At 42.8% G+C, this 142,582-nt stretch overlaps 8 protein-coding genes and 1 long non-coding RNA gene across 11 annotated transcripts in view; 5 read left to right on the top strand and 4 right to left on the bottom strand.

The window, feature by feature from the left end:
• bud31 (BUD31 homolog) overlaps positions 1 to 764 on the bottom strand; it is a 6,291-nt gene extending 5,527 nt beyond the window's left edge. Inside the window, exon 1 of the mRNA XM_039610903.1 lies at positions 407 to 764. Coding sequence (XP_039466837.1) covers positions 407 to 500 — 94 coding nt within the window. The 5' untranslated portion in view covers positions 501 to 764. The remainder of the gene's footprint in view (positions 1 to 406) is intronic.
• Positions 765 to 971: 207 nt separating this feature from the next.
• Positions 972 to 5,606, top strand: pdap1b (pdgfa associated protein 1b). Its single transcript, XM_031749487.2, has 6 exons — positions 972 to 1,123; positions 1,399 to 1,490; positions 1,974 to 2,078; positions 2,216 to 2,337; positions 2,620 to 2,771; positions 5,144 to 5,606. Exons 1-6 carry the CDS (start codon positions 1,111 to 1,113, stop codon positions 5,206 to 5,208), a joined length of 549 nt encoding a protein of 182 aa, XP_031605347.1. The 5' UTR covers positions 972 to 1,110; the 3' UTR covers positions 5,209 to 5,606.
• Positions 5,607 to 8,488: 2,882 nt separating this feature from the next.
• On the top strand, positions 8,489 to 14,266 carry shmt1 (serine hydroxymethyltransferase 1 (soluble)). The gene is made up of 12 exons (XM_031749486.2): positions 8,489 to 8,673; positions 9,349 to 9,492; positions 9,628 to 9,773; positions 9,879 to 9,994; positions 10,104 to 10,264; positions 11,022 to 11,103; positions 11,239 to 11,451; positions 11,604 to 11,717; positions 11,814 to 11,936; positions 13,155 to 13,271; positions 13,490 to 13,600; positions 13,690 to 14,266. The coding sequence occupies exons 2-12, from the start codon at positions 9,400 to 9,402 to the stop codon at positions 13,860 to 13,862; spliced, it is 1,449 nt and encodes a 482-aa protein (XP_031605346.1). The 5' UTR covers positions 8,489 to 8,673; positions 9,349 to 9,399; the 3' UTR covers positions 13,863 to 14,266.
• A 1,405-nt stretch (positions 14,267 to 15,671) lies between these two features.
• Positions 15,672 to 19,403, top strand: cpsf4 (cleavage and polyadenylation specific factor 4). Its single transcript, XM_031749557.2, has 8 exons — positions 15,672 to 16,095; positions 16,235 to 16,285; positions 16,754 to 16,906; positions 17,007 to 17,102; positions 17,240 to 17,333; positions 17,566 to 17,638; positions 17,801 to 17,959; positions 18,764 to 19,403. Exons 1-8 carry the CDS (start codon positions 15,993 to 15,995, stop codon positions 18,830 to 18,832), a joined length of 798 nt encoding a protein of 265 aa, XP_031605417.1. The 5' UTR covers positions 15,672 to 15,992; the 3' UTR covers positions 18,833 to 19,403.
• A 99-nt stretch (positions 19,404 to 19,502) lies between these two features.
• Positions 19,503 to 22,363, bottom strand: atp5mf (ATP synthase membrane subunit f). Its single transcript, XM_031749531.2, has 4 exons — positions 22,290 to 22,363; positions 21,257 to 21,364; positions 19,751 to 19,867; positions 19,503 to 19,632 (listed from the first exon to the last, which is right to left on the bottom strand). The coding sequence occupies exons 1-4, from the start codon at positions 22,303 to 22,305 to the stop codon at positions 19,604 to 19,606; spliced, it is 270 nt and encodes an 89-aa protein (XP_031605391.2). The 5' UTR covers positions 22,306 to 22,363; the 3' UTR covers positions 19,503 to 19,603.
• A 15,381-nt stretch (positions 22,364 to 37,744) lies between these two features.
• On the top strand, positions 37,745 to 58,614 carry slc29a4 (solute carrier family 29 member 4). Of its 2 annotated transcripts, none has more exons than XM_039610902.1 (11): positions 37,745 to 37,945; positions 39,713 to 40,078; positions 43,651 to 43,782; positions 43,876 to 43,989; positions 46,483 to 46,611; positions 48,427 to 48,501; positions 48,597 to 48,856; positions 52,930 to 53,050; positions 53,215 to 53,402; positions 54,924 to 55,164; positions 56,044 to 58,614. In XM_039610902.1, exons 2-11 carry the CDS (start codon positions 39,856 to 39,858, stop codon positions 56,187 to 56,189), a joined length of 1,629 nt encoding a protein of 542 aa, XP_039466836.1. In that variant the 5' UTR covers positions 37,745 to 37,945; positions 39,713 to 39,855; the 3' UTR covers positions 56,190 to 58,614. The 2 variants fall into 2 exon arrangements, with proteins under 2 accessions (XP_039466836.1, XP_039466835.1); XM_039610901.1 differs by having other exon boundaries at positions 48,597 to 48,865.
• Positions 58,615 to 74,751: 16,137 nt separating this feature from the next.
• tnrc18 (trinucleotide repeat containing 18) lies at positions 74,752 to 122,068 on the bottom strand. 2 transcript variants are annotated; one of them, XM_039610899.1, is made up of 30 exons: positions 121,898 to 122,068; positions 119,796 to 120,145; positions 104,601 to 104,741; positions 101,473 to 101,580; positions 99,266 to 101,041; positions 97,069 to 97,156; positions 96,016 to 96,245; positions 94,777 to 94,923; positions 94,004 to 94,188; positions 93,248 to 93,659; positions 92,070 to 93,047; positions 91,840 to 91,985; positions 91,624 to 91,757; positions 91,371 to 91,484; positions 91,083 to 91,263; positions 90,678 to 90,993; positions 89,809 to 90,021; positions 87,024 to 87,194; positions 86,108 to 86,586; positions 85,527 to 85,661; positions 84,704 to 84,845; positions 84,495 to 84,612; positions 83,767 to 83,842; positions 83,475 to 83,631; positions 83,134 to 83,250; positions 82,451 to 82,603; positions 80,165 to 81,918; positions 79,838 to 80,074; positions 79,615 to 79,689; positions 74,752 to 78,829 (listed from the first exon to the last, which is right to left on the bottom strand). In XM_039610899.1, exons 2-30 carry the CDS (start codon positions 120,007 to 120,009, stop codon positions 78,623 to 78,625), a joined length of 9,204 nt encoding a protein of 3,067 aa, XP_039466833.1. In that variant the 5' UTR covers positions 120,010 to 120,145; positions 121,898 to 122,068; the 3' UTR covers positions 74,752 to 78,622. The 2 variants fall into 2 exon arrangements, with proteins under 2 accessions (XP_039466833.1, XP_039466834.1); XM_039610900.1 differs by having other exon boundaries at positions 83,523 to 83,631.
• Positions 122,069 to 130,342: 8,274 nt separating this feature from the next.
• Positions 130,343 to 134,542, bottom strand: actb2 (actin, beta 2). The gene is made up of 6 exons (XM_031749543.2): positions 134,397 to 134,542; positions 132,833 to 132,962; positions 132,391 to 132,630; positions 131,557 to 131,995; positions 131,268 to 131,449; positions 130,343 to 131,163 (listed from the first exon to the last, which is right to left on the bottom strand). Exons 2-6 carry the CDS (start codon positions 132,953 to 132,955, stop codon positions 131,020 to 131,022), a joined length of 1,128 nt encoding a protein of 375 aa, XP_031605403.1. The 5' UTR covers positions 132,956 to 132,962; positions 134,397 to 134,542; the 3' UTR covers positions 130,343 to 131,019.
• Positions 134,543 to 134,664: 122 nt separating this feature from the next.
• Positions 134,665 to 137,765, top strand: LOC120439808. Its single transcript, XR_005612785.1, has 3 exons — positions 134,665 to 134,723; positions 134,976 to 135,201; positions 137,649 to 137,765. It is a non-coding gene; the product is annotated as an uncharacterized LOC120439808 (long non-coding RNA).
• Positions 137,766 to 142,582: the final 4,817 nt, after the last annotated feature.

Raw genomic sequence — 142,582 nt, 5'->3', positions numbered from 1 at the left:
AAGCTTTGATACCAGGAGCATGACATCACAAGGACCACCTGCTTTGGGGAACTGATACAATGCAATGTATTAATGTGGTGAACCCACACAGGATTTTGGCACCTGTAAGCAGAAATATGATGGGCCAGGTGAGCTTCCCATTTCTTCCCATTACCGGATATAGCTGATGTGAACAGGGAATCCAGGAAAACCACTGCCGCCGCCCCCACCCCAATTTTTTACTGTAAGTAAATCACATAACTCAGTTGAGAGCCAACTTGTGTTTCAAATATAAACATGTACTGAAATTAAATAACCCGAATCCATCAGTGTGGGGAGACCATGCTGCTTCACAGTTTCATACACAGGACGCACTTTGCGCATACAGCCCCACGGCCGATCACCCCGAGGAACTTCCCTGGCCTACCTTCTCTCATTTTCTGATCCAGCTCGTCCAAAGTGGGCTCAATGAGCTCCCAGCCGTCTGGGGGAGGCTTTCGACTCCTCTTTACTTTTGGCATTTTGTCTCTGTTTAGCTAAAAATGCAACAAAACGCTCTCGGTATTTTCCTGTTTGTCTTAAGAGCCCCTCTCAGGCGCGTATATATGACGTCACATGCGGAGGTTGATTAAAAGGCCTTCCGTCTCTCGAACGACGTCATTGCGCGAAACTTAAGATAACCTCTTTATAAAGGCGTTAAGTAACTTCTTAAAACTGGTCTCAGCCTAATAAACTATGCAAGTTCCCCTAAAATACTTATTTCGGACGGTTAAGTATGTTTTACTGTCGGGCCTGGTCTATTGCATCACTTTAGCAGCCTTACAAATTGCCTTAGACTTAAGGGCATTATTTACATTTCTTCCCTACTATAGCCAATGTTATTTGGACAAAGAACTAACACATTTCTTGGAATATTGTATGTGTGGTTCATAGCGGCTTACGGGTTTACCAAAAAACCCCATGTGTTCACTATTTATGAACAGGCATAGCCTTGGACAGCTCAAAATATACTGCTGTTTATCGCAACCGTGAGTTTAGCCAGCTGTCAGTTTGTGTCGCTGCCGTCACATTTATGTTTTCTGTCAGTGTTCACTGGTTAGGGACTTTATAGTAAAGACTTCGTTTGTCAAAATGCCAAAAGGAGGTAAGAGTGACTCTAAAAGTTGTTTGAATTGGCTGAAATCATTTTTGTATGTTTGTTTGTCCGCTGTTAGCCACCCGGTCGACATGTACCGCAGGGGCGGCATTCTAACTCGCATAACTACGCTCTGAATGATGTTTCAGCATTAAGCAATGCATGTGCCAGCATGTCTATAAACTGCTCCGATTCATCTCATGCCTGTCTGTCCGCTCCTTCTTTCGTGCTCTGTACAAAATGCGATTACATCTGTGTGGTGTAATTTTTCGTCGTCGTTCCAGGTAAGAAAGGTGGCCACAAAGGTCGGATGCGGACGTACACCAGCCCCGAAGAGATAGATGCCCAGATGAAAGCAGAAAAGGAGAGGAGAAAGGTTGGTGGAGTGTACACTCAGTCAATTCAGTCGAGTCCCACACAAGTAGAACAGCTGGAGACTACACTTCCCATAATGCAACGCGAAAGCAGCTGAAAAGAATAAAACATAGCCGGGTACATTTTTGTTAGACACTCCTGATTGAAAGTTATCCTTGTTACGTCAGAGATGTCAAACATAAGAGCAAGAGGGCTAGAATCGGTCCAGCAAAGAATCCACTCCGGCCCACTTTTTTTCATAGGTTTTACATCTTTTCTTATTGAAAAAGAAAAGCCAGTCCCCCCCATAACAACTCATACCGAACCAAAGTGATTAAGTAGCAGCTAAACAATTAAATGACCGAAAAGTTCCAGTTTTCACCATCTGCTACAGAACCTTTTTATTTAATGAGCTACCCAAAAAAATGGGGGACAGCATTTAGATGTTTAGTTAAATGTCTTTATTATATATTATGTAGAAATAACAGTTATTTATGTATTGTAGCAAGAGCAAGAAGAGCAGGAGCAGGAAGGTGCAGCTCAGAATGACACAGGAGAGGAGAAGCTACCAGGTTCTGGATCAGAGGACAGCGATGATGAAGATTCCCAGGTACTGCCACAGCTTTTCCATCATATACATAAAGGATAATGTCTTATTTAATGTGCACACTTAAAGCACTTCCTATGATCTCAATATGTTGATAGTGTTTGCCTTGCACTGTATGAGATGTTGGTGTTTGTCTGCAGAGGAGGAGAGCCGGTGTCGAGGGATTGATAGAAATTGAGAACCCCAACAGAGTGGCTCAGAAGTCCAAGAAGGTGACGCAGATTGAGCTGGAAGAGCCCCGGCAATTGTCAAGGAGAGAGAGGTGTGTGTCATCAGCCTGTCACCTTGTATTAGTGCCAATAGGGGACTTTACTTGAAAGTATAGTATTAAATGAGGCCTTTTCAACGAGCTTATGACATTTGGACTATTGTGGATTATGAATCTGAAGTGTCAGATTGTTAACAGTTTGAGAAAAAGCTGTTTGGTACACACAAATCTAATCTGAGGTGACTATGTGTCAAAAAGGCTTTTTGTGTGTAGAACATTACAACAAAACTTAGCTGCTGTCATTCCTCTAACCTTGAAACATGCTCTTATGTGCAGAGAAGAGATCGAGAAGCAGAAGGCCAAGGAGCGTTACATGAAGATGCACTTGGCCGGCAAGACAGACCAGGCCAAAGCTGACCTCGCTCGCCTCGCCATCATTAGAAAACAGAGAGAGGATGCGGCAAGAAAGAAAGAAGAGGAGAAAAAAGGTAAGCACCTTAGCTGTGCAGGCATTTCTTTTTTTTTTCTTTTTTTTAAGTATGTTTATTGAGATTTTTTGATATAAGGGAAAAAAAAAAAGACACAACCCCCCCCCCAAAAAAAACAACAAAACAACAGACAACACAACAGCAAGGGCAAAAACACACAAATAAGGCAAAAGATTACACTGCAACAACAAAAATACTACTTCAACACTGGCAATAAACAGAAATAAAACGCTAAGGTAGTAGGCTGAATTATTTGCGATTGATCAAACAGGACTTTGTTTTAATACACGATCTAAAAATGGCCGCCACACATCAAAGAAATTACTAAGATTGTCTGCTAATGTGTACCTAATTCTCTCCATATGCAGTAGAGCAGTCAGTTCTGTCAGCCACATTTTGAATTGAGGTACAGTATCCGACTTCCAGGCATTTCATAAGTGATTATTTAACAGCACAGACTGAATTAAACAGCAGGTGGTAAATGTTGAGTTTTCTGTGAGGAAAATTGGCAATGAAAGTGAATTCTTTACATTTATTTTTGAAAAACTGCACTGTTATTGGCGCACCTTACACCCTATTACTTTTTTTAGTGTTCAGCATTCTTTTCGATGATATCTTAAGGGCAGCTGGAGGAGTGAAAGAAAATACATACTATTTTTAATAGTATACAGTATGTATTATATATTTATTATTGTAACAGGTTTAGTTTACAATATTACATATTAAAAAGTGCTTAGGGTTAGATAAAAGCACTAATTTATTGTATGTGATTGGAGACGGCCCTTTAAAAATGGAAAGGTGCTATAGGAGTACCAGTCGACTTACTGTTACCTCAGAACTTGTTTTATGATGTTTTTACTCATCTTATCTCCAGTTTTCAGTTAGTAATAAATAAATTATTTTCCTCACTGACTTTCAGCAAGGAGAGGCTCTCAAAATAAAATGTTTTTTTATGTTTACTACATAAATTAAAATAATTTACCTAAAATCTTGGTTTTCTAATTCAGTACTCAATGGCAGTCACACAACATAACAATATATGCCTTACAGTTTAAAGTGGTGATAAGACTTAGTTGAGGGACAAATCACTGTCCAGTTACATTGTACAAAACCTGAATTAGTGCCCCTGCCTTATTTTGCATGTGGTATATGTCCCACTTCTCTCCCATTAGCTCATATTTGTTTTTCTTGTGTCTCATACCAAGTGGAGGGCAAGCTCGATTACTCTGCACTTTTTCTGAGCAGTTGCAGCAATGGTCAAAGTTTTATTATTGGTGTTACAAAGCCAGATCACCACAGTTATAGCAGTATTGTAATTGATGTTTGCCATACTTGTATCTCCTGGCATTGATCTGTTAAGCTTATTTTCAGTTCCACTCCTTTAGAATAGCATTGCATGATTCCCATTTCAAAAATAATCCATATTTCTCATACTAGTCTTTGGTTGAGCATTTCGGTACGTCCTTTGTCTGCAATAGGCTGTTTTAGTGTGTCCTCCTTTAAGACAAACCTTTCTCTTGATTGGCTGTCCCTCCCAGTCAGCAGGCTTGAAACAACAGGTGGGCGAGGCTTCTGTGCTCATGCCAGAGCCATATTCCTGAAATGACCATGTTCAGGATCTCTGCTCTAATTCACGTCATACAGAACCAAGAGTAGGAAAAAAAAACCCTGTGACACTGAGTGTTTGGAGCAGTTTGAAGCCTGAACCTTTCACTCTCAGAGACTAAATGGAATGATCTAACTTTTTTTTTTTTTTTTTTTTTTTTTTTTTTAACCGTCGACCTTGATAACATGAGTGTCCACAGTTGATACAAAAGTCAGAAAGAGCATATTAGGTGTACTTTAATAAACTTGTTAGTGTTGATAAATCTATCTTGTCCTATGCAGTGTGTGCATGTGTGAAAGCAGTCTCCTGTTCACTCTGAGTAGAAAAAAACAGCACTTGTTTACACTGGCAGAACACAAAACACAGTTGAAGCTTATTACATTTTGTCTCATCCTTGTGCTAACAATATACTCACTTATTACTATCAAACAGACCTTTGACAGTAATATCCAGTTGTTGCCATGTGTAGATACATTTCTGATTGGCAGGTCAGGCTGTGACTTGGGTCATGCACACTGAAGTTCAGAATTGAGTTAAGAAAGCTGACAAAGTGCTTAATCCTGCTTGGTCCTCTGAAAAAACGTGTCATTCATGTGACTGATTTCCTGCTCTGAGATGGTCTATTAAGCATGTAATGGTGTCTAGTCTGATTCCAGAAATGTATTGACACAATCCCAGCATTCATAGTAGTCTAGGATTAGTAGCTAATTGTTCCTAGGTCCACTGCAACAACTGATTGTTTTCATCTTGAATTCTCTCTTTGCAGCAAAAGAAGCGGCGGCGGCAGCAGCGGCAGCAGCTAGAGGAATAAACTCCCTATCTCTCAAATGATGCACAGTATCCGAAGCGTTTTCACTTGCGCATGGACTGAGGCAATATATCTTTGACTATTTTTAAAGGAAGATCTAAGAAGAGTATTTGATATTTACTGTAACGTGTGACCGTCGGAGGAGACACCGGTGAAGAGGGGTTGTGTATATTTTGGCGTGGGAATAACGGCCTCGTTCCTTCCAGGAAGTAAAGCTACAATTGAAATCAAATTCACGTACATTGGGATGAACCCCTCGATATTAAACGTGGTAAACTTATCATTGTACAATTCCAACTTTCCTAACTGAGCTTTGCCACTCTTTTTTTGTTTGGTTTTTTTTGGTTGGGGGGGGGCTTACATTGTATATAACTGACTCATGAAAATATTTCAGATTAATAAGATGAACCAGTGAAATGTGTCTGTTCATTTATTTGCTTCTTTACCGGTATGTCCTGGTTTAGCGCAGGCTTTTGTAACTTCAGGTGCAAGAGTCCACATCTGGGCCTGCTGATATGGAAGTCAGATGAGTCACTATTGCAGATATTTACTTTGTGGAGTCTGCTGATTCACTGCAGGTTTAGACAGCATTCTTTAGGAGGATTTAAAAAACCAAAAAACCAAACAGTTATCAGTTAATGTAACTGATAAATTAAAATGAGTAAAATATGGCTTTGGAAGCATGGTAGTCATTGGTATAATGCATGGAAGCATTACCTGCAACCCGTGGAGAATTAGGAGCATTTAAATAAAGATTTGACCGGTGTCCCAGATGCCACACTCGTACTACGACATAAAAAAAGCTCATGGCACGAGGGGTTCAGTGCATGTATTAGAAATTAAAGTTTTAATCTAACCCTTTGTCGCTATCAAATTATGTTTATTGCAATAAATTAACTTTCACGCAAATAGGATAAATGGTTTCTTTATCTGAGACTATCAATCTAAATTAGACTCACATGAATAACTAAGTCCACCCTTACTGTTTCTTTCAGAATTAAGAGGGTAAGTAGCAGCAAGTTCTGCTAATCAAATGAACTTGATAAACTGATCATCAGTAGGTGTGAGCACCTCCATAAAAACAGAGGTTTTTTGTCAGTTTGCTGGGCTCTGTGTATGTTAACACAATGGCAAAGAGGAAAGACCTCAGCACTGATCTCAGAGGAGGAATTGTTGTTGTACATTAATCTGGGGGCATTATAAGGTCATTTCTAAACAATTTGAAGTCTTTCATGCTGCAGTAAGAAAGATTATTCACGAGTTAAGAAGTGGGCCCACACAAATTCCACCACAATGATGTGAGAGACTGATAAAGACGCAAAAAAGTCAAATGGCATTTTACAAGCTTCAGTCAAACCACAGATGCAACACTGTAGAAAAATACAGAACTGCAGTTAAATACACATAAGAAGATGCATCAATGAAAATAGGACTCCCAAAGAAATAAATTATACATTTATAATGAACTGAAATGGCTGAAGCTATTAATCACATTTATCTATCCTTTGATCTTAACTGTGGACGATTTAATATGAAATTAATGTGATTTCTGTTAGACGTGTGTTAAATAGATGGTGTTTGTGGTGGCACCAACTGTCCAAAGTTAGATATGGGAAGTAGCATTTTACAGCTGTTCTTTATCATGGTATGCATAGATATACTTTCACTGGCCACTTCATTAGGTACATCTTTTTAGGTGCTCATTAACTGCAAATATCTAATCAGCAAATCATTTGGTAGCAAATCAGTGCCTTTGGGAATGCAATGATTTGCTTTGAATGACATCAGAATGGGGAAGAAAGGTGACTTAAGTGACTCAAAGTGGCTCAATGTTGTTGGTGTCAAACATGCTGGCCTGAATATTTCAGAAACTGCTGATCTGCTGGGATTCTTCCACATAACCATCTTAAGGGTTTACAGACACTGGTCTATGTGAGGGACTGAGGAGTAAGGCACAAGGACAAAAGTATTGTTTGTTTTAACTGAATATAAAATTGTACATTAAAAATCCAGAAAAGCAGCTACTAAACAGGGCCAATGTGAGGTAAGTAAAAAAAAAACCCCCCACTATGGTTAATTAACAATTAACCCACAAAGATATCTAAACATGTAGGCTAGCCTGCCATGCACAAAAGAGAGGAAACATCTACACAAACAATGTCCATGAATAAACCTGATAAAATGAAAATAAGCTAACAAGTCAGAGACTTTAAAAAGTAAAATTACCCCTCCTATTATTAATGACTACATTTCCAAGAAATAAAATTCTTTGCAAAGTTTTCCAATGCAATGTCTCCTGCTTTCAGTCCACCGTAGGAATCTTGTATTGCCTTCTTTACTCACCACCCAATTGTTTAGTGATCAGTGGAAAAACCACAAATATTGAAAGCTTATTAGAAGATAAGACCAAATTGTTTGCTGAAATAAAGATGTCTGAGAGTAAGATTATGTGCCAAGTGTTTACTTGAATATATTTGAGTGAAATACTGCTTACCAAACTAAAGAAACACTAACACTTTGGGATGGCTGGTGTGGTGGAAAAGGACCAGAAGCCACTTCTGTAAAAGAACAGCAAACTGAGGGTAGAATTCACAGAGGTTTTAGGCAGCAGAAGACTGGAAAAATGTTGCAGTCTGATGAGTCTCCATTTCTGCTCAGATAGTAGGGTCAGACTTTGATGTAAGCACCATGGAAGCCTGAATACAATCTGCCCTTGTATCAGTTTCTTTATTTAGCATGCTTTATTTAGGTCTCTTAGTACTAAGTGAGCATCATTTAAACCCTACAGACTCCCTATACTGTTGACAGTGTCCATCCCTTTATGGCCACAGTGGGCTCATCTTCTGATGACTGCTTCCAACAACACAAAGCTCAGATAAGCTCAAACTACTTTCTTGAACATGATGGTGAGTTCACCGTACTCAAATGAACTCCAGCACCTTGTTGGATTAAAATAGTTGAAGGGGGTGGGCGGGGCACCAGCAAGGTGTAACTAATGAAGTGGCTGCTGAACCGCTGCTCACTGGATATTTTCCCCTTTTCTGATCATTCTCTGTAAACTCTACATATGTTTGTGTGGGAAAATCCCAGCAAATCCTCAGAAAAGACATTTAAATCACCTTTCTTCTCCATGCTGATGCTTACTTTGAACTCGATCTACATATCTAGAGATGCAGATAAGCTGTCATGTGATTGGCTGATTTGACATTTTAGTTAATGAGCATGCTAATAAGTGTGCCTAATAATGTGCCCGGTGAGCTGTTCTCCATTTTTCCTCACAGTCGTCTTCATGTCTGTGCCCGTAGCACAGGGTGGCAGTAAAGAATATAGTACGCAGGATAAAAATCAAACGAAGAAGAAGCGATGCGCTGATTGGTGGAAAGTTTGGCGGACTTTACCCTCCGCTGTGAAGCAGTTCTACTGTTGGCGCTCCGGGGCTCGAACTTCAGCTCAGTGTACGGCTGACAGCGCGGGAGTCTCTGCAGACGGTGAGTGAGCTGGTTAATGTTTCACACACAGAGGACGGTAATGTTAATGCGAGCAGCGAGAAAATATGTGGAGACATAAATGTGTTTTGCACTTTAACCTTCGTTAAAGCAGATTAGCTCTGCAGGTGAAGTTTTCACGTTTTGTGTTTTTTAAAGTTGGTGATGTGTTCAGGGGTCCTCTCAGTTCAGGTTTAGCCAGCGTGTGCACTGCACAGCTGTTGCTGTCTTTCTGGGTCAGTCAGCAGATGATAAGAGTAATGAGAAGCATGCGCTGCTGGGCTCGGTTAGCTGCTGGGTTACACTGCACAGATACATGACTGTCATGAGGAGACACACAGGAGAGACAGTCTGATAAAGATCCGGCAGCTGCGCATTTCATGGAGTAGTGAGCTTATCTGGGTTACAAAATAACCAGTGATACGGCTTATTGTGTAGTTCAGTGACTGTTTGGGCTGTGCGACGGTTCAAAGTTTAGCTGATGAGGCCATATTACCTCATACTGTAGCATGGGTGGTGCTGCTGCATATTCACTCTTTGTCTGAGGCTTTGTGCTGTAATAATGGAGCATCTGTAGGGCCAGTTTGTCAGCAGCACTGTCTGCATGCTGTATCATCACACACAGGTGTTAATTCCTTTCAGATTGATATTGTTTTTGTTTTTATGTCTGTGTAAAAGTCTCATCTTTTAGATTTCCACTTTGTGAGACCAAGAAAAAAAACAGCAATCATGTCTTTATCTAACGGCCATCATGTGAGCAAAGAAGAATGGGAATCGCACAACAAGATGCTGCTGGAGCCGCTGGCAGTTAACGACTCAGAGGTTTGTGTTTAGTGGAGGTAATACAACAAATTACATATTAAACGTGTACCTAATAAAGGCCCTTTGAGAGTTCCCACCTAACAGAAATCTGTGCATTTTCATGCTGTGTGTGTGTGTGTGTGTGTGTGTATTCAGGTGTTCTCCATTATTAAAAAAGAGAAGCACAGGCAGACGTACGGTTTGGAGCTGATAGCATCTGAGAACTTTGCCAGCAGAGCTGTTCTTGAAGCTCTGGGTTCCTGTATGAACAACAAATACTCCGAGGGCTATCCTGGCCAGAGGTGCAACGCTTAATCTAGTTAAAATCCCAACTGGCTCGATCTCATTAGTGTGGCATTAACATTATGAACATTATTTGTAATGGTGAGCATGATTTATGTGTACAGGTACTACGGTGGTACGGAGCATATCGATGAGCTAGAGAGACTTTGTCAGAAGAGAGCACTGGAGGCCTACAGTCTGGACTCGGAGAAATGGGGTGTCAACGTTCAGCCATACTCGGGTATCAAATATGGATGCATTTAAATCTGAGTCTTGACTACACCCGGTGGCATGCAACATCTGCCGTGCTCCTGTCACTCACTGTCATACTGTTCGTGCTTCTCGGTAAGGGTCACCTGCAAACTTCGCCGTCTACACTGCTGTTGTGGAGCCCCACGGCAGGATCATGGGGCTGGATCTTCCAGATGGAGGTCACCTGACGCACGGCTTCATGACTGAGAAGAAAAAAATCTCGGCAACCTCAATCTTCTTTGAATCCATGCCGTACAAGGTATGTATGTGCACGTATGGTCGGGAACCAAAAGGTTCTGTGGGAGTTTGGAACAAATTTCTCAAAGATGCGATGCGCTCTGGTATTTCGTCACGACAGCTGGGACAAATCACAGAATCAAGGCAGTTATTTGAGTTACTGTTCCCTTCCTATCAGCTCAAAGCAGTTTGGCCATTCTTCTCTGACAGTGACAGGGCTTTTTCATCAGAGAACTGCCGCTCACTCAGCAGTTCCTGAAACACTCAGACCAACAATCATACCACATTAAAAGTCACTTAAAACATCTTTTTGCCCCCATTCTAATGCTCAGTCTGAACTTCAGCATGTCACGCTCATCATGTCTACATACTTAAATTCATTCAATTGAAGTCATATGATTTGCTGATTAGATATTGGTGTTTAAGGTGGTGTATAAGGTCAAAGATAAGATTTTTGGAAACAAAAGTGAGCACTAGAAACCACTTTGTGGTGGGAGCAAACCATCTGGAACACCAGTGAGTACTTCAGACTCAATGAACTACACATCTGTGAAGTTTGACTGAATCTCCCATGGGTTGTATATCGTCAGATTCCTTAAAAGTGACCAGTATCTGCTGTGGCTGTCCATGTTTGTAAATGTGGGCAAAATCAAAACAACTGATTTCACTTTGGTTCAGGTTTTATCCAAAGTCCAACTACGTGGTGTTGTCCTCATCTTGTGTATAGCAGGTGTTATGTTTTGGTTATGATGTGATCTGCTGCTTCTCTGTTCATCCAGGTCCATCCAGAGACTGGGTACATCGACTACGACAGGCTGCAGGAAAATGCACGACTCTTCCACCCTAAACTCATCATCGCAGGTAGTGCATCCCTCCTGTGTTTTTTATTTTTTATTTTTTTACTCAGTGAGCAGTGACTGGGAGCTTTAAATCTGAGGGTATTTGGGGGAGAAGAAAAGAAAATCTCCACACTTTGTCTTTTTTTTTCTTTCTCAGGAACGAGCTGCTATTCTCGCAACCTTGACTATGCCCGCTTGAAGCAGATTGCTAATGAGAATGGTGCCTATCTGATGGGAGACATGGCTCACATAAGTGGATTAGTGGCTGCCGGAGTGGTGCCCTCACCCTTTGAGCATTGTGACATTGTTACCACGACGACGCACAAGACACTGCGTGGCTGCCGTGCTGGGCTTATTTTCTACAGAAAAGGTATAAAAGGGACCTGAAGCCAAAAACGGCAAAGACAGCACTGAACTTTTTCTCCCTTTGTCCTGTTATAAATCTGCTCTTCCACACACTGATAATGTGTGAATTTACTATTTTTATTCGACCTTCTCCTCTTCTTCACTCCATCTCTTCAGGCGTGCGGAGTGTGGATGCCAAAGGAAAAGAGACTCTGTACAACTTGGAGTCATTGATTAACCAGGCCGTGTTTCCCGGACTGCAGGGAGGACCGCACAACCACGCCATCGCAGGTATTAACTCATCATTTTCTTCCACTTTCACTTTTTACTCTTTCACGTCTCTCACTGGGGTCATGTTTTATTTGTTTCTTTTTCAACAAATGGCAGGTGTTGCTGTAGCTCTGAAGCAAGCCATGACACCAGAGTTTAAGGCCTATCAATTGCAGGTTCTCGCTAACTGCAAGGCTCTATCCAGCGCTCTTGTTGACCATGGCTACAAGATTGTCACCGGTAAGTACTGCAGAGCACCATAATAGACAAGTGGAAGTGAAAATTGCCATGACAACCAGCTGAAATTACACTGAGTGGGAGAAGAGCAATCAACATGGATGCAAAAAGTATAACTAAGCCCATTTACTTTTTATTTTTTCATTCTTCGGAGTAAAAGAGGCTTGAAATTCCCAATCCCGCAATAACTTGACCAACCATCCCTGTTTATAAATTTCAAAAGGCCACCATGTTCATGTGTGATCTTCACTGTGAAGATCCCGTGAATGTTTCGGAGGATGTCGAGGACTGAGAACTGTGTGGATGCCCAAGAACGAGCGTTCGAAAACAAATCAAATGAAGGCATCAGAATGATTCCAGCAATGTGTCCACCAACAAAGAGACTGTTAGGGAGAACTTTGCACAACATGAAGAAGCACATTTATGCAAAGGTTATCCCACGGTTGGGATAAACTCGTGAAACAAATTGAAGCAAATCCAATGTATTTATTTTTTGGAAAAATATGTTCATGAGACTTATATCTGGAGAAGGCTGGACTTCACCTGGGTTGCCAAGGATGAAAGAGTTCAAGTTCAAGGCTGTGTTAATGGTTTTCTTTGACATTAAGAGCATAATTATGGATTAGAGGACGGGGTTCTAGAGGAATTAACAAAAGGGATTGAACCAAAACTCTATTATAAAGACGTTCTCGAACATTTTCATCTAAGGGTGAAGAAAAAGAGGCTACAGCTGTTGGAAAGTGGTTCCCTCTTTCATCAGGACCCACACTGCTCTCTCTGAAGGGTTCTTTGGCCCACTGCACACTCTGTATTTTCCTGATCTTGCACCATGTGACTTTCTTTTCCCTAAAATCGGATCTGCTCTCAAAAGAACTGATTTTGAGTCTTTTTCAGAAGTCAAGAAGAAAACGATAGCTTTTGAGATGCCTAATGAAAGATCTGCTGCACTGCTTTGATTGGAAGACGAGAGTGCAGCCGCGTGTAGGTGCAAAGGGGAATATATCGATTCATTAAAATTGAATTACAGCATCAGCCTCATATGGTCGTTGACTTAACTGATGATCCTAAGCCTGAGTGAGCCTGAATGGTTGACCATCTCTCTGTGATGGAGTAGCCTGCCCAGAGTGTAGCTCTCCACATTCTCAGTGGCGTTAAGGAGGATGGATGATTTGTAGCCTCATGCTCATCTAATGTTCCTTTTTGTAATCTCTTAATGTGCAGGCGGCTCTGACAACCATCTGATCCTGCTGGACCTGCGCAGCAAGGGAACCGATGGAGGACGAGCAGAGAAGGTCCTGGAAGCATGTGCCATTGCTTGTAATAAAAACACCTGTCCAGGTGAGTGTGGCAAGTAAGGCGCATTTCATATTTAAGATAAGAAGAACTTTATTTATCCTGAGGGAAATTCTTTTGTCATAAACATGCTCAGTGCAGCAAGAGAAGCAGAGGAATAAACATATAATAAGAATTTTTTTTTTTAAAGTAGATAGATCTTTTTTGCTTGCTTGATGCCTCTGTAAAGTCCCGTTCTTAGTTTTCCTCATACATCTTTGTAGGAGATAAAAGTGCTTTGCGGCCTAGCGGCCTGAGGTTCGGCTCGCCTGCTCTTACCTCCAGAGGCTTGGTGGAGAATGACTTCAGGAAGGTGGCTGAGTTCATTCACAGAGGTAATTATTTTTCTTTAAAGGAGGAACTGGTATAAAAAGATTTCTCACAAACAAAATGTAAATAACCCATGCTTTCCATTCTTCCGCAGGCATTGAACTGACTGTGGAGGTGCAGAAAAGTCTGGATCCCAAAGCCAATCTGAAAGAGTTTGTTCAGGCATTATCCCAGGGAGAGAAGTTCCAGCAGCGGGTAGCAGAGATCAGGGCTGAGGTGGAGGCTTTCGCCGGACAGTTCCCAATGCCGGGTCTACCTGAGCTGTAGAGCGCAGTTCAGACTCTAAATGCAGCTGAACGGATGATTCAAGAAGATTAATATGAAGGCACATGATGCTGGGTTTTTGGTTTTTTTCCTTTATTTTGACTGTTGACTCACAGTTCTCATGGATAGACACGATTTCTGTTCAAACAGATTTAATGACCATCTAATTCTGTGTTGTTACTGAGCCTTTCCCATTTTTACATGTTTTCCATTTAGCTTCAGGGTCGGATGTTACAATCATATTTAAGCTTTGAGCTCATCAGAAATCTCACTTTCATCTGTATTAAGGTTACACTTCAGAGGTTTTGTAGCAAACTACCACATTTTCAGTATATGATATACATATACAGTATTGTAAGTACAACTTATTCAATTACATTTTGAATAAACTAAGAATGAAAGAAGCATCAGCTGTTATGTTTTGTTTTGTTTTGGGTTTTTTTTTTTTTTTTTTTTTCCAGTCTAAGTACATTAGTGCTCTGGACTCTGATTACGTTAAGTAGATATTAGAAGCTTACAGTGGTTTAATAATCTTGATTTAGCAGCAATAGAAAAACAGCTGACGCTGGCTGGAATGTCATTTCAAGAGAACTGGACAAATAAAAATTCTGGTAGAATAAAAGTTAAGGGGTCATAAAATTCAAATCACCCTGATGAGAACGAGTCCATGGAGAGTTGAATATCCAGATCCTGTGAAAGCTGGATGTTGGTTTCAAAGGCTGAAAATAAGTTTTCTCCAGTAGACACTTTTTCTTCCTAGTACAATTCTCAGTGAAGAGAGATCCTGGACTTGGATTTTCACTCAAACTGGATACCGCTGTATGAATCTGTATATGCTATCACATAGTCTCTTTCTGGAAAAATGGTCAGTAATCCTCAAAGAACAGGTGATACAGGACATTAGAAAACATCAGATGCCAGCATCATGCCATGCTGTTTCAATCTTTTTTTTAAAAAAAGGATATCTAATTTTCTACCTTTCATGTGTTGTTTTTGTACCAATTTTAAATTAAACAACAAACTTTATTTATGTCCCAATTTTATTAGAAACGAGGATCTGATATGTTTCTACTGAAAATTACAAATGTTGGTACAATCACTGCTTTGTTTTTTTTTTTGTTTTTTTGTTTTTGTTTTTTTTTAAATTTTTCTTAATCTATACATTTGATTATTTAGATTACAATCTAACATTTAATGTTTAGCTCTCCATCAATGGACAAGAAGCTCAGTTTGAGAAGCGTTGATTTAGTGTTTGAGTTCAAATGAGCCAAAAGCAGGTTTTGCTCAACATGAAGATCAAAATAACACATCCCAGTACCCTCAGCTTTCACACTGAGAAGCTCTATAATAATCAGAATAAATCCACGAAAGGAACAGCGATGGATTTTATAAAGAGAAAAAAAAACAAAACAGTGAAGCTGAATGAGACCTTGTCTGGCCTCTGAACCACACAAACTGATATAAAATATGTTTTGTACCAATGGTGTCCGACATAAAGGGGCACCAAAATCCAAATGTAATAAATTTTTACATCTTTTCCTACTGATAAAGAGCTCCCCCCCAGCTATTCATGCTACATTACAGTAATTTCTGGTTTAATTCTCTTACAATCAGATTACAAATGATCTACTATAGAAATTTCTGTTTTGGCTCCACAGTTTTTTTCTGTAATTTTTCTCATTTGTTACAGTTTAAGCCCAAAGAGAAATGCTGATAGATTTTACTAAAGCAGCATTTCTTCATCATGTAGAAAAACTTAAACTTTCTGTCGAGTTGTGGATTTAACGAAGCGCTCTGCGATCGTTTAGTCTTGTCTGATTTTGTCAGGTCGGAGGTCAGCCTGCGCGCCTCCCATCATCCACACAGAACAAGGAGCAGTTCGGGGACAAACAAACATTTACGGGACGGTCCGTGTCCATGGCTTGTCTTTAAAACCGACATTAGAGCTACAAACTACGGCGTCTGTTGTATTTTCGGTATCGGAGTTAGGAGTTGGGTGCTAACTTATCAGTTAGTCTGGCTAGCCGCCTTAGCAGGCTGAGAGGGAACCTGGTAGCTAGTAGCTAGACTTCGAGCTAGCTTAACCGAAACGGACATTTATCTGATCGGAGGAGTGAACAGACTGCAGCGGACATGCAGGACTTACTGGCCAACGTGGACCACATCAAGTTTGACCTGGAGATTGCCGTGGAGCAGCAGCTGGGAGCCCAGCCGCTTCCTTTCCCCGGCATGGACAGTAAGTGCTGGGATGCTAGCTGGTACTCAGCCCGCTGCAGGTTAACCTTAAGCGGAATTAACAGTAAAAGTGACGGGGAGAGTTGATCGCCACTGACTACTTATGTTTGTTGACCCTGTGATCGTGTGTGTCTCTGCAGAGTCCGGGTCTGCTGTGTGTGAGTTCTTCATGAGAGCTGCGTGTCAGAAAGGTAAAATCTCAACTCTGGTGATGTCACTGCAGCGTGAACGGCCCCAACAATGAACTCTTTAACTTCCGTAAAGTTAAAGTTTAGACACTTCACACCCCTCAAACGCACATATCGGTGCTGTTTGACCTTTTTTTAAGCAAGCTCGACCTCTCATGTGTAAATACAGCCTTAGATATACTGTTTACGGCTACAGTAGTACTGCACCTCACTGATTTCCAGGAATAGGTCATTGTCATAATGTTGTGAATTATATTACTCCTGTTAATAGCTCCAAGCGAAATTACCATTCCCCCCATCTTTATTAAGCGGTTTTGTAACCATTTCAATCCCTGCCATTAGGCCAGCCTTTGCTCATGTCAAAAAGTCAAAATGAAAAGTACTAAATTGTGTTTTAAGTGATCGGCATGACACTGAGAGCCATGTGTATCTTAATGAGGAGAAGGTCACAGAGTGCACTGTCTCTCACAGGTGGGATGTGTCCGTTTCGTCACATCAGTGGAGAGAAGACAGTGGTGTGTAAGCACTGGCTCAGAGGTCTGTGTAAGAAGGGAGACCAGTGCGAGTTTCTCCACGAATACGACATGACCAAGATGCCTGAATGCTACTTCTACTCCAAGTTTGGTGAGTTGACATCATGAGTGCATTTATTTGGTTAAACTTTCCACAGATCTTGTCAAATGAATGCTGTACTGATTAATGTTTTGTTCTGTGACCCTCACAGGTGAATGCAGCAACAAGGAGTGTCCTTTCCTACACATAGATCCAGAGTCCAAGATCAAAGACTGTCCCTGGTATGACCGAGGCTTCTGCAAACACGGTAAGGTCAAATTCTAGTACTAATACCACAAACCCACTGATTATAGACGTGGCCTGTCCTTTCTGTGGTTTAAATGGAGAAAAACATCATACGTCGGTCTTATTATCCTCAACTCTGTCTCCGTCTTCTTACCTCAGGTCCTGACTGCCGACACCGACACACCAGAAGGGTGATCTGTGTGAACTACTTGGTGGGCTTCTGTCCAGAAGGAAAGTCCTGTAAATTTATGCAGTAAGTAGTCGTTTTACATTTACTTCCTACACAACAGGTATGATTCCTGATAGGACCTGTGCTCCACATTAAGTTGGTTAAATCTGCCAAGCAGTTGTGCAGGAATTTCATTACATTACACTCCAGTATAAATGGTCTTTGTTTGATTTCATAATGATGGATAGCTGGACTAAAAGCTGTTTGAGACTTCACCCTGCAGTGACGTAAATTATACATTGATGTTCCTCCACAGCCCCCGATTTGAGCTGCCTATGGGCGCTTCTGAACAGCCTCCTCTCCCACAGCAAAACCAGAACCAGGCAAAGGTAAGAATACACACAAACACTCAAATGATGCATCCTGATGCTGGCGTGGATCCATCTCAGAGGATGAATCAGCATGGCTCTCGGTGCTCCTGTTTAACTATTCGTTCCTGTTGCTGAGGTGCACAGTGAAAACAGAGTCTCTCTGCTTGCCTCCTGCCGCAGCCCGTGCCTACCATTGGCCGCTCGTCGCTCTCCTTAATCCAGCTCACCAACTCCACCCCAGCCCAGCGGCAGCAGAACAACATGACTACTGTGTCTCAGCAGAACAATCTAAATGCCAACAGAGGGCCTCGTCCGCTGGATCAGGTCACCTGCTACAAGGTAAGTCAGCCATACATCTGTGTGATTAAAGCTATGCCAGTCTCTCTCTTTGGTCGTAATTACAATCATTAATCAAACTGTGGTTGGTTATATTGCCAAAGCATGCACCAGCCATACATTTAGATCATTAAAACCATAATTTTCTCAAGTTTAGATGCACTTGTAAGGTTTTACTTATAATACTGGTTTCCTTGGCATGGTTGCAGTTTGAATAAGATGGATCACTGGTGCTCTTGTGAATTTATCCAGCTTCTTAAAGGGGAACAATTTTCTGAATTTCTTGACTTTCCATAGTGTGGTGCTTTACACATTTGCCTAAAAGCAAAAGGAGGTGACACAAATCCCTTTAGGATTGTCAGGAACAGTATCTGGGATGAAAAATGTGCACAAGGGTCTGGCTCCTCAGTTCAAACACAATCTGGAATCATCTGTTTCAAGTTTGCTTCCCACGTTCTTCTGATTGGCTCGCTTGCAAATTGTATGCTCAAACACGTATGAATGTGGGTGGGGCAGCTGTTCCAACAGCCTTGGATTGGGGTTATAGGGTTTACTTGGACATTCACCGATATCATTATTTAAAAACTTGTACACATTGGTGGATCTAACAGCACATATCTAACATATGTGCTGTTAGATCCACCAATCTCACAGCACATATAACTGAAAATAAAGAAGGGAAAACATCCCTAAACCAATCTCCTTTAAAAATAGAGGATTTGTTTTTTTTCTTGCTACTGGGAACAGCTGGAACATGTAGTCAATGTCGTTAATCGCTTCATTTCTCTGTCTTCCTCTTGTCTGCAGTGTGGCGAGAAGGGCCACTATGCCAACAAATGTACTAAAGGCCATCTTGCCTTCCTGAGTGGTCAGTAACCTTCAGCCTCAAACCCCAAACACCTCAGTGCTGTAGCGCACCACCCCTGATGTGAGCAGAAGAGAGGAAGGGGGAAGACTCTGCTCTACATGCTGGTGTATCTTAAAGACTAACTGCCGCCCGACAGACACGGACAGTGGGAGGGAAACATTGCTACTTTTTCTGGGGCCTGTGGACACATGAAAGTGACAAGAAAAAAGGTCGTCCGGCCTGATTTGCTGGGTTTGTACAGTACAGGTGACTTTGAAGAGTCACTCCCGGGGTCCAGACTGCTGCAAACACCAATACAGGTGCTGTTGTTCCTCAGGTCATGTGACTGCAGCTGCCATTGCTATGTTCCAAGTCTGACCGTGAAAACAAATCGAACAAATGTGATAAACATCTTAGGAATGTAATTTAGCTTGTACTCAGCAGCCAAATCCACACTCGCTATAAAGGTCTCATTCTGGACATTTCAGCCTCGGTTTAGCAGCTGTGTGTGGCAGGTACAGCAGTACACAGCAGCTGGAAGAGACGCTTTGTTGACAGTCTGAACATATTCTGTCTGTACAAATAAATGTTCTTGTTACAGATTTTTTTTTTTTACCCCTCACACTTTTCTGATCTTCTCATAGCCACTTCTGAGATTTACACAATACACTCACCCCACACCCAACACAATACACAACATAACAGTAAATCCTTATTTTTATTGGTCACAACAAGCACATATGAACACAGAGCCGAGGATAGAAAGAGCTGACGCGCCCCTGAAGGTCTGCTGAAGGGGCTCAGTGGTACTTCCTCCAGCGATCGTGTTCTACAAGAAAAGAAGCAGAAGTCGTTTAAAATATTAGCTTTTTTTAACTAGTGAGGTTAGCTGTGACAGGAGTGCAAAGAAATAAAACAGGCTCTGTAAGCGAGTGTATATTTCTTACTGATGTGGTCGTATTCCCACAAGTAGCTGATGGCCACGTAGCCAACGAGCAGCATAGCTACACCACCGATGCCCCCCTTCTTCACATTGATGTACTTGTTGTAGTATCTGTCGTGGCCTAGAAGAGAAAACGGCACGGTCAAGTGTCCTGTTTAGTATTCAATACATGCAAGAGGAGCACTCATTCTGTGACCTTAATTACTACTGAGGCCACATTTTCAAATTAGTCTCCAAGTAAGGAAAGCTACTAGCACAGGGGTCAGCAACCTTTAATGTCAAGAGACATTTTTCAGCAATTTGTGACTCAAAAAAATAAAGTGCCGCAAAACATGAGCCTCATGTAATAAAGGACACTAAAATTATTAAGTGTAAAGTAGCCAAAATGAGTAGATTTCTTACTCTCCAGTGGACTTTCACTTTATTTTACTTATTACTAACAAAACAGAAGAAAAGTGGAGTTAAAAAATTAGTATTTTTAAATCCACTTTGAAACAGAACAGGTATAATTTTTTTCTACCCATATTTCTGTGCAAATCAACTTTAAGGGGCCCCAATCAGACAATATATCAAACAAAGTGAAATAATCTAAAAACTTTAAAACAGTCAATTTTCAACATAATTTTAACTAAAGTCCAGCTTTAGATGAAAAATAGTTGGTGGTGAAAGTGAAGAAATCATTCCATTTCCCCCCTACACTTTCTTGTTTTTAGATCTGGAATCCATGCCAATTGGGAGTTAAAACTACGCAGCCATGCTAACCAATTTTACTGAGGTTCAGCAAAAATCAAGATCAACATGAGCTAAGATGCACATCTTAAAATATATTTTTTTTAAGATTCTGTGTTTAAGGACACAATTGTACATCTGGTAAATATTGGGTGTTGAACTCCAGGGGCTGTGTCCTGCAGGTTTTAGATAACACACTGGGTCAACACACCTGAATCAAATGATTAGTTCATTGACAGGCCTCTGGAGAACTTCAGGACATGTTGAGGAGTTAATTTAGCCTTTAAATCTGCTGTGTTGGATCAAGGACACATCTAAAACCTGCAGGACACCTGGAGTTTGACACCTGTGCTTTAGATCAATGCCAAAAACCGAAATGTTCACACACACCCCATTGTTTATTTTTATATTCATTTCAATTTTCTGATAAAGCCACTACAGCCACTGGAGAGGTTCAGGACCCCTGTACTAAGGAAGCACCTAGCCAAAAGCAGAGCTGAGCCCTCATAAATAACATATTCCTTACATAACATAGATGTGTTACAGGTGAAACAGTAAAGATGCAATAAGCAGAAGTAGTTAAGGTGGATGGGTTTATATATGTGTGGGGGTCAAACATCCAAAGCAACCGACAGTGCACAAGAGAGGTGAGGAAGAGCGTGCAAGCTGAAAATATTTCAGGAGCTAAATAATCAGTGGTTAAAAACCAAGTTCCAAGAGGTTAAAAAAAAAAAAAAGTTTTCCCTGCCTACCAGAAGGAGTCGGAGCAAGTTGTACTTACCCCTGCGAATGGCTGAGAGGATGCCATTAGGAGTAAAGTCTCGACCTCCAAGCCAGGCTCCCAGCTGGTTGAGTTTCACGTCCATCAGCCGCTTCTCAGCTAAGGAAACTAAAAACACGTAAAAAAAACAAAAAAAACGTCACCACTGAAAATGCGCACTGTCAACAATGACTAAAACATGCTACTGAATTACAAACATTAGTAATCTAAAAACACATTTAAACAGCTTGTCTAACGAGACAAAATATGGCAACATCGTGTACCGAGGACAAAATTGTAATTTTCCTATATATTTTCTGACTATTTTTTTTTAAATAGCCAATTAACTATTACCCATTCAAATAATTATCAGGCTAACAGTTACGGAGGCTAATTAAAAAGCCGAAGCTCTTAATTCTGCAAAATAATTAACTTGTTAACAAGTTTTCAGTCTTCGCAGTAATTCAATAAAACTCAAAACACAGCAGCCGACTCGCTAGGATCTACTTTGACATTTACCAGGTGTGTGCAGCCGATTGTAATGACATAATGAATGAAATATTGCTGGACCGCTTTTCAAAAACACCATAAAGCACACAACAAGACACCCAGGTTAATTTTAAGTTAGTCTTTATGTTTTTTACAATTAAAGTTAGTCAAAGAGACCATCCTAGTTTGTGCTAAGCGCACCGTGTTTGCATGCTACCGAGCAAGCTAGCTACAAGAAAACGTTATATAATTGACACGTTTATCAGCAGCACGATTATTAGAGCTTCATCCAAGCTGGAGGTCACTCTGAAAGGTGCAGTTAAAAGTAAAAAAGCGGCCTGCGGATTCGTTTTTACAGTAAATCCGCCAATGACACGCAAAGTCCTTGACGTGACTCAAAGGGTTTAGTGAGGCCTTCAGTCCGAAAAAGACGTTCAAGTGACAAATTCACGGCTTGTTTGATAGAAAACACCCCTCAGTCCCCAAAAGCCTCATCATATGCCAAGATGATGACATATAAAACAAAAATAGGCCAATATTTTTGGGAGAAGGCACATTACGGTACCTTGTCTGTCCGCCATCTTGACCGGTGCAGAAGGTTTGCTGCAGGGAATGATGGGAATAAAAGGAGAAAGTGCATTATGGGAGGTCATGTAGTTTTAAAGTGTATCCACTAGAGGGCGGCAAAAGCAATAAAACCAAACAACATTATTATTATTATTATTATTATTATTATTATTATTATTATTATTATTATTGTTATTATTGTTATTATTATTGTTTCCCAAAAATGTACTAAATACATTAATTTCTTCTCTCTTATCGTAATCTGCCCTGAATAATACGTTCATGTCTTTAACCTCTTAATTTTTTTTTTTTTGGGTGTAAATTTGTATCTGTTCATCCGCCCTCACTTTTAAAAATCTAGAATTAATCACTTTTTCAGATATTTTTAATGTTTCTCCCGGTTGTCTGTTTACGTCTCTACATGTGTTAAAAAATAGGAACAAACTTGTCTGGCACATCATATTTGAAGCAACACTTTTGTTAAATGGTGTGCACAAATTTAATTAGAGTGAGATCTGCCCTTTATAACTTATTTATTTAGTAGAGACTTAAAAGATTAACTTGCACACTTGCACAAGCCTGCTTTTGTTGCCAGCTTTCCTTCCTGACTTTGGCTACAGCACCTGTGCTGCTAATACCTTGTTAGGATTACAGTTTTGCCCCACATGTGTGAAATTGGCACTGCAGATGCGAATAGTTGAATGCACCTCCTGGAGGTACTGATTTGTGCTCAGTGGCCTGGTCACAGCTCTGGATGGGAGTTCTTAGCTTGGCCCCTGCTGTGAGTTAATTTTTCAAGTGTGCATCACCTCAGGGAAGCCTGGTCTGCTTTGTATATCAGATAAAGATTTTGTCTGCCTCATAGAGAGGAAATGCCGCATTTGATAGAACACCTACACACTGGAGCTGGATTTCCGCCATCTGTGTTACTAATGGAAGCTGTGTTTCAAACAAACAGTAGGAGAAGCACAAGAGGCAGGACATGGAAGGACCTTAGCAACTGTCAAAGTGGCCATATGTGTTTTGGAGTAAGACAGAGCATAACTTAATGTCTCAGTTTCATGCCAGCAAAGGTGCATTGAGCCCCATGGAGGGTCCTTCCCCTGAGCTGTCTTTTCCGAGTGTATGTGGAGGCTGAAGATGGTTCAGAGACTTCCCTCATTAACTTTAGGACACAAGTGCCCTGCTCATGTTCTGTTGCATATTTTGTCCATGTGGTGATCAAAACGATGCCTCACCTCACAGATGAAGGGCTGATATGACAGAAGAGGTCAGTCCAGTGAGTTTGGAAACCCTTGGAGGGAAAAACAGCACATGTCCCAAACAGTCTCCTCGGCAATGAAGCACCTCTTATCTGTTCTGAAGGGCTCATTCGGATGGACACCACTGGAGCAGTGTTCATATCATTGATCAAGCCACTTCAAGACCACTGGAGTCCCTGAAAGAAACCTGAAGGCTGCTGATGTGAGCTTATAACTGATTTTCATCCTTTAGGGCAATGCAGCTCACAGAGTATTTCTCAAGGCACCTTAAACATTTTCTAAGGTTAATTGCTCGGCGTGGCCTCTGGGTCCATGCTAGCTCTGGATGTTCTCTCATTAGCCAGTACAAGGTGATCAGCGGGTGGGAATTGTGTTTTTGTAAGATCGTTGGCTGGGATGAGTCATCAACCTTGTTAAGTTGCGAGGGAACAAAACAGCCGCACTGGTCTCTGTGAATCTTTCAGGGCAAAAGGATTTTGAGAGGCCCGTCGAAGGCTACCACGTGGGATTTTGTTGTTTCGCTTGTGAAAGATCTGTGATTCACAGAAGCAGAGTTACCTTTGTAATGTACAGTTTAGGGTGAGCTCACAGCTTTCCCCCTGCAGCAGATGAAAGAGCAGGACTTCCATCAGTGCTGCACAGCGACGCTCAAGCATCCACATGGAGCAACACAAAGAGCTGAACTGAGAGGTACTTCCATTATAAAAGAGTCTCTTACTTATTTAAAAGGACTTCATAATACATTTAAAAATGTCAGGACTACAAACCCTGATTTTCCACAGCACACACGGCAGGGTGAAGTAAATAAGGCCCATTCTTCTTACACTGAAATGCTGTGCTGGGAAACCTTGGGTCACTGTGTTGCCTGCCTAAACTGGGGAAAAGGGAAAGTGACCTAAAAGGGAAAATAATCCAAGTAAAGGGTTTTATTAATAAAAAAAAATGTAAAAGATGCAGAGCTGCTATGACCTTGGAAAAAAAAGAGAAACAAACATAACAGAGCCCAGAATTTGGCAACCAAACAAGAGTAAGTTACGAAGGGTAAATCACCAGAAGACACACAGCTCATAAACTTCAAATCAAAACGGCTCTCTGGCACCAGAGTGCTCTGGCTTTATTGCTGAGTCAAGTCAGAAGTACAAAAGGGTAGCACCTACACCTGGAGAAAGAACAGAACACACCCACTGGGTCAAAATCACAGCAGGCCCTGCTGGGGTCAGAACACAGACCATGTTGTGGCTGATCAGGAGTGCTATTTACTGTAACCTGTGCAGAATTTGAATGGGAACTCTGCAGACTTATTTATCCAGGAAAACCCGTGTATGGTTCTTGTGCTGGCTGCTCTCCACGTTTTCTCTCTCTTTTTTTTAAAGGGTCTGCATTTCCATTCTTGGAAATAAAGTGTGTCTTTAACCACTCAATGGTCACAAAGTTATAAGGAAGTAGACCGACTTAGTGGAAACAAAAATGTATGAATGTACTGTTTAAAAAGATAAATATGCACATATGAGTGAGATTTCATTCATTTAAAATCAACTGGAGCTAGCAATGGGGATTAATAGGATCAAATCTTATCAAATGTGGATCGTTCAGTATCGGAATATAATCTGAGAAGGCACTATTGGGGTATCTAAACTGGTATCTAAAGACAGCATGCCCCGACTCTGTCTCCTTTAGAAAGCACAGCCTGTCGGTGCTCATGAATTCTGAAATACTGACCTGAAGGGTTTACTACTGATGTCTCCCGACACGCTATCAGACAGATCCTTTTTATTTTGGTTTCAGAAAAGGAGCCGATCGATGAGCAGTACAACAACAGCTTGTAGCATTTATACATAATGTACCTGAAGATATAGTCTCATTCAGAGCGGGGCTTGTGTTAGTGGGAGAGGAGGTGCTGTGGTGCTTCAGGTCCCTGCTAAACACACCCACCAATCAATAAACCCCTGTGTATCAACCCCACCCCCCACCCCCCAACCCCACCCCCACCCATGCACACACACATAGACTAAATTATGCTTCGTGTGTCTCTGGCCTTCATCCGAGACTCAACACTCAGCACCAACCTCTTTCCTTTATTAGACTGACTTTCCTGCTTCTCTCTAATGACTTTCATTAGATGGACGACTCGTAGAGATGTCCAGCACCCACTATCCTTAGCTCTGCTTCTCCTTGTTGTAGGTGGATACATAAATACACTGTGTGTGTGTGTGTGTGTGTGTGTGTGTGTGTGTGAGAGAGAGATACTCTTTGATGTTTGATGACTGAATTCTCTTTAATGCATGTTAACCCAAATGCCATGGAAGTACAGCTCAGTTTTTATATTTTTGGTACAGAAGCATCTCTCTCATGCATGTTCAACAGATCCAGAGGAAGAAAAAAATATATATATTTAATTAAAACATTAAAGACATAATCATAATTTTCATATGAGGTGTAGAGCTGTATGCTGTATGGTAGTATGGTTCACTAAAATCCAAAGAGAAATAACACGTCAGTTATACTTCTGCGTCAGATCTTACGCCATAACCACGACCCCATTTTAATCCTACGTCGCAATCTTCTACGTATCTTGACGTGCACCTAACAAGAAACACATTGGATCAACACACCAGGTAGACGCACGCCACAGAAGTCCTAATCAAGCTTAAACTTTTTAGCACCATTCAGCCCCTTGTTTTGGTTTTACAGCCCACATGTTTAATGGTTTTTAGACACAGCATTAAATTCCTTATGATGATCCTCCGTGGTGCAGTGGTTAGCACCTTCACCTTACATGAAAAAGATTCCCAGTTTGAGACCTAGGGGCAGACACAACCCCAGTCCAGGGGGTTATAAACTAATGCATGCCTCGTGCAGGCTTCAAAGCCCCCATGAAGAAGGTTGCTTCAGCATTAAGTATAAAATCTGTACCAAATTAAACATGAGGGACCAGCTGCTGTGGTAATGCCTTTGGAAGTAGAGGAGCAGCAGCAAGTACCTTATACAATTCTTCATAATGAAGTTTTAAAGAGCTCCCTGCACTACCTGGGCACAGAAGTAGCAGAGGAGCACTAAACCTAGATGCTCGCCTCATGACCAAAACACAGTTACATTTTGAGTATTGCAATTATTTACCGAACCCACACACCACTTTAAGAGTACACTTTTATCACAATATTGCTCTGTATCTACTGGATTGCTCAGTATGCTGTTAACTAATGATGATGAGTACGTACTGTGTTCACGGCTCACGTCTGGTGCTGGTGGACTTTATTATTTTCATTATGAAGACTTCATATGAATGTGGAGGTGTGTGCCTACGAGCACCTAAAATTACCAGTAACCAGAAGCACTCAGTGAATGCAAACCTCCACCAAGCCAGCTCACTCTCTGGACAGCATTTACTTACTAAGACAAAAGCATTGTGGTTTGTATACATCCATGTTCTGTTTAAACATGCTTTAAGTAGTCTGAAGTAAAAGTGAAAGTGCAAAGTGGAGCCTTTTGTTATTTACCCTGTTGAACCCATTTTGATATACTTAACATAATTTTGATCAATTACTTTAAAACAATTATGTCGATTTAGTACATGTGTAGCACTGATTTCTTTGTTTATTAAAATTAATTTAAATGTTTAGAAATAAATATCAAGTGTGAAGAGTTTTTGAGATCACTTCATATTTTGTATTAAAAAAGTAGTCATGGACATTGTGCATGTATTCAAACAGTTGCAACCTGTTACTATACTGTACATGACAAAGTTTTAATAAAATAAACGATGTCAAGACAAAAAAGGCAGCAGAAACTGATACATTGTTTTAAGATGTGATCAGGCCTTTGAGTCAATAAAGAGAAGTTAAAATGGGAGCAATATGATGGATTTTTCTAGTCCCAAGTCCCTGTGAGCTTTTGGAACTAGATAGTGGATTAATGTGAGAGTTAAAGGACATTTTTTGGCAAAGTTTCTACAATTTGGGTTATTATAGGCTCTTTGTCTTACAATATAAATGCCGCTGTTTTGATTTATCGCTATATAAATAAAATAGAATTGAGTGTGTGCTTTAATCAAATATGTCTGCTATACTATACAAAAAGTCAATTACCTGCAATGTCAGCCTACAGAAAACGGCTCAGTCTATCCACGTTGCTCTTCTCTTCTCCGCATGAAGGTCAGGTTCAGTCTCACACTCTGTGGAACCAACATCCTGTGTGCGTTTTACACACAGTGTGGGCCAGAACCTCTAATCCAATGTCATCCCTTGACACTGAGAAGCCGGCACCAACCTCCAGAGTGGCATTTTCCCAAATGCTCTCATCAAAACGCCTACACACACACACACACACACACACACACACACACACACACACACACACACACACACACACACACACACACACACACACACACACACACACACACCGATTCACGCATATGCACAATGGCAGGCTGGCACACTGAGCAACCGTGCAGCACAAACCCACATGTCTGCTGCACTCAAATTTCATTTGGGCTCTGAGGGTTACCAGCGAAACTGTAGCGTAATCTCATTTAGAGAATGGACCCAGAGGCAGACGTGACCCCGCGGCCGAGCTTCACCTGCTTGTTTATTAGTTTTGCTTGTTTGCTGCAGCGCTGCTGCCCAGCGGCCTCAGTGCACTTCAGAGGAGTCTGCACTAGCTACACACACACACACACACACACACACACACACAGGCACTAGGGGACGTATGATTTTATTCCACCTCAAGAGGCAGGTGCCCTCGAGGTCTACCACAGAGACTGCTCTTTGAAGCTGATGGAGGGAGATAGAGGGAGAAAGAATGGGAGATGGAGGGAGGGGGGCTGGTTTGTGTGAGGGTGAAGAGTAGGCAGGCAGACAGGAGCGAGCGAGGACGAGGGGCTAGAACAGAGATATTACAAAAGGAGAAACTGGCAGCGGAAAGAAAATGATGGAGGGAGATGAAGGATAAAGAAGAGAAAAGAGGAGGGGATGGAGCCCCGTGTCTCTGCACACGGCTCTGTAATACACATGACCTTTAAACAGCCACACTGCCACTCTCTGCCTGTTCATCCATCCCTCACCGGACACATCCTTTTAGGTTTTTTCAGACTTTTCTCCATGTTTTACTTACAACTGCCACTTTTTCCCCTCCTCTCGGCCTTGCAAGAAATTCCTCCCTTCCCCATTTGTAAGTGTCACTCACTTTTTTGCTCATTTCCTCTATTTTCTCTCTTCACATTGACCTGTTCTTCTCCACAGCTTTCCCCTGGCAGCCTCATCTTTTCTTTACTCGCTTAACATTGTTACAGATGTCCTTTTCTCATCGTTCTCCTGCTGCCGGTGACCCGGATGCTTTTCTTTTTCTTCCTGACGTCTAGAAATGTAACAAAGGTGGGAGGGGTTAGTGAGCAATAGATTTAAAAGATTTTCTATTACTACTGTAGTCTCATTAGAGATATGCAGATCATCAGTGGAGAAACTAAAAGGAGATCACAAGCCTGATGAAGGTCCCACAGGAAACTGGTGGGTGTGTGCGTGCGTTAGAGAGTAGGTGAGGCAGCAGGGTGGAGGAGGATGGATGCTACATGCACAGAAATGCTCCACAGGGAATATATTGTTCATCACAGTGATAATGGCTTCATCCCCTAAATCAAAGTTTCCCATTCAAATCCAATCACAGCCTTAATTGTAAGAGGTGCTAATGGCAAGCAGACTAATCAAAGCTACACTTGTGGATGAACTCGATCACAGACGAGCACTTTATACATTTTTTAAGAGAGCTAAAAGAGAGAGCTTTCAGTTTATTGTCAAATTAATTGGCTGCCTTATTTACAACGTGGATCCCGAATGCTTGTCAGCATTGCTTGTTTTCATTTATTTAGGACAGCACCCAGCTGACTGCTCATTTAACCTTGAAGAATAATTCATGGTTTGAAAGCACGACGGCTCTGAATTCTATCACAATCCATGTTTAGTCGAGAAACAAGTCAGTATGTATTTTATTCTGCGTCCATGTTTTTCTTCACAGTTGCTGTTTATTTATCCTTGTATCTGTGGTGTGCTGTGCTTTATGTGACTGAACCCTGTAAAATTGTGTTGTGGATGTAAAAGTGCGGCTAGTCTCAAGGGTTGGGAATTAACAACAGCTATATCATCAGGTTGACTCTCTGTACTGGAACCATGTTCAACTGCATCGTTCTACTGCAAACTTTGAAGTAATATTAGAATCTCTATCATACTTTTTAATTTGATATCCTGAACTGATGAGAAAGAAATGCATTTTTACTTACAACCCAAATTCCAGTAAAGTTGTCACGCTGTGTAAAATGGAAATAAAGACAGAAAGCAGTGATTTGAATCCACATTTTATTCATGATAGAACATATCAAATGTTGTAAAGCGAGGAGGTGAAATGAAATTGTGAATGTGATGACAGTTTGCCACTGTGTAGCATCAACAGTCAGTAAACATCTGGGAACTGAGGAATGTTGCTCCATTCATTCCAGTCTCATTTAAGATATATACCTCTAGTTCAGTCTTCTATAAGAAGCTACCCAACTGTAATAGATGCAGTTTAGCACTATCTTGCTGTAATATGAAGAAGACATCATCTGGATGAATACTGCACTAAAACCTGAATAAACCTTTTAGCATTTATGGTGCCTTTCCAGATGTGCAAACTGCCATTTCTGCAGCCACTGATGGACCCCCGTACCATCAGAGACGCAGACTTTTAAACTGAGCGCTGATAACAAGCTGGATGGTTTCTCTCTTCTTTAGTCCAGAGGACACGACATCCATGTTTTCCAAGAAGAATGACAAAAAATGACCACAGAGCAGTTTTGCACTTTGCATTGGTCCATTTAAAATGAGCTTTGACTCGAAGTAAACAGTTGTGTTTCTGGATCATGTTAACATATGGCCTGTTCTAACGTGCATTTGTGGATGGCACGGTGAAATGCCTTGAGGTTTCTCCAAATTGTCTGAATCTTTTGATACTTTTTACTGTAGATATACATTTTTTTCTGACTTTGCAGATAAAGTTTTGTGTAGATTGGTGAACCTCTACGTCTCTGAGGTGCTCTTTTATATTCAGTATTCAGTCATGTTACTGATCTGTTACCAGTTAGCATAAGTAGTTGCAAAATGTTTCTTTTTTAGTGCTACTTACTTTTCCTGGCTTTTGATGCCATAGTGCCAACTTTTTTTTGAAGCATGGTGGTTACTGCTATATGTGCAATTCTTCTTCTGACGAAGTTGTGTTTTTGTATTTTCCTACTCAGTTGTATATAGTATTTGTATTTCTATTTTATTCTATTGTATATAGTATTTTATTGTATTTTATTGTATTTTATTGCATTCCAGTGTTTTCTAATTTCTGCTACATAACTTTGCACTTTTGCTGTAACAAAACAAATTTCCCACCTGTGGGACTAATAAAGGCCATCTTATCTTATCTTATCTTACATCAAGTTCTAAACCCCTGATATGTTTTCTGTGCCCCACTGTGAATAAAATATGTGTGTATGAGGTTTGTAAATCACTGCATTCTGTTTTTTTTTAGACTTTACACTCCATTGTGGGTATTTTGGACTGGACTCACATTTATCTGTTTAATGTATGTCCAGTATTCCAGCTTTTAGACCTGTTTTCATCTTCACTATCCTCCTGACATAAATCCACTGTTAACTCAGTCACTAAAATGCTCAGTCACTAACTTTGTCTGTGTGTCGTTTGATGCTGAGCAAGTATTGATAGAGCTTTTCACTGAGATCAGCTACAGGCTGTGTCTGAAAACCTTCTTATGAGAGCTGAAACAGAGTATCAGAGAACCACGGCCGGCCTGTGCAGGAGATTAAACACAGATTGGTCCAATTGTTTGGCCGTAAAATACTGCAGCGGGGGGCAAAGAAACATAAAACCACAAGCCACACATTGAAAGGCACAGAATAAAACACGCATGGTGTGTTAAAGCCGCAAGCAAAGTAAGTGAAGTGGTGAAGAAGCTCCTCGTTACATATCAGCCTTTAATACACACAAGAGGGAGGCAGTGCTGAACTCTGACCCTCCGAGTGTCAGCGGTACAGAGCATGATGTTGGCATGTTCACACACACACACACACACACACACACACACACACACACACACACACACACACACACACACACACACACACACACACACACACACACACACACACACATACATGCCTCTTGAGGAAAGAGAAGAGAGCACCCTAGCATTATCTATATATCTAGGAGCTTAAATCAGTGTGTGTGTGTGTGTGTATGTGTTTGTCTGTGTGTGTGAGTGTGTTTTCATGCCTTTTTGTGTTACATAAAGGGAAAAAAAAATAAGCAGAGAGACTTGCTGGGATTTTGCCTGTGTTGTCGTGTAATTCCATCCCAGCACAGATCACTGCCAAACATAACAATAGTGTGGATTTACAGCAAGTGCTTTCCAAGTGCTCAAGGCACTCTCCAGTCTTCACAGCTTCCTAGTGTGTGTGTGTGTGTGTGTGTGTGTGTGTGTGTGTGCATATTCTGTCTGAATGTGTTTTCCTTGTATATGCCCCGCGAGACAATAAAGACACTGAGATAATGTTTGCATGTGTGAGAACAGTGAAGATTAGGAGCTCATGTTTATGTATTGTAGGTGTGAGTGTGTATGTGTGTGTGTGTGTGTGTGTGTGTGTGTGTGTGTGTGTGTGTGTGTGTGTGCTATTTTTCACATCAGCCACAGCCAGGCTACTGAGACAACATCTGATTCCTACAACGTACAGTAAACCGTTTTATTTTAAGCTGAAGGCCTGAATCATGTTCTTCTCATTAACCAAAGTGGGTTTTTCACTGTGTGAGCATCTCTGCGTGCAGAAAATATTTACTGAAGCTCCTCTTTTTTATCACAGCCTTGTTATGGTGCATCTGTTGTTTTGTTGTGTTTTGATAATCGAAAGGAAAAAAAAATCTGGCACCAACTTTTAATTTTCATTCATAGCCATTTTTAAGTCTTTTTTGATGCAGCGACCCTGGAATACTAAATACTCAAGTCTGGTTGAAATTAGCAGGCACTTCTAAGGATGTCATCTTGGACACAAATATGATATTCTTCTGTTCAGGATCATATGACAAAATACTCCTGTGGACAAAGTGACCACACTGTTAAAATAACTTTGAGACATCTTCTCATACTGAAGGACTGAAGGACACAGCCTGTGCAGCAAATGATTGCTGCTGATAAATGTTGTAGGTGTCCTTGCACGATCAACAAGAATGCTTTTTTATGACATTCTGTTTATGTTCTCAGGTGAAACAAAAGCTTGGTAGTTTAGTAACTGTGTGATTCAAAAGTTTTCACAGTCCTGTAAAAACCTCACTGCTTCCATTGGGATTAAGAGGATAAATAGCAGCAGGCGCTGATAACCAAATGCACTTGACTGATTGATCACCAGGAAGTATGAGCACCTCTATAAAAGCAGATGTTCTGGAGCATTCAGGTAAGTGTTAAGAAAACGCCACAATCTTCCCGGCAAATTTACCCCCGGCCTCAGTGCCCACAAGCAAAGCAAATATTTATCTGACATTATTCACACACATTCGACTGTTGGAGCATTTACACAGTCTGTGATCATCCAAGGAATCAACACACGGTCTGTACAGATGTCAGGCTTTGGGTGGCACTCAGCCTGTTCTGTGAGGCTGTTGAGCATCTGACTGAACTCACCTGCACTCCAGTGCTTTGATTTCCTTCCAGTTTCTCTCACTTTTTACAGATTTGGGTGGCTAGCTTTGGCCGTGAAGCTTTAGATAATGAACATGAAAAAAAGAGCAGTGTTGTGAAGTTAAAATTCCTAATCAGGTCACAGCTTCTGAATTTGGTATTACCACCAGTGAGCAGTGAGTCAGTGCCGACCTCTCTCTCTCTCTCTCTAGTCCACAATGCAGCACTGCGTGGCTGTTGAAAATCCTTCAATTTTCCTCTCTTTTCTCTCTTTGTCAGATCTCACTGGAGCCTCTGCAGAGTCAATACACTCTGACTCTTTCTCCCTCCTGCACCTGTTCCTGCCTCTCTACTTTTCATTTTCCCTCCAAACTCACACCAACAGAGCGCCTCTCCCCTGTTCTCTACAGAAAAGCCTGCAGTCTCCACTTCCTGTACATGCACTTTTATTTTTGATTGAACTATCCTTTACTTTTTACTCCCTCTTCCACGCTCGCTCTCACTCTCCATCTCATCTCTCCTTCCTCAGACACAACAGCTATTCTCCCCTGCTCTCTCACCCTTCGATTCGCGTGTCTTCATCTCTGCTCGTGTGAACTCCCCACCTCCTCTTCCCGCTTCATCTCTCTCTTTTCCCCCTCCTCGCTCCATCTGTCTCCATCTCCCGATGCCTCTGCCTTTTTTTGCTTCCACACCTGCTCTCTCCTTTCATCTCTCTCCTTCACCTGCCTCCCTCGCGCGTCGCCGTCACCTCCTTTTCTTCATATTTCTCGTACTCTTCCCCGTGTGATAGGATGAAGGCCTCCATCTGTCTTTGATTGTGGGTTTTTCGGGGGGGTCTTTTTTTGCCTGTTTTGCTCTCATCTTCTTGTCATCGTTTTCTCTCATTCACTGATCCTCCTGCTTTTTTCGCCCTCCGTTCTGCCTGCTGCCTTTCTCCATCTCGTTCTTCGGAGGTGAGCGGAGGTGGTGATAGGCAGGAGTACTATCAGCATGCAGAGTCATGGCGCTGTGGCTCTGCCGTCATTGATTGAACCAGCAGCTAAATATAGACACAGCAGAGGCTCAGCATCTTTACCAGGCTGGAAGGAGGGATGGATGAGCGGATGGAGGGGCACACACACACACACACACACACACACACACACACACACACACACACACACACACACACACACACACACACACACACACACACACACACACACACATTGCTCTAAGGTAGTGTGGTAAAGAGCAGGATAAATATTGGATACAGATGATAAACTCGTACCACACATAGATACTACTGTCAGTGCAGCACCTCGGGCTCTTGTTGGGAAGAAAACTAATTCCATCTGAGCAAAGGAGGCATAACATGCTCTGACCTTTTTACACATTCATGACAGAGAGCTACTGAGGAAAATATTTACGGGACACACACACTCACTCACAAAGTGTTGCATCCATGATTTCGGAGGATATCACACTGACATTTACTTCCTGGAGATCTAGTCTTACCTGAACCACCACCACTACTTTCTTTTAACAAAAAAGGTCTTTGTTTTCAAATTTAAAGGCTTGTATTAAGAAGAGTGAAGTCATAATGTGACTGTGCAAACACATTTAGGTCCTCCACAACATAAGTGAGATGTGGATGCCAACAAATCTACAGGAAGTCTTTTTTTTTTGGACATATTGCTGTGGGCTAAAACAACACGGCGAGCCATTACTATTCAACATGCAGCATAAATCCAGAGCTGTGAGCCTTCCTACGAGCTGAGCAGAGGGAGGCAGGCGCGCAGCCAAAACGAGGGAGCCGGTGAGACGGGCAGGCTGGAAACTCAGTTATAACCCAGGCAGACGGACAGACGGGTGGAGGGAGAGGAAGACAGGTGCACAAACAAAACAGCCAGCTAAAGAGATAAAGCAGGCACCAGATCCAGGGTATTTCACACAGATTAAATTCATCTTAAGGAAGTGTTTCTGGACCACCGTCAGAATGCCTGTTCCTTTGGCACAAGATCTTTTTGCACGTCTCTGAGTATCTCTGTCTTCCCCTGTAGCTGTAACCACCGACTTTCTTTCCTTTCTCTGAGTAGCAACACAAGAACTGAAAGGAATTCAGAGATAAAAGCTCAGCTTTTTAAATTCTCCATGAACTAAAGGATGCAATCAGGGAAATACAACATTTTTTATAATTAGTTTGGCATCAAGTTAAGAAATAAGTTGCCTGAATGGGTCCACAGGTGATAAAAGCCTCCTGAGAGCCCCTCTTAAAGTGAACCTGTTGTCTTTTCCCTTACTTTTGTGTCAGATACAGTATATACTGTTACAAATGGTGGATCCTTTTATTAACCATAGATGCAGACTGCACTGCCTTTTCCGTTTCAAACTTCATCTCTGGTCCTGGCTCTTTATGACATCAAACAGGACAGGCGGCGCTGGCTGTAAACACAGCTGCCCTATCAATCTGCAGTACCAGCTTTTTGTTTAGGAGGGGCAGCCAATCAGAAAAACGCTTTCAGTGAGGGGAAAGAGTGCCAAACTGGAGCAGCCAGCTCTGTTCATTGAATTTGTTTTTCTTCTTTGAATGGTTTAAAGATACAAGGGAAAATGTGTTATTAGTGAGCTTTGCATTTTTAGGCACAGCTGTGAGAGAGGTATTGATCTTTTAATCTAACTCTGCAAGAAAACCAATAAGTCCCAGGGCCAGTCCTTTACATCTGTCAGATATATGTTCTGCTGTGGGGTATCTAAGCATACATACTGTAATTATGGCTCCAAAATTACACCCACAGTGTGATTCTTTTTGCTCATAATCCCCTGTCAGCACACAGGTCTGTGTATAAAGTGTGAGATGCGTGTGCAGTTTTCTAGTGCTATGCAGCTTTGCTTTGAAAAGAATTAAATGTACATGGAGGAACACCGAAGCCTGAAATTTAATGACAAATGCGTCTTTTGGCTATTTTAATCCTTTCCTTTTGTATACGTGCAGAGTAACACTGGTGTGGAGACACATAATGATGGGTACACTTGTCTTTTTCATGACTTCAAATTGTTCATTTCTCAGAAATCAGTTTAAAAAACAAAAATACACCTTGCTGTGCTGTGAGTCAGCGAATGCACTCTTTGCACTGATGATGTAGCACAGGGCTGTGATTTGGACTCATTTCAGGTATAAAGTAAAGGTCTGTGTGATGCCATTATGAAAAAGACAGACATACAAAATCAGTAGCATCAAAAAGTACTTGCTATGCAGCTGTGATTTTCTTTTCTGTAAAACATGCTTTAGCACGGCTCCCGCTGCTTCACTTTTAAAAAAAATAAAATGAAATTCTACTTGTGTTCTCGCCCTGCGTCTTTTTAATTTGCGTGTCTTCTCTGAATTAGTCTGCCATGCGCAGCGTGTGCCAGGAAGAAATCAGAAATAGAAATCCAGACTATCAAAGGCATTGCTCTCTGCATATAATCTTTAAGAGATCAGCAAGCAACTATGTGCAAAAGCGGCGATTACTAAAATTCACCAAAGGACAAATTCAGCATTCGAATTGGATCAACCTTTTGTTTGATACTTTACAGCATTGGAGCTTTTCTGTGACCAGTGATTTTAAGCCTGGAGATGAATGAGCTGAACTCTGCACGAGTGAAATCAACGCTTAAACTAGCCAGCTTCAGAGTGGGATTCAAACCAAGGACCTCACACCCTGCACTGCAGCAGCAGCAGAAACAATAACAGCAGCAGCAGCAGCTCCTGAGGCTGTTGCTGTTGCACTGACAGCAGGCCCACACCTAACAAGGCAGCTATCCTATTTAGTTAATTCCCGCCTGGCTTGGCTCCTTTATGGCAGCAGTGGGGGTGTGCAGCATGACGGAGAGCTTGCCAGTAATAAAGCATTAGCATATTGAACTGAACTGATAAACTTGTCAATCACTTGGAGGCCCCACTGCCAGCATTGTGTTTTGGTGTGTAGGTGTGCACAATTTATCCCCATTTCCTACCACCGTGTGTCTCATCCACGTGCTCTGGCGACACATGTGTATGCAGGTTATCACATCAGGCCAGTAAATATTGAAAACAAGTGCGGGGATTGGAGGGACTGTTAAACACATTTAGATGTGGGCCTGTGATGCACAGAGGACTGTGCTGTGTGAAGTAAGTGCATAATGTGTGCATTTTCTCCCCTTTCTTGCACTGAAATATAATTTTTAGTTGTAGTTTGATGACTTACACCCTGTAGCTTATAAATCTTTAAAAAATAAAGCAGCACTTTCAAACCTCTAAAGCAGGTGAGCAAGCTGGAACGCTGTTGGAGACGCACTGGGATGAATTCATCCTCTGCTCTATCGGTGCCTTTCAAAAGGCTGATTGCAAAAGATGAACAGCCACAGGCGGGTGCCCCCCCCACCCTCCCTCCTCCTCCCTCCCCCCTCCCCCCTTCGCTTTCCTCATCCATCCATCCGCGCTTCCCTCTCCCTCTGCCTCTGCCGCTGGATGGTGCGTTTTTAGGACCTCACGGAGGAGGAAACCCGGAGCTTTTCCCCTCTGTCTGATGGAGACGGCGCTGAGGAAAGGAGCGAGTCCGGTCGGAAGAGACCACCTCGAGGATTCTGCAGGAAGGACTTCGCTGCTTCTGTAGGAAGGGGATCGGACGTGTGCGCGAGCGCGAGAGAGAGGGGGAGAGGAGCGAGAGGGGAGACTCGGGAGGTAACGGGCCGTTAATAACCTGTTGTTGGTCTGTTTTTGTTTGTCGTTCATAAAGAGGAGAGCAGAGTGAGCGACGTGAGAGCGACACGTTAGCCGTGCTGGACTGACTGGGCTGGATTTCCACGGTTTCTAAAAGAGGAACCGGCATTATTATCTCCGTGCCGCCCTCCGCTCTAACGTCCTGCTCATGTTTATTTTCTATGTATTTATTTATTTTTTCATTAGATTTTATGAAAATCACGCATTTTTCTATCAAAAGCAAATGATTGTGAGTCAATTTGTTCATTTGCCATTTCTGCAGGCGTGCGCTCTTCAGAAGGCGTAAAACGAGATGTTAGTTTTATTTATTCCTTTTCCTTTTCTTTTATTTATTTATTTATTTTGCTCATTTAAGTCAACAATAGAAACTGCAGCACATCAGACTGCAATTCAATTACAGCAGCTGGCTGGAGCCTTTTAATTTAAAAGGAGAAGGGCTGCGAGCGCCGCCCGAAGTCTGGACGTGGAATCTGTACAGAGCATAAACTGGGATCATTATCTGATCTAGAACAGCAGCCCGGCTTTACTTCATAAGCAGAGCTGTCACTGCTTTGTATTTAATCACCTGTTCCTCTGGGGGGCCACCGGGGCCCGCGATGTTACACAGATGATAACCTCCTTACATCATCTGATCCCACCAGTTTCCAGACAGCAGAGGATTAAAATAGAACATAAAAAGAAATAAAGCCGGCTTGTTCCGCACTCGGGAGCTTCGTGCTGTTGGCCTGGAGTGAAATCGCACTTGCAGGGCACCGGAGGTGAGCAGGGAGACTGGCAGCGAGGCCGCAGGGTTGAATTGTTGCCTCTTCTTTGCACTCCTCCAGTGTTTGCACAATCCAGCCAGGTGCGCACAATAGAAACGCTTTTGTGCTCTCTTTCTACGCCAGTTTGCATATGGAACAACATCAGCGGCCATTAATATTGATCCAGCTTGTAACAATGTTGACTGAAGTAAATGCAAACACGTATTGAACAGCAGCTCAGCTGCTCTGATGACAGAAGGGACTCCTCAGCAGGCTACACTTTCAGTCATAGTGCAGAGAATTTATTGGTGTGTGTTCTGCCTGCTAATCAAGTTTCTCATTAATTGCTCGGTAGCAAAGGTCAGTGCTTATCTCATTTATAAACCTGCAAACTGACTAGATTTGGACTGTTGGCTACAAATAAAAATCTGGGTAGTGGTGACAACAAGATCCAAGAGTTCCAAGCGAGTGTTGAGGTGTTTTTGGTATTACATGCTGCAACTGTGATGAGCATCGTGCTCTGTTTTCTGATCTTTGTAGACAAAATGATTCAACAGGTGAAAGAATACAGCGGGCGTCTCTGCTGAATTGTAAAGGTGCAAAAATGCAAACTAGTAATCAATGACTTGAATTGTAGATGACAGATATTTCTGTTAGTCAGCTAATTGATTTCCACTTGGACCTCTTCCTCTCTTCTACGCTGCACAGCAGCAGCTCTCTCGGCGCCTCTTCACTGAATGCAGAGATGCATTTTCGCTCACCTTGCCTGTCACTCAGTCGTGCATCCTTTGTCATTCTGTTTCTCTCTGTTAATATGCTTCTCACACCGACACACATACACAAACAGAGGGGCCACATTTATTTTGCTGTGTCTAACCTTGAGTTTTGTTATTTTCCGGAAAGCACAGACAGCTTGTGTTTTTTCTATTCTTCTTCTGTCTTTTCTTATATTTAATTCTGTGTCCTGTTCTTTCATCCCCTGCAGATCCTCCATCATCGGAAGGTCTCCTGCGTCTCTTCCAGGGCGTGCCTCTGTGATTGCGTCTAACATGCACGCTCGCAAGAGCGCACAGCTTGTCTAATCAACCACAGTGCGTGTTTCTTCGCAAGCGTACGTCAAGTGCAGGAATGGGCTCGGTGGGCGCGGAGCGCCGCAGGCCCACGCCGGCCCAGACGCCCGAGGAGAGGGACGTGTGGAGGGATGGAGGAAGATCTGTTTGGAGGGAGGGCTGGAGAGAGGGAAGAGAGAGCGGCATTGTGCAGAGCTACAGCTTCGATTCATACCAGCTGGAGGAGGAGGAGATGAGTAAAGACGCCCCGGAGCGAGGAGTGCTGGCTTTGTCCGAGCCCGGTGAGGGAGTTTTTGTTCTATCTGTGCATGAGTGTGTGTAATCTACTATTTATAAAGACAGAGGCGAGGAACATGGAAGGAAGGAAAGGGGTAGGTGTACCAACAAACAGCAATTTGTCAAAGTGAAAAAAGGCACATTAATATCCTTCTACTCCTAAACACCAGGAACAAAGTGTTTAGATACGTGGACAGAGAGAAAAGTGTTTGCCAATGATTTTCCACCAGGAAATTTAAAATGCACCTTCTTCATTGTTTACCACACTTTACCATTATATTCTATATGTAAAGAATTTAGACAAAATAGCATTTACATGTGCTGTTTACATATTTACTGATTAACTGTTAGATATGTATTCAGAGGGCAGTTGATTTGACCTGAAACAAGCACATACACCACAACATTATGAGGGATTTGACAAGAGAGAGGTGGAGAAACTCAAACTGCATGACTGCGAACCTGAGCTGTCAGTGAGTGTGGATAACTCACCTTCGCTGCATCCATCCAAATCAACTTTGTTCTGGTTTAAACTGCAGTGTTTTTTATTGTTATTTGTTTAACAACAACAACAAAACACAACACTGTGCAGAAGCCTTGAGTCACTCGTAATTTCTTTATATTTAATTAGGAAAATGGGTGCGGTGATTTATTGAAACATATGCAAACATACATGTAAATACAGTAAATAATGCAAAACAGAGTTTGTATAATTCTAATGAGCTTGAAAGCCAAGATTTGGTACGACCACCTTTATTCTTCAACACAGTCTGATCTCTTTTAGGCAGCTTTCTTGTCATTTCTTTAACTAGTCTTCAGGAATAGTTCTCCAGGCTTCTTGAAGGACATTCAAAGCTGTTCTTTGGATGTTTGCTGCCTTTTGTTCTGTTCTCTGTCAAGATGATCCCACACTGTTTCAATAATGTCGAGGTCCGGGTTCTGGGGAGGCCAATCCATGACTGCTAGTTTGCCACTGTGTGTTTTTCTATCCAGGGATGCTTTTACTGCATTGGCAGTGTGTTTGGGATCATTGTCAAGCTGAAAAAATGAAGCTGTTGCCCGATGGTATTGGTCGGTGGATCAAACTGTGATGACACTTTTCTGTGTTCATAATTCCATCAATTCTGACAAGATCTCCAACAACACTGGCTGAGCCTCCACCATGTTTTACAGATGGCTGTGCTCACCCACTGTTGTACTTCTCTACTGACCTCATCTGTACATACTAATGAGCCGTTTTCAGTTAACGCCTTTTTGGGAATCACCTCAATGGTACAAAAATACTAAGTTATTCTTGTCAAACTGTGTTGTGGCTGAAGATACAATTTAAAGTTGATTCTTTGCTGTTCTTCTTCTTTGTCTGTTACGTGGATTACACAACAGTGGTTCATCCCTTTCTTATATTTGAATGTTCCTCTGAAAATAGCCAATACTGGACTGAAAATGAGTAAAAAGGTAGCCAATGTAAAACAAAGAAAAAGAAAAAAGAAAGAGAGAGACAAAACTATTAAAGACCTTCAGAAAGTCTGAAGAACTTTCTAGAAAGTCTGGCTCTAGAAGCAGAATTGAGAAGTGGCTCAAGACTTTTTCACAGCGCTGTATTGTCATTTGATTTATCGTCAAATACACTTTACAAAAGCAACTTACCAGAAAAAAAGGTTAAAAAAAAAAACTGAAATAAAAATTTTAGTTATATTAAGCTTTAAGTCTCAAACTTCAGTGCTACAGCTAAGCTTCTATGCCAAAGCTACCACAACAGATAACTAATATGCAAACTGAACATTTTAAAAATGAACAATACTGAAAATGACATCAGATTTTTAAAGTCAAAGGTTAAACATAGCCATGCTGTTAGATTATTCCAGCCCACTTAACCTCTGGATAAGTTCTTCCAAATGTAGAAAACCGGTTGGAGCCTATCCCAGCTGTGTTTGGGCAGGAGGTGAGGTGCACCCCGGACAGGTTGCCAGTCCATCAAAGGGCCCTTACATTTTTGTAAATAATAAGTCAGAATGGATTTAATAAGCGCCTTGAAGATTTGTATGGGCAGTGCATGTAAGACACAGAGGGCGGTCTTGATAGCAAAAAATTGCTGTGTTGCCTGGTTACACAGGTTACACAAAGGCCATGTTAATCAGGTCACAAGTGACCAATGACGCACAGTGACGGCCTTGCAGGGAGAAGCATTTTCTGCTGCTCTCTTCATGTGTTTCTTACTTATATTTTGCTCTTTTTCCTGCGTCCCCTTCTTCCCTGAAGCTGTCAGTCTTCATATTTCAGTCTGCAACAAAACAGACAGGGGATGCAATCTCCATAGAGTCTGCCTTCTCCTAGAAGAAAATAAAAGATGAAGATGTGGCAAAGCAGCCTCCGAGAATGAGTTAACCTTAAGATGTCATTTCAGTTCTGCAGCTGCACAACAACTGTGTTTCTGTATGCGGAGGACAACAGGTTTTATGAAGGTGTACACTGGTAGTGCACTTTGATTTTTATTTTCAGCAGCCAAATTAATTTTAAAAAGGTGAAAATCCATTTGTATGATGTCAGTTTCTTCATTGAAGGTTCTTCTGGTTTTCTTGTCCTAAGTTTCTGGTAATTAATAAGCTGTTTTTTTGAGGGGGTGTTATAATGTGTTATTACTGTTACTGTACATACTGATCCCAGCCCTCAGTGGGTGATGAATGCGGTTTCCATTGACTGTTGTTACGTCATTTTGTTCAGAACAAATTGCACAATACTTGTCAGTATCGATATTTTCAACTTCAATATTTAATTAGATCCGATTTTAATAGTTTTGAGCAGAAATAGCAAACAGTAATGTAATAATTGAACCCACAGACGCCCGTGCTGCACACACTCCATTAGCTAAATGCATTACATCTGTGTACCTATGCAGATATTCCATTAAAAAAACTAAAATAATCTATAATAATAGCGCTGTAATTAATAAAGGTCATTTCTGGCATTTCTGATCACTTTGGCGTAACACTAGGTACAAAAATGTCCCCCAGCTTTTGAACAATACTGTGGTTTTTAAAATTATTATTATTATTACCTATCAACAGATGCATCAGTTAATAAGTTTTTTGTTTCTATAGTAATAAAGTAGTAACATGAGTCAGTGAGAAGGATGTTTTTCCACTCAGTCTGCAGTAAAGCCTAAATTCTCATGATGAATGATTTGGGGCCATTAATATTAGGCTTACAGGATTAGGAAAGGATTAAGAACAGTTATATAAAAAACCTGCACATCACACTTTCTCCATGTAACCGATCTGGCTGGAAAACAGAAATGTACGAGTTTTAACTGAAGCTCTTTTGACAGCTAGACCATGATCTGAGATTCCCGCGATCAATCTTTCACTAACACAAGCGCAACAGTCGGTTCCACCATCAGCTGCTCCATCAAGTGGAACAGAGGCGTTCCTGCTGCCGCTGCACCTTTCTTCCTCCTGATTAGCTTTTCTGAAGACAGAGTGTTCTGGCTTCAGTCCTAATTCAGATGTTAATCATATCCCGCCGTCTGATTTCATGCTGCTTTAATTCTCTAACCTATGACTCCCATTTTGCTGCTCAGACTTTGAGGAACCGATCCCTGACGACCGTTACCATGGCATCTACTTTGCAATGCTACTGGCTGGAGTGGGTTTCCTGCTTCCCTACAACAGCTTCATCACAGATGTGGATTACCTGCATCAGAAGTTTAAAGGTATAAATATGGATGAGTGTGCACAAAGTCACGTGTGCGGTTATGGCGCTGCAGCTCTAGACTACGCTGTCACATCTCTCCCGTGTGTTTCAGGGACATCGATAGTGTTTGACATGAGTCTGACGTACATCTTAGTGGCTTTGTTGGCCGTCATCCTCAACAATGTGCTGGTGGAGCGACTCAGCATGCACACCAGGATCACTGTGGGTAAGTCAGAGAGGCGGCAAGAGCACAGATCGAGTGGAAAATTAAAAACTGCTCCATTAAAACTTACCCTGTTACTTATTAAATACTTTGGGTCCACACAGTCCTGAAGAGATCTACCCACAGGGGAGCTTCACTGAGAACTACAGTCATGAGAAAGAAAGCACATTCCCTTTCAATTCTTTCACACATCAGCGTGTAAAAAAATCATCTCGGCCTTCAGGCTATTTAAATATAACCTCAGATATATTTTTACACCATGCCACTTTATTTTACAAACACTAAGCCAAAATGAACGGTAGAGTGTGTACACCCTATGATTCAGCAGCTTGGAGAACCACATTTGATAGCAATAATAGAAGAAGCTGTTTTCTGTATGACTTCAGTCTCTCACATTATTGTATTGCAAGAATGTCAGCGCACCTTCTTTTTCAGCCATTCTGTCATAGATTTGCTGATATGCTTGCAATCATGGGCCTGTTGAAAGACCCAGCCTGGGCCAAGCTGTCAGACAGATGGCCTCACATATGACTCTATAATACTTGGGCATACATAGGATTTCATGGTCAACTCAGTGGCTGCAGGGTGTCGGGTCCTGTGGCTGCAAAACAAGCCCAAATCATCCAACATCCCCCACCGTGCTTGGAAGTTGGTGTCAGTTGTTTGTGCTGATATGCTGTGTTTGGTTTTTGACAAATAGGGTTCTGTGTTTTATAGCCAAACATCTTCACTCTGGTCTTCTCAGTCCAAAAGACATTGTTCCAGAAGTTTGTTTGTTTGTTTGTTTGTTTTTTTCAGTTCTATCTTTGCAAATCTGTGCTGTCATGTTATTTTTTTTAGAGAGACGAGGCTTTCACTTCAAACCTTTTGAAAGAGCCTATACTGTGATGAACATTAACATTTGACGTGCTGGCTGAGGCCTGCAGAGTCCGAGATGAAGTTTCTCCAAGCGTTGCACGGCCTGACCTTGTGGAGAATTTGCAGGGACATCCACTCCTGGGAATATTGCCAACTGTCTTGACTGTTTTCCACTTGTGAATAATTTTCCACAGTGTAGAACGACTGCGATCACTGCTGATGCTTTCCTGCTCCCTAACACATACCTGAATGCTCCAGACCAACAAACTACCCAAATCTTTGCTTTAATACAGGTTCTCACACTTGCTGAGGATCAGTTTGATGAGTAGCACCCCGATCCTACTTGCCTTCCTAATTCCTATGGAAGCAGTAAAGGTATACTCAGGTTTTCACAGGATTACTTTTGCATTTTGGCTTAATTTTTGTTAAACAAATAACGACACTGTAAAATATGTTGTGTATTATTGTTCATCTTTTGTTGGGTTTAAATGATTTTCAGACCTGAAGCACCTTCCACCTGCAGCCAGTAATGACACAAGACTTGGCTTGTGGATGATAATGGAACATAACTCTTGTTATGGTCTTTTATCGTTTTGTAATCCTCTTTAAGCTTCTTCATGTTGTCTTAATGGCTTTGGTGTATAATTTCTGCCTTATAGCACATTGAAAGTGAAGTGCTGGTCAACATATGCCAAGATTTATATTTCACTTTAATGAATCAAAAATCATATTTTACTTCCACACATATGAAGCATAAAGCCAAAAACTTCCCTGCTGGTTAAAATCAGTTTTATTTTTAATTCTTAAGGCTAACCTTACAAGCTGTCCTTCACGTGTGGACACATAAAAGGCTGCACTACTTCCAGCAGTAGTAACAACTGTCAAAAAACAGCAGGAAGCGCAAAGCTTATTAGAGTGTGCAAAAATGGGAAAATGTTATAAAGATAAAGAAAAATTCACTTTTCCACAGATCATAAAGACCACAGGAGATCCGTTTTTGGCTTTTGCCGAAAACTGCGAATTGACAAGCAGCGATTTCAGGATTCATCTGCATCTTCCTCAGATTGCTTTCATATTTCAAACACATCTTTAAAGGTGATTTGCTATGCTCTTTGAATAAGCCGTTCGGTAACAGGCGAGCACATACAGGCTGATTTAAAATCATGTTTATTAAAGTCTTAGCTGGAGATACTGGGGAGATGTGAATATGGCCAAAAATATTCATTAAAAAGTTGTTTTACTTTTAAAGTTTCTACATCTTTGCAGAAATTATTCTCAAACTGTGATGTTGGAGATGAACATAGAAATATTAAAGCCCTTCAAGCTCACCCTTAAAAAAATCATGATAAAAAGTTCTTTAAATATGCATGTTCCCGGGAAGTTTGAGATCACTGCACATACATGATAAATTTCAGAACGGGGTTTCACCGCAATAGCCTCTGCTGCTTAAAATAGCTGTGCTTGTATTTTTGGTTAAAGGTCTTTTGAAGTTTGTTGTCAGCTTGAGAGTGTGTCCCCAGGTTAAAGAGTTAATGAACTGCCTCACATATAGTTTCCTCACTCTTATCAAATATGTGTTCAGTCCTGCAGTCACAACATTACCTGGATCACTGACTCAGCCTGTCACTCTCTCTGCAGGTTACATCTTAGCTTTGGGGCCCCTGATATTTGTCAGCGTGTTCGACGTTTGGCTGGAAAAGTTCACCACCAAGCAGGCTTATGTCATCAACCTGGTATCAGTGGGAGTGGTGGCCTTTGGATGTACAGGTACTTTGATTTTCTTTTAGCCTAATAATGGTTAAACTAACTGAATGACAGTAGACTACACTTAAAAGGCAGAAGAACCACTCTAGATTAACCAGATGAACTATAATTGGATGAAAGGCTAGAAAGACAGATTGCCAACATGTTACAATCAGTCTGAGTCCGTCTGCACCAATTAGCGCAACTTGTCTGCGATGTGGCTCTTTGCAGTAGGGAACTCGGCTCAGCTATCTGGCACCTGGTTGTATTCTGGTTATAGTCTATAAAAATCAAGGTGGTCGAGCACTTCTTGCATTTTGCAGTTAAATTACAGTGATGCAGCAATTATGTCACACTTCGTGGAGAAATTTCAGAATTTCAGTTTCATATCCATCAGGTTCTGGCTGTGCAATGACTGTAAGCAGTTAATATGAATTTCTATGTGTAGATGGCAAAAGATTTTCCATCTACATGCCAGTTTATCAGTTTATTACACACAATTGCCACAAACAGGCTGCATGTAATTTGAGAAATGTTTGCTAGCCTTTCAAAAGCCTAGCAATCATTAGCCGCTATTACAGCCACCTGTGCCTTGTCTCCCATATAAATCAACGCAGTAACAATGCTAATAAGCTTTAAGGCTTAACATCTTTGGAAAATGTTTAAAAATTCACCCCTGCAGATTTTTTAATGAAGGAAGAAATTAGCTTTTGAGACCAATACTCTCTTTTCCTGTCCCAGGCTATAGAGACATTAGCTAGTTTTACTGTACAGGCTGTATGTAAATGATGGCTCTCATGTGAGTTTTTTAAACCATTAAGTGACCATATATGGATGAAAGGGTGCACAGCTCAGTTAAAAGATGGCACAAATTAGCTTGGTTAGCGAGCTACATTTTTAAAATATACCGATGCAACACAGACACATGTGTACTAATAGCTTTAGGTAACAGACCTTTAAAATGCTAGAATTTGAATCACCATAACTGTTGCACAAACTTATTTGGAGGTCTGCCTGATAATTCCATTAAAATACCCTCCAAAAGGTGCTAACAACACAATCACCTTCATGAGGTTGATTTCAGGGACTCTGATTAGGAGTGAGGTTTGGAAAACACCTATTAATAAAACTCCCAGCTGTCAATCAAAGCAGTAAATAAATGAGTGGATCTTTTGTTGTTTTGAACCAGGCTGTTAATATAAAGACTCCATATAAATTGTCTCAATTGTGCCTCAAGTGGAGATTAGAGAACCTGCATTGGGTTTAGTCCTGGAGCTGCTGGTTGTATATGACTATGTAAAAAGTGTGGCTCGTAGCAAAAAGCTTACAGACAATGTACCAGTTTGTCTGCAGGCAGCTAGCAGACAACAACACTCTGCTAAAGCTCGTACACCACCGATTCAGCCTGTAAAAGAAGGCAGAAAAAGTGGAACATTTAGCTCTTAATAGCCAGACAATTCCCTCATGAGTTTGTGGAAAACAATATAGAGCTATAAGGACAATTACTTTTATTAAAAGGATAATAAATTATAACTAAATATGTGTCAGAGCTTCCCCTGTTGGGATAAACACAAACCCAATAGAGGTTTTGGTCCTCAGCTGCTCCTGCGGACTTTACTACACAGAGCCGTTTTCCTCTGTGTGGCTGTGAGTGAGAACTCAGAGTTTCTGCCTGCTGTAATATCAGTTTAATTAGTGGAGGTCTGAGGGTCAGAGCAGCTTCTCTCAAGTGGTGTGTGGTGGTTCATTAAGTTGCCCCTCTAAATAAATCGTGTTGTTACAATGTTGACTGTTGGGCCTCTATTTACACTGATAACTGCCTCCCTCCTCCCTCTTCAGTGCAGCAGTCCAGTTTCTATGGTTACATGGGGATGCTGCCCAAGAGGTACACACAGGGGGTAATGACTGGAGAGAGTAAGTACACTCAACGATTAGCACACACGTTTATGTTAGGCTTTGTCATCCTCCTCACCTTCTTCATCTCCTTCATCATTTTTGACCCTCCTCAGGTACGGCCGGGGTGATCATCTCGCTGTCCCGCATCTTCACCAAGCTGCTGATCAAAGACGACAAGAAGAACACGCTGATCTTCTTCCTCGTCTCCATCAGCATGGAAATGCTGTGCTTCCTGCTTCACCTGCTGGTCCGCCGCTCACGATTTGTCCGGTATTACACCAGCCACGCCCAGGGTAAAGGTCCGGGCAAATGTCACGATCCGAGAGACAACGGGACCGGGTACAGGGTTCACCACGATGTCACTGCAGAGGAAGTAAGATTTGTAAGTTTATGGACAGCTTATTGACTCACATGTGTTTTATGTCTGCTCACTGCGAATACAAAATATTGTTAGCCATGCCAGCAGCAGGCTCAATTACTCTGGCACAGAACAAACATCTTAACATATATATTATATATTCCAATGAGCCAGGCTTTCTTTAAAGTGTTTAAAGTGCTCTTGAACTATAGCCTTTAGATATTAGCTGGTTTTCACTCTTTATATTACAGTCCTTGTAGCCGATCCTTTCAGAGGAGTGTTTTTTGTTTTTTAAGCCATTAACACTGACCTATGAATCATTCAAACATTAATAAACTAACTTAGCAGATGGATCTGTGTTGTATTAATTGTATTATTAACAGCTGTGACAAAGACACAAAATTTCTTCCTATTTCTTGAGCTAAATCTATAAAAAGTGTCAAAGATAACGGAGTTTAACAGGCAGAAAATGTTTTACACTAACGTTCCCAAAGCACTATCAGTAGAAAACTTATATCTCAGCATCCTGTGCAGCATATTCTTAAAAAATTAATGAAATTGGACAAGTAGCAAACAAAAGAACTAAAAAAGTATCTACAGCAGATGAACAGTGTCTGAAAGTCATGGTCTTAAGAAATAATTTTTTTATAAATCCAGCAAAGACCTGACACATGACCAAGAGAGATCTATCTGGCCCTTCAGTCGATCCATCTACTGTTCACTAAAGATGGTGGAAGGATGGCTGTCAAGAAGCCGTTCTGTAAAAGACGGTGGAGGCTCTGTCATGGTTTGGAGCTGCATTTCAGTCAGTGGTGTTGGTGTTTTGAAAACTGATGGAATTATGAATGCAGAAAAGTACCATCAGATTTTAATTCGCTATGCAGTAACAACTGGAAAGCAACTGATTGGCTTCATTTTTCAGCGTGATCCCAAACACACTGCCAATGCAGTAAAAGCATAGCTGGCTAGAAGGACACACAATGGAACATCAGTCATGATTGGGCACCCCAGAGCCCGGACTTCAACATTATTGAAGCAGTGTGGGATCATCTTGACAGAAAACAGAATAAAAGGCAGCAAACATCCAAAGAAGAGCTTTGAATGTCCTTTAAGAAGCCTGAAGAACTATTCCTGAAGACTACTTAAAGAAATGACAAGAAAGCTGTGCATATATACTGTAGTGCATTTGGTACCAAAAGTCATAAATATGCCACACACTATACAGTGACCTGCTAAAGTGCTTGGACTTGATATTTTGCAGTCAGCGTTGTATCTTCAGTGTCTTTGATATTTTTCTCACGTTGCTTTTTCAAGTTAGATTAGGATACTGACTCGACACAGACCAACAGACTCCCTCATTAAAGCTTCCGCTACATGTTTTATTCATTAAACCATTTATAAATATTGTAATGACAAATAGTTTCTGGACTCAGACTGGGAGGAAATGCCAGGCCTCTAAACTGTAATGTCATCCAGAGCGAGCACGCACACAAGTATTGAGGGCTGGTTGTGCTTAAAAATGCAATCACTTAGTAGCTATGAGCTGTTTCTTGGCTGCTGGTCAGAAAGATGCTAAAGGAGAGGAAGAGCAAAAGATATTGGAAGTGTTTTTTTTAGGGCTGAGGTATATAGGGAGTGGTGCAGGAGAAAGACGGAGAGTTGACGACGCCTCCTTTGAACCCAGAGAGAAAGAGAGTCACGATGCTGAGAGAGAGAGAAAAAGTTGACGGGAAGCAACTAATGCGAGACAAGTGAGAGAGGCAGTGCAGAGAGTGGGGAAGAGCTCATAAAAATTATACATAAAACATAAAACAAAAAGAATTCAGGGAAGAGAAGGGCACGAGAGCAGGACACCGGCCATGACAAGGAGAGGAAAAGAGGGGAAGAAAACGACTTTGAATTGAAATCCACTTTGTAGCTGTGCTTTAAGCAGCATTTTGTAGCCTGAAGACATGGAGCTAGTACTGCTCATCCTGCTCAGTGTGTGTGTGTGTGTGTGTGTGTGTGTGTGTGTGTGTGTGTGTGTGTGTGCATTCAGAGCCTTCAAAGGAAGAAACTGCACCTGAGGCTGTCATCGCTTAATGTGTGCGTGTTCATATTTGTATGTGCGCCATTACATACAAGTGTGTGATGGACGTCCCCCGGTGTTTTACGGCTGTGTGTGTGTGTGTGTGTGTGTGTGTGTGTGTGTGTGTGTGTGTGTGTGTGTGTGTGTGTGTGTGTGCGTGTGTGGGGGGTTGATTCTGGCAGTTCTTTGTTCTGGTTGCCAAGGGAAATGAATGCAGCTCTTCCTATTATGGGATAATCAAGAATAGTGCCTTCTGGCCCGGCAGCCCCTCTAATCAACTAATGGATCTGTGTGTGTGTGTGTGTGCAGTCACCTGGCTCAGTGAATTAGTGTGTATTTGGAAAGACCTAAGTATAAAGGGATGCGCCCATACCCGGAAAGATGTCTGTGTGTGTGTGTGTGTGTGTGTGTGTGTGTGTGTGTGTGTGTGTGTGTGTGTGTGTGTGTGTGGCTCCTCGGCTAATTTACAGTCCAATCTGAAGCCTCAGACATCATTACGTCAACCTTCAGCCGGTCACAGCCATCCTCTCTAATAGTCACTGTCATAAACAGGGAATGTCATGTATCCCAGAAGCCATTACTAATGAAAAAAACAAAAACATGTAAAGGTCAAAGCAGTGAAAGTGAATACGTTTATTTATTGTGTGATGGCTACCTCTAGTGTTTCCTTAAAGAACCTTCAAAAGGCTTTAAAAAAGTTTTCAGAAATGAGCAACAAAGTCTTATTTTCCCACTCAGAGCTATGTTTAAAAATGAATACAGTTCAGTGTTTTCTAGCATAGGGAATTAAAAGGGGACAGAATCACATGTTTGTGTTTTTGAGGACAAATGACCCTTTTTTTTATCCCAAAGATCAGCATGGATGTATGAGGGAGGCTGTGACTTCAAAACATGATAAGTACTGCCCACACCTGCAGAACGGATCTGCATTCCTAATATAATAACCAGCTGCCGCATCCTGCTGGGTTTTTGTTCTTTTCTGGAGTCACCTTTTGCTTACTGTAACTCCAAAACTGTATCACCCGCAAAACAAAAAAGTCTAAAACCTCCAAAACAAAGTTTGCATCTTGCAGCTAATGCAGCTAACATCACCACCTCTGTGCTGCTCGCCTACTCTTTGTACTCTTATGTAATATATTTATTCTGTGGCACAGCAAATATCCCCAAAACGCTGTTCTCATTTACATATTTTTTTCTGTTTCCGTCATCACACAGAGATGAGAGTGTGAAACAGGGAAATGTAGCCCATTAACTTACAAGACGGTTTTCACTCGCCTCTAAAAATCCTGAAACGATCGTGAATATAAGTTTAAAGCAGCGGCTAAGATCTAAAATGATCACTTAGAGAGAAAGCAGTCTTTTTCTTCCTCTCTCACTCTAATCAATTTTTTTTGGATACCACCCAAACTGTAAGTAATTATATGAGTAGCTGGAGCTCTGATCTCATGAAAAGTGCTTTCTGATTGTTGTTTTCACAGTCTGCAAACTAACAATTTTGTTGCTTTAGGGCCCGCAACATAATGTTCTTGCTTCGTGACTCTTGTTTTTTTCCACATCTTCCCTCATTATCATTATCGGGTCTATTTGTTGTTGATTTTTTCACATTGGGGTTGTAATGGAGTGATCTTTAATAACAATCCTAATCTTGTAGTTTTTGCAACAAGTATGTTCTGGCTAGAAAATTCTCCCTTAGGACATCATTCCCACAGTGCTGAAGGATTAACCTTCCAATTATTTTTTTCCGGTAAATACATCATTGGATCCAACACAAATGAGTTCCTGAAGCTAGGGTCATTCAGCACATTGATATTAAATGTTCATGTTTTCTGTTGCACACCCACTAAGTGTAAAGACAAATGAATGCTTGAATGATCTGAGATATCTGACTATTTTACATTCTTTTCATTTCATTCATCTATCTATCTATCGATCGATCTATCGATTGGAAAGCGTTAACATAAAGTCATGCGTCTGTTCAGTTTAGAAGATTACAGTAAACGTCTCGTCTGTCTCTCCTCAGGGAAACGGTGGTACAGCAGCATCCTCTGTGGAGGAAGGCGTCGAGGACATTGCGGGCGGTACCTATGTTCGATTTGATGCCCCAAAAGCCAAGATGAGAAGGAGCTGGCCCGGGCTCCGAGGTAGTCTCTTTTAAAATCTTGTCTGTTCACTTCTCAATTACCCTCTGACTCCAACAGATGGATCTGAAATTTAAATGCATCCCCTGGCGATCTCAATGAAATGACCTGCTCGAGTGAATCATTTGAATTTTTAATACGGTCCTGTGTGTGTTTTCTCTAACCAGACATGATCTTGCATCGTTACGTGGTGTCCCGCGTGATCTGGGCCTACATGCTGTCAATAGCTGTGACCTACAGCATCACTCTCTGTCTGTTTCCCGGGCTGGAGTCAGAGATACGAAACTCCACCTTAGGTGAATGGCTCCCAATCCTCATCATGGCCACCTTCAACATGTCGGACTTTGTTGGCAAGGTGAGCCATATATTAACTGCACAAGTTTGAATTTAAACAGTGTGGTGACTTTTACATGAATACCACTTCACACATGATACTTTGCATAAAAGCGGAGATATTAAATGTAAATGAAAAACAGAAATCCAAAGCCTAGCCTAGCCTGATCCATGTTTTTTATATGATCCATTCATCCAAAGAACATGGATCATCTTAAAATATGGTTTCTTCTTTGCACGATGGAGCTGTATCTGCATACGTGGACAACACAGTGTGTTCACAGACAGTGATTTCTGGAGGCACTCCTGAGCCCACACAGTGATTTCTATGACAGAATCATGTCTGTTTTTTATGGAAGCCCGTTTCCGCCACAAAAACAAAACAAACAGGGTATTCATATATATATAGCTCAAAATTTCGACTTATTAACTCGAAATTTCGACTTATTAACTCAAAATTCTGAGAAAAGTAACTCAAAATTAGCTCTGCCAATCAGTAATCTGCGTGAATGACGTCATTTTCTTGTTACCTGGAAGGATATGGCACAGCCTTGTCACTTGCACACAGAGATTTCTCCAAAATTATCAGAATCTTTTGATCTACTATGTATAACAGATGATGAGGAATATTACTGAAATTGTTCCAAAAATGCAGTTTTTTTTGCAGATTGCTGAAAGTCTGCCTCTCTAAGATGCTCTTTTTAAATTAGATTTTAGGTTTGTTCTGTTGTGAATCCCATCATTTTTGGAACCGGGCCTGTATTAACTTACTGCCAATGTATAAAATTCACTGGTTTTACATTAGTATTAAATGCTATTACCCCTCTCAGTCTACACTTACTGAGATTTTGGGATTTTAATTTCGATTTACAGGCATTTTGGCATTAAAGTAACAAGAAAGAGAGAAAGGCAGAGTTAACCTTGTGAAACCATTAAAGTCGTCGACCCATTAATTTAACGTAAGGCTGGTAAAACGTCTGGTGTATTGTGGGATAATTGCACTTACTATAGCTCGGAGGCCTTCATCCGAACACTCTGAAACTTATCTGGTTTCCTTGGGTCATAATTTTGACTTTGAAGGCACCAACATTGGTTTAGTGAAAGTTGTTATGTAGGCTTTGGCTTTGTCCTCACGGCAAATTGAGTTTTTTCTTCAAATGAAGGGGGAAAGAGATTAGAAGAGGAATTAAATTGAAAAAGGAAAAGGAAAAATTAAGGTAGCTTAGAGGTATAAAAAAAGAGAGAGAAAGAAAAATGTCATGATAAGAGACTGAAAAAGTGCGTAAAAAGGATTTTTCTTTTGCATTTCTCTCACGGTTCACTTTGTTTTGCACTACTACTGTTATTGTTCTTATTATTTATTTTCCCTGACAAGTCCTTTCCTTAGAAATTGCTCCAAGCAATGGAGAATTACTGAACGTAAGGGTCTAAAGTTCAAAACGTTGCAACTGCTCATATATTTCATATATTATTTGAATATTTTTCCTTGTTTTCCCAAAGTGTAATACACAGCCTGACTGAAACATTCCTGCTGTCCCCTCAGATCCTGGCAGCACTGCCATATGACTGGTCTGGGGGTCGTCTGCTCTTCTTCTCTTGCCTGAGGGTGGTCTTCATCCCTCTGTTTGTCATGTGTGTGTATCCGGCCAATGAACCCACCCTATCCCATCCTGCCTGGCCGTGTCTATTTTCTCTCCTCATGGGAGTCACCAACGGATATTTTGGGTCTGTACCGATGATCCAGGCTGCGGGCAAAGTGCCGCCTGAACAGCGGGAGCTTGCAGGTGATTTTTGACTTCTTTTCTCTGATTTATTGTTAAATAAAAAGCATCAATTAATTGAACTGATAAGCCAGTTGATTAGACCCATTTAGGTACATTTTAGCCATATAAGTTATTGTATGCCATAAGAATACCATTAAATGGTTAAAAATTAGATCATTATATTCTTCTTAGCAGAATAACACTGACCTTAGCACTGTAACTGTGACTTCATTGTTTTATCAACTTAATAAAGTTGCCTTGCTTTGGAATGAATTACTTCTTTTTGGCCTCACAGCTAGCTTAGCTTAGCTACTAGCAACCAGGCAAATATGTATAGCCTATATTAGATGTAATTTTATGTTAGCTTAAGCCTTCAGAGAAGGATTACATATAAGATATCAAACAAACTCAACACTATTATGTGCGCTATAATATTAAACATTATTTCCTGTGAGATGGTTTTTAAATGTTATCTTTAACACTCAAAAGTAGTGCTTATTTCAAGTGCTTTTTTTAGCTAGCAGTCTGCCATTGTTTTCAGATGGGATTTTGTCAAGAAATACTAAAGTTACATTTAGATTATAATTATATGTTTTATTATAATTTTCCTCTGAGTGACCTGTGCTTGGTGTCTTGCGCTCCTATTAATGTTAGCATGCTAAATTAGCGTGCTAAATTAGGATGGTTATAATGGTACATGCTATCCCCGCTGATGCTAACATGCAAGAACATCAAAGAGTGGATAGCAAAGATGTACTTTCTTAGACTTGTTACTTACTATCTAACATGTTTCTTGCTCACTTGTTCACTCCGAGCAGTATTCTTTATTTAAAAATGGCATTCCCCCCGGATTAGGCAGAATGATCAGCTCTACAGTTATTCTCTGCTTTCTCTCTCCAGGGAATACTATGACTGTCTCCTACATGACAGGCTTGATGGTTGGCTCCGCTGTAGCATATGCAGCTTATAGCTTCACTGCTCCACCAACAGGAATACGCTCCTCCACGCTCAACATACACACACCTGCCAACACTACCGTGTATTGAATGTCTGTAGGTTTGACACGCACCCACTCATCCATCTGTATACATTTACATGTACACACATGCTGCGTAAGGACAGGACATTTGCCCTTGCAGCAGCATAAACTGATCGACTACACTCCAGCTGCAGAAGAATAACTCAACAATAACAAAAGAAAAGACAAGCAGTGGCTTTTAGTGTTGAAAGGGATTAAGTGAAAAAAGTGCAGATTTCTCCACTCGCTCATCTCCTGGTGATCCACTGACCTTCAAGCATCTGCTGCGATGAACTTCCCCGGAGGAAGAGAAGTGGAGCTGTGCGTCTGCCAGCAGGCAGACATTAGCCCTCAGAGTATCACACAGTGAAATTACTGTCTGCATATGTGCGAACACATCATCTGACATTTGTACAGTGCAAAGTCAAGTGATATTTTGTTGTGGGGAGCTAATGGCTTGTGGTTTTAGATGAGACCTTGCATCATATGTGATGTTATGTTTTATGAATTCTCAGAGCTGTCGCCCATCATAGAAGCGAGATGGTGTTCAAACTCACGTAAAAATATAATCAGCGTTTTTAGATGATGAGTTCCATAAATGCTCATTTTATTCGGGCCTATTATTAAAATCAGTTTAACCTTATGAGATCTCTGCCCTTATTGAGAATGACCCTCACCCTCTGCTGTCAGAATAAGTCATTTTTCAAACAAATAATCATTCTAACTGAAAAAACTTACATCTTGGGTTAGGGCTTGGGGCTATGAGCTGTTACCAATAATGACTCAGACCTCACAAGGGTTAAACAAACAGTGTCTTTTCTGCCTAAGACCCAAAGACATTCTTTTGACCCTGAGAGCACTGTGTTAGATATCTAATGCTGCAACCAGACTGGGGGAAATAATGGTTGGAGGCAATTATTGCAATTAAATTTTAATGTCATTGCCTTGGAAATGGTTGCTTTGACAACGTAAATTGGATCTGCAACAACTTGCAGTCAGATGTTGTCTTCAAAGCGACTTTGTTGCATCAAGATGACAATAAAGCAACAACAAGACTAAATGGAGTCAACTTGGCAGTCTGTTTGTGATAACAAACACTGAAATTCACATCAACTACTTCAGATTCAGAATCCATCCAGAACCTCACAGATTTGAAAGAGAACTCCCTCTGTTTCAATAGTGACATAGTTGCTGCAGGATTGCTCAACAACCTTGCTTTCTTACAGGAGAATTACTAGTTTGCATACAGTTGATCCAAACCCCTTACTACAACGAGACACTTTGCAGACAAATTGTACTCTTCGGTGCAGACTACTATAGACTGAGTGCAACATGTCGACAATCTGTCTCCATTTATAAAGTAAACCAAACAATGATTATTACCAAAAATTCACCAATCAGTCTGATTGCTTCGTACCTTGGAGCAGGCAACGCCCTCAACCTCGGGGTGACCGCTTGGTTTCACGTGAGCGGACCACACTCCTCTCTAAACTCACCTCCTCTCTTAAACTCATCTCTAAACACTTGTAACATTTTGTGACTGCATCTTGCATGTTTGTGAAACTGTGTTGAAAGAATCTGTCCACAAAGTACTCGAACTTGTTGGTGTGGTATTTCCTACTACAGCAGAGGGTCTCCAGGACCACTTAATTGTCATCATGACACACAAACAATACCAGCTGTAGGGTAAAAAAAAAAGAAAGAAAGAAATCATGTAAAAGGAGAGACTTCAGGTCACTTCTTGCGCCCCCTGATGGCTGAAAAAAGTATTTATTTACCAGAGGAGGCACGGTGCTGCTTTGCAGTCCTATCGCGTTTGCACCTCCTTTGAATGGTGTCTGTATTAAATCTCTATGTGATGATGTGGGATATAAGGAGACAAAATAATTAGTGCCAAACAGTCTGTGTCTATGACAGATGAGATTGGGGGAGGGAGAAAAAAGTGAATGTAAAGTTGTAAATACGTAGAATGAAATGCATTCAAGGCAATGAAAGGCATTTATTTTCACTACTGCAAAGCCTGTAGAAAGAATCAGATTCATATCTTTTGTAGCTTTATTTAGTTGAACTGACCCCTGGAGCCCCTCCTTTATTTATCTCTGTTTCCAACTGCCGCGCAGCAGCGCCTCTGTTCCCTCATGGTTCCCATTGGACTTGATTAATTTTTCAGCGATAAGAGAAGCAGCCGAGTTCACAGTTTATATATTATATTTTAAAAAATTAATAAATAACACCCCTCAGTGTAGAGACCCGCAAATGTACACTGCGTTATGTAAGTGATGGCTTGAATGGAGAATGTTGGCACTGTTTGAAGTACGGTGGGATGCCATTTGGGAGCTAACCTCATTACTGTATGTATGTCCTGCTGTGCTGAGGGCACAGTGTTTCCTGAGGCCTCTCAGTGAGCTGCTGGGTTTGAAGGTGTTTTTAGTTATTTTTGGTCAACTGTGTCATTAAAGGACATGAAAAGTCTCTCTCCTTCTCTTGCTTTCTTTCTCTCCTGCAGACATTTTGAAAGAGGGGGAAATCCAACTTTCCCAGGAATGCATTTTTAACCATTCCTCATGATGAACATTCATTGTGAGGATTAGTAAAGCAGTCTGGTGTTTTGGGGGGAATTCTTTTTCTTGTTGGGTTTTCAAGAAGGGTAAACAAGAAGCAGCCAGCTAACTAACCAACTCCCCACTTTTACGAGCTTTAATGATGGGGTGGTTTTTAAATTATTTTTTCTAAATGTTGATTTCTCTCTTTTTTGTCTCACCACTGCAAAATCTGGTCCTCAAGACGCCCATTGTGGAAGAAACATCCTCAAAGGACGTCATACTTGTACATATTTAAACCTCAGGAAGAGTGAATACTTAGAGACCATGTGGTATACGATCACATCCCACACCTAAACTCTTAATAATGATTTCATTTGCACCAGCGAAGTAAGACCACAAAAGATGACTAAAGAGAGCGAATTAATTCCATGGTTAGGAAAAACTACTTTAAGAAAGCATCTAAAGGAGCCTGCACAGTTCTGGAAAAATATTTTTGACTGATGAAACCAAGATAAACTTGATGAAACCGCTCGTGATCTAAAGCGTACTCCATCATCTGTCAAACATGGTGAAGGATGTTATGGACATGTGTGGCTGATAATGGTTCACCAGTGTTTGCTGATGATGTGACTGCAAAGAAGCAGCAGGATGACAGGGTTATAGTCTCTGCTCAGATTCAGACAAATGCTCCAAAACTCTTTGGACAATGATTCAAAGTGCAAATGGACAATAAACCAAAGCAAACTGCAAAACTTTTAGAAATTTGAGGATTTTGTGTAAAAATGTCTGATATTCCTAAACAGTTAATGCAATACCTGTCTGAATGAATCCATGGAGGGAGTATGAAGAGGCAACACCATAAAAATTATGAAATATTCTGTCTTGTCCGGCATTTAGGGACCTAACTGTAACCACATGGCAAAAAATGAAAAATAAAAGTTGTCTCCAGGATCAGAACAGGATGAAGACAGCCATGCTGTCACAGCTGGTGGGAGCAGCTGAGAAAATGAATCCAGCAAATTCATATTAATTATCTACTACAAGAAGAATTGCATGTACACTCCGGGAATTTTTCCACTGGTGATGTTGGACTTTCATCATGTCGTAGACTTTTCTCGGATTAGCCGACACCTTTATCCAAAGTGACACATGATGGGTTTCACAGAAGAATGAGCTTCATGAAAAAATGAATCTCTGAAAATTTCAGACAGCTCTGACAAAACCACACATGACAGCAGAAAGATCCTCAAAGAGAAAGAGTGTCAAGAAATCACATAGAAAGGGGGAAAAGAGGCAGAAGGAATAGTTGGATGACAATTAGAGTGAGCCTAGGAGCAGTGGGCAAAAGATCCCCAAGGGGGAGGTTTGTGCCTGTGATGGAAAGTGAAGGAGTTTGAAGGTTACTCCACAGCTTTGCAACGACTTTCACTTTCAGCCTCATGAAAAAAAAGAGGGACCTGGTTAAAACAGAAACCGAAGCACGGGAACTCTTTTCATTCTACATTTTATCTCACCCATCAGGGCCAATATCTTCCACCCAGCATGTGACTTCCTGTTTCTGTTTATAAATTCAGCTACACTGTTCCATAACACTTTTTTTAAACAATGATACATATACATATATATATATTTTAGAGATACGTCATACTGACTATCTTAGGCTTTAACATGTGACTGCACGCTGTGAAACACTGAGATGGTGTAAAAGGATGGAGCATACGCAGATATGCATGCACACACTGTAACGTGATGATATTTCACAGTTGATTTGTGAAACAGAAGAAACAAAGAAGAGTTTAAGGGCTTTGCACGTCCTCTGTAATTCAATTCAATTCAATTCAATTTTATTTATATACCGCCAAATCACAACAAAAGTCGCCTCAAGGCGCTTTATATTGTACAGTAGATAGCACAATAATAAATACAGGGAAAAACCCAACAATCATATGACCCCCTATGAGCAAGCACTTTGGCGACAGTGGGAAGGAAAAACTCCTTTTAACAGGAAGAAACCTCCGGCAGAACCAGGCTCAGGGAGGGGCGGGGCCATCTGCTGAGACCGGTTGGGGTGAGAGAAGAAAAACAGGATAAAGACATGTAAAGTCTGTAAAGACCTGTCCTGCAAAGAGGTGCTGCGAGCTACTTTTGGCTAAATTATTGTGTGAGCTTTGGGTCTCTCATCAGCTTTTTGATGCAAAATCCTTTTGTATTAGCGAAGGATTCAACAGAGATGATTCTCCTGAATACAATTTACAGATAGTAGAAGTAAATCAGGACTGGATACCCTTTACCTGTCAAAACATGACTGACATTATTGTAGGAACTGAGCAGATTGGTGAGCAAATGTGCAAAAATTAAAAATAAAATAAAATGGCTCAAACTAAAAGTGCTTTTATATGAACTGTTCTCATTTTGGTTTAGGATCCATCTGCCCGTACCCTCAGCAAACATCTGCTGTTTGTGTGTTGTTGCTATTTTTGCAGTCATGGAAATGGAGATAAGACTCTTTCGCATGTTATGGTTTAGATCAGAGATAATTTGTGTCTGTGAAAACAAGAAGAACATTGCAACCACATTCAGTCGCTAGGATTTGGCTCTTTTCCCCCCTTTTTTCTCATGTTTAAACAGCTGTGAGCAGCACCGATCTGCACCACAAAAGCTCGAATCTCACAAAATCTTTTTTTTTCCTTTCGTTTGAGCTCGTACAAATCCAGCCACGATTACAAGTGTTTGAACACTGAATTATCTGGGCTTGTGCACAACACAAAACACTAGAGGGAGGTTTGCTGCCGGAGCTGCTCTGTTCTTCAGGTGTGGGTTGGCCGCTGTGTGATCTGGGGTCAGTTAGCAGCCTGCTGCAGGAAAGAAACTGAAGAGACAAGAAACAGATTGTGGTTTTCTTCATTCCAGCAAGTGCAATACTCTTAAAGTGCTCCTGAAAAGAAAACAGCTTTTGAAAGCTGATTTGTATTTGCTGCTTGCATCCAGCAGAGAGAGCTGCAGATCAGAGCACAGCATTTAGTCCCGTCCAGTAGCAGGACTTCACAGGACTTCACTCTCTACAGCAGATCAGGGGCTGCAAACAACCAATCTCATTCTCTGCAAGGAAAGAAAAAGATCTCCTTTTGGCACAGAAATGTTTCACTGAGACAAATGACACCTCCGTCTGTGTGCTGTGTTACAGAGGTCAGAGCACTCTGGTGGAGCTGCTCATCTGCAAGTGCGTGCATGCACCTTGCTGGTTTTTGGTTGTAAATGTCTGCACGCAGACTTGTGTGCGCCTGTGTTCTCATAGGTGTCTGTGTGTGCTAATTTTGGATGTGGCTGCAGGGAAAGAAAGTCTCCTGTGTGTGACAGAGCTGCTGATCATTAGTCACTCTGCTCCACATACCGTAGCGAGGAAGAGTGGAAGAGAGGGAGGAAGATGGAGGAGATACAGAAAGGTGGAAAGAGAGTGAAAGTGTTGTTGTGTGGATGCTGCAATTTAAAGTCTGAAGTTAAACACATAATGAGAAGCCTTGCATCAGCTCATTTGTTTCTCTAAATATGTGCATCATCAGCCCACTGCTTCCTTTGAAACGTTATCTATCACATCTGTCACATGTTGCAGGAAACTTGCAAGAAAGTGTGTGATTCTGTGCCACGGGGCGCTTATTTTTGCATCCTTTATTTTTACTGATGTGAAATTGCAACAAGCGCTGTTTTCGCATCGTTAAAAATTGTTCTTCTTTACTCTCTCTGTGGTGCGAATCAAACCCCAAACAGAGAAGGAGGAAGCAGCACTAGACATGCAAAACTGCTGAGCTGACCACTCACTTTTGTGCAACTTACATCTATTCCCTGTAACCAGAATCAGAATCACTTTTATTGCCAGGGTTGTACATAAATGAGGAATAGGAGAATAATGTTTTTTAATTACAATAAAATCTGATTGTAAATGACCACGGCAGACCCGGTGACATCAACATGCTTTGCATCCTTTTATTGACACACACAGTTGCTGTTCACAATGCACACAGAGCTGCAGCTCTCCCGCTGCATTACCACAACAACCCCAACCACAGGACCCAGTACAATATTTAAGTCGGCGGGGCGTGATTGCAGATGCCGTGCAGGTGCATCCACCTTCCCTGCACGGCACCACAGGCCACTCCCCGCCACACTGATATGATACAAAACAAAACTGTTCTGGAAGTTGGTTTCTATGTTAGTCCACAGAAACCAAGCCCTACCCCAGTATTTCAGTAACATATGGTGCAATTTATCACCTTTGTCAACTACAAATTAGGTCCTCAAACTTAAACTTTGTCAGCATCTGTTTTATCCAATAAGATGAAGTCATGCCACGTTGGGTATTTATTGGCTTAAAAATGAGACTGTCAAGAAAACCAACAGGTCAGAGAAGACTATCATAAATGTTGCCATAAGTTGGAGTCAGTCTGTCTGTTTCTGGTAACACAGCAAATAAATGTGGAAAACTGTTAAAATATCAGTGCAGTCAAGTTCAGTGATGGATTTTATTTGTGGTGTTGTAATTTCAGATTTTCAGAGACACAGTTGAAAGTCTAAATAATGACCCTTGTATCACGGTTTTTCCCCACGTCCCACACACCTGGTCAGGTGACTGTTCTTGGTTAGGTAAGCCAACAGGCTGTTGTGGAATCTGGATTTCCATTAAGCTTTCAAAGTGCTTTCGTATTCAAGAGACAGAAACAGCTGATTTGTGAAGATGTTGAACTCTGAAGCAGCCTCGGCGACTCAAACAGGCTGCTCACTGAACTCCAGGAGTAAATGTCCCAGTGGCTCCCCTGTCCACTGGGTGGAAGTCTACACTCCATATGTTCAAGCAAGAAAAGGTTAATCACTGCAGTGAGGACACAGATGGATTTAAGGGGTTCATTAGTGAGCTAGCAGTAGTGCACAGTGGAGGCCGGAGTACAGACTGTCCAATCTGTGGGGCTCATTCATTTCTGTTTATGTGTGTGCAGGTTCTCAAAGCTTTACTGTTGGACACCTTTAGGTCAAATAAAGCACTAGAAACATGTGTTCACAGTAGCTGTCCATATGTGGTCAAAATATCTGACCATGATTGGTCCCCAAAGTAAGGCAGATTCAAGGTGGTACCCAAGTCACTTCTCAGGGACCTGAAAATGGATGTTTTGTTTTTTCCTGACTCGACCGAGCCGTCTGGAGAACCTGCTGCTTCCAGGAATCTGTGTTAACCTAACACTGAGATGTTGTTCTTTTTTTCTGATCTCATCTTTATTGCCATTTGAACAAATATTGTCACACATTCAGTAAAACTACAGAGAAAGATTAAGCAAATGACAAACCCGCAGGAACCAGAAATAGAGGAATGGAGCGAGAAAGAAGGAGATACATAGACGAGGAGAGTGATAAGCAACATCGATAAAAGTCAGCAGCCACTGATGATGATTAAGCAAACCATCTTTGAAGCAGCTGTCACGTCGCATACTTCTGGGTTTTGTGCAATGGTAGCTGATGCAAATAATTTAAAGCCAGGATAGATGGAGACAGCGGATAAGTAATACCTCAAACCACTCTCCAAAAAGTAGAGACTCCAGTGCATTCACATAGTACACCATATAAGGTGCCAGTGGTGTCTATAGGGCATGGTCGCATACATCCTGTGTATGAAAGTTAAGTGTATTTGCTGATAAGCAGAGGACTGTTTGACCTCGTCCCAAACACCAGTCCAATTAAACTAGGGCTGAAGTCAGGGACACAAATAGCTGACCTGCCTTGTACCAAACATATCATCAGACACTATTTGTCACAGCAGGATGTGTTTGTCACAGCAGTTTCACCGAATACAACTTGGGGAAGTTTGGAGTAACTGCTGATGTTTTAGCACACGTCTCGTGTGCTTTTTCAGTTTCGTCATTAAAATGAGATTAAAGTTCAAGAAAAAAGAAAAATAGACCAAAACAGTACCTGATTTTCATTTTGAATGACAAACTAAACACTTGATTCTTAAGGCTTCTCTATTTCAACTAACCAACCAGTATGGCATGAAGGACTGTGCATGTGTGCAAAACAGAATCCTTCACTTTATAAAGCAGTGAAAATAACAGTCACATCTTCTTTTTGTCTTTCTACAGGGTGGGCCATTTATATGGATACACCGTAATAAAATGGGAATGGTTGGTGATATTAAAGTCCTGTTTGTGGCACATTAGTATATGTGAGGGGGCAAACTCCTCAAGATGGGTGGTGACCATGGTGGCCATTTAGAAGTCGGCCATCTTGGATACAACTTTTGTTTTTTCAATAGGAAGAGGGCCATGTGACACATCAAACTTATTGGTAATGTCACAAGAAAAACAATGGTGTGCTTGGTTTCAACGTAACTTTATTCTTTCATGAGTTATTTACAAGTTTCTCTTTGTTCACAGCCATTGACATGTCGAAGAGGTTAACACGTGAGGAGCGGATTGAAATTGTGTTGATATCTGGTGAACGCAGTAACCGGGTCATTGCAGCAGATTTCAATACAAGACACCCTACGAGACCACCCATCTCCCATGCTACAGTTAGCAAACTGCTTGGTAAGTTTCGTGAAACTGGTTCAGTGTTGGATTTGCCAAAATGTGGACGCAAGAAAACTGTCACTAATGAAGAAACATCAGTGGCTGTCCTAGCTTCATTCAGCAAGAGCCCACAGCGTAGCACTCACCGCATGCCACTGGAGAGTGGCATTAGTCGAACATCCCTTCCGCGGATATTAGCTGCTCACAAATGGCACCCTTACAAACTCCAGCTACTGCAGCATCTCAACCAGGATGACTCAGATCGGCGCACAGAATTTGCAGAATGGGCAAAACAAAAATTGGAACAGGACCCTCAGTTCACGCAGAAGATTTTGTTCAGTGATGAGGCAAACTTTTGTGTGAATGGTGAAGTTAACAAACAAAACCACCACTATTGGTCTGACACTAACCCACATTGGATGGATCCCTCCAAGACTGTTGGAACAACAAAAGTGATGGTTTGGTGTGGTATATGGGGTACAACGATAGTGGGTCCATTCTTCATCAATGGAAACCTCAAGGCCACTGGATATTTGAAATTGCTACATGATGATGTGTTTCCCTCTTTATGCACTGAAGCTGGCACGTTCCCTGAGTTTTTCCAGCAAGATGGTGCACCACCACATTATGGGTGCCAGGTCCGAGCATTCCTAGATGAACAGTTTCCTGGAAAGTGGATTGGTCGTTGTGAGCCAGTTGAATGGCCCCCAAGGTCTCCTGATCTGACCCCCTTAGACTTTTATCTTTGGGGTCATCTGAAGGCAGTTGTCTATGGTGTGAAGATACGAGATGTGCAGCACCTGAAACTACGGATACTGGATGCCTGTGCTGGCATTTCTCCTGCGGTGTTGCTATCAGTGTGTGAAGAGTGGGAGAAGAGGGTTGCATTGACAATCCAACACAATGGGCAGCACATTGAACACATTTTACAAGTGGTCAGAAACTTGTAAATAACTCATGAAAGAATAAAGTTACGTTGAAACCAAGCACACCATTGTTTTTCTTGTGACATTACCAATAAGTTTGATGTGTCACATGGCCCTCTTCCTATTGAAAAACAAAAGTTGTTGTATCCAAGATGGCCGACTTCTAAATGGCCACCATGGTCACCACCCATCTTGAGGAGTTTGCCCCCTCACATATACTAATGTGCCACAAACAGGACTTTAATATCACCAACCATTCCCATTTTATTACGGTGTATCCATATAAATGGCCCACCCTGTATAACTTTCCATTAACTCCACGCAGTTTCCTGAAAAACCCTTTGATTCCATTATGCTGGACATATGATCTTTGCGATGTACGAATCTTGTATTCTAACTGATGAATTGCAGTAATCACATCAGGACAATATAACACAACCATCTGTGGAAGATCAGAACTCCCTGCAGGGTCTCAGTAAACATCATGGACTCCTGACAGATCCATGAACTTGTATACTTTTGGATCTTTCCCGATGCACATCCTTTCTCTACAAAACATCCATAAAAGTATCTCTGATAGATCAGAAAATCCTGTATTTCCTCCATAAACCTCTTGGATACTTGACACATACGTTTTTTCACCTTTGGCTTGAAGGGTGTGGTGGTTGTGGGGTTCAGGCAGTTTTTAAAACTTTGGTTTAAAAAAAACATGAGACGGAGAGATATGAAATATTAAATACAGTAACTGATACAGTACTACAGACATTTCATCATTACTGGATGCTGGTATATAAAGTACAACAATTGCATTCCAGAAAACATTATATGAAGACATAAAAGATCAACCTCTTCCAGTCGTCTGTTCTCGTTTTTCTGGCTGAACAGATACACAGAGAGATAATGATGTCTCTGTATGCACCTCTGGTAACGAGCTATTTGCATGTGACTGTTGATGTCCTACTTTTAGTCTTTCTGTTGTTGTTCGGCATTTCATGGTCACAGCTAAATTTAAAATGTTGCAAGAACATTATCAGAAGCTATGAGAGGAATGTAGAAAATAAGCACCCTGATCGCGCTGTATGCAATTATCTGTAAGAATCTGCAGCATCCTATCTGAGCATCAGAACATGTAAACTACGCCTGCTTCCTCCTTGCACATCTGCTGTATCTCCATGCCTCCCTGAGGAGGGATCACTCGTCTTTTTCTCTATGCTGCGGTTCATCCTTCATTTCCATTCTAGGGTTGCTTATTAATGGACCACAGATTTGACTAAACAAACTCAATGCTTAAAGTAAGGAAGACAAACACAAATTAATATGTGCTATCTATGCTGATAAAGAGACAGCAGGGGTTCGAAATAATTGCCATACAGCAAATGTCCAACACCAGGCTGCTATTTGCTATCAAGTCTTTTTTTAAATTGTTGTTCAGCCAAAGGAAAAATGGCAGAAAAAGTAGCATCATGACTTCTGACTTAATGAAGATGAAAGAACTAGAAGAGAGCAAAAGAGAAAAACAAGATAAAGAACAATGGCTACAGCATGAAGGTATGGAGGAATGAGGAGGAGGAGGAAGGAGAGGTGATGGCTGAGTGGTGGTGGACTGGTTACAGGGACAGATGGCGGCCTCCTGGTAAGAGACACAGTGCTCTGAATTGTCTCATATGCGAGATGGATAGAAGACAATAATACAAATCCGTCATATAAAAGATGAAATATGACAGTAAAGTTTTCAGGATATGAATGTTAGCTCTGGCCTACAGGTGGCAGCATAGAGCTGGCGAACGCTTCAGCCCTCTGCTACTTTAAATAATAAAATTCAAATTTAATGTCATGACTATGAAGTTTAATTAATCCAAACAGGTTGTAAGACTTAAAAAGCAAGTTATTTATAACAAACAAGCGTGAGATTGTAATCCCAAAGGGACTTTAAGATATTTAAGCATTATTTTCTGACATTCTCCTGTAGATTTTTTATTCAGATACCAACCTCTAGGATATCGATAATCAACTCTGAATTAATATAATAAATGTAATAATCTCATCATAGACTGTAAATAAAAGACAGAAGCACCCAATGTCTCTCCATCCATTGGTTTGCCTTTTTTGTGGCTATATTTGTAGGGCTAAGCAGAGCTGGGAGTTGTCAGTCAGCAAGGGCTGGCTAGTTCAGTAGCATGGTCCATAGCTAATTTACTGTGATATTCACTGGGATGCTAATTTTAGTTTGCTAAAAAAAAAAAAAAAAAAAAAAAAAAAAAAAAAAAAAACAAGCTTTAAATATAAGGTACTTTCCACAAAAGCTGAAAAGATATCTTTTTAAAGCATCTTTTAGTGCAATTCAACACTGAGCCATAAATACAGCTTAAGTAGGTGAGTCATGCCCACAGTTATCCTGAAAACAAATTCAGCTCTTGAGACCACAACATGTTTTTTTTCATTACATGTTGCAGCCAAAGCTAGCTTGGGCTTCTCAAACTTCTGGAACCTTCTAGATTTTGTTTAGCTGTGTATAAAATTATTTTTCTTTAAATATATTTAAAGATATTTAATTGTCAGAACAGAGAAGACAAATGTTGGATATACTGAAAATCCATCTGGGTTTCTTTCTGACTAATCTTTGCGTCTTGTTTCATTTTCCTCTGATTTTTAACACCGTGTCCTTAAACAGTCAACAGAGCAAACAAAAATCAAGTCAGAAAAATTGGTTTTCACTTTCAGTCCTCCCTTCCTGTGATCCTGCTTTTCATTATGCCACAAATATACCAGAGCTGTTTCAACATGAAAACTAACTAAATAAAAGAGAAATTAAAATCCTTCAGAACATCAGATTTTTTGTACATATTCATTTCATTTATTTTAAAACTACATATAATGTTATTGAACTTGATGAGATAGACCTTATAAACATTAAAATAATAGTAGTATTAAATACCCTAACACGCTTCAGTGAATCTATAGGACCACTGTGGTTCCTCAGTTATTTTATTAAAAATAATATAATAAATAGTAAAAAAAAAAAAAAAAAAGACTAATTTCTGGCTCTCTTCCACACCGTGTCTTTGTCCTGTCCTGAGCCTGGTTCTGCTGGAGGTTTCTTCCTGTTTAAAGGGAGTTCTTCCTTCCCACTGTCGCCAAGTGCTTGCTCAATATAAAGCCTCAATATATGATTCCTGTTATGATTTGGTGGAATATAAACAAAACTAATTTGAACTTGAAATTAAATTGGCCATAGGTGTGAGTGTGAGTTGTTGTGTACTCTCTGTGTGAGCTCTCCAACAGATTGGAGATTTGTCCAGGGTGTACCCCACCTCTCGCCCTATGGCAGCTGGGACAGGCACTAGCCATCCTGCAACCCTGAACAGGGTAAATGGAAAAAAATCGATTCAGTTAATTATTTCTATTTGCTTTATTTTAATTAAACCTTTATTTAAAAAGGAAGTCCGTTGAGATTAAAATGATTTTTTCAAGGGAAACATGGCGAAGAAGGCACGTCATTACATAAATAAATATAATAATGAACACACATAATACAAAACACGCTTTCTTCACTAGAAAAATACACTTCCTTATTTAGAAATAAGTAATTACAGTGTACTTATTTGTGTTGCCTGGTAATAAAAACAAACAAAGAAAAGGAAGAGCTTGACACCAAGTAAACATACATTATTAATGTCACTCAAAACCACACGTAAATTTTTTGTTAGGCAACTTCTGGTCTTGCCAAGAATGTGCCATGCCTCTTTGTTTTTAAATCATCCTCGTGGTTTCCTACGTAAAAACAAACTGCACGTTGAGTTTTTTCCCCCTTTAAAACTGACATTTCTGTGTCTCTACGACCTCTCACGTGGGTCCTAACAACCTCCACCAATCATGAGGGTGAGGGCAGCCTGAACAGAATGTCGCCTCAGAGGCAAAACCCGGGAAACGCCCAGAGAGCAGATGCTTCAGCCTCCACTCTGATTGCTTTGAGCCCACGATAACAAATGAGGGCAGACCACCACATGGACATTTTTATGAACTCAACTCTTCTCTGGATTTTGGCACCTGGACCAGTTTGAGGACGCTGCTGAGAGAGATTCTGCAAACTAAATCATCCCTCCCTCATTCTCAGTCCAAATTATGTCCTTCCCTCTTAATTACGAGGAGCTGGTTGTCTTTGGCTGGATTCAGCTGTCACATCATCAGCGGGCGCCACCTCGCCCTCGCGGCTACAATGGGGCTGAGCTCACACTGCTTCTGCTGTCTAAATACGCACAACGGCAGCTGCGTGTGTGTGAGGGAGAGTGAGAGACAAGTAAACATGCCTGAAATACAAAGCCTGTGATGTTTCATTCATTACACTGTCAGCATGAATAATAGATAGCTAATTGATATGCAGTAGACCACGCACGTGCACGCACGGCGCGCACACAGGCACTCTGCTACGTGGCTTCGCGCTCTGAACTAATATTTGTCTTTTCAAATTCAGATTTATCACAAGAGGGAGAAGAACGAGAGACGCAGTGAGAGGAGATCAAACGCCAGAGAAAGCAAAGAATGCGCACTCACAGGCAAGTCAGGTAAATCTGCATCATCCTGCATCTGCAGCTCAGCAGGACTTCCACGCTGTTGGATCTCTGCAGCTTTGCAAAAGGGTGAAACACGGAGTCACCTGGAGCAGGATGAATCTGATCGGGAGTAATATATACATGTTTAATCAAGTCGTTACATATTTGGTGAACACGACGAGCTGATATGAGGGAAACATTGTGATTCAGGAGGGTTTGGGACCACCTGATGACTGCACAGAAGTCAGAGATTTTCTCTGCTTTCATCTGTTTTTAGTCTCCACCAACTCCTGAGATTAATACCAGATTTATTTATTTATTTATTTATTTATTTATTTATTTATGTGGCTAAAACCAGCTGGCTGACTGTATCTGTCAGCTGTGCAGAGCTGAAATTATACGTAGTGGATCTTGGGAGATTTTCTGCAGCTAGAAGCGGTGAGAGCGAGGCTGAAGAACCAAAGCAGGCACGTGATAGCGCTCTACAGGTCCGTCCCTACAGGTGGCGTTTACGTGTGTGGCTATTTAATGCGCTGCCTTGATGAAAATGATTATTGAAGCCACTTTAATACAAATGTAAGAAACTCAGTGGCAGGTGTTAAAAAAAAGTGAAGCTGTTCCTTTTAGGTTTGTGGCCATGAAGCAGAGCGACGATGGCACACAGAGGCAGGACATTTTGAGATGGAAGGGGGAAAAGCACAACTAAGAGAGGGATGGAGGTAAGGAGGGGAAGCGCTTTGTTAGAGCTGGAACTGAATGCAGAAAAGTCCTTTTCTCTTTCACTAAAGAGAGCTGAAGGACAAATACAGAGTTCTGAAAGTCTGTGGGCAGACTCCAGTCTGAATAACAAGCCTTTCAAACTGTTGTGCTCAGCGTGCATTTGAACGCCCCCTCACTCAGATACCTGTCTCCTGGGAAACTGTGCGACACACGCGCGCGCGCGCACACACGCGGCTGCCTGGAGAAGTTGAGGGAGGTGGGTGAGAGGGGGCAGGTTCAGAAGTAATGAGTTCAAAACGCTCACATATACAGATACACGCACACGCTTCTGCCCCCTGCACAAGCTGCAATGAAGCCTCGGCCAATAGAATGTTTCCATTTGTACGCTGTTGTCCAATCAGAGCGCTACATGCTGACACACCCACAGGAAGGTGTGTATGGCAATGCAGTGTGTGTTTAAGGATGCCTGGTACCTCTCTGTCTTGCTCTGTGTGTGTGTGTGTGTGTGTGTGTGTGTGTGTGTGTGTGTGTGTGTGTGTGTGTGTGTTATGCTGATGCTGATGGCGGTCCTTAAGGGAAAGCAGAGAGGCGTCTGAACCCGTCTGACTGCTGCTCTCACCATGAAGCAGGGACACACACTCGCTTCATGTCAGCAAAGATTTAATTACACGCTGACACACAGGAATTCAAAACACACACACACCTTTACCAGCGCTTGAAAAGCACAGTCATGAACGGTCAGCGGTGGAAAATGTGTCTCCTGTGGTCGGCTCTGCAGCTCAGCAGAGGAAGCTGGACTTTTCCTCCATTTTATCACAACCAACAGCTTCATTACTGAGCTGCCAAAATGGAGCCCTGATTGAGTCCACTATTGACTAAAGGAGCAGCGTGCACAGTCACACACACTAAACAGGCACAGGAAAAAAGAACAACAAAAAGAGAAAAGAAGAAAAAAGAAAACACAGCATGTATAAAGATCCTTGCTGATTGAGATACAACTGGAGATAGGGTGAAGGCAGAGTAGGACTTAAGCATACATGCAGACCTTCAGCCATCTCTATCTTAACCTACAGTCTGAAAAACCAGAAAAGAACTCATATATACTGTCACCAGCCACTTACTAGCTACACCTGTTCACCTGCTTGTTAACATAAATGTCTAATCAGCCAGTCACATGGCAGCAAATCGGTGCAAAGCAGAATGGGGAAGAAAGGTGATTTTGTTGACTTTGAATGTGGCATGGTTGTTGGTGCCAGAGAAGTTGGTCTGAGTATCTCAGAAACTGCTGATCTACTGAGATCTACAGATAATGGTCTAAAAAACAGGAAATATCCCCTGAGGGGCAATTCTCTGGTTGAGGTCAGAGATCAGAGGAGACCAGCCAGACTGCTTTGAGCTCATAGGAAAGAACAGTAACTCAAATAACTATTTGTCACAACCACGGTTTGCAGAAGAGCATCTCTGAACACACAACACATCAAACGTTGAAGCTGATTAACTACAACCGCAGAAAACCAACAATGGATGATGCTCCTGCAAGCCAAGAACAGCAAACTGAGGCTATAGTTCATAAAGGCTCATAAAGTTGGACAGTAGATTGGCTGGTCTGCTGAGACTCCATTTCTACTGCGACATTCAGATGGCCGGGCCAGAATTTAGAGTAAAGGACATGAAAGCGTGGATCTCTCCTGGTATCAACAGTTCAGCCAACACATGCTGACTTCATTTTTAAGCTGCCACTGTCTGCTACAAACCACAGAATCTTATATCCGTACCTCGATGGGTCAGAGCGTTTTTGTCAGCATGAGGGCAACCAAAGTGAGCTCTACATGCATCCATTCTCTGACAGTTCTTCTTCTTCCATTTTTCAAATTGAAGGAAAGAGAATGGATCCACTTGAACTCCACAGAGCAATCGAATTGCACCAGCACAAGTATAAATGCTGTCAGCACCATCAGACTCTTGCATGGGCTACGCTGTAGGCTCTATGGATTCGTTGCAGAAGTATAAATCATGCATTACTCAGTGTCAAGGTGTGTGCAAGAGATTAAAAGCAACAAGAGGGAGGTTTTGTGACTTGCAGCAGTGATATGCAAACTAACCACTGGTAACATGTGGGCAAGTACTCAGCTAACTCGATCTCATCTTCTTCGAGGCAGACAATACAAACAACGGCCAATGGAAGTGAAGAATATAGGTGGGAAACCCATATAATAGGGTACCTTGGCAACTAACCACCCTGCCAGCATGTGATGGGCAGCAGGTGGATCATGAATGAGTTTATTTTGTTTTTGTTTTTAATGCGGTTTCCAAATATGTGCAATCAAAAAGCAGCAGAATTAGAGGAAGAAAATGTTAAAGGTACAGTGTAATAAATCTCACCACTAGATGTCAGTAGATTGCAGACTGCTATCAACTAAGTTGTTTTCTTACCAGTCTATTTTAAGAGCATAATCCTAGCTGAGGTGGCCACTGCAGGACAAACATGGTTTAGTCAGTTAACAGAAATCAAAATACTACATTTAGATTGTCTCCCATAATTGCCTCGGGTTCCCGTCGTGTTTCTATTACTGTTTGTGTAAAAAAAAAAAATTTTTGTACACACAGTATTTCAATAATATCAGCACTCTGCAGAAAACCAGGAATAAAAAAAAACAAAACCCTGATATGTAAATTAAATATTTTGCAGTGTTTTTGTTAAAAACTCTGGCCACTGTTTATCTGTAAGGAGTGTACTCCGGAGAAACGTGACTCTGGACAGATCTGTCCTGGATTCTTTTGCTATCTGGGTAGGCCATCAGTCCACTGTTTAAAAAGCATTCTTGTCTATTTACCATGGAGAAGGCTGTAAAACTATGTGAAAGGACTCTAATACTGATACTCAACTGGTATCGATGACGGCGATAGAGAGGTGAGTTGTTGAGGAAATCCTGAACGTTTCTGTGAGTAAGTGCTGCTGTTAGTAAAACTTTCTTTAAAGTGGATGTTAGCAAAAAAATACTGGATGTGAGAATATAATCAAATCATTTATCAGAAGGAAAGTCTGATTTTTAGGACACTTGAGCCTAACGTGAACTGTGATGTCCCTTTTGGCCACTGTATTCAAGATAGCGGGACAACATGGCAGCTTCCACAAACCAGTGCCCGTTGCTATGCATTCTAAATGAATTAATTATACGTTTCTAAGAATGAATCAATTTGTTGGAAAACATCATTAAACAGCTCCAGCACACGTGTGTCTGCACCTTTAGTAAAATGAAAAACATTGTTTTCAAATCAGAGACTCCGAGACGAGAGACATACAGTTCCATCTGTTTATTGATTACCTATAAAATATTGAGTTACTAAAACAATTTCAAAGAAACACTGATAAACGTGGTTGCTGTCTGTAAAAAAAGAGAAAAAAAAGAACAGTTCCTTACACATACAGTATAGGGTGACAGAATATATCAGGTTTCAGATTTCTCTCTAAAATGTATTCTTTTTGCATTTTTTACAAGATTAGACATGTGTACAAAGTATATTCTGATAGCTTTTTCTCCCCCCGACAGTGAAGGATCATTTACAAAACTTAGATGATTTTTCTATTTATTTTCAAAATAATCTTTTTTCTGTAACAGGACGATAACGATACTGAAGGAACAGCAGACGAAGAACCAGCCTCCAGTCCACCTCTCTCTCTCTCTCTCATTCTCTCTTTTGCTCTCTCTCCCATTCCTCTCTCTCTCTAGCAGCTAGCTCCCAGTGCCTGTCAGTATTGCTTGAGAGGCGTGGACGATTGTTCAGAGAGGGGAAGCAGGGGGGGACAGAAACATGCAAAAAAAAAAAAGGGTGGGGTGGGGAGGGGGATGCAAAAAAGCAATCACAGCAAATAATCGAATACAAAGCCGAAATAAGACACAAACAATGATTAACAGAACATATAGGAAGTCAGACCCTTAAAATGTATGACCAAAAAAAATAAAAACAAAACACATTGAAGGCGAAATGGGGAATAAGTGTGTGTCTGTGTTTGTGTTGGACCCTGTATGAAGGCCTAAGGCTGGGCTTTGGATGGAGATGGGGGGGGGCAAATAGAGATTGGAAGGCAATAAAACACACCTTTAAGGGTTACAAGGGTGTGTAAGAGTGTGTGTGTGTGTGTGTGTGTGTGTGTGTGTGGTGACAGCAGGAGATAAGAGCTTGATGTCTTATCAGTCTCCTTACCTCTGTCCTTTACACACACATACACACACACACACAGACAGAAAAAAAGTGCTTGAGCAGCTCCAGGGGTAAACAAACATTCATAACGGGCACTTTAATACGGAGCTTGTTCACTCTGCAAACACCGGTGCGACCTGTGTATCCACGATGCTCCCACACATCCAAACACCAACGAGCCGAGACACTTTCGGCCTGCCTGTCATTTAAAAACGTTTATCTGCAGAAATGCATCGAGTTTTAGTCTGAAATGAACCGACAGGAGCAGGTGGGGCTTTAGCAGATAAGATTTGAGCAATCTCAGAAAGTGGCACATGGACTCACTCTGTACCTGATTCAGTTTTTTTTAAATACTAATAAACTAGCAGCACATTATCAAACTTTCTCTTTTACTCTGTGGCTATCACATCTGGATTATATATAAATGCATATGCAATTGTTACTGTGCTGGCAGACGTCTTGTTGCCGCTGCCACATTAACAACAGGGACGTGTGGTTGTCCTCCAGAGTGACTTTAAAAACATGATATATAGGGTATGATACAAATCAGACAAATCTAGACATAAGAGCTCAACAAGAGTAGAAAATATTAAACCTATTGAATATCAACAAGACAATTTTTAAACTCTGCAGCAAAGCAGAGAGGGCAACATGTTTAAAACCTACATGTTTATACAGCATACAGCTACCATACACTGCATGTATACATACACTGATATACTGTATGCAGAAGATACGGTTATATCCAATACAAACTATACACAACAAAGTAAGTAAAGTTGGTTAAGAGCTCCGGGTCAGTTGGATAGGTTGCAAAACCAAAACATGATCATAAAGAAGGCGTTTTCCCAGCAGACTGGGAGCATATCTGATTATTCCTCCTGAAGGTGCGGGACTTAGGGCGGGCAGGAGTGGTGTAAAAGATTTGGCGAATCATCATAATCATCATCATAAGGCCTGGGAGAGTAAGGCCTCTCAAAATGCTCACAATCCTGAGCACGACATTCAACAGTCTCCCACTAAAAAACGGTGAAACGAGGCACACAGAATTAACAACAACAACAAAAAAACAACAACGTCAAAACGAGACGAATGTGTCGCTGCTTGTTTCTGACGGAGGAACGGTGGCGTGCAGAGAAGAGACGGTCACAGCAGCGGGAGGTTTTGTTTTTTTTTTGGAGGCGGCGGGGTTAGTAAATACTTTAGGAAGACATACAAGAGCCCCGGTCACAGAGTCTCCTCTGCAGCGGAGCTCATTCAAAGTGCACTCTTGTTACAGATGATTGCTTGGAGGGCAAAATGTGATTAAAGAGGCTAAAACGATGAACATCCATAAAACAGCAGAAGCAAAAGAAAAAAATAAAATAAAATGCATCCAAGCGCAGGACATTTGGAGGTTGCAAACGCTGCAGACTGCGGAAGAGGAGTGTTAAAACTGAATTATGTTGATCTAACGAGTGCTGGCAGCTTCGTGGCGAATATCAGAGCCACGACCTTGATGCTTCTCAGACCGGCTGCAGCGTTCACAACCCTAAATAAAAAAGCAAAAACAAAAACAAAAAAACAAAGGAGGAGGAGGGAAAAAAATCCACCCTTTGGGAATCCTGCACTGCTGATACATTAGCTTATATCATTCAGTGCATTCACAGATCTCATTTTTCATCAAGTGTTGTGGTTTATTTTTTTCTTGGTTACCCATTTTGTTTGTAAAGTAAAAAGAGAGATGGCCTACATTTCCCAGGATGCTTTTATTTTAAAAAAAATATCCAGACAGGCCTTTAAGGCACCACATCTCGTGTCTGCGCCTCCTTTGGGATCCACTTCTCCAAGCGTTGAAACAAAATGGGCAAACAACAAAATGCAGCACACTTCCACAGCAGCCGCTTTTGTTTTCTAGTGTTTGCGTGTTTTCGGGGTGGATTTTTCATCTACCCCCCTCTTTAAAAACAAGGAGCTCAAAGATGAAAATGAGAAGTGCTTTTAATAGTACAAGATCCTCCCTCTCTCTTTAGCCTGAGTCTCTGAGGGAGCAGGAAGTTTTAAGAAGCGCACGGGCAGTTTTGTCTGCCCAAGTTAGGATTGTCAAGGGGGATTGTGTGGGAGGAGGAGGGGCGTTTAAATTAAAGACGGATAGATTTTTAAGTGTTTTTTTCAAGTGCTCTCTGGCAAGGAGGAGTCTACCTCTCTCTTTCTGTGCATCTCCTTCTCTCTTTGTCTGTCGCTCCTGCTGTTCTGTAGATACATTTATATAACTGTAACATGACTGTAACATCACCACGGCAACATAATCACAACATCACACCAGCGGGGTCCGTCTGTCCGTTTAGCCGCGTGTGTGGGTGGGGGGCAGGTTTGGGGGTGGACAGACTGACACAGGCCTCTCTCTCCTGCATCTCCATTCACAGTTCATTAAAGCTTCTTGACTGTTTACCTCTTTAGAAAAAAGTACTCGGACATAAATCTATTAGATGAAAATAAAAACACTCATTATTGTCCTCTATATAACTGTGTGTCACATGGCGTCTGTATTTACATTGTGTTTGTGCACGTGTGAGCGTACGTGTGTCTCTTTAAACAGGGTGCATTTACTTGTAAAAGGAGACCGAAGTGTTCATGCGTGTTCGAAAAGCTTTCCCATGAACACAGCAAGCAAAACAGAAGCGTGTTCATGACGTTCGTGTGTGCAAATGTTTTAAGAGACGCGTTTCTTCTAATACTGTCTATATAGCGTCTCCCGTTTCTGTAGTAGTAGCTGTTCATGACTGTCGTCTTCTTAATTTTTTGCTTTTTTTGTTTTACTTAAAGTGTTTCAGAGCAGTTCTGTTCATAGTCTGTGAAAAGATCCACCGCCAGTGAAAATCAGTGATTCGACAGGTTGGGTACTGACTCCTTCCCAGTGAGGTCCAAAGTAAGCCGGGTCACAATTTGGTTTTATCAACTCGTAGTGAGTTTCTCTTTTCTTTTTTTTTTAGCAGATGACTGGAACTCCATCGGTGTTGAAGATCATCCCCGTGGTGGGTTCGTAGGTGCCGGCCAAGTAGTAGAGGTCCTCGCTGTCGGCGTAGCGGCGAGTGTGGGTCATCTGCTCGTACTCCTCCACGCTCACCACCAGGCACTTGTGGCTGACCGTCTGCACGTCGTTCTCGTCGCTGTGAGACGACTGGTAGAGGGCGCGCTGCGACACAGACACAGGCTTTTTACTGCTTTTGTAGCCCACATCCATTAGACAAGTCAACACTAACACATAGATGGTAAATAACAACAAATGCTAATCACCCTAACTGAAGAAAACAAGCCACTACCTCTACAGCTAAGAGCCCAAGAATCAAATACTTGTCTGTTATTGAGTTCGGCAGTGGCTCATGCTAGACTTGAGGGTTAAGACTCTACAATAATAGAGAGAAAACCCTAACAAGCAGACCGTTTGAGCAAGTATTTTGTGACAGCGGGAAGTAAAAAACTCCCTTTTAACAGGAAGAAGCCTCCTGCAGGACCTAGCTCTGCCGTGACGGTGAGTTATTATATAACTTGTCTTTTCTTTCTAGTGCTATTTTATTTTGTCCTAAAAAATGATTATTATTGATCTCTCAATTACAGTGTAGCAAAGAAAGTTAGTGTTAGCATGCTAGCTAAAATGGAATAGCTTTGGGATTACAGCTGATGTTCAACATTATGTTCTGGCTAATAGAGATCGGCAGCGGCTCAAGACAAGCATGCAAAACATGTAGCAAGACCAAATAGTAGTGAAAATTTTTTTTATAGAAAGCTATTTTATTACAAATAAGAAAGAACCCTGTATGAAGTTTTCCTTTTCCAACCAACAGAATTATTTGTGGCTGTATTCAGTTGTATTTTTCCTGGTTGTGAATCCATTTAAGTGCACTTTGTCAGTTTTTCTATACTAGAATAAGCAGCAGTAGAATATGAAGTCTGAAGTTCAGAGATAAAATTTTTCCTCACCTCCATAAAGTCTTTCCTCTGGATGGAAGAGTGCAGAGCTGCTGGTAAAGACTGACCGCATATCTGATCCCAGTTCTGCAGAGGAAGCAATCTTACATTTAGGACACAAAGCTGGAAGCTCCTCAAACACTTACACATTTTTATAAACCTCTGTAAAAAAAGTAATACATTAATGCTGTCTTTCTTTATAAACCTTTGATCAGTGTTAAGCACAAACTTCTACCTTCTTGTCTGTGAGTTTCTTGCCGGGGTTCGTCTCCTCTGGATGATAGAACCAGTTGACCCTGACCACCATGTTGCTGCCCCAGGACTCCCACATGCTCTGGATGCGACCGATGAAGGGCAGGTTGGGGCGGCCGGCGGACAGGAACACTGCACAGTCCCCGATGCGGATCATTTCTCTGCCACGCACAATGGCTTTGTAGAAGAGCTTCTTAGCCTTGCCTTTCATACCGCGTCTCTGGAGGGGCCACAAAGGATACGTTGGTCACAGACTGAAAAGCGCGATTGATTTTTTTTCCTAATGATAGAAAAAGATTTTTCTCCTCACCTGAGTGGGTTTCCCAAACCACTTCCAGAGCTGTCGTGCAGGAAGGAAAGCTGAAATTTTGGGCCTGTTCTCCACACTTGGAAGCCTCTGACGTTTAGCCAGCTCCTTAGTCGTGGGAAGGTGGACCCCCTCTCTCCTCTTTGGCCTCCCCGCTTTCCCCTCTCCTCCACTGGGCTTTGGTTTTGGAGGGCGACCCCTTTGTCCAGAGCCCTTTCCGGTGGCTGGCTTAGCCGGTTTAGAGGGAGCAGGAGCAGCAGCTGTTGGAGAGGTTGAGGGGGAGGGAGACTGTGGTGGTGGAGACAGTTCTTCCTCCTCCATTTTCACCTCAACCTCCTTCTTCACCTCCTCTTCCTCCTCTTCTTCTTTTGCTTCTTCTTTAGGTTTATCTTGTTCTGGAGGCTTCTGGACTGGGGCTGGTGGAGGTGTAGGAGTCCTCTCTTCATCTGAGCTGCAGGAGGAGTCGTCAGTTGACGAAGATGATGATGAAGATGATGACGAGGAAGAAGATGAGGAAGAACCAGAGCAGGATGAAGACGATGAAGAGCAGCTTGAGGTGCATTTCTTCTTCTTCTTGATTTTCCCTTTCTCTCCTTCTTCCTCTGAGTCTGAGCTGCTGCTGCTCTGCGATTCCTCTTTCATCTTTCTCCCCTCCCTCTTCTCCACCTCCTTTTTCTCCTCCTTTTTACCTTTCTCCTCTCTTGTGTCCACCTCCTGTCCTCTACCTCCACGACTGTCTGCCTTCTCTTTAGCCATCATTGGGGCTTTGTAGGTTGAGTCCTTGTCTGGCACACCAGTCTCACTACCCGGAGCTCTCACTTTAGGCTTTAGTAGCTTTTGATTGGCTGTGGCTGTGCTAATGGGGGTGTGGTCTCGCCTAACTTCACGACCTTCTAGCAACATCAGAGCCTTCGTCTTCTTAGTTTTAGGGGAAGTGACTCCTTCGTGGTCGAGCTTCACGAGGGGCTCTGCGGAGAGAGACTTCCGCCTCACGTCACCCTGCCCGGAGCTGGTCTTAGGCCTGGAGATGGAGCTCGGCCTGGACGACAGCTGGTCGGACGGCATCTTGATTTTAGGTCTGGGAGCCGAGGATGACGATATTGAAGATGATGATGAAGGTCTTGGAGTCAGAGAAGAGCTGGTTTTGCCTGCTGAGAGCCTAGAAATGGGGCTGGGCATGAGTCCCGAGCTTAGGCTGGGTCTAGAGCTGCTGTGATGGTCTGAGGAGGGTTTGGTTTTAGGCGAGGAACTAGAAGTAGGTCTGGGTGTGGATGACGCAGCAGGCTTGGATGCAGTAGATGAAGCAGTTATACTGGGCCTAGACATTGGCCTGTTGGCAGTAGGACTGACATTGCTGTTATTCTCCCTCTCTCTGCGCTGGCTGTTGTACGAGCTGAGGTTTGGCTCGCTGTACAGATCCACAGTCAGGACCTTACCGTAGGTGGAGGGGTAGAGCGAGGGAGGGAGAGAACGAGCTGCTTTAGAAGCTGGAGGCTGCGCCGGACTGCTCTTCCTGGGCACTGGACTGGAAAGCGTAGGGCTGCTTGTTGGGGATGTAGCGGAGCTCTTTCGGCCTGGTTTTGTTTGGGTTCCCAATGTTGGCCGGGATGCAGGGCGGGGTTTCTCCTGAGCTGGTTTCTGCACAGAGGAGGGTCGCTCCTGGGCGGGCTTGGCTGGAGCCTGGGGTCTTTCAACAGGCTGGGTGGAGGAAGGTGGAGGATCAGCTTTCTCCCGACCGTCTGAGTTCATGGAGCTCTCTGTGGGGAAAAGAGGAAAAACAATACAAATGTAATTTTATTTCCTGCTTTACTCCGCATTTGCTGACATTTCCATTGTGTGGCTTCATGACTTTTGTGGTCTGCAGCTCGTCATGCTGAGCAGGGTAGACAGATCAGCAAGCAAACGTTTCTAAAATGAAAATATTACATCTAAGAACTGCTTACCCAGTTAAAACGCAGGCGGCGTCAGCAAATCGGACAAGCGGTGTGCTTTTTATTACAGTTAAAGCTACAGGCTGCGAGCTTCACAGAACAGCACAGCAGCAGTTTGAGTAAATTCATTAAACTGACATCAGAGATGACACACATGGTCAAACTAGAGATGTCTGACACTTCTGAACCTCAAGCTATTTTTGCTGGTTCTGTTGTTTTAAAAACGTGACTCATCGAAACTGGTCTCTCTCATAAGTGCAGAAAGAAACCACACAGAAGTGTTTCTGTTATTATCCCTGATAAACAGTGTTCGTGAGTTCGTGACAATGTGATGGTATTAGTACTTTGTTTGGCTCACCTGGTTTGGGTTTTGGTTTGCGACCAGGTTTTCCCTTGATCTTGGGTGTGGTCTCCTCTGGCTTTGCTCCCGCCTCTTTACCCTCTTTGCTGCATTTGCGGACCCTCCTCCTGGAACAGCTGGCCACGAGCAGAGCCGGGGACGGTTCGGCACCTTTACAGAAGAAGACAAGGGTTTAAAGTTTACGTTTTCCACACTTTTAATAATGAATGCAAGAGATTTCAGGGGGGTGGGGGCTCATGTTGGTTGTCTGCAATGTGCAAACTGGGCTAAGATGTTTAGGGTACTGTTATGTAAGAGCATACACTCTACTGTCTTCATCCCCTCAGGAAGTGTTGGAAGCACCTTGTTTATTACAAGTTCCCACAGAGAAACACGGGGATTAGGACTCAGTGATCATTAAATATGTTCAGTTTTTTAAGGAAGCAATGTGCTTCATGGTCCCTGTTTTTCTCACTGCTTTTGACGCCTGAATCTGGCTTCACACACGGCAGTTTAAAAAGGCCAGCGTAGCGTATGAGAGCACTTTATGGGAAAAAAAAACCCAGACAAAATTCAAATGTAAAAGTGCAATGAGAGCCAGAGAGAGCGTGCAGACTCCCCCTTCTCTTTCTCCAAGAGTAATCTGAGTGTCTCTGGTGCTAAACCTTTCATACTGTGTTGTGTGCATATTTCGTGCTCACAGTGGATCTTGTAGTCTGGCGGCAGCAGTCTGATGTGTGAGAGAGGGATGCGGCCCGTGTCGCCATCGTCAAACTCCACCGTGATGAGATCATCATTCTCGTCGATGTCTGAACTTCCTGTTTGGAAGAAACGAAAATGCGCAGGTCAGCAGGAACGATTGGATCTGGTTAGATTAGATTAAAAGGGCTGATGCAGCATGTTTCGATCTGAAGTCAAGAACAGAATCCAGACCAGTTACGTTTCCTTTACAATCTCCAAGACAGTAAAATCTCTACAATGAAAGTGCACTCTGCTAAGATCGTTTGCATTTGTTTGTGCTGCTGGCAACAATGTAACTTGCTTATGAATCCTATCATTGAAGTGGTGGCTGTTTGTGCTCTTGTCGCACCGTTGACAACAGTGCCGGGGTAAAGACAGCGGTACTGCTGGCTCCAGTAGGCAGCGATGCGGGTGCCCTCAGGGAGATAGCGCACGGATGGAGGCTTCACATCAATGATCTGTACACACAGAAGTAGGAAGTCTTATATGGCAAGCTAAAGCATCAAACTATTTCATATTTCCCTTTGCACATGAACACAATACTTTCATTTTTGCTACTCTTTACACCTCACATATTTCACATAGATACTCACAGCCTCCTGGAGGAGTTGTTCCAAGCAGTAGATGTGCGGTCGGTTTCCTCGCTCCCCCTCCACGACCACGCTGTATCTGTGGGAAAAGGGGAGGGGTCAAAAGCTTGGGGTCATCAAGCAAGGGTCATTGCTTTTAACAACACTGTCAGACAGTCTTCTGAGCCACAGCAGCGTTCTTGGAAGTGTGAGTGGTCTCTTTGTCAGAGCCAGAGCTTAGTCCATATCTTGATAGAGGTTGAAGTGTAGCAGATTGAGGAACGCACTCCCTTTACTATTGTTTTCACTTTGTGTGAGTGTCATCATGGCAAAATGTGGTTTTGGTGGTACTTCCTTGTAGCAAGAACAACCACAGGGTCAAAAATATCTGTCTAACATAACCATACCAGATCCAAATTAACACAGAGATATGAAATTTCATGGTGACAGTGGGAGTGGGTCAAAAACTCATAAGTGAAATGTCATGTTTAATGTTTTCATTTTTCCATGTTTGTGTGAATGAATGTGTGTGCTTAAAGCAGGGGCTGTCAAACATAAGGCCCGAGGGCAAAAATTGGCCTGGTAAAGATCCCAATTCGGGCCACGGGATGGCTTTGGAAAATATGAAGGACAGCATAAACCTTTGGACTTTTGTGTTTACAACTTCTACTACTTTTATGCTAAGCTAAGAAGCTGCTCAAACGCCTCACATGTTTTTCCCTCTACTTACAAGTCTGCTAATGTGTACTCACATGTCAGGGGAGTGTACAGTGTTCACATGTCCTGCGTACAGTAGCTGGTCATCCATCGGGATCAATACTCTGAGTCCGTCCACCAGAGAGTCCTTATCCAGCACACACTGAACTGGAGCTGAACACAACACCACCCCAAACAGTAATAAATATGCATGTTATCATTTTAGCATGTGTGACAATCTGAGGTCGAGTCTGCGGGCACTGACCGGGAGTCGAGGCTCTCTCTGACACGCTGCTGCTTCGTGCTGGGAGGAGTTCGTCCTCGCTGAAGCTGCTGTCTTGGTTGTGTTCGAAGTCTTCGTCTGCCGCCATGCTCTCCATCAGCCTGCTCACCGCACCCCTGGAAGGCTGCAACACAAACAAGCAGATTTGATTATATTCCAAAAAAATGTGATGATGTTATTTTTCTTACAATCAAATTATTCTGGAACAAGAGTGATTCCCCTCGCGACACAGTGGCTTTTCTACTTAATGTTGATTTGTGCCACTCCACCAAATCACCAGGCTGACACACCACAAATGAACTTTTCACACACAAACAGTAGCATATTACAACGCTTATGCTGTCGAATAAATGATCTCCACCAGCACGAAGAGCCCTGCACACACTTCTGCTTCCTTTTCCAAAACAGACTCGAGTTTTGTCTGGTGGCAGATGGTGAGAAATGCAACACTTTGGCAGAAATCACACAATTAGGTTTACTTTTTTCCCCTCAGTAACGAAACAAAAGTGTTAAATCCAACACAAGCTATTAGTTTGTTTCTGAAGACCTTTTCATACTGTGTATAAACACACACACACACACACACACACACACACACACACACACACACACACACACACACACACACACACACACACACACACACACACACACACACACACACACACACACACACACACACAAAGCCTCAAAGTAGTTTTTGCACTATCAGGTCCAATAACTTTAAAGCTTTGGCTTTGTCCTCGTCAGCATAATTAAGTTCGAATCCACAATGATTTTGCAGCAAATTCATCATCATACTGACCTCTCTGGCTTTGGTCTTGGGTTTTGGTTGGCTCTTGCGTGCCAGGCTGAGGCTCAGCGGTGCAGGGCTGTCTGTGATTGGACTGCACAGAGTGGACGGGCTCACGGGCAGAGGAGAGTCCTTCAGCTTCTTTTTCTGTTTTTACAACACAGTTAAAAACATGCATATGAATAAATTATGTCACCGAGGCTCTGTTGGGCAGAATGACATTGTGTACACACACACACACACACACACACACACACACACACACACACACACACACACACACACACACACACACGGGGGGGGGATGCTTCCAAGCCGCCTGCAGTTGTCCTTTCTTGTCAGCAACACGCCACAGACAGCAGGGGAGTGCTGCACTGACTGAAGTTAACGGAAACCCTGCTGGCGCTCTGACATACACTCCTAAACACACACACTTGCAAACATTTCAAAAGAGAAAAGGATGCGAGGGAGCAGGAGTCTGAACAAGGAGGCGAAAAGGTAGTAGAAAAGATGTGGAGTGAGAGGAGAGGGGAAAAGGTGTGATTTTGTTGTTCAGTCTGAGCCGGTAACAGCTCAGTGACTTCTTGACATACTTTCATCACGTCTTTCCCGTCTCTGCTGGGCTGAGTGGGCTTCGGTCTGGAGACGGCCTTCGGTGTGAGCGGTGGGGCCGAGCTGGTGGAGGAGGAAGAGGAGGAGCTCTGACTGGTGGAAGGGGTGGAGGCTGACACCGACATCTGATTTGCTGAAACGGTGGCATCGTGGAGAAAAATCCTCTCGCTGCGTCGGCGGTTCCAGCCCTCATCCTCGCTGAAACCTCCGAACCCAGAGCTGCTGGTGAGGTCGAAGCTAAATCTCCGGGGTGAGCGAGGCATGGGGCGCGATTTGGGCAGAGGCTTGCGTTTGACTGGCAGCGCCTCGTCTCGCTTGGTGGGGCTACTCTGGTCAACGCGGCGGGTCGCCGGCGGCAAAAGGGGGAGCTCGGGGGCGGAGCGTTTTCCGTGCAGCAGAGAAGGGAACTTCCTTAACCGCACGTCCGAGCCGGAGTCTGACCACTCGCACTCTGGTGAACCTGTAGGAGGTGAGGAGAGGGTCATATGATGGTAAAAACTCTTCCTATGTATCTCTCACACATGCATAAAACTATACTCCTCCCATAAATATCCAGTCATTAATGAACTGAAGTGGTAGATTGCCTGAAATCAATAACTCTGTGAAAAGGACTATTGATCAGTTTGAAACTAATACATAATTCAAGGGTGAATCGTTACACACACCCTTGCTGTGACAATTAGAATGAATTAAAATTTAACCATCAATCAATAAGAAAATCCTGAACGAATGCTCAGGTGGTGAATCTGCTCAACCACAAAAAAACACAATAGAGTTAAAGGCCATCGGGGGAATGTGTGAAATCAGAAGCAGAGTGAACTGGGTCTGTCTGCATTAAAACAAAAGGAGAGAGAAGCCAGATCAGTTCACAGCTCATTTGTGTGTAAGATCTTTTACCCAGAGTGCTTTGCCTGCTGCAGTGTTTGCTGTCGTGGTGGAGGCTCAAAGAGGCCGAGCTGACAGGGAGCGCACTCGCCGCAAACCTGGCCAGCAGACCCAGCCCGCTCTCCTCACAACCGGGGTCGTCGTCTGAATCCGACTCTTCCTCGTCCTCGTCCTCGGAGGTTTCTGCGTCAGAGAAAAAATTTCCAGCTCAGAGACAAATGTGTTCATGGCAGGAGGTCTGGACCAAAGGTCAGATCACTTCCTACTGTTGCAGAGAGAGTGCACCACAGAGAGGGCTAATTAACAAAAGAAATAACACCGCTATTGCAGCAGCCCGGATCTTTAACTATGTGTCTACACAGGTACACATAAACACACATTAACATGTAGGCGGGTGAGAAACAACAGTGGAGAGAGAGGAGATCCACTGTCTGAACCGCCGCAGCCCGCCTTTACAATGTAAAGCTGCACGAGAAAGCGACAGCAAGAAAAATCAACCATAAACATGCATCTGAGCCACACACACACCCACCACAGCTGATTTCTGAGGACATTATATTGACTTACACTGGAAGTTTCATATAACCTTAGCTGTAGCTTGCCTGACCCTAATCCCAACCTAAACCTAGCCTGGAAACATCACTTTACCTTCAAATGTATTGATTTGCATCATGGGGACCCATAAAGTAGTTATGACCCCATAATGTCAGTGGTGAAACAGATTAAGGTCCCCACAAGGTCAGTAAAACCCGAGTGAGCTGACTGGGATATTATTTATTATTGGAAAAATAAAAACGCTTAAAAACATCATGAAAATAAAATAAAAGCTGCTCCTCCTCCTCTGACAAGCCAGAAGAGCACACAAAGAGACACACACACTCAGAGTGTAGCATAGCGGCGGTTAGCTGCATGTAGCTGGCAGTTAGCAGTTCATGAACAGAGGGGGTTAGTGTTAACATGGAGGGTGGATACACAGTACATTTAAGAGCTGTAAAATTATTAAAAGGCTATAACTTTGGGATTTAAGTGATACTAAAGCACAGAACTATAAAAAAAATTTGGGGGAAAGGAAACTCATCACTAGGCTGAAAATCAAGTGGTTCTGGATTTTTGTTTTCAAAGCCTCAGTTCTAACAAGAATCAGAGGCGACTGATGTCAGGTTGCCCTGGAGTATAGCTGCGGGTCACTGCAGGGTTTTTAGGAAGCTTTAACCCTAATTAACAGTTTACTTTCACTGCAGCTCGAGACAAGAACGAAAACATTTAAAGACTTGTTTCGAGGTTCTAACAGTTACTTTTAGGAACTAAATCTGGTGCACATGTTGTACTGTGAATCCACTGTGTGTTAACAGTAAGCAGACAGACGTTAGGACAAGCAGGCACTGAGAGGACAGCCCTGTGAGGCCCCTTATGTGGTTTAATTATCCATGGTTACATCCTCTGTTCCCACCCAACACCAAATGTGTCTCTTTAAACTTTTACAAGCCATCAGTAGACATTAACTTGGTAGGTGAGGGTAACCATGGCTACCGTCAGAGCTCCAAATTGTGTGAACAATAAAAAAAACAAAACAAACCCCTCCCCCCCAAAAAAGTTAATATTCTCTGTAGGCATTTCAATTTCAGCATAGTCCATGTTAGTCAATAATAAAATTGAGGGAGGGGCACATCCTACTTACAGAGCAGGTGACAGGGGTGTGGCCTCAGACAGGGTGGGGCGGGGCAGCGCAGCGGCGAGAGCCTAGCCGTAACGTAGCCTGGCCTTAGCCCAGTCTAGCTTAAGCAAAGCCACAGCGCAGAATGGCCGTGGCGCGGTAGTGTAGGCTCAAGGCTGCGCTAGTCCTCGCCAAGCTTCTGTAATGTCGCAGTAGCAGCAGCACAAGCACATGGAACAGGCTGAGACACTTAAAAGCATCATGAGTAGGGCAGGAAGGGGATGGGGGTGGGGGTCAAAGGTGAGAGGACAGAGCAAGGTGTCGGAGACAGCAACGTAAAGGGAAAAGGGTTATTTGAAGGTTTAGTAGACACACAGGAGGAGCTCTATTGTCCAAATATCCCAAAATCACTCTTGGGTCATTTCCCCCCCCAAAAACGTCAAACACCAGGCCACATGCTCAAGAAGCGTTGGGTCTAAAAACAAAAGTGAAGTGCGACGACTAACACTAGCATTACACATCTATTTTATGACCGTTTAAAAGCGCAGCAAGGAAATTATCTGTCCAAACAGACTGGGCTCTGTGTGCTCTGAATTCATCTTCTAGCTTTCCAAGTGTGAACCCTTAAGCAGGACAGCCATTTTCCAGCTATCCACAGGGATATTTGACGAACAGAGCACTTCAAAGGATGTGTGAGGTGCACTTGGGCAGCTGGACGTACTGACAGAGACGGACAGACAGATGAAGCAGACACAAGGACCACGGCGCTTTGCCTTCTGTAGCAATCAAATCAACACCTTTAATAAAGCTTATAGATGTCAAACTGCAATACAATTTTATGAGGGGGCGAAAAATTCACAATTCACAAAATGTTCAATGTACAAATGCTACAAAACAGTTTGCAATCCAGGCATTAAAAAACACCGTAGAAATAGGTAAACATTTTTTTAAAAAAATATGGCAACTCTGCAGAGAGGCCAGCAGCGAGAGAGGTAGAGATCGTCAAGCAAAAGCACAGTCTTAACAAAACAAAAAAACAAAAAAGCTGCCTTAGTGAAGACCAAACTAAGACACAAGCTCTAAGACACAGTGATGTCTGACTCGACAGCAAGCGGCGAATAGCTCTAAGATTTGGTCAGTAACCTTGGTCGAAGGAGTCGTCAGAGGAGCTGAGGCCCGCTTCCTCCAGCAGTAGGGATAAGTGCTTGTGTTTCTTCTTCTGAGATTTCTCACTGGATAGCAGGGATGTCGGCGATGAAGTGGACCGCCTCTTCCTGGGCAGGCTGCCGTGGGAGCGCGTCCCTGAGAGAGGGGGCCAGCCCCCTCGAGCAGAAGTGTGCTCCTCTGAATCGGAGTCTGGTGTGGAGAGAGTGCGGTTAATCATTCATGAGGTCATGAGGATGGAAACAAAGACTCAGACACAAAGAGTTTCCGCTTGGTTTCAATATCACAGCCTCGCAGAGATTAATGTTTTATTTTCTAAACTAATGCAGCAAAAGCCCAGCATATCTGCAACCAGTCAGCCGCAGATAATCTAACTTTCTACACCATCTAACCAACAAGCATGTGTCAAGAAAATGGGGAAAAATGCAAGAAAGCAAATCATTGCCAGACAAGAAAAAGACGAGATTGGTGAGTGATCAAGCAGGTCACCCAGAAACTGATCCACCTGTGCAGCTTTAAATTGCTCTCAGTGGTTCTGATGCACTTTATCTGTGGAAGTCTTGCACATGCAAATCTAATTCCCACCACTTCAGACCCAACTCCCACCTCTACAGCACTCTTCTGTGTGCTGAAGCCAGTGACTGACAAATGTAAAATGACATAAGTGGCATAAAACATGAGTATGTGCTGCACTTTTAATTTTTCAAGTCTAACCATGAATTATATTTTTTTTTAAAAAAGTGACACTGTATCAGCATTAGCTAAAAGCAGGCCACTCTATACCTCAGGCTGTGTTGACAGTTGGGGAAAAGACACATGAAGCTACTTTTTTGTCTCCAGGTACTCACTGTTAGAGCAGCTGCTGAGCTCTGATCTCATGGGAGAGAACAAAGCGGTCTTCTTCTGACCTTTCACTTTCCGGGCAGCGTCTGAAGCAGAAGCCTTGGTAGCCATCTTGTGTTTTCCTGCTTTGACCGAGGAGTGGATTCCTCTCTCCTTGAGTCGACTTTCCACAGACTTGCTCTTCGACTTCTCCGATTTCGTGCTGGAGGTGAATTTGCGTGATGCGCCGAGAGAGCCGAGCTGCGAGAGAGAGAGCGCTCTGTCGAGGTCTGACGCCAGCTGCTCCTGCTCACATACGAGGCCACGCTTTGCCTTTAGCACCTAAGACCATCACCATAGACTCATCATTAATTATACGAGAACAGTCGCATTACCCTGCTGCCAAAAAAATGCACTTCCAGGTAGCCTACCTCCAGCGGATGACTAGTAGATGGCTCCGTGTCATTCCAGCTCTTCTTCTTTTTCTTCTTTTTCACTTTCAAGCCTCCACTTCCTGCCTCCGTCTCCTCTTCTTCTCTGGACACCCGGAACTTCTTCCTTTGTCCTTCCCCTGCTTCAGAATCCTCCGAGTATTGCACCGCCCTACCCACCCTGGGACAGAAATATCCACCTTTGCTGAATATGCATACAGAAAAGCATGCATAAAGGAGAACAAACGGCAAAAGTAAACAGCAGATTACATTCGTGGGGTCACTCACTTTCCAGGCCTGCTGTCCAGTTTGGTAGGTGTGGCCAAGTGTTTCCTCTTTCTAGGTCGCCCTCTACCCCGTCTGGTCAGACTGCGCCTCTCATCTTCCTGCAGCTGGCGCTCACTGACCCAACAGAAAACAATTTTAAGTGTGTGTTCGTCCTGGAGCGGAGGAATGGGAGCATTTTTTGCAGCTTTGTGATTACTTTGCGTAGTAGTGGCTCTTACAGCAAGTGTGCAAGCAGTGTTAAAAAAAAACTTACCGCTTGTCTCTGCGTCTCTGGAGCTTGCTGAGCTCTCTCTGCTTCTCTTTATACGTCTTCTGCAGCTCAGCCAAGCGGACACGGAGTTCCACTTCCATTGTGTCCAACACATCCAGAGGCAGTTTACTGTACAGCTGCAAAGAGCGGCAACGAGGTGAGAAACACTTCCTAAACAGACTCATTTTCAATTGTGGGCCACACGTTTCTTGATCTTACCGGCTCCTCCTTCCTCTGCCGCCAGCTGTACTTCTTGTTGGGGTCCAGCGTTCTGGGCAGATCAATGTGGGATTGTTTCTCTATGGCCTCCAGAAGGACTTGTTTGCTTGCTTCAAGAAGACAGTCTAGATCCTCTAATGTCACATCTGGATGGGATGCAGAAAAAACTAAAATTAGAGGAGTTGATAAATATAAATAGCTGTTTATTACATCTGTTAGAAACTGCTTACCTTGCTTCTTGTGGCTGTTTTCTAACTCTTGCTGAGCCATTTGGCTAAGCAGGGCCATCCCCTCCAGCGCCACCATCTCCATGGGTCCTGCAGTGCTGCAGCTTTCTATCTGTGGTATGAGTGTTGGGGCAGGTGGGGTGATGGATAGAGGATGGACCATCTCACTAGCTGTCAGCAAGGCGAGCATCCCTGCCATGGGATCTTCTGAACTGATGACAAGTGGAAGTGGAGAGGTAGGGGCAGGAAGTGGATAGAGAGGAGGCTCAACAAGACTTTCTTTTGGACTGGGAGCATCTAATATGACTGGACTGTCTGGCTGTTCCTGTTCACATGAAGCACTGGTGGTTTGATCTAGTGACGCACATGTCTGAGACAGTTCCTGTCTGTCTGAATCTGTGCTGATGCACTCTGCATAATGTGTTTGGTCTGGATCCTTTATGACCTTGGATTTAGGTTCAGCTTCTGTGAGTGTAGGAGGCTCAGAATATGCTGTCTGACATGAGTAAGCTGAAACTTCTATTTTGATTTGACCTTCTTCCTTCTCTTCCTCCCTGACTTCCAGCCCTCTGGCTCGTTGTGGTGGAGGACTAGGGACATGCAGAGGTAACGGTTGAGGCTGTGGCTTTGAGGGTTCCCTGTCTTCTTCATTGTCCTGGGTGACTTGGGCAGGACTACAGCTTTGCCGAAGAGGTCCGAGTGGCTCTGGTGTTATGTCAAGCTTTCCCTGCTCCACATCAGGTTCCTGTTTGAGGAAAGATCCCGTCTTTGACTGCTCTAGCTTTTGAGGCTTGATATCTGTGTCCAAAAGCCTTGAATGGAGATGTGCTGAGGGCAAAGGGGCAGCTAAAGCAGGAGAGCAAACACGACGGGGTGGGACAGCTTCTGCATTTTCCCCTGTGGGTGTTGGGATGTGATAAGGAGGAAAAGGTGAGCCAAACGGGGCCGTGATGGACTGGTAAGGATAACCTGGAGGGAGATCTGTCACAAAGGCAAACAAAAACATAAGTTAGAAAGCAAATTTGTCCGAAATCAGGAGGTAGGTCAGATTAATTCATTGCTTAAGACACTTTGTTTTCATGGTAGTGCAAACATAAAGTCTTATGTATCCACTCTAGCTGACATGATGATGAAAAGCAAAGATGGCTGCATTTTCACTTGTGAGGTTGCTGCAGACTCACCGGAGTACATGCTTTGAAAGGGTGCAGAGGTCGGCTTCTGACCCTCTCTCCGTTCCCTCTGTCCCATCTCCCCCTCCTCAGTAATCTCTCGTTTAGGCCGCCGTGGCGAGGAAGGGGGCGGAGACGCTGAACGGGGTGAAGGCGGGTGAGGCAGGGGCTTTGGCGGAGACAGTACTCTCTGCCCACCTTCCTCAGACTTCAGTGTGGTCACTGGAGAGGGGAGCCGAGGCAGTGGGGTTAGGGACGATGTCGACGGGGTTGGAGATCGAGAGGAAGGAGGAGGTTTGCGGGGATGCAGCACCGGTGAGGGAGACGGGGATGAAATTGAGGAGGGTCTGGGCTTTGAGTCAGTGTTACGCTTGTCTGCTTTGTCTTCCATCTCTGGCCGGTGCTCACTGGCCTTTAGGCGCTCCTACAACACAGAAGAGGAGATATTTTTGACAGATGCACGCACCGTGTGTGTATGATGTGACAGACTCAGGATATGAATTGTGGGATGTGCTTTGTTTAGACTTCCCTGGCTGTATTCTTTTGCAGCTGCAGGATATGGCTGTTTACTGATCTTCACTTTTTGGAAGCGCAATCAAAGCAGGGAACTAAAATCCTACTGCAAGCCAATCTAACACATTGTTTTGCTGTGTTTATGCCTTTATGTCTACATGCAGCTGGATTGTACAATGTCTAATATTCATGGAAATGTCTTTAAATATGTTGTTTGTTGACATGAAGGTGCTTAACAGCACAAAGTGCACTCACAGCTATCTGTGCATTCCTCTGTAGCTCCAGGACCTGCGCCGTGTGCTGCTGAATCATGAGTAGCTCGTGTTGTCGGAGGATTTGCTGCTGAGAGAGGAGCTGCAGCTGGGCCGCATGCTGCAAAGTGCTGGTTGTACCGTACACACCCGACCACACTGGGGCTCCACGCTCCAGTACATCACCACCTGCAGAACAGCAGCCAGAGCCATGAGAAGAAAGTAAAATTAAATGTCCATTTAAAGTGGCTGCTTTTTACAAAGCAGTTTTTTCCCCACTTACAAAAAGATTTTGGGGTTATTTTGAATTTGATAGAGAAATATTGGAACCTGGGCATGTTTACTACTGTGATACTTCACATCCTTTTTGTAGCTTTTGGGCACTTAGGAAACCAGCTGATCTAGTTTTAATATAAAAATGTTTGTACACTGTTGCCTTGTTGCATTGCTATAACTACCCCATGCACATTAGGTGGTACTCAACTGTAAAGGAAAACGACTGAAACCGAGATGTACAAGGGGAAAAGAAGTGCAATGCGCTGCTACAGGATCACAGATACAGGGTTTAGGATGGCTTATGGTCACAGAATAGAGTCAGCTGATGGCAAATTATAAAATGAAGCCAGAGAAACATGAGTGGTTTTCCATTTTCATTTGTTTACAGAAAGTACAAACAGTAACATCTGTCTGTATAAAAGTGGTACTCCTTTGTTTTTGCTTGAGCAAAACAGAAGCCAACTTGCACTGATACTTTTACAAAGACAACAGCTTTCCTACCATAGTGTGGCAGGTGTTCGGATGGGATGACGATTAGCTGTCCAGACTGCGGATCTCTGGCAAACTGGTAGGGAGGGGGCATCGAGCCTGGCAGAGAGGGTGGGTAGCCTGGGGGGAGGGTCTGGTGGAGTGAAGAGGGACCCAGGCCTGAATAGGAGGGGAGGAGAATAAAAGGGTGAAAAATTGAGGCAGAAGTGTGAAAAACGTCAGATGAAAAGAAGAGAAAGTCAACAGAAGCCAAACCGAATCCAACATTTACCCAGTGCTATTCTTCATTCAGTATTTATACTCACAGTGAAAGCATAATGGAATCACATGTGGGAGCGTGCACTGAATTTAGCTGCTTGAGAGAGGATTTTGTTTTTGGGGTTTTTTTGTCCTCCGTGTCTAGACAGAGAAGGCCCTTGGGGAGCTCTGCATGACCATGTGTCTCAGTGTTGCATGTTTTCAAACCTTACGTGTACGCTTGCATAAGCATGCGAGTGAGTGAGTTTGTGTCTCCGTGCTGTTATTTCTGGACAGTGTGCGTTGGAAGAAGCAGGTCTGGAATGTCCTGCAGAGACCAGGAATGTCTGCGGCACTTGACTCAACGGGGCTGCTGCTGGTTGAACCGCTCGACGGACGGACAACACCAATCAAGAAAAGCCACGTGTGTGAAGCTAGACAAAGCATGTTGTGTGTTGCTCTGCATTTAGCACCAGGTGTTATAACGCTGACAGACAGTAAGATAGAAATGCCTCTGAAAGTGCAAAAGCATACAGAGTTAAAACCGCTAATTCCTTTAGCGGCGTGCTGTGCTATCTGTCCCACATCTGGGCGTCTCCTTCAGTGCTCAAGGAGCTTATTTAAACTCAAGTTTCCATCAAACAAACCGACTGTAACACACGTAATATGTGTTTACCAATTTGTTTTAATGCAAACAGTAAGTAAACTAGGGCTGTCTGTATGATTACTTCTAAATAATCCATTAAATAATTGTTTACTCTAAAAAAAAAATAAAAATAAAAAAAAAATGTTGAAACAACAGTCAAAATAAAAGCAGCACAATCAACAATGTGTCTTTATTAATTTTCTGCTGCTTGAATAAAAGATTCATTATTTCAGCTTCTGTTGACTTTTCTCTTCACATAAAGCACAAAATTATTAAAATCACCAGTTACACAACTGAGTTCCTCAACAATGTTATGAGAAGTTTGGGGAAAAATCTAAAGTGTCTGAGACAAAAGCACATCTACATACTGTATGGAGAGCCAGAGAGCCAGACTGGGGGAGCTCCAGGCCGGGGCATCCATGGGTGAGAGGTCAAAGTTGAGGGGTCGGGAGGCCATCGTCCAGCCCCTGCCAGAGCGGCACCTCCTGTGACCACAAGGTTTGGGGTCATGAGGCTGGACGTCATCATACCGGGTGTCAAGCCGCTAGATAGTGGGGCAGGGTGCATCTGAGTAAACTCTGCCAGTTCCTTGGACTCTCTAAAAGGAAACAAGACCCGTTTAATAAAGGGACAACCCCTGGGGCTGAGAAATGAAGGCAGAGTGGAAGTGCCAAAAACTGCAGTTTAAAGGACGGCTCCAAAAGCGAGTCAATCCCAGTGGACTCCCACGTTAAAATGCATTCAACTTTACAGCAGAAATAAACCAGTTTACAGTGTGCTACATAAACATTTTTAACCACGTTCATAACAACTGTACACAGGATGTTTTGTAAGATTTTGCTCAGGCTTAAAATTTTGCATTAACAGGAACATGACTGCTTTGACAGACAGGTGGATGGAAACTAGCTACCTGCTCTGTGCCGTACCAGCGAATCTGAGTGGCTGAACTGGACCTCTTTACTAGCATTTTTAGTGGAATTAACACAGCAACAAAGAAATCTGTGCTCCAGTTTTGGTGAGTAAAAATTCTAGTACCTCATTTGTTTCTTCACAGGAATTAGCAGGACTGTGTCGATTGCACCCGCACAGTTTCGGGATACAGCTCGTTAGCTGAGCTTGCTAAGAAGTTTGAACTCTGCACTGCAAATATGGTCACATGTAGCACCAAACTCACAAAGTGGTGAAAACCACAGAGTTTAAGTCACAAAGCAACAGGTGACACAGTTGCTTCTTCCATCCTTTATATACAGGCTATGATTTTAATTTAATATTGTTTAAAGAAGAGGTGATAAAAGAGACCTGCAGTTGTCCCAATACTAGACTTGTTTAACCACGATTCATGACTAAGAAGTAACTGAGTTACTAACAATAAAAAAATTAAAAAAAAAAAAAAAAAATCAATAGATGATTTACTTCCTCACCTGAGCACTTTCTCCTGCTCACGTTCCAGCCGGCCAGCCAGCAGTCTGTCATCGTGGTGGCGAGCACGGTCCTCTCCACGTTCTTCATCTACACATTCAGGAAGACGGGAAGAGAGAAAAGGATTCATTATCACATTTTCTTCTATTATACACCATAGAAGAAAATATGATGGGCTATAACAGCCATATTATGCTACCTACTACAGTGCACTCTACTCTTGGACATCTCTCTGGTCTATAGTAGGGATGAAAAAAGGAAACTTTGGCAGAAGTTCATAAAGTCGAGCACGATGGGTGACAACAGAGAACAGAAGGGGGAAAATACAAGGTGACAGCGACTAAAGGTGGCACAGCATGTCATAATGAGCAGAGAGGCTAAAAAGAAATTAGCTTCATTCTCCAAACAGAGTGTGTGTGCACACAAACTGTACAAATACACACAGAAATGGAGTGACGGCTCTCACTCCAGTTGCCAGCTCGCATCAATTATTAGTCTAGTGCCACAGGAGACACGTGAACCTGCCATCGCTGCCTTACTACTGCATACACAGGGCCTTAAACCCATCCTGCTTACTATGAGAGCCAACGGCAAAAGACTGAGGAGGAAGAAAAGAGGAGGAAGGGGAGCAGCACTCAAGCGGGCAACCCAGAATAAACATGAGGGTCTCCTCCTCTCTCCCATTAACCCTTTTCCATCTCATCAACGCTGACTGAGGGTCCCCGAGCAGCAGAAGGTTTTATACATGTGTGCCAAACCCTTCAGTCATGAGTCCGTCAGTGTGTGTGTGTGTGTGTGTAGCCTATAAAAGGACAAGAGACTTTAACAATCCCTGACATGCTCCACAGGAAAGGGTTCTAGACTGTTACCAAGGTTACAAGGAGCCTGTCCCACATGCTATCCTTTCTGTATCAGGGATAAACACTGCGTGCCCCCTCTTCTTCCCCCACATTCCTCATTGCTGTGCTTCTATCTGTCTCATACTCTTCTTACTTTCCTGACACACTTTTCTCCTCCGGTCCATCAACCTATTGATAGATGGTCTCTCCTATCATTAGACCACTTCGCGCTTCCTTCCATTTACACATCCATCTATTTCCAGTGTAATTCTTCTGCTGTTTATTTAGAGCTCCTCCTAGCATGAGGGACTGAGGCTATTAGCAAATCAATCTGCTCAAGGAAGGAAATGACTAACCCCCCACCCCTCCAATCGCAAACAGGGATGCACTGCATGTGCATCTACAGTAGCTCATAAATACACACAATTCCTAATATACACACAGTCACTCAAGACTGATCCATTGCTTAGCAACGCAGCCATGGTCTTATTGTAATTCAAGGCTTGTTTGTAGCTTTTAGCTGCGCTCTGTAATGACATGTTTAATGCAGAGAGGGGGGGGGGAGTGGAGAAAGAGTAGAGGGCCCAGAGGTGGGACAAGGAGGGAGTGCCTCTACAAAACCCTTTTCTGAAAGGAAAGAAGGGCGGGGAGGCAGAGAGATATTCAACTCAATGAAAAGAGCAAGAGAGAGAGAGAGAGGCCGAGCTATGGGAAGACAGAAAGAGCTCAATGACACACGGTGCTGAGAAAGAAACAGAAACAAGGAGATGGAGCAGGAGCACTGGAGCTGAATGACCTTGACGTCCAAGAATGGAGTGTAGTGTGGCAGGAATTGCTATGCAGCCAGCAGAGAGCCATTCAACAAAATACACCCTATGACATAATTAGTCAAATTGTGGGGGGGAAAAAAAGTTGTTTTTAACCATTCAAATCACGTTACACGCATGAACACCTCAGTGTCAAACAGGGGGCTGAGGAAATATGACTTTGAGGCGCGAGAAAATGAATCGTCTATTATTCATAGAAACCAAAATGAGGAATCATTTGCTCTTGGTTCATTTAACTGAAGGGATCTATGTTCCCTGCAGAACAATTCGGAGAGAAGCCACAGTGGAGAGTTGAAAGCAGAAGCACGAGCAAATACATTTGAACAATGTTCTAAGTACACTTGATTTAACTTGCCAGTAACTTTAAAATATTGTGCAATCAGTTCAGTGAATGTGACTCCTGGAAGTATTTTAAAACCTACACTGAGTGCAAATAGAAAATTTGCACTCAGATTTGTACATCTATCAGTCACCAGGAAAAATTTTTTTATAAAAAGGAGTTTTTAGCAGAAGAAGACCAAAGAAGTACTGACCTTTAATAGCGGTTTGCAGCAGGGGTCTCTGTGTGTCTGAGCTTCCACTCGTTTGTTTACTGGTGGTCCCGCTGTCCCTCTGCCGAGCCACAGCAACAGCGATCCCAACCGGAGGGTGGCGCACCTCGCCCTCACCCTCCCGGCCAAAGGAGCGGGCGCTGTCGGGTCGCTCCTGTTCTCTCTTCAGCTGAGGCATCCTTAACGTTCCTGAACCACCGGAGCCAACTGCTATCCTATCCCTCTCTCTTTCTCGCTCTCTCTCTTTCTCCCTCTCCTTTTCCCTCTCGACGTCCATCCCAATGTTCCCCAATCCACCAAAGGGCCCTCTGCCGTCCGTGATGTGCCTGGAGGAACCAGGACCTTCAGCAGCAAAGTTTCCACTGTATTTGATCAGGCTCTGCATGGCCGAAACCTCTTTAGAATCCGAACCCAATCCCCCACCACGCTCTCCACCGCTGGAACCCCCTGGTCGGTAGAGCGCTGATGGGTCCAGGTAGCGTCTCTGACTGCCCTCCTCGCTTGCACGCCCGTGTCCGTGCTGGGAGGAGTGTGTTTGGGGGGAATGGCTGTGGGTCGATTGTGTGTTGCTGTTGTGTCGATGGGATGTGTGAGGGGACTGTGACATTCGTGTGTGTGTCTGCTGGCTGTGGGGAGAAGAAAGCGTGTGTTGGGCTGCCAGAGCAGCCATGTGACTTGTAGCGTAGTTGGTCAACGGACTGATAGTATTCCACTTGGGCTCTGCCGCAGATCGCTCTATGCCTAATCTGTTTGAGTGTTTAGAGATGTCCCTGGTTTCTGGGCTGAACCTTGATTGAATGGAGGAGAGGGATGCGTCCTGGCTTCGTTTACCAACGGAACCATTGGAACAAATCACAGAACCTTCCTCTCTTTGATTGCTTAAATCGCCTGAGTGGGAGAGCCGAGGATGCTCCATGAGGATCTTCTCATGAAACCTGTAGCTCTCCCTCTCTCTGTCCCGCTCATGCTCCACGTCTCTGTCACGCTCCCGTTCTCTGTCTCTGTGTTTGTTGTCGCGCGCTTGTGATGCTATCTGGATCGGCCCCGTCTGCTCATCATAAACCTCCACAGAAGGCACATACGTAGGTGCGCTTATTCGTTGCTCCCTGACAGACTCTCTGGCTGTGGAAAGGTGGGGCGCACCAGCTGTTGAGGACTGGAGAGCAGGAGGGAGGACATAGGATATGTGGAGGGTTCCAGCTGACGTGGCTACAGAGTCATTCCTCCTATGTCTCTCTGAATGAGGGTTTGAGTTATTCGAATTAGCATTAGAGTTATGGTGGAGTCGAGAGCTGCTCTCCTCGTCCCGACTCCCTCTGTCCGGTTCTGGTCCGTGAAACCTCCCGGTTCCTCCACCCCCACCAGGAGGGAAGGAGGTCTGTGGAGATGACAGCCTGGATCTGGGCTCCACTGTGGAAGGCTGGGAGTGTGACTTTTGCTGGTGTAGATGGAAGGACCAACCATCTCTGTCTCTTTCTGTGTCCCGGTCCTTTTCCTTCTCTCGTTCCCGTTCCCTGCCCACCCTGCGGTCCTCCTCACCTCTCCCGTCCTGTGTCAGGTCCACCACGCTCTGCGGCCGCTGCTCCTCTCTTGAACGCTCCCTCTCCCTCTCTCTATCCCTCTCTCCCCGATAAGACCTTTCCCTCACCCCTTCCCGGGATGTCCTCTGTGGGGGTGTGGAGCTGGACGGGGTATTGGAGGCAGCAGACGGGGGGTGGAGAGGTGACTGCCTCAGGGAGGATGGCAGGTAATATCCCTCTAGAAACACAACATAACACACAAGTCAGACAACACAAACAACCACACTGCATGCAGACAGATGATGAAACAGATGATGAAGGCAGAGCACAGCAGCATCCTGCAGCACTCAAGCAGAGGTGAAAAATAATAATAAATATTTATGTGTCAACTTGCCAAGAAAACGTAACAATGCAACAGGCTTATAGTAGATCGGCAACAGCCGAATGACAGAAGAGACATACATTATGGTGTGAAAATGACAAAGGAATCAGGGCTAAATCTGGTGTTGTATTTCTGGCCAGGGCCCACAACTAAATAGGCTTTCACACTATAATAAAGAGGCTTAGCACAAAACCTACTGCTGCTGATGTATCACAGGATAAGACAGAATATGTACAATAAATTCAGGCAACTGGTCTTTGTGAATGTTGTCGGTGACAGATACTGACCTTTATGAGAATCATAGAGAGGGTGCTGGGAGAGCGAGGGAGGCTCAAGGTGCCCCAGGTGCCCCAGGTAAGGGCTGGAGTACAAGCTGCTTGGAAGAGGGGGGTAACCTGAAGAGACAGAATGCAGGTTATAGAAATGACACTGAAAACACCAGAAAAGTTCAGTAAATTAGTCGTATAGATATAAAAGGTAATTTTGTTAGCTTATCCTCTGAACGTCAGTCCTGTTGACTCATGGCAGAGGCTGATATTTATCTGTTGTGTCACTTCCACTTTGCACTGGCTAAATGTTCAGTAATGGCATGCATCTTCTTTACAATGAAGATTTTTAGGGTCACTGATTGGCCAAATTCTCATCCTAACCCATCAGGTAGAAATTTCTCAACACTTGCATGCTGACTGCTCTGATTAGTCAACTTTGAATCTGTTAGTTGACCTGCAGATAATCAGTCTTTGACTGTTTGATAATTCGTTAACAGTTACAGTCATTTTATTGTAAAATCTGAGACCTTTGGGTTTTGGACTGTCACCCTGGACTCTGAGACGTTACAGTCAGCTGGTCTGAAGCACTGCCATGTATGAGGAAATCAAAAGGAGGCATTTCAGATCATTACATCATTCTTTCTTCCTCTTAGTCATGCATTCAATGACTCTTGCTTTGATGTTTAAACATTTCAGACCGTTTAAACTGGAGTTTGTTTAACTTGTAATGATGGAGTTACTGTATAATGAGAGGAGTTTCTAATATTTTATTCACTTAACTTATAATCAGTAATCAGCTGACATCAGGACTGTAGCTACCTTCATTTTCTAATGCTCCAACTTTTCAAAGTGATTCCTTTAATATCTGTCTACTTTTAGAGAAAATGAAATCAGAACGTACATATGAGAGGGTGAAATTAAACTACACATACATGTATTTATTTGGACACTCAGTTAAGTGGCTGATCCGTTTTCTTTTTGTCCACTGAATTAAATAATCAACTTCAGCTCCAAGAGATTTAACCACACTATCAATTGTGACTCTGTTTCTTTTTTTTCTTGATAAAACATTTACAGCTGACCTCATGTCACAAATCACTCTGTTTGTGGGTCAGCCTGGGTTGCTGGGCAAGAGTCTCCCGACAGCCAACTGCTGCTCTCAGAGACCAGCTCTTAATATAGATGAAGGTTTGTGTTTGGATTTCTGTGTTAGGACTGAGCTGGCTGGTGTCACCACGTTAGGCCACAAGCGGAGGAGAAAGAAGAAGAAGAAAAAAAAGGAGGGTGAGGCATTCCTTGTTCCCACACTCCAGCCATTCCAAGAAGTATTAAAGACGCAGTTGCCATTCCAGCACAAAAGCACCGGCAGCAGCGCCGAGGTATAAATGGGTCTCCCCTCGTTCTGAGATGCAGAAATGGAGAAGCCAAGGAAGTGGGTGTTAAGGGGTGTCAGCATTAGAAGAAGGCACTGGGAGACAGAAATATAAGAGGCGTGATGGAATGAGGGTAACAGCATGCAGGATGGGTTTCTTGCAAAGCTCCCTTTAACCACAGTTAACAGCTAGCCTTGATCTTTAACAGCTTTGATTTGGGGTTCGGGTGCAGCAGTACGGTGCATCCCAGGCATATCCAAAGTCTGCCTCTTAGCTGCTGCCCAGAGACGTCTCCAGCTTAGAGTAGCGTTAGCTGCTATCAAAGCCAGCCACCAGGTATTAGGAATCTCTCTTAGCCCGTGAAGGATTCTGTTCATGAGGCTTCTTTACCAAGCAGGGGGTTTAGCTTTTTTAGCTTTAGAGACTTCAACCTTAAATCCAGTCAAACCTAAGTCAAATGTCAAAGTTTATCCACCCTTTATATTTGCTTCTCTGGCTGAATATAAAATGAAACAGGTTACATCTTTTAAATTTAGATTTATAATTAGAATTTTACAATAAGCAATTAGTGGCACCATTCCCACACAGGAGATCTAATCACAACCCTAAAGGAACAGTTTCACATACAGCCAGCAGCCAGTTAGCTCCATATTACCTCACATTTCCACACTGAGCACCTCTAAGACTACCCATATTAGTGCTCTCATATCCACTCTCACTGACATCATACAGTGTTTAGTCTAAAGCCTGAGTTTTTGACCCACAAGGATTACTTGCACATACACTAACCTCATTATTTGAAACTGTGGCCATGTTTAATGTGAGCATCCTCTACTGTAATAGCATATGGAAAAAGGAAAAGCACAAGAGGTCTACTGTAAAAACAGCTTTTTTCCATTTGTTTTTTAAGGAAATGATTATTACACTTGGCCATTAACAGGAAACAAGCAGAGTCTCCAAAAAGCTAAGGGTCAGATTATGAGCTACAATCATGTCAGTGCCTGACCGACAGTCCCCGAACTGAGAAACAAAGACAAAAATCTTAAAATAAATAAACTAACCACATAATTTGATTTACGATGTTTGAAAAGCACTGAGCAAGCCGTGCGTCACACAGGCAACGCAATCACTTTTAAAAGGCATCTTAAATGAAATCCATTTGTCCTTCTCCCTTACCTTGCTGAAATGCACTGTGGGATTTGTTTTCTACCCTATCTGACCTACTCCAGTGAGATTTGATAAGGAGTTGCAAAAGGACACAAGGGAATGAGGAGGGGACCGAGATTCAATCACTTAATGAACAAGCCTTGAGGAAATGCACAGGCAAGTTAAGGAAACGAGGAGTCCAAGGAGACAATCCTCCGTGTGTCTAAAAGTGTGTTCAGGCAGGAGAGAGATGGTGTATGAAAAGTAGGGCAGGAGAACTAGAGAGACGCCGACAGAGACAAAGTGTGTACTGGACAGAAGGCTCAAAAAAGAACAAGAGAGAGGAAGACAGATTACAGAAACAGATGACAGGCGAAAGTAAAGGACTGGTCGAGGACAGAGGAACCAAGGCACATTCAGGACAGAGCCAGGAGCAGAGCTACCAGCCGTGAGACAGAAATGGAACAGGATCCCAGTGGAGTAAGCAATGAGGAACAGGCCTCCTGGGCATTGGTCAGGACAGGATTGTGAAAAATGCCATGAAAATATGATGCCACTCTGCCTTTGAATTATGTACTGGGACAGAAAAGGAGGATAGAAACAGAAATGCAAATGTAGGCGATTTACCATCATGAGCATGCGATGCCCACAGCTGAGCCATCTGCAGACTGCTGGGATTTGCGGATCTGTATGCAGGGTCAGAGGTCAGAGAGGAGTGGCCTGGATAGCCTGACAGGAAGGGGCTGGAGCCTGCCGGGAAGGCATCGCCTATAGGAAAAAGAATGAAGACTGTCAGTCACCCTCGTAACCGCGAGGCCAAACAACACAAACAGTCAATGTTTTTTTATTCTGTACGTGATGTCATTCCTTCCTGTGTGCGTTTTTGGGTGAGGGGAGCTAAATCAATATGTGCTGATGTTACTGTGCCCGAGCAGTCTGCTGTAATCACATTATTACTGAGCAGCCATGCACTCCATTTCAACAAGACAGACCACAGACAGACTTCACTCAGAAAGGAGGAAAGTTAATGTAACCACCAACCAAAAGCCACAATCGTCACAAGAGGAATGCAGCTGTGTGGGGCACGAGGAGGAGTGCGTCTCTGTTCAGGATGGGACCGGGATTTACCTCAAACTCAACTGTCTGTCTCTGTCAGATAGAGCTCTGGATTACATGTTGACAGCTTTTATAAGACAAATCTGACCAAGTAAAAATGTACTCAACCTTATAAACAACTCACTGACAAAATCTTCTTCCATTATTTAAAAAATATAATCAAAAACAAATGTATTTCAGCGTTAGGCCAAAGATGTATATGTAATATAAATTACACACACACACAAAAAAACAAAACAAAAACAAAAATCACAGTGTACAAAAATACCCGACACCTTAACAAATGTTTGTTACAGCTTGAGCTCAACCTGTTAATCACAATAACGATTCATGGAAATTAACAGTTAACTTAATTATACGATGCTATAAATATAAAAAAAAAAAAAAGGTTTGCAACACATAACAGTGAAATATTTTTAGAAATATTCTGATTATTACTGGAACCTGAAACATGTTTTCAGAAACAAATATAGAAGAAAAAAAAAAGCACACATATTCAGTTTTTCTTGCCGTATTTTCTTTTAAATTTGCTGTAGCTTTGCACCCGACACACCGTTCCTGGTAACAAGTCACATTTTGCGTCATCACAAAACTGAAAGCGCTTCAATTTACAAAGATAAGGCAGCAAAATCTGATGTTGGAAAGAATCAAACTGATAATGTCTACTTTTTTTAAAAAAAATCTTTGCTTCACTATGAGACATAACATAATAAAAATAGCTGAAGATGACTTTTTAGCTGACCAGATTATTCCTGCACTGGCCACTGTGCATTAGACTTTGACATAAATCAAGAGGTCAGAGGAGCGTTTATCAGAGAAATGCCTGCTGCATAATATAATATATAACAGTTTGTTTAGAGTTTCCCATACATTTATAAATGTGTTATTAATAAAACCACAATTTAAGTAATATACAGAGTGTTTGGGTCGTACAAGGAGTCAGAGGGAACACTCTTGACTACACACCACTGAATTCAGTTCCATGGAGCGCGTGAATCCCCTATAAATCACTTCATATCTTAATACGATACGGTTATCGATCGTTTTTATTAGACTCCACCCTCATCACATGTGCAATCTGACCACCGGCAAACTTTGAACCATTACAGCTTCTTCCAAGTGCAACCTTCTGAAGAGCTGGAAAAGGTTTCATGTTTAGCCGAGGACCCCCAGACTCTGCCCCTCCCCGAACCATTACTGAACACACTGCACGGCCATTACCCTGATAAAACTAACCATGTGTGTAGGGGAAAGGGTGCTGCCTGTATATGGGCAGGAGGGGGGAGGGAATGAATGCGTGTGTTTCTGTATTAGTCCTGTGGGAATCCAAGAGACATGCTGTGCTTGCTGAGTTTCCCCTGCATCTAAATCAGTACATTAAAACTGCAGTCCGTCAGCAGCCACACACACACACCATTTTAAATCAATACCAAATGCAGCTTTCCAATCTATCGCAAAGGCGTGCATGCAAACACATACAGAAGTAATGCACTGTGCCTTTATTCTCTCACGGTGATAACACTGTGTAGGTGGATTCTTCCACACTGTGCCTTATTAGACACAGTTTTTATTAACGCTCGCACGTAAACGTGTGTGCGTGCACGTGTGCTTAGAGTCCCTGCACTTCTTTGCCGTATGATCACCGACATGTGCAAACAGTTCTGTGTGGGTTTGCAGTGAATGCGCTTTTGAGTCAAAAACACTGCGCAAGCTGTACACACACACGCACACACAAAAAGACTGCCGTAAACCTGCATTTACAAATTCACACATGCACACCACACCCACCCACGCATACACACACGTTAACTCTGAAAAGCAGCAATGAGGTTTTACCCAGAAAATGGCACAATTTTCCATCTGTGCAGTTTTGCAGTCTCATCTATGCACTGATGTCAATATTAATATTAAACAACAACACAAGCCTCACTTTCCTTCTGCTTTCAACTGTGTTTATAATTCACAATATTTTAGGTGTGTGCTTTCATTCCTTGAAGTTGTGATGTTCACAATTAAAGCCCTGCTTTCCCTGTGGTAACTGGTGGCAAAGGCAACTGCAGTTTAACACTACAGCAAACATGCCACCAACTTTTTTATGAAATACTATAGAGGAGAAACTGCTGCATGTTTGTAAAGTGGTGCCAAGCCTTCCTTAAATAACACGGCCTTTATTCAGCAAGTCATGAACAGAAGGGACCTGAAATGCTGTAAATAATGCGAGTACTTTTATAATCTTTACCCACGACATTGATTTGATTTGGATTTACTCACTTATGACCAAATGCATAAATCAAATTTTTGGGGTCAACACTGACATTAATAGTATTAAAACACGATTATTCATCGACTTTGGAAACAGCACAAATTATATACTCATACTCATTTTGGTTTTGGACTGGTCCAGTGGAGCTTTACATGATTTACAATTTAAAATAATTCTTAATAATCTTAAACCGGGGTTTAAGAAAGGGATGAGTGCTAGCTTTTAAGGAGGGGAAGTCACTGCTTTCTTGGAAAGGTGTGGCTTGGATTTATAACAAAACAAGAGCATCCCTGGAATGGAAACCAGCACCAGCATAATTTTATCTTGATTATGTTGTTTTCAAAGACTGCTGAAAGACAAAATCGCACCACTGACTGATTCAGTGGTGCTCCATTCATTCTCTACAAACTTCAAAACTGATCTGCTGGAATAAAACAAAACAAACAACAAAAATAAAAAGGACCGCATCTTGCTTTGTAAACTCAAATTGGATGAGTCGTCACAGTCCGTGCTCTGCGACTGGTTTATATATAAAGAACGCTTCAATACGTACTGTGAGCACGTCTACATTAGCAATAACACAATGAAGGTGTGATACAGTATTTTTTTTAAAAACAACTGTTAGCTGCAATGTTTCCTGTGAATCATATTACACAAAAGGTGAGCTGAAATGCTGTTGCTAAATTCACCACTGTAAATCAAAAACGGCAAAGTCGTTCATCTATGAACCATAAAGCATATTTTGCAACATTTCCTGACGTGGCCATTTTACAGTTCCTACTTTTTAGGAACGACCGCACTGTTTCGATGAAATTATCTGCCATTAGTTCAACTCTTGACACAAAGCCTGAATTGTTTCTAGAAAATGTCACTTTCACTATTTTTTTTTTTTTTTTTTAAATTACTGCCATTTTGGAACACATCACATCGGCCAGTGTCCATGTGTGTCGCACTAGGTGCCAGCAGTGTTGTTTTAACAAATTATCCTCACCTTTAAGCCACTTTCTAATCATTACCTCATGTGTGTAAGACGTGCAAAACATAGATGTACCCTCGATGAACACACACACACACACACACACACACACACACACACACACACACACACACACACACACACACACACACACACACACACACACACACACACACACACACACACACACACACACACACACACACACACACACAAAAAATACATTTCCAACCACCACCACCACCTGTCAAGGTTGTTGAAGTCCTGGTAGGATGTCAGCAGTTTCCATTTCTTCAGGCCAAACACCAGGGTCTCTCTAATGCACATACACAGACACGTCAAGAGGCACAGATGCCTCACTGGAGTATGGATCAATCTCGGCATTGTAGCCGCCTACAGGCCATTTATTCCATGTGTCTGAGTACACACGTACACACACAGTCTACAGTTTTGCTTTGTGCCAGTGAGCAGGGAAAAAGAATACAATCCCAAAGTCCCTTTGCCCCTCCTGAACAGTCAAAAGCAGGAAAAAATGGGAGGGGTAGAAAGAGGAAAAACATTTGCACTCCTTGTTCCAGAAACAACATCCAAATGGTAGCTGAGAGGGAAATGTTTCTTTAAATGTTTTGGAATTACTCTTTCATTAGCTCCCCCCCTCTCCCTCTCTCTTTTAACCTTTTCCTTCCTCTCTCCCTCTCTCTCCCTTCACAACTCCACCCCCCACCACACACACAGCATTTGGCTCTCAGTTCACAAGACAGTTAGTTTGCCATATTGGGAGAAACGAGTTGCCAAGAAACGCGCTCTCTGACTCCCAACGCGTTCTGAGCCTCCATTTTCAGATCAGTATAAGAAATATATCTTGATATCAGAGATAGGAAGGAGATCAATTCTGTCAGACTCCACTGCAAATCCGACACAAAGGCGCACACATCCAAAGAAAAAAAATAAAATAAAAAAAATCAGAGAAACTAGCAAGTCAGTGTTGATCGCAAATTGATCCAAATTCACTGAAACACACACAAAATTCAACAATACTGGAAAATGTGCAAAAGAAAAAAAAAGAAGAAATGAAAGAAAATCTCTGGTATAAAAGCCTGAGACACACACACACACACACACACACACACACACACACACACACACACACACACACACACACACACACACACAGAGAGAGAACCCATCTGTTATCCATCAGTGGTACTCAGAGCAGGGTTAGCTGGGGGAGATCTCTATTGATCTCTGGTTTTTATTCCCTGCAAGAAAAACACTGAAACAGTAAAACTCTGCAGTGCTATACATCCCACAGCTAACTGGCACACTGACACACTGGTAACCATTAACCCCAACTGTAAAGAAACCCTCATTCACACTCACACTCACACACAGGCAAGGGATGTGCGGGAATTTGCATGTGCGTCCGTGAATTCATTCAGCCATGCGGTTTAAAGTGTGTTAATTATTTCAAAATGGAGATGTCTGGTTCTCCTCTGCTGGGAGTCGTTTACAGGAAACAGGTTTTGTTTGTGTTGTTTGCGCAGCCGAGCTGAATACAAACCGTTTCTCAACTTTAATTAAAAATGTCAAGATCGAGTTCTGACACGTCAGCTCTCGGTTTGGCAGACCGCGCTGCAACAAGGTGGCATCTGACTGGTTCCTCTCTTTGTCGTTTGATTGAATAAAGAAAAATGAAATAAGTTTGCAAAAAGAAATTCATTTTTAAACAAACAGAATTACTTGCACAGCTGCTTCCTCTGCTCAACTCCAAAAAGATCTCCTTCCATCTGATGATACTCTGAATACACATGCGGGGAAGGGTTGGAGTAGTTTGTTTACCACACAGCAGAAGAAGAAGAAAAATGAAAGACAGAATGTTAATTATTTATCTTAGATCATGCATTTATTCTGGGCTAAAATTTCACATCTGAAAATAACTGTTGTGCTACAACAAATTTTAGGAAACAAGGAGATGAGCTGCACAGTATTAGTGAGATTACGGGTGTTTATCACTATACGTTTTGTTTTGGGGGCCTTTTGTCTTTATCAAATACTGAAACTTTAAAGAAACAGGCAGTGTGCAGTGAGGACTAATGTGTCTCTGGTGTACTAGACGCGAGTACCAGATGAGCCACCCCAAAGAGACAGACATTTCATTAAAAAAATAATATTATTTATTAAGTTAAAAAGCAAGTGAGAGGAAATGCTGGGAGGTGGAACGCACAACAAAAGAATGCAGACTCATAATTTTTTTTCTTTTTAAAGGAAAATCTCTAAGCGGAAGAAAAATGAAGGGAAAATTACATTACATGAGCTCTGAAATGTCAAATCAGATGGAGACCCAAACTGAGCTGCCATCTGGACTCTGAACAATAGATAATAGATTGATGAATGGATTTGTTGCGGTTCTTGGTTGTAAAACACATCAATCACTGACCAAGTCTTCCATTATTTATTTAATAGGTTGGAATTAAATTTTAGTTTATAATGACTTTAACTAAAACCACATTATACAAAAAATTGGCACAGTTGTATTTGGAGAATTGTAGATTGTAGTTCATATTTTCTTTATTTACTGAGGTTTAAACCCCAGTTTATGGCTTTTAATCAGACATTAAAGGCAGATTACTTTTGCATTATTTAGCACTAAAAAGTACATTAAATACAGTATGAATAATAAGAATTTAGATTTTAGTGCTCATTTATTAAGAAAAGGTTGGGAACAATATGGAGGTATTAAAACATACAGAAATTTGCTGAATAAAAATGAAGATATTGGATATATAGTTGTACATAGTGTATATATAGTAGTAGTAGAAAGTAGTTAAAGTACATCACAATGGTGTGAAAGGTCACCAGTATGCACAACACCAGAGGGAGATCAGTGGGACTGAGAAATCTCAATTGAAACCACATACAGGATAATTAAGTCTCCCTGATTAAACAATTTATTTTTAAAAAGTTGATGTTTTACTCCATGTTACTCAAATTTAAAAAGAAAACAACAACAAAAAAAGCAAACATTAATCGAGTACACCAACATCCACACCGTCCCACGCAGTTGCACTCAACACGATGGCAGGTGTTACTTTGACGCACACCTCAAAAATCGGCAAATGTGAGTCCAACATGTGTCACAGACAGGCAGACGAAATGGCAAGGATGGTAGTGTGTGCACAGAAACACACATACGTGTTTAAGATCATGCAACACCACAAGGCTGTATTCACAGCTGCAGACCAGAGAGTCAGAAACTACAAAGTGGTGTAATCACAAAACCACATATGTAGTGACAGGAAACAACCCGATTTTCAAAAACACTCTCTCGTTTAATGCAAATTAAAGTACCTTTAAGTCAATCTAAGGATGACTGCAAACTCGAGAGCTGATTTCCAGCTCCATATTTTTATCCTTGCAGTCTAGTAGAGTGGCTTGGCATGAGTCACATTTCAAAAACGATCCTTATTTATGTTACACTGGGCCCATAAATTAAGAACTCCTCTATAGATTAAGCCAGTTTAGCCCCTTTCATATTAAGATAGTTGTGTGTGTGTGTGTGTCTGGCTGCCCCTTACAAACAGAGGATTCAAACGGTATTCAGGTGCCCGAGATGACCATAAAGATCTCTCACTGACATCACAGAAATCCAAGGGTAGAAAAACAGTCAGAAATTGAGCTCACGGGGATTACGTGTACATATACTGACTGTTTAATAGGAACAACTACTAGTAACACTAAATAATAAAATAATAAAAGGTTTGGCTCAGCTTTAATAGCATTTCTAAGCCAAACCTTGAAACATGCTGCAGGTATGGGCGTCTCCACTGGTTAAAACATATTCCACATAACTAACAAGCAGCTAGAACTGACTATTCTCATGTCAAACTTGCTGTGTGCATCTCCTTCGTGTTGTTACACATTTTGAGCTTTTACCTAAGTGCCTTGGGAAGAATATTATCAGGCTTATGTAATGGGACACGTAGAGACTCAACACGCAGCCAAACAGACAGACACAGCGCAGTGTGTGACCTTTGTGTGCTGGAGGCTGTTGTTTGTGTTAAAGGGAGGGATCTGGCACAGAGAACGACTTAGCTAATGCTTTGGGTATTTCAACATGCCACAGCATGCTTATGCACACACACACACACACACACACACAGGCCTATCACTCTCATGTTTGACAGCTGTGTGTGAGTGTTGTATATGTGTGTGTGTGTGTGTGTGTCTCGTTTTTTCTGCCACTGACAGGTTTATTGTAGCAGGGCAGCAGAGCCTTGTGCTTTCTCTTAAGGAGCCCGTTTTCTCTCCTGAAGGATTCAATTAATCTGAGAGGGGGATGTGTCCGAGCCACATCTTCTCACACATACTTAGGTGTCTGTGTCTTGAATATATATATTTATACACACAAACACACACACACACACACACACTCACCACATTAATTTAAGTGCAAACAGACACACTAGCCAAGCGGCACGGAAGACAAATTGGTATCAGCCAAGACATCCCTGGCCTGCCCCTGCAAGCTGCATGAATTATTAGCCTTCCACTCGTGTGCCCTGTGAGTGTGTGCGAGACTGAAAGAGACAGAACAACTGAAGGGCGAGCACATTTATCTAACCGTGTATGAATGTGTTGTGGTCAGTATAAATCTCTTCTCTGTGCAGAGTCTCGGGGGGGAGGCCCCAGCCCTAACTGTACTAAGCACAATCACATGCTCCCATTCTTATACACCAGACTTCAATCCTCTCATCTACACAGACACTCTCACATACACACACAACCAGCAAAACCTCAGCTCTTATCCTCTGAAAATAAAATACTGATTTTCACTCATTTAGTTCTCCTTTTCCATTCATCTCAGGCTGTTTGTGTCAACAGCTATTGGCCTTTCTCCGAATGGGGGAGGCTGAAATGTGTGTACCGAGACAGTTAAAAGTAATGCTGTTTTACCTCAAGTCTCACAAAATGAGCAATACCACCGCGAGCAGCAGTTTCATCTCATTAAACAAGCATTTGTGACATTTGCTAGCAAATATCACAACACAGCAAATTAACCTACATCTGGTTTTGGTAAAAATGTGGGAAAGGACGGGGGATGAGCTGCTGTGACTTTTGTTCTATTTGTTAGGAGGAAAACAGAAGTTAAATGCTCAAAATCCAGTGAAATCCAGTCTGTCACAGTGTGTTAGACCACCATGTGATCTCTGAGAAATACGGTGGGAACCTAAGAACTGAAGAACTTGGGACCAAAAGTGACACTAAAAAAGAAGAAGAAAGAAAAAGAAAATAGTTTACATTTCACCTCAACCACTAACTGCATAACTGAGTTCCTGATACACACCACTGAATGTGCAGCCTGGGTTTTTGCTCACGTGCAGAGGTGATCCACATTAAGCTTAATGAATGAAAAAAGGCATGACAGGTGACACAATAGAAAGAATATGAACAATGACAAGAAAAAAAGGAGAGCTGCTTGATCACAGCCATCAGTAGGAACGAGCTGCCAATCTTGTAAACGGTGTTTGTGTTTGAGGTGTGACAGCAGCTTCAAATTCTGCAGGGCAACAGATTTCTGAGTCTACCTCTGCAGCCCTGCAGTGGACGGAGACCTCTGCTGCTAAGCACAGCATCTTTACAGGTAGCTGGTAATTAACCTTTGCTGTGCAGAGTGAAGAGTAAAGAGGAGACTCTGTTGTATCACTGTACGAACTGTTAAACTCAAGGTTTGGTCTTTCTGGAAACATTGCGGTGCATTATATTAACCCGATCAGTCCCAGAAATAAATAAGCACAACACAGCAGGCATGAGTACACCAAATAAGGCAAAAACCACTAATTACATTTTTATTCATTGCATAAAAGTCTCTCTGTCTCTGTGCATTATCCTCCTTTAATCTTAATAATGTGTCCGTGTAATCATTAACTGTCTAATTTGCCTTTTCTTCCCTGTATGTCATTTCCCCTTGCAGTTTCTTCTTCTGCAAGTTCTGCAAGTTCTACAAGTTCTACTTCTGCAAATGAGTGAACTTCTGTTTAGCCTCAATGATTTCATAAGCAACAGCACAAAAGTCATGAAGAAGTGACTCTGGCAAGTAAAACTAGCACCAGGCTCCATTAGAGCTGGGCGATAGAACGATAACGATATGTATTGCGAAATAACTTTTTCTCGATAGAAAAATGAAACTATTGCGATAGACCTCATCTCTCTCTCTTCCTGTCTTAAAAAAAAAACAAAACAACAGCCAATCCAAATTAAGTAGCGCATAGCCGAACCAATCACAGCCGCAGCGTCACGTCACGTGACTTGTTACGTACAGCACAAGTGCCCAGCCGCACATGTGTATTTGTTTGGGAAGCAGCCAGCCGCCGTGCCGGTCGGTTAATGGAGAAAATGAGTTTGCCCGCTAGAGAAAAATCAACCGAGAGCTTGGGTGACCAGGTTACCGAAGAGAACACAGATGACGGTTCCAATGCCGGAGAGATTGTTGAAAGGAAGGGCCAGAGAAGTTCCGTAGACTAAAAGCGCTAATTCGTCATCGAAAACAACCAGGAGAATCCCTGCGAAGCAACAACAGTCAATTGAGTCAGCTTTCTCCAGCGTCTTACCATATGACAAAAAAGCTAAGAGACATAGCGACATAACGAATGCCATAGCCTACCATCTTGCTAAAGACATGCTACCAATAAACACGGTCGAAAATGAAGGATTCAAGCAGCTAATTGAGGTAATAGCTAAGCTATACAACAAGGAGAGATTGAGAATTTCCTTTTAGTTCTCAGTTTATTTGATATTGACAAAAGTTAGTCAATTTTGTCTGTTCTTCTGTAAAACAAACTAAGATTTATTTTTAGAATTAATATTTGGTTTCTAAGTGGACCTGACAATTTAGTGGTCTGTTTTGTTTGTTCTATTTTGAAACTTAAATGCTTTAGCGGCTGACTTGTGTAGCAATATTTGCCTTTATTTATCTGAAACTGAAGTCTCATGTTCTTTAAGTACATCTGCCCTGTTGAACTTATTATGGAAAATAAATATTTAAATCAAAACAAGCTGCTGATTATTTCACATTTTACTTGTGAGCAACAGCACATTTAAATCTTACAAATATAGTTATTTGGCTTATATCGTGATATATATCGTTATCGCCTGAAATGAAAAAAACATATCGTGATATGAAAAAATCTTATATCGCCCAGCTCTAGGCTCCATGTAGAGTGCATACAAGTTGCAATAAAAACAACACTGAACGACAACAATAAAGATCAAGTGATATAGTATGCCATATTCTACCATTTCTTGGCACATACTTAACATGAGCTGTGGCTACGTGTCAGCAATGTTACTTCTTTCTCTCTCACACACCTGAGAGTCACTCACTGCCCACAACAAAAGCCCGTTGGCCCCATCTAACACACAGGTTACCCACAAGGCCAAAGGTGGAAGGCCTGGCCACATAACTTGGGTAACAAGCTGGATTTACTGTCTAGTGAAATAAAGACAAAACTACAGCAGATAAAGGAAGTTTTACTTTTACTGGTGATACAAGTTCATTCTTTCAAGTGTGCTAAATATATTTCAAACATGTAAGATGTAATTAGTTAAAAGCAAAGTGAAATTACCTTTAAACCCCTCCTATGACATCCACTTATGCCACTCCAACCTTTTTACAGTTTGCAGATATAAAAAGCATTGGTGTGCTTGTCTCCTCAGTGCAGTTACATTTCAGCAGGTCCTACCTCTGCAGCACTCAGGCACAAAAGTGAGGGACGTAGAAGGAGAGGACAGATGGCCTCAATCATGTGATGGAGGCACCGGCAGACCTCCAGCAGACTGCGGACCTTTTACAGCCATTTTACATCTATAAACAGTGACTGAACCTGATCTTGTTTAGATACAACCTGGGTGAATAGTGGGCCGACAGAGGAGCTGCTGCATAGAAAGGATTTGCTGATGGAAAACGATGTCTTTACAGATGCCCTTTTTGCTGCACCAACAGCACAAATGTCAACAAACTATTTGCAGTTTCACAACGCATTGCAAACTAAGTGTTAAGCTGCTTTCCACATTTGGCAGCCCAGAATTGTTAAAATAAGGGAGGACACTCTACTCTATTAAGTCAGGTGGAAACCCTATTAAAACTGAACTTGAAAAAAAAAAAAACTAATAAGGCAGACTCCTGGGAAATAAGGCTGCACTGGCAGCTATAAACAGTCAACCCTGCTATCAAGAGCTCAGCCAAAAACAACTGTGCAAAAAAAACAAAAAAAAAACGCTTTGAATTCCTTGAAACATGTGTAAACAGAAACAGTAGCAGGGCGACCCTGGCTCCTCTGACTGCACAGCAGGTCCTTGAGAACTGGATTCATGCTGTTTATTGCAATTAAAGAGGAACATTATGAACATTCACAATTACTGGGTAATTATTATGTAATAGGGTTGTATAGTGTTATTACAAGCACAGGACTGCAATCTCATTCGGGGTTGGTTAAATGTAATGTGTGGGGATTTGATATGGAGGAGTGCCATAAAGCTAAATGACCTGTGTCGCACTGTGGTGGGCTTTGGTGGGCAGAGGCTGTGAGAGTGTTCAACAGGGGAGATGAGTCACACAGAGTTTTGGAAGGTCAGGGTAAAATGTATCCTGTTTTAAAAGGAGCCTTTCAACTGCCAATCTGGGCTGGGACAGCAGCTGGGTCAATTCTGCTTCACAACAACACAACCACACCCGTCCCACCACCCCTCTGGCTAAACGTCAAGTTTGCGCCGCACAAACCCGTCTGCACACAAGCAGTTTTCGGCTCGTTTCTGAGCCACGGAGGGGAGATGCAGCGGCGTCACGTCATCCTAACCAAAGTTATTACTGTTAAACAATTTTCCCCTCTCAGTTGAGCTGGGTTTCACTTAGTTTCCTGGGAAAGTTTGCTCATTTCAGTTCAGTTTCTATAGAGCAGAAATGTCTTGTTTTAGTTTAGCTATTATTAGTTTCTGTTATGATATGAGTGGCATTCTTTAAGAAGCTCAAAGCAAAACAACACAGCAAGAACTTCACACACAGTCGCCTGACACAAACACAGGCTCCTTGTGTTGACAAATCTGACCAAACTGAAACTAAAACCAAAGAAAATTGCTTTAATTTGTCTACTTTCCCACTTTTATTTCACTTAACTTGAATGTTTTGTCACACTTAGTTTTAGTTAACCGTCATAAACGGGAACGAATGAGCCAGAATGGTATTTTGGAAGAGTAAAAACTAGTAAAAACCACACGTCCATTAACTCCAAAGGGAAAATATTCCATGGTATTTGGGACACTGGTTTTGTCAACAAGAATATTTTGCAATACCACCATGACCGAGAAAAACGTGTGGCTTTAGCATATACACGAGGTATACAAAGTTCAGCTCAAGGGCACTTTGATACGTGGGCTTTACAGTCAGAGATCAAACCACCAGTGCACAAACCGCTCCACTTCCAGAGAATTTAACAACACACGATAACCCACCTCATTCCCACGGGCTAACTACAGGCTACTTTCAGTGAACTAAAAGAAACATGATTTAGAAATACTCTTAGATGTCCTGGGAATTTCCCAGGCTGGCTGGTAGATTTGTGATGTGGCCGATCTTAATTAATGTGGCGACTTTGTTTCAAAACATATGAAAAAACAGCACACTTTCCTCCAAATCCTCATATAGTATTTATGTCTTTAAGCAATGCAGTTTACTAACAGAGTTTACATGAATCCCATCACAGCCTACGTACATACAACTCTTTCCCTAAACACACGGAAAGCATCCTTTTAATTATTATTAATCTGCAAGATATATTAATTGACATCGCCAGTAGTGTGAAGAGAGGTGGGATCAAGTTGTGAGTGGGTTGTGCTTTTAATTTTGTAAGATGGTAATAAAAATATTGTCCTCATGTATATATATATATATATATATATATATATATATATATATATATATATATATATATATATATATATATATATATATATATATATGTATTTTTTTAGGTCGGAACGCCCACAGCTGTCAGGAGGCGCAAAATTGGTTCAATAAACTGTGCCCTGGTACATTTCTTTGCCACAATGCACCCATCAATCATCCCAACACTCCCTGCTGTGCACTGATTTCATCTCTGACACCTTTTCATGTTTGTGTGTGAGAGTTGAATGTGTGGGTTCTGCCAGGGTGTCAAATTAACGCTTCATCGGAGCCCCTGCCTTCACTTCACTGGACCCCTAAGTACTGCAATGAACTCGTGCTCACAGATAAGGAAGAAGGGAATATTTTAACCTTTTGGGTTAAAAGAAACCAGAAAACCTGTAATTGTATCTCTGTCCACAGCTACATGACTTCAGAGTAACTCAGTGAGAGCATTTGTCAGACTTTCCATTTTCCCGAAAGAATCAGCAGACAACCCTTTTCACACACACACACACACACACACACACACACAGAACATATGGTTTGAACATAGATGACTCCAACTTCCTCTGTGACCGACCACAAAACCATATGCAAACATGCAATGTTATCTCCTTTTCTTGTTATTTCAAGGCTCTCTATGCCAATAATAAGCGCAAGACATTACTGTGCAGGCACTGAATGTAAATGGAAAAAAATCATCATCTCAACAGGGAATAACATATACTGCATATTTGATTCTGCTTATAACGCACAAACACACACGATGTAAACAAACACATGGGCGTTCACTTGTAGGAGAATGGTTGTGTAATACCCCAGCAGTTTGCCCCCAATACACACAGTTTCTCTCCATTATACAGATCCTCCAGTGTACTTGCAGCAGAACAAGGGCTGTTTAACAGAACTGCTACAAATTCATGAAAAAAAAAAGAAAAAAGAAAACGAAACATCAGCCATTTGCCAAATGCTCCAGCGGAGTGACTTTTACTCCAAATACACAACCACTCTAGCTATTTCTCTCAACGCGGCGAGAACGGGTCTGTAATACCTTTAAGGTGAAAACTTTACCACCCCCGCCGTGTCAAACACAGATAAACACACTGCATCGACCTCGAGCAGCAATGACAGTGTAATGGTCCGCATGCAATCCTAGACCGCTGCACCCTGACCTGCAAGCTGCTGCATGAACATCTACACCGCAGCCCTGTTTGTCCCTTCAATCCGAAGAAATGCGTGTGTCGGAAACTGCCAAGTAATTTTCCGCTAATGCGCTGCACATTACAGGGGCCGAGGATCCTGAAAACGATCTGTTACATCTGAAACTTGTCACAGCCTTATAACAGCCGCCTTTCTTTGCCCACATCACACCGCACATCCAGGCGGTGACCGCGCAGGCTGCCACGGATAGCCACAAACCGTGCGCAGTTTTTATTTCAAGTTAATATTTAATCTTCTTCTTCTTGTTTTTGGGTGGGGGGACACTCATATTACAGAATCAAGCAGAGCAGTGAAGCGTGGCTCACTTACTGTGGTGTGGATGTAGGTTAATGGCCGATGGCAAGAATTTTCCGGAGTGGAGAGGCTGCGGCTGACTCCCCAGCAAGTGACCGGAGGAGGGAGGGATCCTCCCGGCTGCAGCAGCTGCTCCGATCCGGATGGAGTGAGACTCCATCGCGAGCCCCGCCAACAACGAAGGTGGTACGTGGACGGATCGGGGAGGACCAAAATCTCTGCCATCCATTATCCACAGCGGGGAAAGTTGTGAAAGGAAATAGTCCGTTCGGATAGGCCCTCTATTCCGAAAAAGCCAGTTCTGGCTATAATAATGTCTTTAGTTTTCCAGGCGATTCGAGCTCCTTTTCAGCCATTCTTCTGACCTATAAAATACATGAAAAATTAAAATAAATGAAAACAAAAAGAATAAAATAACAGCTTGGCATATAATCTACTGCAGACTGCAACGTCGGAGCAAACTGTTGGGAACTGGTAGTTTTAGGATTTCTCTTCTTTCCAGCGAACAGGCGGCCCATATGTGCAATGACGCAGTTTGGAAAAGCACTTCAAAAACTAAACCTCGAATAGCAGCTAATCGCCGATGAGACCGTGTGAGGCACTGCCGTCGTACCCTAAATGAAGATCTTAATGCGATTTTAACTTATCTACAATATTATGATGTGACATCTGACCGGTACTACACCCACGCTGCACAGCGAGCAGGCAGCGGCTCCGCTTCCCAGGGAAACGAGCAGGAGGAGCGGCCAGCGGCTGCTGCTCTTCCCCCGACCATGAAAGCATCTCGCGATCCCGCTCTGGAAACCCAGAACCCGTCGGATTTTAGAAACCTATCCCACCTTTTTCTTTTCCTCCTCTCGATTAACAGAATTTTTTCTCCCCTAATCCGTAAACCTTGCACTCTTGGCTACGGGCCGAATCGCAATGTAAACCAATACACCATAAATACTAGAGGCGCATCAAATATAAATTTCAAACGGGTTAAAAATAAATAAGCTCGCAAAAGCCTGCATCATTAATCAGCGGGGTGAGCGGTGTTTTGTTGCCTGCACATGCAGATTTAGTCCGGGTTACTTCGCAACTGGACGTGGGTGCTGCCCAAGGAGCGAAATCTGAACCCAAGCCGCAAACACTGTGTAAAAACTTAGAATGATATCCACTTTATCGACGCTTTGCTGCAAGTTTGAACTCGTTTAAACACATAATAGTGGGTTTTACAGCACAGACTGTAAACCGACGGATAGCCAGCAAAGTATGCGTCTTGATTCTGGACAAGAAAAGAAGAGAGGGGGAAAAAAAGGTCGATTCAAATGAATTTGGAGCACCTCTTTATTAAAACCTCGCAGGTATCTGTGTGATGTTTAAATTCCAAAGAAATACAGAACAAAAGTTTAGGGGAAAATAACAAGCAAATGCGACTTTTACAAACGGCATCCAAGACGGTAAAAACACGGTAGCTTGTAGCTTCAATATCCTATTTTTTTTATTTATTTACAGATTGCCCCCCAAATTAAACACGACTTACAGTATTAGTTATGAATTTCAGCTTAAAAAGAAAAAGGCTAAAGCCGAGTTAACCTTCAAAGGCTGCAAACAAACACATCACAGCAATGACTCGTGATATCCAAGCGGGCGGGCTCTGAAAAGAAGGGCTCGCTTAGAAATCACAATAACGCCTTTTTACCCTTTAGAGAAACACGGGAGCCAACGAGAAAGTGCCTGTATTTTTTTCTTTTTTAATAAAAAAAGACTCCAGGACAGTTAAATTAGAAGATAAGCTAGACCGAAAGCTTTTTCCCCTCTCGGTGTGACCCATGCGGCACGGCAGCGCAGGAGGCTCGGCATTTCAGCCACGTTTCAAACTTTTTCACGGTTCCACTAAAAGCCACGCAAAACTCTGTCGGAAGAAACGTCTCGAAAGTTGCTTTTTAACACCGACGACAACCCGATTAAAAAAAAAAACAACAACATCATGTCGCGTGCACTAACCTCCGCGCCCTTTTCAAATCGCAGTCGCGTACCAAAATAGCTTTTAAAACAACGAAAAACACGACTATTTTATTTAGAAAAAGCCATGGTACACAGAGAAGACGGGGAAAAACATGCCCAGCGCTTACTTGAAAGGGTAAAATGTCGTGAAGGGGGCTTAAAAAATGCCAGCGCTTCTTAAAATCCGTCCAGGTTGCTGGGAGAACTGGAGTAGTCCATTGCAGGCTGGTCCGAAGGTAAACTGGGGAATAACTGGGGGGGGCGAGAGAAAGCCCGTGACGCGTCTAGCAATGAAACACGGCATTGTTTTGCAAGCCCCACCCACCTCCTTTACCACCACCCAACCCAGGACTTTGCACACTGCTCCTCTCTGATTGGCTGTAAGGAATGTCGATCAAAGCTCCCGAGTGTATTAAAAAAACACACACCGTGGCCTCTCGCCAGCACTATAAAACCAATTATGGAGCGAGGAAAGGTTGAGCAGTTTCAAGGTCCCCTCTTCCATCAAGACCGAGTGATCAAAACAAGCAGTGGGTTTTCTCTTTTTTTTCTCCAGCGTGTGTGCTCGAGAAAGAGAGAGAGAGGGGAAGGGGGTCAAAGCGATGCCCCCCCACTTATTCACCCACCCACCAGTTTCCACACTGATTATAATAGACGCTAAAAAGAATCACTGGAGATTGAGGAGTGGAAAGTATCCCAGGCGTTTTGGGGGCGTAGTGAAGTTTTTTTTTTTTTTTTTAGGTAGTGTGGCACTCAAGTTTACTTTTTTCTCACCAGGAAGCAGTGAATAAGCCTCAATTAAGTCACAGAATTATCCCACTCTCCACTATTTGCTACAAAGGGGAGCAAAACCGAGAATTCGAGCATAAAAACTCGCGATAGCGATTAATTACTTCATTTCATTTGGGCTAGGGCTTTACAAACAGTAGATCAGGTATATAGTTTCATGAAAAGACATGAGTGGAAATGGGAAACGTGTCACAAGCCAGAAACACAGACTATTTTATGTTTTAGGCCTGACAACTGAGGATATGGGAGCCATCAAAAGCCTTGTTTAAGACCGCATCGTTGGGCCACGATAGGCCATATCTCTGGTCTACCATCGGCTGTGATCTACAGCACTATTTCACTGGTCAGAGACCTGAAGACCCACTGAGGACTTGTAGTTGTTGGCATCGTGAGGGCTGCGGCTCGAATGCACCGCTTTCGGTATGCAAATCGGGCTGTAGGTGAAAACAAGGCTGGGGTGTCCGCTTGTGCATAATCTCTACAGACTGAACAGGAGGAGGGACACACATATGCATTAAAAGGGGGAGAAAAAGTGGCGTACTCATTTAGTACCATTGTGTTAAGACTCATAAAGGGGGGGCGGGGGGGTCGACCTTTGGTGTCATCTGTGGCTGTAGAAGTCCCTCCCCACACACAGACACACACACGCCTCCCCTTCCTCCTCCCCGATGTGACCCCCCTGTTCTTCCTTGCTGACAGCACTGTCGGACCCTCGCGGATTTTTATTATCCATAAGTTTCCTTTGAAGTACACCGCCCCGCGTTACACAGTTGCAAAAATGTTGATTAAAAAAATTAGAGGCGGTTTCAAGCTGCCCGTTCCCCCCTCCTTCCTCCTCCCTCCATTCCTCCAGTCCCTCCCTCCTTAGTGCGCCGGTTTCAAGGCGACCCTTCGGTGTAGGGGCACAGCGAGCGCTTCAACAGACCGAATCGCCAAAGGAGAAGAAGGAGAGCAGCGAGGGCTCATCCGAACAGCAGACGTGGACGTTATGTACCCGCTTGTGGGGACATTCGGTGCCCGACTTTCCCGGTGGTCACGGCTCGGTGGCGTCTTTGTTTTTGTCCAATCGGACCACCACACCGTCAGCGAACTGAGCAAAAACACCAGGCAGCTCAGCGGCGGATTTCACCCCGCTGACCTGTCTGCTACGATGCGCCTGACATCCTTGACGGGACTCGGGGAGGGAATTACCAGGCGGAGATCAGAGTCATGTCCCGGACTGTCCGAGGGGACCGAGTCGGCCCTTTGTTCTCCAAATCGCTCCCGACTGGGAATTCAAACAATGCTTTCTAATTAGTGTCCTATTGTTGACCTCTTTTCAAACTGCGAGCGAGAGGCAGGTTTCACCTTCACTGTGTTGGTTTTGTCTTGTCAAAAACACCGCGGCTTCCGTGGGAGTTATCCCCACTTTGAGGTGGGTATGGATGATTCGTGGCAATTTTACCAAACAGCTTAGTCATGATTCCCGCGCATAATCAAGAGCACAGCTTATTACTTGCAGCATTTTAAGCCTGTTTGTTTGTTTGTTTTTGAGTTTTTTACGCACGGGTTTAATCCACATCCACAACATAATGTGTGTTTATTCACTGTAATAAAATGATAATAATAAGGTGACTTCTTTTTATACAAACATCACACTGAATTTCTATGTAATGAAACCCTCCAGTTCAGCCAAATAACCCAATAAAGGCTAATTCAGCATTCCTCATTGCACTCTCCACCTACAGCACAACAAGCAGCTAATGTGCAGAATAATGTGTCCAGGTTCAGAGACATATCTGTTTATTTCTAGGTTAGGCTTGTCACATGGACAGGAACAGATGGGACCATTTGGTAGATTATGTTTTTTTTGTTTTTTTATAGCATATACACCAACTGTGTTCTTTGAGGATGATCCAACTGCATGTTCCAGGCTTTTGGAGCTGCTGTGGAAAAAGTACAGAAAAAATGTGATTTATAACCTAAAACGGCTGCTGAGTCAATAACAATACCACAGCAGTTTTTTTTTTATCTTACTAACACTGTTTTTTTTTTGTTGTTGTTGTTTTTTTTATTCCACCCAGCAGATATTATAGATGTAGAACATTTGTTATCCTTGACTCTCATCCAGGCTGCTAGTGTTTTTCTTCTTGTTGTTGGCCCCTTATCTTCCCCCCTCAGCGCCGTATCTCACATCAACCTCTAGCTGTGTGACTGTCCAAATACTATCTTTTCTAAGGCTTGGGTTAATTCTGTCCTATCAGCTGAAGGATCAGGTAAATGATTTGATTTGCTGGACAGACTATCTGATTTTCTCCAAGGCCTGTGGCTGCATTAACCCACGGGGGACAGAGTGAGGAGGCGGCATTGATTCATTCAGCTAGGGGTTCACACCTCTGTGGAGAGGAGACGCATAAACCTACATAAATACAGAAGGATGTCCTCCTGCATAACCATAAAAACACACAGTAATGGGCTAATAAAACCATGAAGCATGGTTGTATTCTCAGTTAAGTATATTTTCTACTGTTTTCCATAAAACAAAACAATAAGTCCAAATACTAACCTCCACTCTCAAAATCCTCCCTCACACACAGAGCAGTGAGCCTGCATGCCCAGAGGGCTAAATCATTCATCAAACCACATCTCATGCTCGACACAAGCTCTGTATTGTTACTGAAGCTGGTGCTACTGCACTGCAGCAAGATACATGCAGAAATATGTTTATGAAGAAACCTAATAGCAGTGTCATGTTTCCTGCTGGAGCGAAACAAATGTACATGCACAGGCAACGCACACAGGCGTGCAATAAAAATGCCACCGAGGTTTAGATGACTGACATCACCCCCCCCCCCCCACACACACACACACACACACACACACCAACCCCCCTCCACTTCAGAGCTGTAGGCCCATACAGACCCAAAGCTCTCATGGGGTGACTGCCAATCATCAGACAGAGCCTTGAAGGGTTTTGTTTTTTTTGTTTTGTTTTTGATTTTTTTTTTTTATGATGGACCACTTGAGAATACACAGCTGGCCACTTACTTCACATCAGAAGACATGTGTGCACAAGAGAGAGTAGAAAGTAGGTCCACCAATTTCCAGGATGTCGCAGTGAAGTGATTTCTGGTTTGTCTCTTTTTGCATTTTTCTTTCTTTTATTTTTTTGGGGCGGTGTGTTCAGGGTTAGGAAATAGCCAAATGCACACAGCAAAAACAACACACACATACAACAAACCAGCTGGAAGAAGTACATGAGATGGTGCGAGGAGATACTTTGACATACAACACATCTCAATACAGAAAGAAAGAAAGGAAACAGTAAATATCAAAACAAGCATTGGCATTTGTTCCAGTGCTCCCAGAAAGATGAGGAATATTTTGCGTCACTTAGAGCACGATCATTTGCGATCAGCATAACTCCATTTTTACACTCACAGCGTGAAAGGTGGGAACATTACTAGCTGCAAACATTTGGCTTGAGCTTGTGTAAGTTGGAAGCTTGAGCAAAATCCTGAATGTGTTATCATGTGCCACCTGAAGCTTTTTTTTTCTATGTGCGTGTTTGTTTTTCATCTACAAATGTGCCGCATGCATTGGAGTACAGTAGCTTGTGAAAGGTACTGTTTTGACATCGTCTGTGCACATTGCGCAGTTTGCATTCCGGTTTATTTGCCTGGGCGACCACAGCGATCATTCCTGATGATGTGACCCAGATATGCTATGGGATACAGCACATTTGCTTGTCGGTCTGCTGCATGCAATGAGGGACAAATTTGCTTTTGATTGTCCATAGTTGTAGGTAAAAGTAATGTCAGGGTGTACACCATGACATGAGCCAGCAGGCAAATTAGTCAGCTTAAGCATACATCAGATGACTAATAAGGCACCAAAGAGCCAGTGTTATTTGGATTTTTAAAAAAGAAAGAAAGCAGGTGACAGTCTTCTACCAAGAAGAAAACCCTGACTGACTTATAGTCTGAGCTTGTAATCAGATGTGAAGGTGCTAAAAAAGTCAGTCTACCATAACTGAGATGGCCAAAAGCTTGTGGTGTTGCTTTCTTGTCTTAATCTTTCAGGTTCTTTCTTTTCTCTCCTGGAAATAGAACCATGACAAAGACACGGAGCGGTCACAGCAGAGAAATTTCCATCTGCCTCTCCTGCTTTAAACCAATGTGGGGGATGGCAAATGAGGAGGCAGTGGTTGTGTCTGTCAGCTGTGCTCTGTACAGTGCTCGAGCAAGCTTGCAGCTTGCAGGGTTGTATATTTTTGGTACTTGTTCCTCTTCCTGACTTGTGCGGTCAGATCTCTGAGAAATCATGTTTTTTTTTCTTTCTCTAGAAATTAAAAAAAAAAAAAAAACATCCACAGGCTTGCCACAAATGTAAGGAAACAGTGATGCAACAGACTCATATATCCTGCTGAGTAAATGCTCAGTGGTGATGTGTCAGGGTCACTGAGTCCTCCGAAGGCTTGCTGCCCCTGCTGCTGCACACGCTGCTACCGATCATGCATCCTTATTCGGTTACTGTAGAACAGAGGGATGGTCTGCACTGCAGAGTATGTGAAACAGACACAAAACATCACTTTACAGCTGCTGTCAGTCAATCTGACAAGATACTGTAATGTCCTTTGAGGGATGGGGGGCACCCATGCAGAGATGTATTAAGCCGCATGTCATCCACTGTAGCATTGAAATCACTCCAAACCCTGCAAATGGAGGATCTAGTGTATTTGAGTTGATTATTCCCCTCTGGCCTCCTCCTGTCAGCAGCTGTAGCCCTCTATTTCTCCTGTTTGCCTTTCACCCAGTTCACAGGCTGAAGAAGACTCATGTAGTACAGCAGCCCCACCTCTTGGACAGAGGTGAGAACTGCAGGTGAAAGAGGTCCCTGACCAGTGGATTTGCTTGCTCTTAGAGCCTCACGCCTGTAACAGAAAAAGAAAGAAGAAAAAAAAGAAAAGAGGAAGGACACACTAAGCCTCTTTTTTTTATGACAAATGCCCCCCCACCCTCCGCCCCACTGTGTCGTTTCTCACAGACACTTTTGATCTAGGAGTGCTTCATTCACAAACACCTGCAGTGCACAAACACACACACACAGCAACCCCGACAAAGACCGGGAAAATAAAGTGTAGTACACTACAAACACACACACTAAGCGCTGTTTCTCTGGCAGTGCGTGTTTTGCTGGCGTGGCAGTAAAAGGATATCAGAGGGAAGCAGTCTCAGCAGAATCACAGGGGTGCGCTGGGGCGGGAGCTGCAGTGAGATGGAATACATTTTCAATACCAAACACACTCGATCCTCGACGTGTGTGTGCGTAGCCTTTCTAGAAGCGTGCATATATGAATTTCTATCAGCGCAAGTGCACACGTCTTTATGCATATGCACGGACCTGCATGTCCTCTCTAACAGGCCTGCATTCAGCTCAGGATACAGCATGAATCTAGGGCAGCCTGATTAATGGGAGCAGCATGACTTTGGGCCGCACTAGATCTGTGCTGTCTCTCTCTCTCTCTCTCTCTCACACACACACACACACACACACACACACACACACACACACACACACACACACGTAGGAACAGGATATGATGCATTGAACATGAGGGTGGGGCTGGTCTATCCATCTTATCCTCTTTCATCTCTCTGATATACAAATGTGGAAGATCCGCTTTTAGAAGTGAACAGGAAATGGGCCTGTATCAGCACGGGATCTTGTTTTCCCACCATTCTAGGAAAGTTGGCATGAAACCTCAGCTTGAATGGCATCTTTTAATCGCCGTCTCACAGTTTCTACCCAAACCCTTTGGGTGCTAATATATATACAGTACTGTGCAAAAGTTTTACACAGGTGTGAAAAAAATGCTGTAAACAAAGAATGCTTTCAGAAATATAAATGATTGTTTACTGGCCCCAAATGTATTCTGCAGCAGGACAACGACCCCAAACATACAGCCAAAGTCATTGAGAACTATATTCAGCATAAAGAAGATCAAGAAGTACTGGAAGTGATGGTATGGCCCCCTCGGAGCCCTGATCTCAACATCATCGAGTGTGTCTGGGATTGCATGACATCCACAGAAGATCTGTGGTTAGTTCTCCAAGATGTTTGGAACAACCTATCAGCTGAGTTCCTTCAAAAACTGTGTGCAAGTGTACCTTGAAGAATTGATGTTGTTTTGAAGGCAAAGGGTCACACCAAATATTGATTTGATTTAAATTTCTCTTTTGTTCATTCATTGCATTTTGTTGATTGATGAAAATAAATGATTAATACTTCCATTTTTGAAAGTATTCTTTATTTATAGCATTTTTTCCTCACCTGCCTAAAACTTTTGCACAGTATGATATATATATATATATATATATATATATATATATATATATATATATATATATATATATACATGCAGTGACACAAAGCACCGGGTCAATCGTGCATTTGTGCAGAGAGAAACGAGGATGGGAGAACAGGCAGGAGAGTCACGCCTTAGTTTGTGATATGAAGATAAATCAGCCTCTGTCGCCACCTGCTGTCTAAACAGCGCAACTGCCTGAAAGTCAATCCTTTTTTCCTTTATGGAGAGATTTAACCTCTTGTCACTCACATCGTAAAACCGAAGTCTAAAAACAGAAAGATTACTGTCAGAGCTTATTATAGCCAATAAACAGCTCATCATGAGGAAAGCAGTGAAGTCATTAAGAGACACAAAAAGGCAGCGAAAAGTCATGTGACATTTAGAGACTGTCCTTACTGTGAGACTGACTGACCTTTATAGTCACATTACTTTACACACAGTCAGCTCAAGCAAGTAATACTAAAAACAACAAAAACAGGTCAGCGTAAACCCCCGAAGCACCAAACAGCAGAGATACTGATGCATTTAAACAGATCATACTCAGATGCAAAAGCATCCTGTTACAGTCTGCAAGTACTGTGCATTAAGTTTAACTCAGGCACTATTTTCAGAATCTTCTAACATTAAATGAGATCGAGGTTTCATTGGTTCTCAGCAACACTGAGTCAAATGGATGGGAATTACTGGCAAGGCGCTTTTAATGGGAGAAGCCACAGTGCACCCACCCTCTAACCTAATATACACAACAAATAGCACTTATGGCACTTTAGTGCTTCCTCATGCTAATGAATCACTGACTGACAATAAAAAGCTAAGTAGTAATCTGATTTCTCCACCATCTAGCAACTTGGCTTTAACAGCAGCACTACTTCATAAAAATACAGACCAACAAAAACTGCTTAGAGGTGCATTTCTGTTATTATAGCAGTTACGAGGGAGTCATCCTACAGTTGCAAGCACAGCTTGTTAATGGGGAGTTAACTGGAAAACAGATTGTGATTAGATTTCTAGTTTTAACTCTGGCAATAAAGTACTTCACTGCTGTAACAGCTTGTAAAGGCTCAAGGGCTGCGCACAGCTGAGAGAACGCTGGAAACCGCTTACATTTAGACAGGATGTTTCAGCTTTGCCTTTTTAAGTGTATCAAAATGTAGATCTACAGGTTCTCATTCAGTTTGTTGCCATTTTAGCTTTAAGCTTTTACAGATACCAGCTCATCAAAGCCAAAAACTATGAGCTATAGATCTGAACACTAGCATTACTTTGCTCCATGAATAAAGCATTGGTCTGGTTTTAACTGCTGTATAACTGGCATTTTAAGTCTACTTTAACACTCACATTGTAACAATTTTAGCATTATTAAGTGAAGACTAAGCTGTGTTCAAATGTCATAAAAATGTTCAAGTCATAAAAAGGAAGACAAGTCAGACATCACTTCGGAACACATGTGCACTTTATTGGGATTGTTTAGTCAGTGTACAGGTTGGCCCCACCGGTCTGGCACCCCATGTTTACCCCATCATTCCGAGACACCCCCTTGCCCCACCGCCCCAGGGATGAAGCCTCCCAACGTGGGGGGAGAAGAAGTGGGGTCAGGATGAGGGTTTGCATAACAAAAACAAAAATTAAACAGGACCAAGATTCTTTTAAGGCTGAAAGTACAAAAAACCCAGACATAACTTACATACAAGCGATACTACAACCATGTTAAGTATGCGCCAACCACTGGGCAGCCTTCACAGAGGCAAATACGTATCTGAACAATGCAAGTTAACATTTGGAATCATGTGTCTGAACAATGCAGTTAACAAACATTTGGAATGACTTAAAGAAAAACAAAATGTACATTTTTTTTTAAGCCCCAGATGAGACTGCAGAACCCTGGGGTGTCTTTTTTAAAACCTAGCCAAAAACATTACTGTCTCCTTCATCGTTCCAGTTTTTTTTTTAATCCTGAGTCAAGCGCCAAAAATAACTGAAGCCATGCCAATGAGTTGGTCATCTATTCTCTGCGCCTGAGTTGTGTATGAGAAATGTGTGGTGTGTGGTTGTTTTGCACAGAGCTGAAGTTGTTGGGCGTTTGGTTGGGGAAGGGGAGAAGGAACAGTCTGTTTAGAAGCATTTGCGGTGGACGATGGAGGGGCCGGACTCATCGTACTCCTGCTTGCTGATCCACATCTGCTGGAAGGTGGACAGGGAGGCCAGGATGGAGCCTCCGATCCAGACGGAGTATTTACGCTCAGGTGGGGCGATGATCTGCAGGACAATGAGGCAGAGTGTCATTGGGATGCTTCATTAAATTAAAAAAAAGTGCATTAACTGAACTCTTATGAATGCCACTAGAAGGCAAGTCAGCTCACCTTGATCTTCATGGTGGATGGGGCCAGGGCTGTGATCTCCTTCTGCATCCTGTCAGCGATGCCAGGGTACATGGTGGTACCTCCAGACAGCACGGTGTTGGCGTACAGGTCCTTACGGATGTCGACGTCGCACTTCATGATGCTGTTGTAGGTGGTTTCGTGGATTCCGCAGGATTCCATACCTGAGAAGATACAAGACACCAGTTAGCAAGTGGAACTGCAGGATGCCATAAGGGCCCAGTTTGCATGTGAGGATTTAATAAGTGGTGGATTTCTGTTGGGAACATACCAAGGAAGGAAGGCTGGAAGAGGGCCTCGGGGCAACGGAACCTCTCATTGCCAATGGTGATGACCTGTCCGTCAGGCAGCTCGTAACTCTTCTCCAGGGAGGAGGAGGAGGCAGCGGTGCCCATCTCCTGCTCGAAGTCCAGGGCGACGTAGCACAGCTTCTCTTTGATGTCACGCACGATTTCCCTCTCGGCTGTGGTGGTGAAGGAGTAGCCACGCTCTGTCAGGATCTTCATGAGGTAGTCTGTGAGGTCACGGCCAGCCAGGTCCAGACGCAGGATGGCGTGGGGCAGGGCATAACCCTCGTAGATGGGCACTGTGTGGGTCACACCATCACCGGAGTCCATGACGATACCAGTGGTACGACCAGAGGCGTACAGGGACAGCACAGCCTGGATGGCAACGTACATGGCGGGGGTGTTGAAGGTCTCGAACATGATCTGTAAGGAGAGGGAGAACACATTTTAGCTTTACAAAATTAAAAAGACAAGTCTAGCCTTTGTGACCACTGCACTCACTACATGCATTAGAGTGAGGCTGATTGAAGTTAGTAGAATAAAAGTGCAGAAAGTAAACATTCCTTCACACTTGTGCAAGTAAGTCAATGTCTAATAAAGTGCAGAGCTACTGCTCTCCTAAATAGACACAAGTGCAGGTAAGGCACACAGTCAAGAGACCTGTTGATGATAGATCATCTTATAGAGGAGAGGTCCTGGAGGAGAGGAGGGAGGGGAAGGAAGGAGCAAATGAGAATGGAACAGAAGGAAACCAGGGAGGAGATAAACACTTTGAGGTCTAGCCAAACATTACAAGTGGAAAAAAAAAAGGTGTGTACCTGGGTCATCTTCTCCCTGTTGGCTTTGGGGTTCAGGGGAGCCTCTGTGAGCAGTACGGGGTGCTCCTCAGGGGCAACTCTCAGCTCGTTGTAGAAGGTGTGATGCCAGATCTTCTCCATGTCATCCCAGTTGGTCACAATACCGTGCTCAATGGGGTACTTCAGGGTCAGGATACCTCTCTTGCTCTGGGCCTCATCACCAACGTAGCTGTCTTTCTGACCCATACCCACCATCACACCCTGAACAAGGAGATCAGTTTTAGTTAAAAAGTCAAAAATTACAAAATTTAAAGAAATCATTAAGTGTTTGCCAAGTGATAGCTGAACTAAGAACTTAATGTTAATATCATTAAGTTGAACAATTTTCTTGATTTAGGGCCTGATTTATGACATAAGTCACAATTTAAGGTAACATTAAAAGTAGACATGCGCAGTCGCTAACCTGATGCCTGGGGCGACCGACGATGGAGGGGAAGACAGCACGAGGGGCGTCGTCTCCAGCGAATCCGGCCTTGCACATACCGGATCCGTTGTCAACAACCAGTGCGGCGATTTCATCTTCCATGGCTGAACTGTTAAAGAGAAAAAAAAAGAAAAAAAAAAAAGATTAGCACTCAAGCCTGCGGCCATTCCGCTTCTACTTCCTGTTAACTAGCGGAAGTTCACGAGCTCGGCCGCTAGGAGGAGCTCGTGCCGCACATTCCGAGTAAGCCAGACAAAAGGAAGTGGCGCTGCGTTCTGTTATTACCATATAAGGACATGGTTCGGTTTTGAGCAGCTTTGCGGCTACCGGCGCGTGGCGCGACGCCAGAGCGGCAACGCACGGCGAGAAAAAAAAAAGGAACAGTCCACATTACAGACTAGCCGACAGACCACTCCCTTCGTTTTACTATCGTTACAACCAGCGCCCTCCCACTGTTGCTTAATCACGCTCGCTTTTATGAACCTTCCAAGTCCTTTGAGCGAATATCACTGCGTCATGCAGCAGCAAACTCATTCATTGCACACCACGAGACGTTTAAAAACTCTGCAGGTTTAAAAAAGATGAAGTCTGCGATTACTTAATATTGAAGCTAGTTTATGAGAAGGGAAGTTGCATAATGAACTTATGCCGACTCATGAACGGTCACAAGCGCTTGACTGGTGATCCATTTCCTGAAAGCCACGCCTTTTCTCGGAGTGGACGATCAGGCGATTGATTTGCAATTTCCTCATTTCTTTCTTGTCACATAAGAAAAGACTAAACAGATCAGGACATTCATTCACTTGAGCTATTAATCAGTTTATCACCTTTAAGAAAAGAAAAGCTAGGCCTTCTATCTTTTTACTGCAAGCCTTATAAACTGACACCAGATTAGGTTAAATAAAAAGAAAGTAATTCAGCTTTTAAAAGCGTGTGTGGGAGTATCCAGGATAAACGAGAGAGACTTAAAACTGCAACTGCTGCAAATCTAAAGGGCGTGCTAGCATGATGTGGCTAGGCTAATATGCTAAAGTAGGTCACACCCCGCCGCATCGGGCGCACAAAGGGAGCAGCCGGGAACCAGACAGCCTCAACTCGGAAACCCGCTTCAAAGTATCCTGCCTGGGATCAAATCCCAAGTGTCACCACAATCCTACAAAAAAAAAAAAAAAAAAAAAACCGTGCACGACTACACGGTGACAAACACCGGTTTTAGCGCAACCATTAACTCATAGGACGCCATTTACTAGAAGCCGGCTCCATCCAAAAGCACCTGTGAATCGCAGCAGCAGCGCTAATGAACTTGTCTGCAATCATAACCGTTCCTCGTTTTAAAAAAGCCAAGCACAAGATACAGATACTGCTGTTTAACAATCAATACAATTCTTGCGAAGACAAAGAACCGCGTGGTCCCCGACGACAGTTTGCATTAAAGTGAATAAATTCATCCATGTTTACATAAAATAAACAAATCAGCTCGTTGTTTACTTAATAAACATCCTAAAATAAGAATCTATAAATAAGGATTTCTCCGTCTCCTTACCTTTGGGTGGGGGGCTTTTCGCTTTAAGGGAAACGGTTTCAGGCAAATGATATCCCGCACAAGCTGTGAGTGTGACGGCGCTCAGAGTGAATCCGTTAGCTGTGGGCGCTTGTTTTTTATACTCAGTCGGTTGCCTGGCTCTAGCCATAAAAGGTAAACTTTCGGAATTGCGCCTCCTGATTGGTCCGGCGTCACTCACTGGGCACGTCGCGTGCACGCTGTGGTGCACCGAGGGCTCGCGATTCGAGAGAGAAAGAGAGAGAGGGAGGCGATAATAGCAAAGGATTGGAGAAAATAAAAGGGAAGGGATTGCTGTGGCGAGGCCTAGTAAGTCTTAATGTGTAGATATACCGCTGTATGTTCAGGTTAAATGACGTTTATTGTTTATTAAAAGTGAAATATGTCCCTCCTGCACCTGCTCAGAGCAGTTTGTTATAAACATATATGAACGTTAGCAGAGCTCAGCACCCAGGACTCCTCCCTGTGAAGGCTGCAGAGGCCTCAGGCTTTTTTATCAAAAGGCTGTCCTCCCTCCTGGTTATTCAGCCTGGAATAACCTGGCATTATTTGATATTTCAGACATCGAAGTAGGGTCGGGGTGATGCTGAGGTTGCCTCCACTTTGAAAGGCAGATGTGAGCCCAGTGGGAGTCACGACCACTGCATCACCAGGTCAAAAGCTTAATGCACACAGAGCTGTGGAGCTGCCCCTCCACAGCCCGGGGAATGACCAGTTTGCTGTGTGTAAGGCCACCCCCTTCTCCAATGATGCCAGCTGTTTCTTATAAAGTTCATTTATATATCAGGTATGTGTCCTTCATGGCTGTCAGGTGTCCTGTAAATAGCTACCTCTTCCTCTCTGTTTGAGATACAGCGGCATGATAAAGGTGTGTCATTTCAGGGCATAATGGAGGGGGGAATCTCATGCTTGTCTCAGATTTTTATGCTCTGCTTGGTTATTATGGGTGTGATTCCTGCTGATTACTATGAAGCAGGAAGTATTAAAACTCCCTGCTCTATTAGACAGACAACCAGCACTCCCTGCTCTATCAGACAGACGACCAGCACTCCCATGCCTCTAGCTTAATCACTCAGTAGATCTCCTTTGATTGACCTTTATTTAAATTTTTAAAAAAATCCAGGTTTTATTTACCAGTTTCAGATAAAACGCAGAGCCACACACACTGCACCCATTTCCACTTCCTGTTCTTGTGTGAGTAGACTTTAAAACGTGTGATTTTCAGCCTTACTCACTCCCTGAGCAATGGGCCCAATCTAACCCCTGTCACAGACTTATGCTGCAGGGTTGACCTTGGGCCTGCAGGCAGGCAACTTTCCATCCCCGATTCACCCTGTATAAAGGTTTAACATTCAATCATACCACAGTGTGAAGGTTTGAAGGTTTTTCTTTAACCCCACTCTTCCTCTGTGGTCCCCCATTCCTCTCTCATCTATCTCTCATTAAATTCAAACAGCCTGCGCACCAATCCAGCCATCCTTCCATTCATTCATTCATTCATTCATTGCACAAGCATGCAGGTTATAAAAATGGCGAGGTGGCCTCAGTACCATTTAAAGCCACACTCACAGCAGCTCCTTCTCTTCCCCCCCACACCACTTCCCTTTCCTCTCTCAGTTGCATCAACTTTTGTGTATCTCGTTGTTCCTGCTCTCTGTTCTTTGTCATGTTGACTTTAAATGGCCATTTAAATGGACCCTTATAAGCCTCTTTTAAATGAGCTACAGCTTCCTGTAGTGTGAAACGGCGCGGAGTGAGACCTGCACATTTTAACCCTTCTTCCGGCTGAACTTTAATACTTGGTGGTGAAAAAACATGTTAAAAGCGATCAAATCAAGTGTTGGTTTGTGCACAGACTCATGGAGATGCAGTTAGAGGGCTTGCACATGCAGGGAAGAGCGTTTGCAGCAATCAAAATGTCTTCTGGCTACAATTTCTAATTAAATCTCACCTAGACTTCAGTGATGTTGCCTTGAACGCCTAAAGTTTTATTCATGTTTGTTTTATCAGTATTAAAGTTGTATTTCTAATGATTAAAAAAATAAAAAATAAAACAAAAACATGAATCCTGTTAATGGAGGTTTGAACAGAAACCAGAGGGTTGTGTCTCTGTAATGGCGTAAACAGGGATTGGCTGGGAAATGTTTAATCTGGCCTCAGGGTGTGCCTGTGGGATTTTGAATTCACAGTGTGTGTCTATGCAACGCACATACGTGCATAGGTGAGTCATTGTTCCAACCCACAGCTCCAGCCCCTACTTTGATTCAGGGCAAAAGCATTTAAAGGAGGATCTATTGTTTTTTTGTTTAGTTTTGAACTCTACTCAAAAGAAGCTTTCCATCATTTACAGTTCAGAATAATCACTGCTGATGTGAGGCTGGACCTCAGTGCATGCACCCAATGCATTCTCAGTCTTTTAAGCCAACTTTTTTTCTGATTGGTTGCCATCACAAACAGAAGGTATGGGCAGCGGGTGGGCGTGGCTTGTGTGTACCTGACGTGGCCATATTAGGTCATGTCAGGTACACATGATATCCGTTCTGTGACATCATGCAGGGCCAAAAGGATAAAAAAGTGTTAAGCTTGAGCTTTTGCCTCAATATTTGAACCTGTGGCTACTTTTAATATGACATCCACCATCGTAGCGGCGACATTGGCGTCGGAGCTTCTTCGCTCACTCCTGTATAAAGAATCAAAGCGGAGCTCAGGTTGTCAGTCAGCTTGGGCGAGCATGTATTTATGTATGTTTGTGTACAGCTCTCTGGTTGGAAGTGAGAGGTCTCTGGTTAAGTGCTATGTTGTCAACACTCTTCAGTGGGGAATGTGTACTCGCCAAGTGCTTGGAATACTGTCCTGGAAAGCCTCCTCCTCCTCCTCCACCTCCTCTCGTGTATCATAACAGCATGTGTGTGTATGTTGTGTAAGTGCGTGTTTGTGCTTACACCCAGTGTACCAGCCAAAAACAAGCTTTGACCCTGGGCCCCTGCTGCCAAGATCCTTACTGCTATAAAGCCACCTAATGAATTTTTCCGGGGATTTTCCCCCCCAGACGGGAGTTTACACACAGTCACTTGAGGTGTTGTGTATAATAACTATTACTGTGATCACTGGTTTTCTAAATAGACCACTTGTCTAGCTAAGTGACGCTTTAATGTGAGAAGCGAGTGAAGAGTCAGGGAGGGTTAGCTACTAGACATGGAACTACGCCTAAAAAGGTCCATCTTTTCTTTACAGTGTGGATCCGCCACATGACCCAATGAATCTACTGCCAGCAGCCCCGCGCGAGGTCCCGTGTACATGCCAAGTCCGAGCAGTTTTGATGACACAAGGAGGACTCGCACGATATCAGGCAGGTGTTTTTTAAGTTATGGCAGATCCGTGTGTATTATGTAAGCATGCCCACAGGTGATCTCGTTGGCTGTTTTTTTGGCTGAAGCCAGGTATTACCCCGGCCACGTGACGAGTCAATCAGTAACCCAGTGACCGCAGCACCATTTGTGTTTATGTGTTCTTTAAGGGACAGGAGCTAACCATGACCTCGTACTATCTTTGCTGACTCTGCTTTTATGTGTCTGAGTAATTTAGAGCTCACCAGCGAGCTTTACATAGATCTGACAGAGTGTGTCTGTGTGACTAGTGAGAAACAAACAGTGCTCTTTTGCATGAAAACACACACAACCTTGCAAAGTGCACACCAGTCACGTGTGTCTGTGTACACTCACTGTTGGCCAGTGATTTGAAAAAAAACCTGCTGTGACATCAGCACCTCGGGTTTTGCTCTTCAAATAAGGTAAGCAAGTAGTCGTCCGGGAGCGACAACACAGAGCGACGCCACTCCCTGAGTTGCTAAACCCGTCCCACCGTGGCTTCCTGTTCCTCTTATGAGCAAAGATGCCACAAGTTTCCCTTTGCTATCAACTCGGCAAGGCCATTATTGGCTAACTCGCTCGCACTGTAACCTGTTTTGGCTCTGTGTCTACACTCATGTGTCTCTTCTTCCTCTTTCTGTCCCCTTCATCATCAGGAGAAATAAGACAGTCCACACCATGTTTGTGGACATGGCCCTGAGGCTGAAATCAAGGCTTTTTTCTTTGTTTTTTTATTGGTCTGTGTAGGAAGGTTAGAGGAACCACAAAAGGCCTTTAGTTGCTGATGACTAAAGCCGGCTATAGAGGCTGGACAAGAATCATACACAGTTACACATCAGCTGCCTTGAGTCTTACTGTTACTAGACTGCAGCTCAATACAAAAAACATTAGTTGCAATTAGCTTTGCCAGAGGCTGAAAGCACAATGCTGATGTCAGATGAGGGATGGGAAGCAGTGATGGCAAGAGCGAGCGATAAAAGCGATAAAACCCTCAAATGGGATCTTGGTTGAAGCTAAGATGGAAATGGAAGCAGAAGAAGTTGTCGAGAGGCGTCTTAATGTCATCTTGGAAATGCATCCTGTTTGTCCCCCGCAGGAGTTTCATTCTTGGTGCCCTGCAAGTGTTTTGTGTGACAGAGCAGCAGGAAAAGAGGAGGCCAGATTAGCTTCCCGGTTACAAGCTTAAGGTGAATGCAGCTATCCGGGGATTTTCTCCTTTAGATTAATGGCAAAGTAGTTTAAACAAATACTTTGAGTACACTTTCGGTTTCTAAGGACTGATGCCAGCAACAAGTGAGCACAAATATGAGAAATAAGGGAAACCGCAACTGTGGCTCTCTGCAGGAGAAAAGGAACAACAACAGCACCTCTACAGCTGAGTTTAGCTTCAGGGGACTAACTAGTTGCTGTTTTCCACGGTGATCTGTCCTGAATCCCTACACTATGTCCTGTCCACACATGGGCTATTTCCTCAACTGCCAGCTGCTCAGAACTGAGTCGAAAGGATGTTTTTATAAATACAAAGACAAGCTGGCTGTTTTCCAGTTTACACTTTTCCTGCTAAGCTAAGCTAACTGGCCGGCTGCGTTGTATCAAAATATTATTGCCCTTATTTAAAATGTTGCAAATGACTTGTTGGTATATAACCTGTGAAACATATGTCAAACCTACTGTATCTCTCATGAATGCCATCAAGTTATTTTGAGCCACAAACAAGGTTGCTGTCACAAGGCAGAAGCTACAGTCCGTTTTTTGACAAACTGACTTTTACATAGCCTTTATTTATCTGGCTAAGAAGTCTCACTGACATTAAAGTGTTCTTTTTTTAATAGAGGTTAGGTCAAGAGCACAGCAGAAATTACAACAAATATAACATCACAGTTGTATAAGGATATTTTTAGTAGCCAAAAGGGACTGAATTGGTTACTGTGTAGCTACAATTATGCAAAGTTATGAAAATACTTAAAACTGGTAATTCCTTGAGTTATATATGTCAGTATAACTCACTGATAAATCCAGTTGACTTCAGTCTGTTTACCAAAATAAGCAAAGACAGTACACATAAAAAACCACACAGAAACATTGGAAATCACTTTTTAGCACAACACCAGCTCTGGTCTTATATTTCACAGACATCAATGAGGTCTCGTCTATCCAAGTAAACTTCTGGTGTTTGTCTTTCTGTTTTTTTAGAGTCATCTATCCGCCCATTTTGCTAAGCAGACATTTCTCTCCTTTTCCCCTCTCAACACACACCCTTTTGTTTCCCTCTTGTCTTTGCAGCCTGATTAAAAGTGACTGGCTGACCGATTGTTTGCCATCTGTGACTGGTCATAGTTTCAGAGAGGGAAGCCCTATTCACCGTTCTTCCCTAGCCTCGCTCCCTTCCACTCCGCCTCCCTCCCCTTTGCGATGCAGCCAATGGATTGGTCGTCTGCAGCGTCATTGATCCACAGGTCACCGTGGTGACAGTCTGACTCCAAGGCACGGGCCAGTTACCAGCTGTGTGTGTATGTGTGTGTGTGTTGTGCCTGCCAGCTGGCCAGTTCGTGCTTCAATTGGATTAGCTTCCCATTTACGGCCTAAATGGATTCTTAACGCCGTCCCTCCACACCCCCCCACCTCACGACTTCTTAAATGCACTAGCTATAGACACACAAATAATGTACTGACCACGCCCCACGCTGCCACCCTGACAGTATCTTATGTCATTTATCCTAATGCATATATGGTATATATAAATAATGGATGAAACTCTTAAGTGTCTTTTGTGATTCCTGGCATTTTGTGATCCTCAGACGAGTTCATCCCCAGCACTGAGGCTGGTAGTTCAAATGAATGTGAGGATATTTTTAACATTGCAGTTGATTTGACTGTTTGGCACTTCCTGTGTGTTGGACTCTTCAACGAATGTGATTTATATCTGTCAGTTGCAGGCCAGTGCAAGAGTGTCACCCTGGTGTTTGAAAGTCATGTGATTATGACCACTTTTCACACTTTTTTTGGTAAACAAACGGAGTCTCTTTGTAACGGTTGAACAGTTATAATAAGGAGCAGTGTTTTTCTTTCCCCTCTCTCTTTCCTCTCTGCCTCTTCCTGTGCACCCACCTCACTTCCTCCTGTAGCTCTGGGCCCTCATTGGCCCAAATTTCAGGCCGAGGTGCCTTTTAAGGGTGCAATATGTTACTCAGGTAAACTGATGACAAAGCAGTCTCAACCATGAATGGAGAAATGTCAGATGTCAACGCAAAAGCAGCACAGGTAGATGACCTCAAGCATTTGCTATGCTAGAGGTGCAGTTTTTTTTTACACAAAAGTGTAGAAATGCATGCAGGATTGCACACTTTTAGATGTAAAAGCTCATTTGCAGGATATCATTACTGCTGCACAAGCTCAGAAGACTGACAGCTTTAGCTATCTCTGTATCTAATTCTATCTCCTACTCATGCACACACACAATCCTTAGTCAACCCCTGCATGGTGGTGGACCCAGGGAGGCTTAAGTCTCCTCTACCATCTGTCTCTGTCTAATAGGAGGGAGCCTCCTCTCACATTGGCTCGTTTCACCACTTACCAGCCCTCTGATTGGCTTGTGTGGGAATTATGAGCTTCTGACAGGCTGCAGCCATGCTCCCACTTCCTGATCTACCTTACTTCATTGCTGCCCCCACTAAAACATGGCGAGAGAGGTCAGCCACCTACTCACGCCCATGCATGCTCTTTGGTCTGCAGTCCTTGGTGATTGGTTGTTTGCACACTCCTTGCATAACATCACAGCCTGTCCTCTTATTTCTGCATTTCCCAATTCCCTTTAAATCTTCTCCTCTGTTTCATTCTCTGTCATTTACTTCCCCCTCTGTGTCTCCACCTAAATCAAAAGTCAGCTGCTGACCATTCCCTCAAAATAAACGCGTCCGGGGGAATTGTGGCATCGTGCCGAGTCATATCTCGGTCCACACCCTCTTTTCAGCTCTGGAAATCTATCTCCTCTCCTCTGCATAGTAACCAAGCCCACCCTTTCCCATTTGCCACCAAAAAACAAGTTCAGTGCAGCGCTGCAGCATGCACCCAGTGGCCCCCGAATTTGCTGCTGAGTAAAGTTTACGTGTGTCGCTTGGCTTTGTCGTCGTATTGTGACACCTCGCTTTTGTTTTAAGCCGGCAGGGGAGGCTTATGCGTGTGTGCCGGTGGGGTATATTGTTTTTGCACGGGGCGATTTCTGTTCATTTCTGTTTGCAGTTCCCACCCTTCTCTTCTCTCACACTGGCAGTTTGAATGAGCTGCCTGTTCTGTCCTGATTGGCTGCCAGCAGTTGCCATATAAGGGCATAGGCCTGCAGCAGAGGCAGGAAGTGGGGTAAGGAGGAAGTGGAGAGCCGGCTCTCAGAGACCGGCAGCAGAACGTGTGGCTTATGGAGGATTCATAAGAAAATTGCCACACCTTTTCTTTAATCCCTTTTTCTCCAGATTCTCTTTTCAGTTTCTAATCCCTTTAATTTATGACCCAATCATCTCCTCTCCTCCTCTTCGTCTGACATAACGATTCCCATCAATCATCTCTCTTTTCGTCTTTTGTTTTCCTCCGCTTCTCCTCCCTTCTGTCTTAGCATCCCTTTTCCCTGACAAGCACATGTGTGGAGCCGGTCATCCATGGGTACCACCCGCAGTACCTGTGCTTGAAATGTGTGCCCGGAAGCCTCTTAATCACTCACACCAGCGTTTTTTCAGCTTAGTGCAGCATATTAGCTTTACTTTACAAGTGCAGAGCAGAGTCCAGTTGGAACTGGGCAGCAACACATGG

The sequence above is a fragment of the Oreochromis aureus genome, linkage group 4 (assembly GCF_013358895.1).
Source record: "Oreochromis aureus strain Israel breed Guangdong linkage group 4, ZZ_aureus, whole genome shotgun sequence".
Taxonomy (NCBI): domain Eukaryota; kingdom Metazoa; phylum Chordata; class Actinopteri; order Cichliformes; family Cichlidae; genus Oreochromis; species Oreochromis aureus.
The sequence above is the reverse complement of the archived record's forward strand: the minus strand, read 5'-3'. Positions and strand labels throughout refer to the sequence as shown.

Bases quoted from the DNA above. Each gene is read 5' to 3' on its own strand.
- shmt1 (XM_031749486.2), top strand. From the start codon at position 9,400: ATGTCTTTATCTAACGGCCATCATGTGAGCAAAGAAGAATGGGAATCG. The intron at 9,995-10,103 runs GTATCAAATATG...CTTCTCGGTAAG, and splicing joins CAACGTTCAGCCATACTCGG to GGTCACCTGCAAACTTCGCC. The intron at 13,601-13,689 runs GTAATTATTTTT...ATTCTTCCGCAG, and splicing joins GGCTGAGTTCATTCACAGAG to GCATTGAACTGACTGTGGAG.
- slc29a4 (XM_039610901.1), top strand. From the start codon at position 39,856: ATGGGCTCGGTGGGCGCGGAGCGCCGCAGGCCCACGCCGGCCCAGACG. The intron at 53,051-53,214 runs GTAGTCTCTTTT...TTCTCTAACCAG, and splicing joins GAGCTGGCCCGGGCTCCGAG to ACATGATCTTGCATCGTTAC. The intron at 55,165-56,043 runs GTGATTTTTGAC...TTCTCTCTCCAG, and splicing joins TGAACAGCGGGAGCTTGCAG to GGAATACTATGACTGTCTCC.
- cpsf4 (XM_031749557.2), top strand. From the start codon at position 15,993: ATGCAGGACTTACTGGCCAACGTGGACCACATCAAGTTTGACCTGGAG. The intron at 16,907-17,006 runs GTGAGTTGACAT...TGACCCTCACAG, and splicing joins CTACTTCTACTCCAAGTTTG to GTGAATGCAGCAACAAGGAG. The intron at 17,334-17,565 runs GTAAGTAGTCGT...GTTCCTCCACAG, and splicing joins AAGTCCTGTAAATTTATGCA to CCCCCGATTTGAGCTGCCTA.
- atp5mf (XM_031749531.2), bottom strand. The intron at 19,868-21,256 runs GTAAGTACAACT...TTTCTCTTCTAG, and splicing joins CCTCTCAGCCATTCGCAGGG to GCCACGACAGATACTACAAC. The intron at 19,633-19,750 runs GTAAGAAATATA...CTTTTCTTGTAG, and splicing joins GTGGGAATACGACCACATCA to AACACGATCGCTGGAGGAAG.
- tnrc18 (XM_039610899.1), bottom strand. From the start codon at position 120,009: ATGGATGGCAGAGATTTTGGTCCTCCCCGATCCGTCCACGTACCACCT. The intron at 101,042-101,472 runs GTCAGTATCTGT...TTGTGTTTCTAG, and splicing joins TCTCTATGATTCTCATAAAG to AGGGATATTACCTGCCATCC. The intron at 96,246-97,068 runs GTGAGGAAGTAA...GTTTCCTTTTAG, and splicing joins GAGCAGGAGAAAGTGCTCAG to AGAGTCCAAGGAACTGGCAG.
- pdap1b (XM_031749487.2), top strand. The intron at 1,491-1,973 runs GTTGGTGGAGTG...TATGTATTGTAG, and splicing joins CAGAAAAGGAGAGGAGAAAG to CAAGAGCAAGAAGAGCAGGA. The intron at 2,772-5,143 runs GTAAGCACCTTA...CTCTCTTTGCAG, and splicing joins GAAAGAAGAGGAGAAAAAAG to CAAAAGAAGCGGCGGCGGCA.
- actb2 (XM_031749543.2), bottom strand. From the start codon at position 132,955: ATGGAAGATGAAATCGCCGCACTGGTTGTTGACAACGGATCCGGTATG. The intron at 132,631-132,832 runs GTTAGCGACTGC...CTCCTTGTTCAG, and splicing joins TCGGTCGCCCCAGGCATCAG to GGTGTGATGGTGGGTATGGG. The intron at 131,450-131,556 runs GTATGTTCCCAA...GTATCTTCTCAG, and splicing joins CTTCCAGCCTTCCTTCCTTG to GTATGGAATCCTGCGGAATC.